The sequence below is a fragment of the Podarcis cretensis genome (genome assembly GCF_951804945.1).
Source record: "Podarcis cretensis genome assembly, chromosome: 8".
NCBI classification, from domain to species: domain Eukaryota; kingdom Metazoa; phylum Chordata; class Lepidosauria; order Squamata; family Lacertidae; genus Podarcis; species Podarcis cretensis.
In genome coordinates, this window is record NC_137177.1 from 47,557,155 (window position 1) to 47,701,333 (window position 144,179).

The following is a 144,179-nucleotide window of genomic DNA, read 5'->3' on the forward strand; positions in this document are numbered from 1 at the left end:
AGAAGGGTTTCATGTCAGCAGAGAATCTCTGAGAATCAGGTTGCAGCTCACACCTAACTTAATGATCCACCTGGAAAAGAAATCCCAGATTGTCAAAGAAAAAGCTGCCAATCTAAGCAAGGAGAAACCAAGTGCTATGGCAGGGAGCTATTTGCAATCGTCGGATTAACAGAAGCAATGACCTTTACACACTCCAGAAGAATCCATATGGGCCCCAGAGCACAACAACACTTCGTCAAGCAAAATATCTCTGTCGTATCTAACATGGGAGGAATATCTAATTCTGCAGTCAGCACTGGAACAAACCTGGCACGAAAATCCTGAGCTTTAGCCACCCCTTCGTTACTAAAAGAGCCACCAAGATTTGTGGTATCCAAGCAGCATTGTTTCCCAGGATTCTTCCTCTCTCTTTTTTGAACAAAATGTTCGCTTTAAATGTTGGCCTATCAGTTTTTGAGGATGGAAAACAGATGGGCTACAGTCAATTCCATCAAAAATCCAAATTAAATCCATTGGCTTGTTCTTAGTTTGAATTAATGAAAGCTGAATAATATGCACTGGCAGCCCGTGAAGCTTCTGTGATTTCTGGCAGTGTAAGATCACAATGCATTAAATCCACATATAGCCAACCTCATCCCTGGTGTAATTCCACTGACTTCAAAGAAGTAACCCCAGGGATAAGTTTGGCCTGTTGAATTCTACCCACCCACCCACTTCCCTACTATTTTATTACAAGCTGTCAAGACCCACTTGAGCCATGTAAATTGTGATATTGCACTTTGACAACACTACATTTAAACAAGGTTTTGGACTGTTTCACACATGCATGCCCCTTGATTTTCTTTTCCTGCATATGGTGACTTCCAGTTGAATGTGCAAAAACCATAGATGACACTGTAGACTTACACTTTTCACTGAGCATAGGTACAAGCTGTCACTACACACGTACTCAAGTGCTTGTGTGACAGTGTTCACCTGTTGATTTGTACACAGATAATAACTTGTTGATCATTAAATGTGAATAACTGCACAAGTGTACAGCTCAAATATTTGTGTAAGCATTTATATAAAATGTACACCCATGGAATGTAACTTGTGAACCACCCTTCTGCTTGCAATGGTAGAATAGTTCCATTTGTAACCTACCAGAGCAAATTCAAGGTCTCACCATTGGTATATAATGTCATTAACAACTTGCGACCTGTTTCCTTGAGGGGTCAGCTTTACCTCTGTGTGCTTACTTGACTGCTTCAGTCTCTTGAACTTGCACTCTTGCAATTATCATATGAGGTTTGCTCTACACCTGTAAAGAGTTGAGTGTGGCAGTGCCTGCACTCTGGAATGCTGTTAAAGGTAAAGGTACCCCTGCCCATACGGGCCAGTCTTGACAGACTCTGGGGTTGTGCGCCCATCTCACTTAAGAGGCCAGGGGCCAGCGCTGTCCGGAGACACTTCCGGGTCACGTGGCCAGCGTGACATCGCTATTCTGGCCAGAGCCAGAGCCAGAGCCGCACACGGAAACGCCGTTTACCTTCCCGCTGGTAAGCGGTCCCTATTTATCTACTTGCACCCGGAGGTGCTTTCGAACTGCTAGGTTGGCAGGCGCTGGGACCGAGCAGCGGGAGCGCACCCCGCCGCAGGGATTCGAACCGCCGACCTTTCAATCGGCAAGCCCTAGGCGCTGAGGCTTTAACCCACAGCGCCACCTGCTGTTAGCACTAGCCAAACACCCTCAGTGTGTAGACACTGGCTAAAAAACACTAGATAGATAGATAGATAGATAGATAGATAGAAGATAGATGATAGATAGATAGATAGATAGATAGATAGATAGATAGATGATAGATAGATGATAGATAGATAGATAGATAGATAGATAGATAGATAGATAGATGATAGATAGATAGATAGATAGATAGATAGATAGATAGATAGATATAGATAGATAGATAGATGATATATTCTATCTCCTTAAAAAACACTGATTTTATTTGTATACTGAGAATTCAGAACTGAAGCAGTATTTTTGCAAAGTCTGCAACTCCTCACCCAGAGTCAGTTTTATTTGTCTGAGGTTATCCCAGTGTAAAAAAATCACATTTTATAAATATTTATCTCTTCCACCTCTCTTGGTCTTACAGATCCACAGTGTCATTTTATTAAAATAATTTATGCTGGGCACATTTTTCATTACTCACTCTATTTTATTCATATCCTTCCTTTGCTTTTAATGAAGGGGGGAACTTGAGTTGGCTTAAATGAGGTCTGCAGGCAATGATCCACCCAGGCACAGACCAGATCCAGAGCTGGTGAGGTGCAACAAGATGGTTGCATCATGTACCTTCAGGAAATGAAAAAAATTGTGTGGCAGGTAAAAGTGGCATAGGAAGGGGACAGAGTGCTTGCAGGGCCTTCTTGGTAATGGAGATCCTATGCTCCATGGGAAAAGGTGGGGGGAGAGGGGGGGAGCTGCAGATTGACTGCAGTGGCTCTCAAGGGTGCACATATCCTTTGTCTACCTGGAGCTTCCCCGATTTGGGTACTGCCTTGCTCCATCCCAGTGAGCATAGCAGTACCACAGGGAGGTTGCCAGTGCCACTCCACCTCATCCCTGCAGGTGTGGAGAGATATCAGAGGCTTTGGGGGAGGGATATGACAAGGTGACCGAGGGTGTCACCCTCACACCATTTTTATTTTCACTTAAAGCAAAGCTAAGCTGAAGGCAGCATCTTATTGCCTAGAACTGTTGTCTACATCATCAGCTCTGGTCCTCCTTTTCAAGTAAACAGTGGCTGCAGCCAAGCTCTGCTTGGGGTGAATCATAGATCAGAGTTGGAAGGCAACCCAGAGGACCATCTAGGAATATGCAGCTGTCATTATGGGACCTTGGTGTTATCAGCACCATGCTCTAACCAACTGAGCTTGCCTTAGCAATGGTGCCTTAGCTTTCTTTTAAGGAAAAAACAGGAATGGCATTGGGGGTGGGAAAAGAGAGAGAGAGAGAGAGAGAGAGAGAGAGAGAGAGAGAGCGCCAGCCCTCAACTGCCTTACTGAATCTAAGCAACTGACCCCCTCATCCAAAAGCGGAATGTCTTTAACCTCAGCCAATGGCTTAACAACTTCTGGGAGGGTTTTTTGCCCCTCCACAGAAGTGCTGGATGGAGCCATATAACTTATTCCACAGCTAGTTTAATCTCCATTCCCTAAATATGCTTTTCGTTTGTTCTTCATGGCCAGTTAGTCTCTGACACCTTTGGAAAGGATGTTAGTGAAGATGCCAGCTTTGATTATGATTTTGGAGGGGAGTCCTTTTCAGTTCTCATAACATAAGTATCAGACATCAGGTGGCTACAGCTTTGACATATTAGTGAACTGAAATTAATAAATATTAGGAAGTTAGCTGAAGAAGCAACCGGGCTAATGCCATTTCCAGCCCCCCGTTTTAATTCAAACGTGAAGCCAACTGGCCAAACAAAAAATAATCCTTAAGAATACAAGAGCCCTGCTGGATCAGGCCAAGAGCCAATCTTGTACAACCTTCTGTTTTCACAGAGGGCAAACAAATAACTATCAGATGACAACAAGCAAAACATGAGTGCAACAATGGTCTCCCTTACACAAAAGGATGTCAGCTAAGTCAACAACCCATGGAAAACGTCTGTCCCCGTCCTCCGTCCTCCCCCCAGAAATGGAGAAAGAAGGAATTTGGATCAACACTAGCCAGCTACAAAACTTACTCAAATAAGTCAAAATAAAAATATAAAATGGTTTTTTAAAAAAATGTAAGATGAGCATGAGCTAAATATGCATATACTTGACTGATTACTATGTGCCTACTTTCCTAATGATTGGGAATGGTGGTGCAGAGGCTGAGAAGTTGCATTTGATAGAGCAGGGTTTGGGAATCTGATGTAGGTGCCAAATGCAGCCCCCTAGGTCAAGGAATGAGTCCTTGAACTTCAATAATGCCTCTGTCTTGCCTGGTGAGCTCTGGCTAGCACTAGTGGTGGTGGCAGCAGCAGTAGCAACAGCTCTGCTTTGATCAGTATCATGCAACTGGGAGATAAGCTCCTAAATCACCCCAGACATAGTGTTGCTGATGGGCAGTGTGGGAAATAAAAATGGTGGCTCCTAAACTCCTCCACTTGGGAGCCCAGGGCAAGCATCTGTGGTGGGCTGTGCCCATGTTGGCTGTGGTGTATTGATGCCAAGTCTGAGCATTAGTTACTTAAATTGAATATCATCCTTATTGGATCATCTGAGTGAGCAATCTAGTCTAGTGACCTGTATGTTAACCAGGGTGTAAGAGTGTCCCAGCTCTCTGATTGCAGTGGTAACTAATCAAATCAGGTTCAGCTTTTCTCTTTGGGCATGAGATTCACCTTCAGTCAGTTGTAAAAAAGAGAAAAGCCTGTTTTTCCCAGAACACTTTTAAGCGATCCTTCCGATAAGAGTTGACAGGCCGTCGTGCGGATGTAGTCAGCATGTATCTTAAGTGGTGAGAAAGAGCTCACAATAAATAATGTATTTGATGAATGTAGCTTCATTTTCTGCCCAGCTATGCGATATGACGTGACAAAAGAGCTAAGCACAGGAAAGGAGGATGTGGATGACACAGTGGAGATGTGTGCTAATGAAGCTCTTTTAAGCCCTAGTCAACTACAAAGAAACACATTTCGTTTTCCAACATAAGGAAGTGAATGCTAGTGATGTTACCGAAGTTGGCTGGGAATACAAATCTTCTGATGGTCTCCTCTGCTCCTAGGTGAGCTTCACAGAATTAGAATTGAAATTCTAATGCCCTTGCGTTTGCAGTGGGATTAGAAAATGGTTCCTAATTCAGCCTGGAATTAGTTAAACTATTTTTCAGTTCTTTAGGAAACTAACTCAGCTAGGCAAACCTAAATCTGAATTAAGCACACCTGGGTATGGAATAATTTGTTAGTTTCCAATCCTGAATGCAGTTTCCCACATTTCTGCAGCAATGCATATTAAGAATAAATCCTAATGCAAATTCATTGTTTTAGTGCCATTTTTTCCTAATACATTTTATGCTGTTTTGACTAACATACAGTGGTACCTCGGGATAAGAACTTAATTCGTTCTGGAGGTCTGTTCTTAACCTGAAACTGTTCTTAACCTGAGGTACCACTTTAGCTAATGGGGCCTTCTGCTGCCACCGCACCGCCGCCACACGATTTCTGTTCTCATCCTGAAGCAAAGTTCTTAACCCAAGGTATTATTTCTGGGTTAGCGGAGTCTGTAACCTGAAGCGTCTGTAACCCGAGGTACCACTGTCCACAGTTTTGCAAGCCATTTCCCACAGTACAATGCATTTTATGCACACTTTCCCCTAAAATATAGATTTTGCTACACATTGCATAAAAAACAGCATTGAAAAAAATCAGAGAAGTGCAAGTTTTGAAGAAAAGTTGTGTTTTGGTTCTATAAGTGGGAACTGGTTAGTTTCTCATTAAAATTCAAACAAAACTGAGTTTCTCCCCCACCCCGGAGACCAACCCAGGGTGTTTTCCCATCGCTAGAAACCACTATTTGCTGTTTGACATCTGTTCTTTTTCTTTACAAAAGTCGGTGGGAATTTTTCTCCCTCTCTCTATAATATTCAAGCTCAGTAGCCTTCTGCTATTTATCCATACACTTCACATTGTGTAGACGAAGAAGTGGGCCTCCCTATCACCACCCATGAATTTTTTGTGTGGGAAAATTCTGGCAACAAGAAGCCCACACTAGCGTAGAACATCTGTTTGGCATGCAGAAGACCCTAGATTTGATTCCTAGCATGTATAGGTAGGCCTGGGAACACTTCCTTTCCGAAACTCTGGAGGGCTGCTGACTGTCACTGCAGACAATAATAGAATAAGCCCTCCTTATAATTAGAATTTAGGAGGAATGGAATACAGAGTACAGTGAACCAGAGTCACAGTAATGCAATGGATCTGAAAAAAATTCATAGGGAAACATGTGTTCATGGAACAAGTAACAACCCTCAAGTGTTAAATCAAAGCAGAAAATATGTCTAATTTCCAATATTCAGAAAGGCACTTAGGGTGCAAACCTAGGGCTCCTGGAAGGGTGTCCCAAGGGGCAGAGGATATGATGGACCTCGTTTTCTGTGGGCAGAGAGGGAGGTCTGCAGTAGAAACCCATCAGTAATTGGTGTTGGAAAGCTCAACTTCTGTGATTGTTCAGCTGGCAGTACTCCGTGGATGATAAGGGCAAAATGTGGGGCAGATGGGGAAGGGCTCAAAGCTCTCCAGACTCACTCTTGAAATGGAAGCAACTGCCCTAGCTCCAGTTATTTTAACTGCTATTGGATGATGATGATGATTTAAAAAAAGAAGAGAGGTTTCCCCTGCCCCAGAACACGCACACACACACACACACTTTTCCACCTGGCTGGTGTGAGCTTGGCAGGGCTTAGGAAGTGGTAGTTCCTCTGCTCATTTGCTCCCCCTGTTTTAAACATGAGCATTCCTTACACTGAGTACTGATCATCTTTCTCTCTCTCTTCCGTATCAGAGAATAGTGTAGGTGATGCTTCTAAGAGTACAAAAAATTGCCAACAACATGCATGATATGCAGGTCAGTGTGATGCTGTGATGTCACCCTGATTTGGGAGACTTGAAAAGCATCTTTCATTTTGTCTCATGAAATCAGCATTTCTCTTTGAGAGGCTTGCAAAACCAAAGCCAAACTCATTACAATGCAATGGATATGAGCAAGCCTCTTATTTCCAGCTATGGTAAAAACCTTATCAGCCCACAGAGCTTATTGCTATCTTGCTGCAGATGACTTCTACTTGAATCACCATTTATTTTGGATTAATTTGCATTGATTTTCATTGTCTGTATTCTCAAGTAACGAAAGGGGCCTCTTTGTAGTACCCTGGCTAGTGAGTTGCTCCCATGCAAGTCAGGATCCATATAAAAGCTTCCTTCCATTTCCGATAGTTCAGGTAGGAACTGCAATGAAATGTTACAGTGTGCAATGCTCTTGTTCAGGATTCTAGTCAATCAGCCATACTGTTTTCCAGCATGGTCCATTCCATTCCGTTCCTCTCCCCACTGCCTGCCACGTTTCATTCCTCCCTCATTCCACACCCAACAAGGATATAGTGCCTATTGGACTGTTTTTGTCCCCATCTACATATTTTTTGTACTTCATCAAGCCTGTAGGATTTCCACAAGGCTGCTGATCAATGGTGGCTGGTGACCACTGAATGGAAGGCAGGGAAATCAACAGTAGGTGGTACCAGAGTCAATGACAAGCAGAAAAAAATAATTCTAATTTTCATAGAATTATAGAGTTGGAAAAGACCATGAGGGTCATCTAGTCCAACTCCCTGCAATGAAGGAATATTTTGCTTGACATGAAGCTGGAACCCACAACCTGGAGATTAAGAGTCTCATTCTCTCCTAACTGAGCTATCGCTCAGGTCTAGATGATGGACTATTTCACTGTTCCCATCTTACTCCTCCTTGCTAATTCTATAAGGGGAAAAGGAGACTAAGGAGGATGGCAACCAATGACATCCCCTGGACTGGTAAGAAGACAGGCAGATAGGGACTGGCTGAGAAGAGACAGAGGTTGGTGGGGCAATGCCCCATTAAACCTAATGGACTCTGGCAATTGCTACCTCCCTCTCATGGATATTTCTGTTTGTGGCACATAAAGGTCCACACTTGTAGAAGCAGTGGTTGTCAACCTTAGGACCCCTTGGCATATTTACAGAGGAAAGAAACCATTATGAGCCCCAAACACAGACACACGCACCCTGGACCAAGCATTCACCACAGCCAAATCTATTAGCCACACCAGAATGCTTCTTTCAACTCTAATTTCAGTTGGGTAGATGGTGGGAGGAGATCATGGAGGCATCAGTAAAGGCCCATGGATGCCAGAGTAGCAATTCTTGGTGTATAGATCATTTAGCATATCCTGCAAGTAACTCTTTCTTCCTTGAAAGGTCAGGAATAGCTTGCATCCTGTGTGAAACACGGTAGCAGAGGAAATGGAAGCCTTTACATAGACCCAGACTGCTAGAGAAGGAACCACATGAAGTGGGTAGCCTTCATGTGAGGAAAGGAAGTCTTAGCCTTAAATTCAAACCGAATGATAAAAGGAAACATGAATGATTCCTGCTGGTCATTGTTGAGATGACAGCAAGTAGTCCACAGAACTCTGGAACGTATAATTAACAATATTATTGGTGAGTGTGTTCTAACATTTTAGCAAGTATTTCAGCGATTTTGTAGGTTTAAGAAGACAGGAATCTTCCTTATACTGAGTCAAATCATTGGTCTGTCTAGCTCTTCTTGTCTATACTCACAGGCACAACTTTCTGGAGCTTCAGACATGAAAATTTCAGCTCTGACTAGAGATGCTGGGGGGGGGGGGGTTGAAATTGGGACCTACTGCATGCAAAACACTCAGCTACTGCATTTCCCCTAGATAGTATCATCACAAATGTGCCTTTTGATTTTGAATTTTTAAAAAGGGGGTTCCTACACACAGATTTGTTTTCTGACAGCTAAATTTAAAAAAGACAAAACTAGCCGGGAAAGTAAATTTATTTCCAACCTTATAAGTGAGAAAGAGAGAGAACCACAGACAAAAGAAAACCCCCAAATATTTATAATTATGAAAAAGTAATTGACAATACTTGTTTCTCTTAAAAATTAAACAGAAGCATATAGAAAAGGTGTTACATTTCTGCCTAACAACGCAGTAAAAAGTACATTATCAAGTAGTGAAAATTATGATGAAGATTATTGTCATTTTGAAGATAAAGGTGGAAATGACAACTTAACAGCAAGTTCACTTTTCCTCTATATGTTAATATAAATTGCGAGCTTTCAAAATTTTAATTCATATCACGGAAATGTGCAAATCTAGCAAAATAGTCTTTGGATTATAAAAATAAGAAAATAATAATAACAATAACGAAAGAACTCTGAACTAAAGAGTGTGAAAGTATATAGAATGTGCATTCTGTTAAAATGTAGTATAGAAATAGGACATGATATAATAGTTACATTTTTTCCTTACACTCAAGCCTACTAGTGGGGCATCTACCAATCTTAGACCTTTAATGGCAAAAGACAACTATATTGAAGTGATTAAATTTAAATCAACATCTTTAAGTTAAAACGAAAATTACCATAAGCAATGCAGCTCTTGCCAATATTGGCATTCTTCACTGCCAGTTGAAGACAGAAGCAGCATTTATCCCCCTGTCCAATCTCCTCTGGGACATTAAAAATGGGCTTTGCTGATGATATGGTTGTTTTCTATATTACATTTTCAGACCTCTGACCTTCCCCTACTAGCTATCTAAAATCTAGCTTGCTTACATTTGTTTCCAGATGTTAAACAAATAGATGAACATAATCTGGTCTGTTGTCTAAACTAATCCAGAACTAATCTATAGTCCCTTTTAAAAATTGATTAAATCAATACATATTAAATAAAAAAGCTATGTATTTATTTTTCAATGTTTTATATTCTAAACGTTGAAGCAGCAATACCTGCCCAGCGAACTAAAATAAACAACTACTAAAATATCAAAGCACTAATTAATATATTTCTTAGGTAGAAGTTGGGTAGAAAATTGTTAGTGGGCATGCATCCCCAAATTGGGTCAGGCTGAGATTTAAGTCTCTTGCAGTCCACAGAAGGCTAAAATGGATAGTCAGCTTAAAAAGCACTGAGTAAATTATAAGTACAGTGCATGCCTGCACATTTATAAAGTCATTTGTGAGACTGTCAAGAGGAAAGATAAATGCATATAACAGGGCAAAAATACTTAGGAAAACTGAACTGAATCCAGAGCTGACTCATTTTACATTTAAGGTGCTACTGCATTCTTGGAGCAGCTGCCAGCTTGCCAGTATTTCGCTAAAAAACAACTTGTAATTGATTTTAAATAATCACTTAACAAGACATCTTGAACTACAAACGCATAATAAATAGGGCTATTAAAAGGTCAAATGGGTAGTGAGGGGAGATATACATATGTAAATGGAGCATTAGAAACAACACTTTCCCTTTAAATTTTTAATAAACAAAACCAGAAGTAAAAAAAGAATCATTTTTTTTTATTTCAAAGTCTGCTTCATATATTGAAGCGCATATTAAAGCAACAGTACAATGTTCATAAAATATAAGTGTGATGTAACATTTCTTACATGTCAGAATACTGATATTTGTATGTATACTAAAAATAAGAACTTTAAATTGTACAAATAGATACATTTAAAAATGACATAGAAATAGGGCGCCTCTCACTGCAACAAGACAGAGTTTTATATCTGGCACGTATTAGATTAAGATGAAAGTATAAGCAAAAAGATTTACAAGAGTCAGCAGAAACAAGTCGGATGCTCAAGAGACATTATAATTGTACATTGTCCTGTACATACATCATATGTGTTTAAGCTGGCTGAATATTATATATTTCAAGTTTAAAAATGCACTACATACGGAGTGTCCATAGTTTAAGGCGAAATTACAGCTCAGAACTGTTATCCTTTCTAATTTGTGGAAGCTTCTTTGACATAAAAGACTTAGTTGTTCATCATACATACAAAGATTGCCCGATTGTAGGATGATTTTTTTATTTTTATTTTTTAAAAAGAGTTTCCCTTCACTTAAATATTTCGTATTTCACAAGTGGTTATTTTTGTCCCCCTTCTAGTGAAGTTGATAACCAACTCCTATATTTGCCTTTTGCATGAAAAGGTTCTTCACAGTATTTACCACTTTTTCTTAACATCCGTTTTTAATTTAAGGACTCTCCTGAACCACACCAAACCAAAAATGCTTTATACGAACCTTTTCTTGTTTTATTTTAAAAAAATACCTGCTTACATTTCCTCTGATTTCTTTTTCTCAGAACATTAGACACAGTTCTTAAGGCCAAATTTTAACTTTATTGTTAAGAATCATCTTCAAAAGTGTCTTTGGAGCCATATAAGTCTGCTAGTTTCTTAAAACGAGGTCCCCAATTTTGTAGATAGTCATAGTCCAAATCGGAATCTGTCGTTGCTGACTCCAACGAGCTAAGTGAACCAGCCACTGAGCCTCTTCCTTCATAGCCATAGATCTGGATAGAGTCATAGGGAGGAGCTGTTGGGTCATTGTCTGCTTCTTGTATTCTTGTGTTGATAAAGTCATCAACATCAACACTGTTTGGAGCAGGCCGAAGCCCTGGCCGTGGCATGTACTGGTACTCCGGCTTTATGTCTTTGCGAGGAATAAATCCATTGATGCCGTCGGGGTTTTGCAAAGTAGCAATGTCAAAAGCTTCAGTGTCTTCTTCCCCGCCACCTTCATCATCATAAGTAATGATATTCTCTCGAACATCTTCTTCTTCAAAAACAATAAGAGGCTCTTTCTTCTGACGTTTAAGTGTTACAAATAACACTACAATCACTGATGGAGGAAATGAGAAGGTTATTATTATTATTATTATTATTATTATTATTACTACTACTAAAAAGCAAGTGAAAGAAACAATCTTGTGTGCACTGGGCAAATCTTAGAATAACAGGCAAAAATACTGGGTTGAATCCAAAGATTCCATTCCATTCACATAATGAGCTTCTGTTCTAAGAAAGTGAGTTCTGCTTATGGAAGGCCTTCTTTTGTCCTTCCATTCACAGAATTCTTCTATGCATGAAAAGCCTTTCTGTGAATAGAACAAAACTTTTGGATCTAATCCATTTTGAACAGAGATGTGCAGAGCCCACTGCAGGGTGAATTTGTATTTTAACAGGTTAATTTCCCATATGCCTGCTGGATGTCTGGAACACCATCTGAGCTCCTTTCTGGATTTGGAACACACCAGGCACTGACACCCTGATCTGGTGCCTTTATGAGTCCTCCCCATCAAGGGAATAGTGGAATTCCTGAGATTATACTGGGAGACTCTTTACACTAAAGGCACATGGTGTCTGCTTGGCACTACAAAAAAACGGGGTTCACCAAGATGTGGCTGCTGTGCTGTGCTCAGTTTGGTGTATACTGAGTTCAACATATTTTTGTAGGATCACACACCGTATTTCAATGGAGAAGGGAGAATGAGGAGAAGCAAGACAAGGGAGAGGAAAATAAATGTTAAGATTTCCTTACCTAACAAAATGACAATACAAGCAAGGATGGCAATTAAAGCTCCAGTGCTAAGTCCAGCATTGAGGACGTAGGCTTCTGGGTTGCAAGAGATTAATTGTCCATTTCCATCACAACCACACACCCGGATTGTGAGTATGTTGGTACTGCTCTGTGGCGGGTTCCCACCATCACTTATCACGATGGGCAGAGAATACAAATCCTTCGTCTGCCGGTTGAAGCTTGTGCGTTTCGCATAAACACTTGCTGTGTTATCTGTTGTAAATAAGATAATGATCATTATAAGGCTTATTCCAGCACCAACCCCTTTGTAAAAAGAATTTGCATTTGCCCTTTTGTCCAAAATAAACACAGAACTTCGGTCCTAATGGCATGACAACATTTTAACATTATGTCTTCTGCATATTGTCATGCTCTCATCATTTCAGTTATTTGAGAATAAAATGCAGTGGTGAAAAGAACAGAAAGTGGGTGAAGAAAATAAAACACATAACTTTGCTCATAATATTATAGACACACCCATTTATGGGTATTGATTACTGCACAGAGCTTGTAAAATGTGAGACATGCATCCCTAAATGGCAGGGGTATGAAAGAGACGCATACCAAGAACATGGATAGGTAAATCTGTCAATTTTGGTTCTGTCAGGGAACTGCCATCGGAGCCAGAGGGAGAGAGGGGGCTCCAGAGGGATTCTGGAGAGCGTCCCGGGATGGGGAGAAGCAGCCCATCTTCTGGGGAAGGAAATCAGCGTAGCATCAGTGGAGAAGGGGGGCAGATGGGGGAATCGTCGAGGCGGTCCCATGACTCCTCGCCGGGGACCAGCGGGGAGAGCACGGGTCCTCCGCTGCCCACACCCTCCTTGCGCAGAAGGCTTCCGCGCAGGGAGAGTAGGCGGAGACTAGGCATCAAAGAGCATCTTTGCTGGAAGAAGTTCAAGAAACGCCAACTGACGGATTCTGCCAGCAATTGAGACAGCCACGGGCAAGTGGCTGTCCAGACAGAAAAGGTTCACTCAGGCAACCCAGCCAGGTGTGGCGCCGGTTTACGCACGAGCAACCCCCAGAACCATTACAGGTTCCTTTCAATTTCTATTTAATTCTAATTTTGAATCCTGGTCTCCACATTTCCACATCCATTTGTGAATTTATCTTACTTTGCACATTTTGAAATGCATTTTTCTAGTACACACATTTTTGTAAAGCAATTTTCGATAATACAAGGCATTTATGAATGTTATATTCACAAATATGTGCATTTTTGTGCACATTACTTGGCATGAGAACTGTAGTGAAAAAAGAGAGAAGCAGGGATCTTGAAGGGTGGTTCTGTTTTCACATTGTTTGAGACAGTGCAAATTAGTTACATTTGCCTCTGAATCAACTTTCTGCCCCATCCCTAGTCAAAAAGCACATGCCCAATGTTAGGAAGCTTCAGTCAGTCATTTTCAGGCAGAAAATGCACGTCCCTCCTTTGTAAGTCCTTTAATACATAGTTAAGGTGGGGAGTAGTATAATACTTGGAGGCTCATCCCTGCCCTACACATGTTCACACTCTGTGCAATTTAAAAACCTGAAAAGGTTGGATTTGCAAAGATGAGGAGCAAGTCCCATCCTTCTACAGCTGCATGCAAGTAGGCTATGTTCAACCCTCAAAAAAATGCACATAGATCAGAGAAGAGGCATATTTATTTTAATCGTTTATATGCTGCTTTTAAAAACAAAACTTTACTCAGGGCATCTTCCAATCAGCAGAATAAAAATCTCTTAGATCAGTATATTTGGAAACAAACAAAAACAAAACAAACAAATAAAAGTCATGTACAACAATCCCAAATAAGCAGAATGAAACTATTTCTAATCCTGATGGGGGGAAAAATAATGTTACAATTTAAATAGACAATAATACCAGTTTAAATATCCAGCTCCTAATTTGGCCATAGGCACACTTGGGGAAAATAATCTTTAACATATGTTCCATAGATATGGGGTCACCACTGAAAAAGCCCTGTGAGCAAGGCATCCGTGGCTGATCTTAAACCCTAGGCAGAGTCAGGCAATCCTTCAGGTAACCAGATCACAAACTCTTCACAGTTCTACAGGTTAAAATCGTTACTTTAAACTGCACAGGGACAGCTCCTTCTTGTTTGATCACCTTTTTACCATGTGAGCATCTATACTGTGAGCTTTTTTAAAAACCACAATATTTGATGGTGGCCACTAGATGGCTTTACAAGAGATTTACAAATTATGGGCATGATGGATACCCCCAGGATCAGAGGCGGCAGTATGTCTCCATATACTAGTGATGGGGGTAGGAGTGAGCTTTGTCCTGTTTGGGACTTCCCAGAGGGAAGCAACTTTACTTTACTTTACTTTACTTTACTTTACTTTACTTTACTTTACTTTACTTTACTTTACTTTAGCAACTCTGAGAAATTAGATGTTGGACTAGACAGGCTTTTGGTCTGATCCAGCAGGGCCTATACCTGCTGAAGCTTCTGGTTCACCTTTAAAGGCAGACTCACAAAAAGTACATTTCAGTAGACTACAGTGGTACCTCGGGTTAAGAACTTAATTCGTTCGGGAGCTCTGTTCTTAACCTGAAACTGTTCTTAACCTCTGAGGTACCACTTAGCTAATGGGGCCTTCTTCTGCCACCGCACCGCCACCACACGATTTCTGTTCTCATCCTGAAGCAAAGTTCTTAACCCAAGGTACTATTTCTGGGTTAGTGGAGTCTGTAACCTGAAGCGTCTGTAACCCGAGGTACCATTGCATTCTGTATGTGATCCCCCTCCCATGTCCATTGGCTCACCCCACATTTGTATCTATAGTTTGCATGTCATTTAGGAAATGTACCTCATTTCAAAACATACATTACTAGGTACTCTCTACCACATCAGATTATTTACAATCTACCCTCTAGTATTCACTACCTTTATTGGAAGGGTCTCAGGTAGGGGGTCTTTTCCATCACATACCTAATTTCTTTAACTGGAGATGCCAGAGATTTAATTGGGGCTTTCTGTGGAATAGAATCTCCACTTCTTCCTAATACAATCTTTGTTTTTGCTGAGAAACAGAATAGGTGTGGGGAATCTTTGGCCCTCCAAATGTTGCTGAACTACAACTCCCATCATCCCGGTCATTTGCCATGTTTGCTAGGGCTGATAGGAGTTCTAGATCAGCAACATTTGGTGGGCCAAAAGTTCTCCACCCCTGACCTGGAGAATCTAAGGGTATTATTTTAAGGGTGCCTCATTGGCTGAGATCTCATCCCCCCATTTCAACATCATTATTCGTTGAAACATCCCTCATTTAGAGAAGCCATCCCAGTTTCTGATTTGATCCCAGAATGTCCCACTTTTCCTTAGGATGACACTATTTTCATTGGAGAAATGTTGGAGGGTATGGAGTTATTTGACCCCCAAGCCATCTTAAGGAAATCCTGTATAGGGAAGTTTTTTAATGTTTAATGTTTTATTGTGTTTTTATCTATGGTGGGAGCCACCCAGAGAGGCTGGGGCAACCCAGTAAGATACGTGGGGTATAAATAGTAAAATTATCATTATGGAATGGGATGTCCCTATTTTCGTAGGAGGGTATGCATCAAGGCACTTAAATTTAAATCACCATTTCATGCATATCGCACTGAATAAATGGAACCCTTCAGACTGCATGGCAGTCTGCAGAACTATACCCTGAATTTAAGATATGGTGTTGTTCTTTAAGTCATAGTAGTCAAAATCAAAATGACTCATGTGTTATGGCTAAATGGAGCTAAATACCTACCTAAATTTAGCTGTCAAAATAAATATTTTCCCTCTTTATATTTTCAGTGTATTGCCTTTGGCAGACATCATAGTATTCAAGCACTTGAAAGAAATGGCATTTATTCAGACATAATGTCACTGGGCATAATTCCAATAAAGCCAGTCCTGGAACTAAATTTGGCTCAACAAAGAAGCTAATTCGTAATGCTATCATTTCCTCAGACTTTATTTACTGTTTAAAAGAGGTGGGTCCAAGCCAAATATTACTGTAAGTTTTTCCCACCCTGGGCATGTGATTGTAATCAGATGTGGTGAGTTTATCAGTACCAGGATAAATATCTGTGGATTCCTTCTTTAAAAGAGGGCTGCTAACAGTATGATTTCCTTTTATCCCTTTTCAAAGGCCATGAAATCCTTATATGCGTACACAGGGGGGAAATAGCAATTCTAAATTTCATGGTTGTGTACTGCAAAAGGCATGTGATCCGCACAAACAGAGGTGTTAGATCGAGCATAAGTAACCTGCAGCCATCCAGTTGTTGTAGGGCTCCAACTCCAGTCAACAAGTACATGTATTACTCCAAGGTCTATAATAATCTTAATTCTTGCATCCTCTAGAATCATGAAGTTGCCACTACTTTTATTATCCACTCTGAACGTACTGTAGGAGAAGAGCAGGGGGGGAAATCCATTCCAAACAACTTCAAACTCCATTAATGTTGTTTTTCTTTCAAAAGCACCAGCAGGTGGCTGCTATCTCCTGATCCGATCCTTCTTCATAGATTGGTTGCAGTTCTTTTATATGTTTATGGTATTTCCAGAAAGACTTATTTCCTCCTCTTTGATGCTCCTCTAGACACCTTGGTAAAAAGTCTGTGGGTTTGTTTATTCATTGAAATGCCCTTTCTTTTTCATTTTAAGCAAGTCAAAGAAAGTTTGGTATAGATTATTGAATTTTACCACCTGCTGTACAGCAGACCAAATATCATTGACTGTACTCCAACAACAACAACAAAATGCATCAAAAAGAAAGCTCTCCTGAGGTCAGTAAGATAAGAGTGTGGTGGCCTGGGCATGCATGGAAGTCCACAGCTTGGGGCTGGCAGCTTTAGCACATTCACATCTAAGGTCCACTTCACAAATATCATTCCGTGTTGCAGAAGTGGTCATCGTTCACGTATGTCAGGACTCTTACAGTGGTTAGATGGACATCTGGATGTGGTTGGATGCAATTATCTGTTAACACTTCTGAAATGTCTAGTTGTAGGCTAGGAATGATGCAGTAGTGGCTTCATAAGAGCAAAACCATCATCATCTTCAGAAAGCATTTCCATAGCGTAGCTGAACTCCACACTAAAGTTGTTCAATTAACATGGTGCAATTAATACTTATTCATTCTTTTCCATTTGTTTTCTCTTCTCTTCTTTTCTAGCTTTTGTGTGAATAATTGCCTTCATGCCAGGTAATGGAAGAAGGTAGGACTAGATCTAATGAGCTTACAAGAGCCAAACTTTGGAATGAACTTCTTGCTGGTAAGACCAATAAAGCAACGACCTAGACAGGTGATTGGCTTTTCCTTGATGGAAGTCTTCAAGTAGAGGCTGAATTGGGGATCCAATGCATTAGTGATGCTCTAGCTCTGGGTTTCCAGCATTGCAACTAGAAGCCAACAAGGACTCCTCCAATTCTACGTTTCTATGAATTTTGCCACTAAACAAATTAGGCCACATTGATAAAAGTCAAAAACCATAGACAATTCATTATGGTACAGTTCTCTAACCATCCTTAAAAGCCTTCCAAAGGAATTCTCATGCTTGGTCTGTGTATGAAACAGCATCATATAATACAATTTGTTTTTTATATAAAAAATCAATAATGCTTGGAAATCATTTAATAACTGTTTATATAATATATTGTGGATTTGTGTCTGGATAGAGTAGTCACTGTTCCAGGAGAACATCAACATTATTTGTTTGTTTTTTGTTGTTTGTAACAGAACAGCAACTCTACATAGCTGCTAGGACTTGCTACCCAGGCAAGACTAATGTTCCAACAGCTTACACCTGATACCTTTAGGTCAAAGAATACCTGATCTCTCGATCTCCCTCCCTCTCTCTCTCTCTCTCTCTCTCTCTCTCTCTCACACACACACACACAGAGGGAAAAAGAGAAAGAGAGCATTTTGCTCATAAGTGTATGCCCATCTAATCCAGGATCCTGTTCCCTTAGTGTCCATTCAGATGTCCATGAGAATCCAACAAGCAGAATTCAAGTGCAACAGTTCTTTCCTCTTCTGCAAAGCGTGTTCTCCTTCATGGAGAGCATGTGTTGCAGTGGGGTCTGCTGAGCCACCCCTCTGTTACCAGGCAGGGTCTCTAAAGATGGCCTGGGGCAGTGATTGGTTCACTGGGTTGCTGGGGTAAAAGTTATGTTGCAATTTTGGTGGGAGGGGTAAAATGTTTAAATACTCTGCACGCAGCCTGGAGCTTTCTCTTTGCTGCGTGCAACGGATCACCCGCCCACCCGCCCTTGAGTAAGGGGTTGTTGCATTGACCTTGCTATGCCTGTCATGGGGTCGTCTGCCGTTGGGGCAGGGGCTTGGTAGGAATTTTGTCCATCTGGCTGATTGGCTGGGCCATTTGGTTTTTGCCTACTGCGTAGCAAATCGTCACAACTTGTAAGGTTGCGGTTAGGCATTGGTTATAAATTGGTGGAGGAGGGGTTAGGATAGGCTGGGCCTGCCCCTCCATGGTTGCTGCGGAAAGGGAATTCCGTTAAAGGAATCCTTGGGCTTGCCATCTTTTCGTCCAATCCCTGGAATGGGACTAGGGCCGGCAAGCCTTCGGGGAGCAGGCGGGTGAGAGTTGAGGGTCTGTGTCTCAGCTCCAATTCTTCCCCGACTTGCTTTCCCCCGCACTGTCTTTCGGTGGTGCCCGGAAGTCAGTTCTGTCCCCAGTCGGGAGGACAGATAGTCTTAACCAATGCCTAAACAACCACTCACTTTTTTGTATTTAAATAAAGTTGTGGTCAAAATTATGCCAAAAACCTTAAACAAAAATTCAGTGTGCGTTGTGAGTTATTTGGGGGGTGGCTTGGGGACCTCGACACGCAACTCCCACAAACTGGTGTTCAGAGGCACTCTGCCTCTTACAGTGCAAGCAGAATATAGCCACCATGGCTTCTGTCATTCTTTCCTATTGATAAGCATTCCCCCACCCCCACCCCAGTTTGGAATGATGTATGTTTACTTCTGAATGGTTTGATGGCTGAAGATGGTTATGTACACATTAGATTCCTGAAAAGCTGCAAGACACTTCTGCTGCATGGCAGAGACCCATGCAAGATGACATTATTATTATCTTGTTCCTTCTTGCAGCATTCCTGGACATACATTTAAGACACAGGGCTAAAAGGGCATATTTTTTCTCATGTAAGCATGCTGACCATTAAAGGCTAAAGGGGCACTGCTACTGCAGTGGAATTTCTGCTACCCATTATCAGTGAGGCCAGTGTCATGTACACAAGAATATGGCCTGACCATAAAACTGGTAAGAACCAGTTAAGGAAAAACCTAAGAGCACAAGAAGGGATCTGCATGTACAACAGCAACTACAACAACGTGTGTACAAGGATTGTGTCTGGATGAGAGATGGTGAGGAAAAGGGATGGCAGAAGGTGGCTGGGAAGAGGATGAAAAAGCCAAGGTGATGCATGTTTTGTCTGTACAGTGTGCGCCCTAATGGAAAGTCCTTGCAGACTCTCCCCTGTAGTACATTATTGAATAAAGTCTGACTGATTGGGAATTGGGTATGCGTCTGCATACTTGAACCCCAAAGGGGAAATTTCCGCCACAGTAGAAGGGAGTTCATTTTTGTATGAAGAATCCGTTTCAACTGACTTTTATTGCTGTGCCTCTGATCTTCCTGCAATACTGGTACATTCTGTCCCAAACTGTCATGGGAATTAAAAATGATACCAGATGTATAGAGAGAGTGTGAAGTAAGAAGATGGTTGTCTATTAATATGATGCAATGTGAGTAAACACTTTTATCACAGCATGAAATTACCCATTATCCCATGCTTTCTATAGAACCAAGCTGGGCTTGAGAAAGCCAGTAACGCCACTGACTATTAACAGGATGTAAAATGTGACTTTTTTATTATTTCAATATGTAATTACTTTTGGGAAACGAGTAGAAACTCTATTAAATGATCATTATAGGATGGTATTCACTTTAAAAGTTCTGGCAGGGGCCTAAACTTAGGAGTTTTCATTAACTGATTTTGCAGTTAATAAAGCCATTTTTCTTTTAAAGTAGTGAATTCCTTAAGAGTGTGGAGGCATGATACAAAGATTACTCTGATTTACAAATGGTGGGAGGGGAGAAGGAGAAATTTTAAGTTATTTGACTTGCAAATCGCAAGACATTCTGTCACCGGGGAAAAAAGGTTACTCGCTAGAAGCCTTTAGAATTCCTGCTATTCACTTTGACTCTCTAGCTTAACCTTTTAAAAATACACGCACATACAAAGAATTAAATTAACTACACTGTGGGTCCCCCCTCCCCCCCCACACTCATGAAAATGACATGAATATATTAAAGAATTTATCATTTAGCTGGAGAATTGGTAAAGTAAATGAAAAGCTCATACCGACCCCCCCCCCCAATCCAGATAAATTCAATTGACTTAAATTGTTGAGGAGTTTTGTGTGTTTCTTTTTTAAAAAAAAACAAAAAACTGCCAGAGTGCTGTCTGCTAAAGCTACTCAGTTGAACAGATTATCAAGTATCTGTGTTAGGAATGTTATTCAATTCACTGCTTGTTTTGATTGAAAACAATGAAAAAAAGAAAACCAGTGGTGCCAGTCCAGAGAATGAATAGCAACTTGACACAGGTTAGCTGTAGTTCAGTTAATATATGACCCAACTAATGGTCCACGCCTCCCATAAACAACCCAGACATTAAGTGATTATTTGGATGGAAGCCAGTTTTTAAAATCTATAACTTCTAATGGGATACTTGCCATTAAACATCCCAAAGGCAACGCTAAATGAAAAAGTTGGACCAAGGTACAAGAGTTCATAACTACATAGTTGAAGGTAGTTAAATGTGGTCTTGCCCCTTATACACTCCAAAGATCACTGCACTCTGAAGGGGGAAGGGGCTCATGAAGATACCATCTCATCAGGAGGTTCCTTCTGTACAGTATAGGAATTGGGCCCTTAGGATGCTGATGTTTTTGTGTGTGTGTGTGTGTATGAAATAGCTTTGAGATGTTTATGGGGTATGAATTGTAAGAGATCAAGAAAATAAAACTCAAAGAAGATGGGGACCTCCTAGACTCTCTGCCTATTATAGGTCCCACCAGCCTGCATTGAGAGAAATCATAGCTTAGCAACATATTTGGACCCATGTTCAGTCCCTTTCCCTTGTATTTCCACTAGCTGCCTCGGGAAGCAGGATTGGTGTCAGTGGTTCCTGAGATTCTGTGTACCCTGATGTGATACAGTGTAATTGTACACTGTAGGAACAGATTTGTTTTATAGATTTTTATTTACATTGCTTTGATGGTTTCAGGGTTTGAAGCATTTTTTAAAAAACAATATGGGGGAGGGTATTTTAATAATTAAATAAATATGTAATTTTGGGTTATAAGGGACCAGTGCTGTAACTTGGTGGTAAGGTTTTTCTATTTAGCACAGCTCTAAATTGGTGTTTATGCTTTTCTCTTCCTCTTTAACTGCTTTAACATAGTTAGTCCTTCCCTCTATTCCCCCTAACATTACAGGAGAAACAAATAGCAGGGATTTTTTTCTATAAATGGCTCAGGATCTAGAATCATAGGGTTGGAAGGGACCCCGTGAATCATCTTGTCTCAACCCCTGCTGTGCAGGAATACGCAACCATGACCTTGTGACCATGCAATTTTTTAAATATAAAAAGTACAGGTGTCTGCATGGGGAGGGATGACTGTGGTTGACCCCGCAACACGTGAGGAAGCTTAAATCTCCTTCCCAAACTTTGATCCTGGTAAAAAAAACCAATTGCCACCCATGTGCAGCAATTAGGATAAGGAAAAGGAAACTTCCAACTGGTGCTAGATTCCCAGAATTTCCCACCACACCAGTGATAATAACAATAATACCAATAGTGGAAAGAATTGCATAAGAACATAAAAGAAGAGCCCTGTTGTATCAGGCCAAAGGCTCAAGTCCAACATTCTGTTCACATAGGGACTAACCAGATGCCTTTGGGTAACCCTTAAACAAAACCTGAGCCCAACAGCACTCTCCCCACCTGTGATACCTAACTAGTATTCAGAAGCACACTGCTTCTGACAGTGAAGGTAGAACACAGCCACCATAGATGGCAGCCATTGAAAGCCTTATCTGCCATGAATTTATCCAATTCTCTTTTCATCATTGCCTCTTTGGGAGGTAAGTACCATAGTTCTTCTGCCCTTTATCATTTTTTTTCTTTTAAAATTAATCCTCCCCCCATTGGAAGCAACAGACCATTCTCCTACAATCTGATAGTAAGGTAAAGGGACCCCTGACCATTAGGTCCACTCGTGACCAACCCTGGGGTTGCGGCGCTCATCTTGCTTTATTGGCCGAGGGAGCCAGCGTACAGCTTCCGGGTCATGTGGCCAGCATGCCTAAGCAGCTTCTGGCGAACCAGAGCAGTGCACGGAAACGCTGTTTACCTTCCCACCGGAGCGGTACCTATTTATCTACTTGCACTTTGAAGTGCTTTCGAATGGCTAGGTTGGCAGGAGCAGGGACCGAGCAACGGGAGCTCACCCCGTCGTGGGGATTCAAACTGCCGACCTTCTATCAGCAAGTCCTAGGCTCTGTGGTTTAACCCACAGCACCACCCGTGTCCCTCGCACCACCCACGACCCTCTGATAGGCCCCATGGCTGCCATGTGACCATTTTATTTGTGTTACCAGCCAGTGGCATAGCTAGCTGCTCAGGTGCTGGGTGTGGCCCTTGCATCACACAGCTGGGGGCAAGATGAGCTGCCCATGGGGGCGGGGCACGCTGCATGCAGCCTCTCCACCGCCTCCCCCTCAGGGCAGGAAACGTGTGGCTCAGGCACGCTGCAGGCCCCTGTGGTAAGTGCTGGCCCCTGCTGTGTGGCAACCAGTGCCAGCCGTGTTTCGTTACATTTGTTGACTGTACTAAAAAGTTTTGTGAGCCCATTTTTAAAAATTTCTTTTTTTCCCTTTTTTTAGTCATTTTGTCAACCCCCTCAGTGATAACACCCGGGGCGGCCCACACCTGCTTCCTCCGCCACTGTTACCAGCTCAGAGATGATGTGCTAGCAGCTGTTCCTGAAATCGCTACAACACTTGCAATCCCAAGGCATTAATCTTATAGATTCTATATTACATGTATTTATTAGGATAAATGCTGGTGGTGATGCACTAAAGGAATGCCTCTGAACATTATTTTCACATTTCACCCCACTGCCCATCCTTTGCAACAAGTCTCAGCCCCAGATAGGCGGGCATGGATAAAGAAAGTGTTACAGTATGGCATGATAAGAATAATTAGTTTGCTCCTGTCTTCACAAACCTCGGTTATCTCGGAGAGTAAAATTAGGCTTCTGGATCATATCAGGTGGCAACCCAAAGATAAATCTTGGGCCATTAGCTGCATCATCCTTGTCCTCTGCAGTAATTGTTAATAATGGCTGTAAAAGAAAGGCTCTTGTGAGCATGCAGTGCATCTAAAAACTCATTCCTCTTCCCATCCCACCAAACTGGCTCTTGAGTGAAAATTGTGCAGCTTCCTTTAGGGTGCAATCTCATAACTATTGCCCAGCACATCTTACATCATAAGAATGTAAGCAGAGCCCTTCTGGATCACACCAAAGTCCTTTCCTGTCTAGCAACGTGGATGGGCAACTTTCTTCTTGCACTGTTGCTTCCAGAAATTGGTCGTTCAGTGGCATTCAGCCTCTGAACCTGGATGCAAAAGGCAGCCATCATTGCTTGTAGCCATTGATAGACTTTCCCCCCATGAACCTGGATGCAAAAGGCAGCCATCATTGCTTGTAGCCATTGATAGACTTTCCCCCCATGAATCTGGCTAAGCCCCTTTTAAAGGGGAAAAGGCTACAACTCAGTGGTAGAACATCTGCTTTGCATGCAGAAGGTCCCATGTCCAATCTTAGGCATCTCCAGAGAGGGCTGGAAAAACCTTTTTGTGAAACCTGGAGAGCCAATGCCAGTCAATGTAGACAATACTGAGCTAGAACGAGCTGTGAACTGATATAAAACAGCTCTCTATATTCTAAAAGGGGGGATGTGTGTGCTATAATTTTAACTACTTGAAAAATATGAATAAAACTTAACCTGAAATCTTAACCTTTTTTTAAAAAAGGCCTCTGATAGACAATATTGGCTCTTCTAAGAAACTTGGCAACAAGTTCTTTCTCGGAGAACAGGATATTAACCCCACAGAAGCCAAACCTATGTTAAATTGAATTTTCTTTGCCACTCTGCACTTAAGAAAAATGAACATCCTCATTTAATCTCTCCCACCCACAAATGAGAGGTTTGTGTGGCAGAGGTTACCTCATTGGTCTGTGGTTTCTCACAAACAACTGCTTCATAGTTATCTGCAAATTTTGGAGCATTGTCATTTACATCAAGGACCTTGATCGCTACTGGAACTTTGGCTTCCTGGTGCCGATTATCTACAGCAGTAATTTAGAAGAAAAAAAGTCACAACATGGGATAAAAACACAAGAAACAAAGTTAGCTGCCCCACCCACACAAATCCTATCCTTGACCATTGATATCAGGAGTAGAGTAGTAAATCTCTTTTCCTGCCTTTGCCCCAAAACCCAAAAGCCCTGTGGCTACTTTAAGATTAATAAGTTTTCTTAAGGCATAAGTTTACATAGACTAACATAACATAAAAACATAATTTCTCAGGAGTCTCTCTCTCTCTCTCTCTCTCTCTCTCTCTGTGTGTGTGTGTGTGTGTGTGTGTATCTGGGCACTGGTGAGCAGATAAAAACAAATATAATAATAATTCTACCTGGGAATGAAGGAATGCATTAATTCAGGTTGTTGGTCAAGATGTGGAGGTCACACAACTCTCACAAGTTCAGAATGTCCCATTAGCAGGAACTGTTGGTGAGGAGGGATGGTGCTGTGCACTGGGCCTCCTACCACCAAAGTTGCTGCCAGTTACTAGGACAGGAGCAAATTGGTGGGTGATCAGTTTTTTTTGGGCATATCAGCCCGCACAGTGCTGAGCTCCTCACTGACAAGCCCCTCTCCTAGTAAGCAGCAGTGACTCCATTGCTGGGAGGTCAGGTGCACAGTGCTGTTCCCTTCTCACTGACCACTCCTGCCCTTCAGGAGACATCAATAGGCAACAAGAGCTGAATGGGATTAATGATTCTCAGGAGAAACAAAAGTTTGCCCATTTTTCCCCCTAGAGTTTCCATACATTAGGAAGCATTTCTTTTTTGATGTTTGTATACATAAAACAGCTTTTCTATTCATGTGAGACTGTATTGGAGCAGAATAAATACAGGTCAGGTAAAGGTAAAGGTACCCCTGACCATTAGGTCCAGTTGCGGACGACTCTGGGGTTGCGGCGCTCATCTCACTTTATTGGCCGAGGGAGCTGGCATACAGCTTCCGGGTCATGTGGCCAGCATGACTAAGCCGCTTCTGGCGAACCAGAGCAGTGCACGGAGATGCTGTTTACTTTCCCATACCTATTTATCTACTTGCACTTTGACATGCTTTCGAACTGCTAGGTTGGCAGAAGCAGGGACCAAGCAATGGGAGCTCACTCCGTTGCGGGGATTTAAACCGCTGACCTTCTGATCGGCAAGCCCTAGGCTCTGTGGTTTAGACCACAGTGCCACCCGCGTCCCAAAATACAGGTCAACTGGATTATATTTAGAGCTATATGCAAATGGCCTCTTAATCTTCTCAAATTTATGCCCCATTCCATGCCCAATAAGCACTCTGGCCCAAAGTTTTGTCCAGTATCTTCTCTGTGTGATGGGCTCATGGAAAAAAGCTGCCCCATGAGCCCTTGCTGCAGAGTGGAGGGGAAGCCTGTATAAGGCTGCTTCCCCTGGAGCTCAGAGCCATTTTGCTTTGAGAGCTTCCTGCCTGCCCACCCTCGGGTTAGAGCCTTCACTGAGCAATTTTGGGTTGTTGGTTGACAGGGCCGGAAAGGAATTTTTCTCTCTCAATCTACTACAGTGGTACTTCTGGTTAAGAACTTAATTCGTTCCAGAGGTCCTTTCTTAAGCTGAAACCGTTCTTATCCTGAGACGTGCATTCACTAATGGGGTCTACCGCTGCGCGCACGCCTTCGGCACAATTTTCGCTCGCATCCCAGGACAAAGTTCACAACCAAGAGCAGCTACTTCCGGGTTAGCGGAGCTTGTAACCCGAAGCGTGCATAACCCGAAGCGTTTGTTACCAGAGGTACCACTGTATTGGCACTTGGTCGGGGTTTTCTTCACCTCAGTGAAATTACAACTTCCCTTTGTTTATATGAGGGCGGAAATGGCATTGGTCAGAATCAACATAGTACAGGGATCCCCCCATAAGGTGCCTGAGGGGAGGATTGACTATGACAAACCCAAGCGGAGGTTCGGTATCTGCCTTGTTGGAATCTGCACCCTGGTCCCCCAGTGAGAGCTTGCTTGCTTGGCTTGCACCACGGCAAGGTTCAACACTGGCCGACTCCCATCATACAGGTTTGGAGCGATCCAAACCCAGTGGATCCATTCTATCAACATGAGCTTGTGTAATGATGAACTGATCCTAGAACCCAATGCCATGCCAACCCTTGCCCTGCCTGCTGCTGTCAATAAAGGTTTGGCCTGATTTGGTTGTACAGTCTGGTTCTCATGGGTCACATAATGCACCTGCCTGGGCAATCATGGATAAAGAAACTGGGTAACATTTCACTGAATTTCTCTAAGGGTAAGTTATCCAGCAGTTTCTTGTGGGTTAAGGCTCCCTGTTAGTACATTTTCTTTCTCCCCCATTAAGAACGCTCCTCCAAAGTTAATTTCTTGCCATAGGAACCAACTCCGATGGGCTGGAGCAGTTTCAGCCCCCCAAATATACAGTGGTACCTCAGGTTACATACGCTTCAGATTACATACGCTTCAGGTTACAGACTCCGCTAACCCAGAAATAGTGCTTCAGGTTAAGAACTTTGCTTCAGGATGAGAACAGAAATTGGGCTCCGGCGGTGCGGCAGCAGCAGGAGGCCCCATTAGCTAAAGTGGTGCTTCTGGTTAAGAACAGTTTCAGGTTAAGAACGGAACTCTGGAACGAATTAAGTACTTAACCTGAGATACCACTCTATATTTTTAGGGGGCTGCCCCCCTTAATATTCAGAGGACATTGCACAACGCCACACATGCAACATCAGGATGTCGTACAATGTCACATCACACTCCAATCCTCTTGAAAAGCTGGCACCTCGGTTTCTTTTTGCGCTGGTAGACTGGCTACAATTTTGCATCCTCCACGATGCACAGACCGAAGATAACCAACATGCACACACTACAAAATGGTGAGTAGTATCAAGAAAGAACTCTGCAGGAGTTGGGGGGGGGAATCTCAGAACTTTTCTTAGAAAACTGTTCCAGTAAATTGGCTCAAAATTTACCTGAAATGTACCTCAAAGTTTGCTCAAAATGGAGACTGTGGCATTTTAATATAATTTATACGAAAAGTATATATAACTGTTTGATGAATACTTACGGAGTTCATATGCAAATACTGAGATATTATGCCAGGCCATTTCTTCCCTATCCAGTTTCTTTGTGGTTGTAATTGAACCATCTTCTGTGCTGATACTGAAATATCTGTCGAGGTCAGTGTGACGATCAATTATATAACTAAAAGTGGATGCAAATGAAGTAATTAGAGAAATATTCAATTCATTTAGTGTCTCCTAGACAGTGTACCTCATATTATTTTTTGGAAAAAATTGTTTGGAGGCATTTTGCTTAGCAAGATAAGAAAATAATTAACTACACTTAACTAAATCACCAACATCAAAATGGATTTCCTTTCCTAATACCTACATGAGCACCATTTTTCATATCAGTCTTTTAGCAGAAAGAAACACAAGTGTAGAGCTATGCATTGCCAGAGATACAGGTGGCCTATTGGTGCATTCTGAATCATGTGATTACAATTGTGTGAAGCAGGAGGCATGTTACTTCAGGGATGCAACTGTTGGCTCCACATCTACCACTGAAACACATTATGGCTCCTTTGCTACAATTTCCATAGGTTGAGGGAATGCCTGAATAATGGACCCTCTATGTACACAGCCACCCCATATTATTTGGAATCTGTGCAATCAGGGTGCCACAGTACAGTAGGAACCTACATGAAAAAAACAGATTCCTCTCTTCAATCCTTCACCCAGTATGTGGACAACACGATGATATGAACAGTGCCCCTGTTCCCCCATTTCATATGACGATGATCATGTGATTTAGAACACCCAAATAAGATTAGGATAGCAGAACTATTGGACTGGAAGCACCAAATACCTCTTCCAGCCATTTGTTTGTTGTGTTCTCTACAAACCCCATGTGGTGTTTAGCAACACTCAATCCAATGACATGACAAGTGCTTTGGGTTCTCTTGTCACCTGCTCCACATCATTGTTTACCACTAGTGGAGTTGAGGAAATCAATGATGTGATGACATGACCTAATGGAGGTGTTGTTTCATGTTTTAGCACTTGGGTGAGAGCTGGACAATGGGGTGTGCCATTTTCAGCAGAACCCCAACCCCAATAATGTGTGTTTCCATGCTTAACTATATTGTGTGAAAAGTGAATATATTCCTCAAAGGTGGAGATACTGGGTGGTATCCAATGCTAGTTCTACTTAAAATAGATCCATTTAAGTTAATTGACATGACTAACTTGAGTTTATTAATTTCAATGGGTTTACTCTGAATAGGACTTATTTGGGTGCAACCCATTTTCCCCACATATGTTTTCAAATTTCCCATGAAGTCATTTTGGAAACAACCAGTGTCAGCTTAATTTACATCATTTTATGCTTCATGGTTTGCCAGTTTATTGAAACATTGCTAGTTCATTAACTGTACATTTATCTATACAGCCTCTTTATTAGCTAAGATAACTGTGTTAAGGTCTTGGGAAACTGTATGCACTCTGACTCCGTAGTCTTGGACATTGCAGTTGGCATCTGAACAAGTTGGATATAAAAAGCATAATAAAACTGAAACTTTTATGGAATCTGGCATCTCTTTTGAAATTGTTATTATAGCATAAAACAGATGTGCCCTTTATAGTTAACATTGGTACAATGTATGTAGTGTGATGTTACTGAAGGCTGCAATTGCCTGGCTTGTGATGCCATTATGATCAGATTGCAGATCTTGGCTGCATTGAGCACCACATCCCTGAGTTATTTTTCAAAGCATCCCCTGGGTAGGGGGTTACTTTCAAGTTGCAAGAATAAATAAAATTGGGGCACAGATTCTGATTGATCTGCATGGGGGGGACGGGACCAGAGAAGGCAAAGAGGAGAATAGGATGGCTTAACTCAAACAAGGCAATGAAAATATATACAACATGGCTTTACAGGTTTTTAAATTGCCATTTGGGGGATTTCCATAAGAGCATCACTGAAACCATCCCATTTTGCAAACATACCTTATAAGGCTGTTTTTTGCATCAGGGTCTTTGGCATGAACCCTCCCAACTGGAGCACCAGGGCCCAAATTCTCTTCTACTTCCAGAATATAAGATGGTGCTAAAAATATTGGTGGTTCATCAGCATCCTCCACATTAATTTTCACAGTTACAGTATCCTTGAATGGTCCATTGCTGATGAACTTTGGGTCAATGTGTATATTGGCTGCCTCTACCTTCAAGCTGTAGGTCCTTTTGGTTTCATAATCAAGATGCTGAAAAAGACAGAAGCATAGCATATTAGAATCAGTGCTGTGGCTATTTTTACAGAAGTCAAGTGTGTGTGTGTGTGTGTGCGCGCGCACACACACACACACACACACACACACAGAGTCACAAACAAAAAGACTCCTATGCATGCACAATTTTTCAGAATTTCTGAGCTTAAAGGAATGAAGAAGCAAGGGCCCATGATATTATAATCTTGAATATGAATATTTGAAATAACTTATGAACATTAAAAGTTAAAATAAAAGGTAGCAAGGTTGAGGCTGGTGGCTCAGGGCTGACCAAGAGATTAACACCCCAGCATCTCCAGCATTCTTTAGTTTGCTCTCTCTAAGGACAACAATTTTCCTTAATATAATTCATTTTAATGCTTTTTCGTGAATATATGCAGTTTTGTAGAAGTTTTGCTAGGAAAACTGCACTGCAAAATTTGGAGGAGTGCAAATCTCCAAGGATGACTGTGTTTTGGTTTGCGTATTGTTTTGGAAAGCACAGACTACATCAACTTTCTCCCCATTCCTAGTTCTGATAGCCACTTGTTTCTGCCCAGGTTCTCACAGTGGCCAACCTGATGGCCACGAGAAGCCCACAAGCAGAGGTTGAGAGCAACAGCATGCTCCCCACCTGTGATTCTCAGCAACTGCTATTCAGAGGCATACTGCCTCTGGCAGTGAAAATATAAGATGGTCACCCTTGCTTGTAGCCACTGATAGCCATATCCTCCATGAATTTGTCCATTCCTCTTTTAAAGCCATGCAAGTTGGTGGCCTCTTAGGACATCCTGAGAAGCAGTCAGCCCAAGTAAAGTATACTGTGAAACCAGTTTGCAGTGTTAGTTAAAAGTTTGTCATTAATGACACTGAGCATAGTTACTTTCATTTGGGATTTAGCATTATTAGATGTTCAGATTGATTTCAGCAGTGACATCAGCTGTACAATAAAAGAATTCATTTTTGAATTGCAAGCAGAAACCAGTTAAGTGGCTTAGGCTGGTTGAATCTCTTGATGGGAATATAATGCCGTTCAGCCTAGGCTTCCTTTCTTCCCATCTCCCCCTTTCTTTCTCTCAGCACTGAATGCATTTGGAAGGAATATTGACAGCAGAAATTAAGTTTTCATCAGAAAAGCAGGCACAAAAAGAAATCTCTTGTAATTTTCACATTATCCAAAAATTCACACCGTACTGCCAACTTGAAAATGAATGCTTGATTATAACCAAAGCAATCCTATCATTTATTTCCAAGTTAATACGCAATATGCTTTGAAGAACGAATGGTGTTGATTTCTCAAGTGGAAGATCAGTAAAAGAAGAATGTACTTTCTTCACTTTAAAAAGATGTTAAGAAGCTTCTATGCATCAATGCTTTCTTCTCATAATCTCTTTCCTTCCATTCTGGCTCCAGGCATTAGCAGATAACAGTAAAATGGGATGCTGGAAGTTAATCATAGCTTCATAAACAAATTATCCAAAACTGCATTTGCTGTGATTTTCTTACCATGAGCAATAATCTATGGCTATTATAGTTTCTGCAAGGCATGGGAAGAAAATGAAGTATATTATCCATTAACAGGAATGAAAGGATCGCATTGCTTACCTTCTTAAGCTTCACAACCCCTTCCTGAGTCTCATAATCGGTTGTAATTTCAAACATCTCTATACCGTCTCCATCAATAATGTTGTAAGTTACTAAGCCATTTTCTCCAATATCTGGATCTTTGGCCTTCACTCTTCCAGCTTCCTCCCCTGGGATGGCTGCTTCTGATATTGACATCTGATAAACACCTAGGCAAATAGGATTTATTAATAAATGAGCCATTATTAGTTTCTTTACGTGCATTCTTTTCACTTGTTAATCTACATGTGCAAAAGGCAGCACAGAAAGTGCTAAAACTCAAGACATCTCGAAGTGCAGAAGTAGTCAATGTGCTGCCCTCCAATGGACTACCATATGCCACAGCCAGCATGGCTTATGGTCAGGGGTGATCAGAATCCCACAGCATCTGGAAATAACTTCTGTATGTTGGACACTTCTGTATAGACCTACTGACAGTCTACCTGCCACTACTCATTTTCCTCTGCAATGCACAGCTACATGCAAGTGTTGAGTGTACTTAAGAATGCAGTTTCACATCACATGGTTTGATGGTGAACTGGAAGTGCCCTCCATAACACATTCAACAATCCTCCCAAATGCATAGGAGTTATTTGGCAGACGTTCAGGGCTTTCTTGGTAGACATGTCAAAACAGATCAAATCTAGTGCAATGCAACAACAATATTATAACTCACACCAACCCCAAACAGGCAGAGCAGGATGACAACAACCTTAAAAACCTTTGGTGCTTCCCGAAAGGTGTTGTGATTTAGAGTACCCATTACCCACAAACCACACGTTCCATCTGACCTCCAACCTTCATTCTGGCCTTACGAGACCTCAAGGAGTAGGAATGTGTGCTTAGAAATGTCTTGCTTCTACACAATGGTTTACTCGTGAATCCCATTCCTGCACCTAAGGTGGGAGCGTATTTGCCGTCACCCAGCTCTCTCTAAAATGAGGCCTGATGACCAATAGGGAAACGGGGGGAGATTGGCTTTATAAGCCTTCTCCTCCCACATTGTCTTGTTCCTTATGGTGGTCATTTGTTGAAGGGACTGAATAGGGATGTTTGCGGGGGGAGGCCTTAGGATCCCTCTATTTTTTGTGATGGGCACTGAGTACAGAAAGATAAGGAAGTGGAAGAGAAAATTGCAGGGAAAGTGAGACATTATTGGGTTAAGGGATCTACCAGTGTTTTACACCTGGCAGGGTTGGAGAGTTTCCTTTAGGCCTGGCATGTGTATTTTAGGCCTGGCATGTGTATGCTCAACAGCAGAGAATCAGTGGGCATGTTGGCTTCATACCCAAGGCTCACCAAGCAAGGATGGAATTATTTCCTCCCCAACCTTTATTGGGGAGCCCCAGCATGTGGCTCAAGCACGTGCCCAGATGCATGGATAGATGCTTCCCTACCAGAGCTGGCTAAAACCTCTTTGAACCTGTCATTTGGGTTAATGCTGGTTTGTAGTTCCTCCAACTTGTTGAGGAATATATATATATTAGTTCCTCCAACTTGTTGAGGAATATATATATATATATATATATATATGTGTGTGTGTGTGTGTGTATGTATATATATGTATATATATGTATATATATATATAACCTTTATTCCAATGCTAGCTCATGAGTCTGTGAGTGTAGGGACAATGACAATTTTAAATCACTCACAATAATGACTTCATTGGCTGTGACCTGCTCACCAGTTGCTATATTTATGTGCAGTGGATTAGCAGACCAACTGGAAGGTGTTATTTTATTCTCCCCTCAAAAAATAACTTCAACTTGACCCTCGTTGTAAGGCTTAGCACAGATTGTCAGCTGCCCCAGAGAGGAATTTAAAATGGAACCTATTTGCAGTGTTACTGCCAGCGCTAATTTGCATTTGAAAAAAACACAGTGCATTTGAGCTATGCTTTACTTGCCTTCTTTGTTATTTTTTGCCACCATATTTTCAGACTTAAAAATGCAATACTAAGGTCTGGAGCTAATTTTTCTTAAAATTGGGATATAAAATCATCAGTGTGCTTGCCATTTTATTGAGTTGCAAAGGCAAGAATGATGAGCCAAAGAGCTTACCGCCTAAATCCCTGCCCATTAATAAATACTCTCACTGCATTATTTACAGTAGGCAGACAACTACACCACATTATTTTCACCATGTGCTGAAACCTTTTCTGTTCCAGAAAACCTAGCTAAGTATGCAAGTTTGGCATGTAATCTGATTTTAGTAGGCATCTATGTTTTCAAATTACTGATTTTGTTTTATATTTCAATTTTTAATGTTCTTGAAAAGAACCCCCCTCCCTGAGTTTTGCTTAGCCCTTATGAATATATTCAATTCCAATGAGGTATGCTTTCCAATTTGAGATGAAGATTAAGAAGCTAGCCCTTATTAAGGTTTGTTTATTTGTTTAGTTAGTTAAGTAAATTGTTATCCTACCCCTCAGTACAAGTTCTGTCAGCACAGCTGACACAACCAACAATATACCCTTGTCCTTGCTATCCTCATAACAACCCTGTGAGGTGAATTAGAATGAGAGAGACATTGTGATTTTCCCAAGCTTCATGGCTGAGGGGGGATTTGAACCAACATCCCACTGGTACTAATCTGGTACACTAACCACTACAGCACACTGCATTTCGAAAATTTATTTCCAACATTCCTGACAAGAGCCTGTAAACTACACCTCATTCACCTGTAAACCAATTATAGAAAATTACCTTCCAATTATGCATGTCTTAATCTCAGTCACGAGCACTATAAGACCATGCAGAATATATTGTGACACGAAGGCTGTAATTTATGCTGCAGGTGTTACTGCAGAAATCCAGAGAAAATTACATTAAAAACAAATCACAGAACAACCTTCAACTCCCAGGGTGGTTTCAGAACATTTATTCACACCTTCTTTTTGTGTGCATTTCAAAGAAGGACAGGGCCCAAAAATTATGTTTGCACACTTCATTTTTGACATGCCATACTTTGAGCATAGATATTCACAATCAAAACCAACAACCTAACCCTCAAAAAACTTAAGAAATCAGGGCCTCCAAAAGTCAGATAATTCACAGAAAAAGAGCTGATGTAATTGTTGTGCATCACTGGGACAGAAATGAAATCTAAACAGAGATTGCTTTTAAGAACAGTGTCCTTGTCAGTTTCACAGTGTGCACAAACTCATAAATATACAATCTGGAAGAAGTGAGATTCCATTTCTTTCATCCCTCTCTTGTTACAATGGATATTTTCCCCCTTCTCAAGTATATTTTTATTGCTTTCATCCAGTGCAGTCTCAACTGTCTCATTTAACAGGTTTTTCCAGTGCTTTCCACAAAAGTCTTTGCCACATCCCATTGATCTCAGTGGGAGTATGTTTTTAAAACATCATTGTCCGGTATGTTTTGAAAGTGAGACACAAAGCACAAAACCTCCCCCTGGGTTTTAATCTTGCCTTTGAGGGAGAAAAAAAACAACAATTCACTGTGAGTCACTAGGAAGTTGTTTAATCCTTTTATGAATAAGCTTGCCTCCCCCCTTTTTAAAGAGGGTGCCTTGATAATGACTCCTAAACTCAATTTGATATAGATGTGTCTACATATTTAAGGGTGAGGCAGAGGAGCTCAAGTGATACTGATAAATTCTGCCTAAGCTACCAGGCCAGATTCAAAGTATTAGCACAAACATACAAGCCCTAAACAGCTTGGTACCCAAGAGCTTAAAATAGTGCTTTCCCCACTATCATGTATATTGGGCCCTGAGATCAGTCATGGAGGCCCAGTGGGTCTTTGTTTGTTCCCTTGTAGAATGCCCTTCTTAGTGAGGTGTGTCAGTCTCACTCACCATTAACTTTTAGAACAGATGTCCTAAACCATTCCGGTTTACCCAGGGACATGATGGTTTAAAGTCATGTCCCTGGCAAACTGGAAATTATTAGTTTGAAAGCAGAGGATTTTAAAAAAATGATTTTTAAACTGTTTTTAGAATGCCATTTGTTAATTGGTTTTGGATTGGTCTGCAATGATCCCAGAAACTCTTACCTAAATGTAGTCCCCATTAAGATCAATGAGATTTTACTTTTGATTAGACTTTCTAGGACTGCACTTAGGCAGGATGGCCAAAATACCCAGCTGACATTCCATGTGTGCTTTGATAGTAGATTGCTCAAAGATTTTCTGAATACCTAACCCACTGCATTATTCTTAAGAAGGCTTGCAACACCAACTTCAGAGTCTGTGGACTATTGAATACTGCTTGCTAACAGGCAACAGCAAGGGAAATAGATCCCTAAATGGCTATTATCCATGGCAGCTATAAGGAACCTCCTAGTTCATAGGTAGTATGCCACCAAATACTAGTGACTTGTGTGTGTTTGTGTTTGTGTAGCAACAGTGGGGAAAAGGTATTGCTTGTGGATTATCCAGAATCATCTCACTGAACATGAGAAATAGGGTGATGCTGGACTGCGCAGGCCAGGCATAGGCAAACTCCAGCCCTCCAGATGCTTGTGACTACAATTCCCAGCATCCCTAGCTAACAGGACCAGGGATGATGGGAATTGTAGTCCCAAACATCTGGAGGGCCGGAGTTTGCCTATGCCTGGCATAGGCCTTTGGTAAGATTCAACAGGGCTCTTCTGATGCTCTTTACTTACTCTGCGGGAACTTTGGCGGGTTGTCATTGACATCAGTAAGTGTAATTGTCACTTTGGTTGTCCCTGAGAGCCCTCCCATGTGTCCTCCCATGTCCTTTGCTTGTATGACAACATGATATTCTTCCTTTGCTTCTCTGTCCATGTTAGGAAGGGCAGTTCTAATAATACCTGCAGGTAAAAGACAAAAGGAGGGTTCAGAAAACATTCTTTAGACATCTACTCTACACTAAGAACCATACATATTCAGATGCATCAGCACTGGTCCAGATTCCTCATAGCTAGCAACTGCCAGCAAGGGGAGAATGAGCCCGACATGGGCTGGGTAATATTCAGCAGTTCATTTCCTATCTGAACAGGAGATTTTGGTGAGAGCTTGTGACTGGTATGAATCCGCTAGATGAAATAGCGGAAGAACGTTGCCTAAGGAGAGTGAGGAAAATTCTCAGGGATGATTCATACCCTGGCCATCACTTTCTTGATCTCCTGCCCTCAGGCAGAAGATATAGAAGCAAGATTAGTCGCACCAACAGGGTAAAGAGCAGCTTCTATCCGTGGACTGTTAGGCTGCTGAATGATAACAACAGGGCAACTGACTTTTGGTTTTGGTGGGTGTACGTCAGTAAACGAGGGGAATTAAGACTAAGAGAGCTGAGTGGGGGGTGCTCATGCAATCTCACTGTATACAAGTTGTACAAGTGGCAATAAAGTATTTCAATTTCTGTGCCAACAATTTCTCATTTCCCAGCTATTCTGCACCAGTTAATGAGAAAATTCGAAGATTACGAAAGGGGAGAGAAAAAATTCAGAGAAATTATGCTGGGTGGGTTACTATCAAGGTGGCCAAGAGGTGTATGTGACTGTCCTTTCTTTCATCCTACAAATCATCTCTCTAGAGGCCTGTACTCTCCCATGATCTAGACTTCCCTTTAAAATAAAACCAGTGACCGCACTGAACTCATGTACTCAGTAGCAAGCCTGCCTGGCTTACGATGCTTCAAATAAAGCTCAGGGGAAGACATTATCAGGTAATTTATCCCATGGGGATTTTTTGATATCAGGAAGAATAGGCATCTGGGAAAGCTGCAGCATGCTGGAGAAATGTTTAATGGGAGCACACACATACCCATAGCGACCTGAATATGATAAATCCAATCCAGTGCCCACAAAAATTATTTTTTTTTTAAATTGACTGCCCTGAGAAAGAGGGAGAAAAAATGGAAGTTTCTTTTGTGAAGAAAGAAAACTTTTGAGAAACTGGAAGACATATACAAACAGCTCTAAACATGATACTAGGGAAGAACAATGATGAAGCCAGGATATGCTACCGGAATAATCCTGGTTAAATATAGACCCACTTTCTGTTCCTGTTCTAAATTTGAGTACAGACTTTATTATAGTACAGTTCTCCATTCAAGAAACATTAAGTACATCTTTAAAATTAAGGAAGTTTGTTAAGAATACATATTTAAAAGTGACTTTTCATGTAGATTTTTATTTAATTTATATATTCAGTATTTTGAGAAAGCAACTCCAAAGATAAATATGGAAATGGGATAGACAGAGGTGAAGACATGCAGAAGTGTTACGGACTAGGAAAAATACAGGTCTGCACATCCCAAGCATTTGGCAGGCTAAAATACATTGTTAATAGACGGCTTTTTCTTGGTGAATTGCGTGTTGCACAACCATTGTCTGGAGCCAGTTGGTGATATGAAATGTCAGACTGTATCTACAACTGAAAAGTAATGGTGCTGTCAAAGTTTGTAACTAGGTGGTTCAGAATATGAATGTGCCTCTCTCACAATGCTTGAATGTGTTACAAATCAAATGACATTTCCCCTCAGAGATTCTTCTACAGCTCTATAGCAAAATCAGACTGCAGATATTCAAAAATGTTTTTAGTTTAGATTTTTAGTCTAAGTCCAGGACACTAATTACTGCTCAGTCAGAACTAAGCAAATGCTCCAAATAGCAGATTTTAAGGCTCCTATAGACAGTAGATAAATTACAAAGATAAATCACATGGTCTTTGGTAATAGGAAGAAGTATTTTTTTCCCCATTGTTGGTACTTCATCCTTTCTTCTAAAGCAGCCTTCCCCAGCCTGGTGATCACTAGGTGTTTTTGACGCCCATCACATGTAGTCAGTGGTCAATGATTATGGAATCTGTGGTTGAAAGCTTCTGGGAATCTTACACTGAGTCAGGCCATTAGTCCATGTAGCTCAGTCTGGAAGCGACTCTCCAGGGCTTCAGACAGAGGACATTCAAAGTCCTGTCTGGAGGTGTTGTTTGTTGTTGTTTAGTCGTTTAGCCATGTCCGACTCTTCGTGACCCCATGGACCAGAGCACGCCAGGCACTCCTGTCTTCCACTGCCTCCCGCAGTTTGGTCAAACTCATGTTAGTAGCTGCGAGAACACTGTCCAACCATCTCGTCCTCTGTCGTCCCCTTCTCCTTGTGCCCTCTATCTTTCCCAACATCAGGGTCTTTCCAGGGAGTCGTCTCTTCTCATGAGGTGGCCAAAGTATTAGAGGCTCAGCTTCAGGATCTGTCCTTCCAGTGCGCACTCAGGGCTGATTTACTTCAGAATGGATAGGTTTGATCTTCTTGCAGTCCATGGGACTCTCTGGAGGTACCAGGGGTTTAATCTGGGGCTTTCTACATGCAAAGCAGATGTGCTACCACTCTTCTATGCCATTATGTTGGTGCAGCTGTTAAAGGGTATCAGGACTTGCCACAGCAATATAAAGAATGATAGACATGCCCATTCTTTAAAAAAATGAATTAATATCTGGATTTTCATTTGTGCTCAGGTCTGATCACCATATTTCCAGATTTGTAAAGATGCATTGCTCCGGTTACCCTGGGGAGTGCAGGAAGCACCTTTCTCTTGTAGCAAAAATGAATTGCTCACCTGTCTGTGCTTCCACAGAAAAGTACGGCTGACCTTCAAGGATGCTGTAAACAAGTTTGGCACTATTTCCATAGGTGGGATCATCAGCATCTGAGGCAGTCACCTGAATAACAGATGTACCTGAAAACAGAAAGGTGTGGTGATACATTTCAGGATTTAAGTAAGCATGTTAAAAGCATGGAGAACATTTTCAAAATTCATTATTATTTAAAAAACAAAACTAAATGATTGGGATATTATGTACTAATTAAGCACTGGAAAACTCCAAATTCTCTAGATGAGGTATTATTAGTGAACCACCACTGGTTACCCACCAGCTGTGCTAGGGATTATGGGAAATCTCTGTCCAATGAATTATTTGAATTACACTGTTCAGTAAATTATAATGAATCACCTTTTACCTCATTGGCAATTGCTTAATATTACTATCTGGGGTGTTTATTAGAGGCTCCCTCTCATAAAAACAACATTTCATGGTATCTGGCAATTATATGTATAGTAATTGCTGGATTGATTTCTCTTTGACATGAGGTGAAGAACCTAATTTCTGCTCCCATTGGTGCTTTCATCAGAATTATCTGACCTCCCTAGTCAAGACTCAAGTTTTCTCACGGATATGCTATTTGTGAAAAATAGGCATGAATGAAAATTTCATGTCCTAAGCGTAAACCATAATTGATGATCAGTTCAATACCGATTGTCCTAGAAATCCATTTGTCAGCCTGCGAACTAACTGTTATTTCATGTTTTCTGTTACGTACCTACATTAGACCTCTCTGGTACATTGGCATGGTAGTTTTCATGTAAAAATTCAGGGGGGTTGTCATTGATATCTTGAACTTTCACAATGAATTCTGAGGGTGGTTCCAGAGGTCGGTTGGTATTCCTGTCCACAGCTTGTGCCGTTAATGTGTACTGAGCTCTTTCTTCCCGATCCAGTGTCTTTGTTGCATGGATGTTCCCTGATTTGTCATCAATGACAAAAATGATTCCCGCTCCTTCACCTGAGAGAATGTATTTTATGTTCCCATCACCAGAATCGATGTCCGAATGAAGCTGCAAAATGCAAGATATGCACACTTATTGTTTTCAAAGCCAAGAAAATGTTAAGTACATAAGAGCTTTGATGGATGAGGCTGAAAGCCTACCTAGAGTGAGCAACTAGATTCTTCTGGGAAGTCTGCAAGCAGGACAGCAGTGCAAAAGCAGTTCCAACAACTGGTATTCAGCTACATGTTGCCTCTGATACTGGAGATAATACTGCTATTGTGACCAGGAGTCACTGATAGCATTACACTGATAGCATGTTTTTTTTTCTTATCCTAATCCCTTTCTCCTAATCTCTGTATTGGGAAGTTTTTAATGTTTGGTGTTTCGTTATGTTTTTATACATGTTGGAAGCTGCCCAGAGTAGCTGAGGCAACCCACACAGATGAGTGGGGTATAAATAATAAAATTATTACTGTCATCATTACTATTATTATTACTACTACTATTACTACTATTATTATTTGAAGATGCTTTTTATCAACACACTGACTTGTACATATTAATGCAATCTCTGGGGTTCCCAGATTTCTTTTGCCCATATATTGTAAATTTATTGGGCTGAAACCAGTTTATTTGTTTCCAGAAACTGATTTTCTGTAGCATGGGCAGAGAGTCTGATAACTCAATGTGTTTTTGTATGGCCCCCTTGGGACTCTTCCTAGGCTACACCTTCTCCTTGGCCTCTTCCTTGTCTGGATGCAGGATAGGTAGGTGTGTGTGTGTGTGTGTGTGTGTGAGAGAGAGAGAGAGAGAGAGAGAGAGAGAGAGAGAGAGAGAGAGGTGTAAAACCTTAACCCTTAGCCCACCACTGCAATGTAGCCTCAGGAAGGTTTGCCCAGAAGGGAATCCTAGGCTGAAAAAAGGTTCTACACTCCTATTCTATGATGCTTCTGGGCATCTCTATTATGGATATAATGAAGAAGTAATTTTAAATAGCCTGAAGAAAGAATTCACAAAGTGAATTAAGGATTAGTTTAAAATGTACTTGGGATTTTTTTTGGGGGGGGGGCAATGTGGAAAGTAAAACCGATTATTAGTTGTTGAGATTAAGAGGAAAAAGCAGAGTATCTTTTATGAAAGGTTTTATATTCATCAGATACTTTTTTTAATCTGAACCTTTTTAAAATATGAGGTATGTGAAGCATGGGGCTGCAACAAATGAACCACCCATTGGCTTCCACCTCATTTCCAATTTCTCAGCTACTTAATGCCCATTGTGATATTTTAATGAATGGCACTAAAGCAATTAAAGTATAAAATGAAATCGGAGCCCCACTTGCCTTCCTTCACTTTCATAATGCTTATAGGCATTGGCTCTGTGAATTGATATGAAAAAGTAATGTATAAGACTGGGAGCCATCTTCGCTTCCTCAAATGTTCAAGCTGGTACAATAGTGAAGAATTGTCACTCAGTGTGGTTAATCCGTTCCTGCTGTTTAATGCTGGTGCAGGTCCTTTGATGTAAGCAGGGCAGCACTTTTTAAGGTACATTCTGTTATAACTTGGAAAAATAGGTTGCATTCTGGGTAAGAGCAAATGCAGGCTGCAACCCAAGTATGAACACAGTTTTCTTCTATCAAGGATGACTTTTTAAAGTCTGGTTCTACTGCATTTGTGATAGAGAAGTCATCTGAGTGCTCTGTCATGTGAGTTGCCACACAAATGTTGATCATCCATCATGCTCATACACATGAAGAACCTTCCCCTGGAAAGGGGAATACAGACAAGCAGAGAAAGACTGAGGAGGTACTATCACTCAATGGTGATATCACTCATGCAGAAGGTTCTAGGTTCAATCCAGGGGTAAATTTCAGTTAATTTCCATTTCTCTCATTTTTTCAACTGAAATGCATCAATAGGCATATTTAAATTTGAAAAGGCCTTACAAAGATTTGTCACCATTTTAACACACACTTTTCCAAACAGGGGTGCCAACTTGAATAAAATATGCAGATAATTGATGACATGACACAGTGCATGCATATGATTTGAATGGCAATGCTCATCAACTTTGGGGGCCCCGCACCCTCAAATATTTTATTGGGGGGACCAAAGACCACTCAAACCACAGGAATTGGCTCTTATGTTGCCAAATATGTACATTTTTGTATGTAGTTTTGCCAAATATACACCGTTTTGCAAGCAATTTTACTTGCTATGATGCACTTCTGCATGTTACTTTCACCAATATATGCATTTTTGTGTACTCTTTCCTCTAATGGACGCATTATTTGTTTAGAGGACTGCATTACAAAATACAAAGATGTGCACATTTCAAAACATAGCTCTGTCTCTGGAGAATATGGTCCTTGCGAGGGCATCAGAGGGACTCTCTGATGCAAGGCTGGCCCAGCTATGAGGCAAGGTGAGGCAACTGCCTCAGGTGGCAGAATATATAGGGGCAGCAGATAATGGGAACTGACATCCAACAACATCTGGAGGACCACAGATTTATAGAACTGCAGCTTAATAGTTCCTAAAGAGGTAAAATGCAACAACTGATAAAGAATAAAGGCTTTCTTACCCTTCCCACTAAAACAGGATCAGGTCCCGTATACTCCTCTATTACAAAGAACTGGTTCCATACCCATCCTCTTTTTGAACGGTGGAGAACTTGCCCTTCCTTTCCTTTTTCATGATGACCATGGAGTGATGGCCTGAAATGATTCAATTTCCCGATCTCTATTGCAAGGCTGAAGCACAGCATTCCCAGGCAGATAAGGGTAGCATGTAAACAGTTGTCCACCTTCATTTTTGGTTAATGTATAGGCACCAGAGTATCCACAAATCTAACACTTCTTCTCACAGGGCCACCAGAAGAGTAAAAAGGAATAATATAATCCTCTTGAAATTTCAGGTGTACTTTTCCATAAATGAGATGTAAACACTCCTTAAGCGCATCACTTTAATTCTGGATAGATTCCCAAATTATTTCCTAGAGGGTGGAAAGAGAGAAAAAGAAAGAGGGTGAGAAATGCAGGCTAATTTCCCCCACTGTGTCAATTATAAGTTAATTATAATTTCGAATATGTCATGTGAAGCAAGTTAGCATGGCCAATGTGTCATACATTACAATGACATTCCTCTGTTTGGAGTGTTGCCTGGTTCAGAGCTGTTTTAAAGATAAAGAGCCTTAAGAAAGGAGAGATAGACTCCTGCAGATGCCCATTAACTGTTAGCAAACTAAGCAGACACACAAAGTAACCTGGTCATCCTCTTCCTTACTATGGTGAGATGCATTGCATATCTATTTAAATTACAGTAATTACAGTAATTATTTCTCAGTGTGCATATTAAGATGCATGATTTTATGCACATCTATGCCTTCTTTTTTGATGATGTATATCCTCTCTCTTTTTCGATTGCAAGATAATAAATGAAATTGGGTAGAATAGGAAAAGAATATTATATATTATAATAAAATATATTATAATACATGCAGGTATGCATTCTAATTATAATGAATGATTTCTTTCCCTGTACTAGACTCACCGGGTTATTAGAAACATTTACAGTTAGTTTCATGATTATTGAAGAATGGAGTTTGCTTCTGTTTTTGTTTGTTTTTTCTACTAAGAGTGTAGAAAACTGCCACAGAAAACTGTCCAACCATTGGTCCATCTATCTCATCATTGTTTACTCTGATTGGCAATGGTTCTCCAAGGATTCAGGCAGAAACCTTTCACAGCCCCACCTGGACACACCAAGGATTGATGCTGGGACCTTTTGCAAGCAAGGCAGATGCTATTGTCTGTATCAAATGTGCATGACCTAATGTCAGCATTTGCTTTCACCACTTCTCAGTACCTTTTCAAAATGCAAGCATTCAGAGTTAAGGCTGCAGAACCATGATATCAACTCACCAAGTAGACTGCATAGAAAGTCATATATATATGCATATTTATAACACATAGAAGCAAGCAAAGCCAAATATAACCCACTACTGCCCTTTCCACTTTCACCAGATAACTTTCCAACAAGAATAAAACATTAGCACCCACCCTTTACTGAGTTGCTTTTCACTTCAGTCACACACTCAGCATGTAAAACCCAAATATCAAAGAATGTGACTGGATGACAATACATAGCTGGTGAACTACAGTCAATTTGGTTGAGCACAAGAGCAGGCATTCTCCTTACATGATCCACATGAGAAAAGTAACTAAATAGGACTATATTGGGGAAGGTCCACATCAAAACTCCCCCAAGTTTCCTCCAGCCACCACAAGGGAGTATTTCAGGGCATGTGAAAGTACATACAAAGGGAAGGTTTGGGTGTTCTGCTTCATTATCTTTGTTTGATTGGGGAGAAATATAAGAGGAAATTAAAAGAAGACAAATGAAACGTACAAGTGAATTTTCTTCCACAGACCATTAATTTTAAATGATGCCGTCAACAAATGGGTTTAAGAAAATCATCAAATATTTCCAATAACTGCCAAGATGTAGTATAACTTTATTACTGGGGTTATTATGTAATTACCAATAAACTCTTTAGAATAATAGAAAAGATGTGTGGATATATGAAAGTGTTTACTATCAGTTGTTCAGGCACGAAGAACCAAACACAAAACATTAACCACATATCTAAGCCATTATCCTTAATTTACTAATTAGGGCTTAATGTGGTAATTGCCTGCAATCCCTTTCTTTGTAAATCTCTCTCTGTTGGGTAAGGAATGGGCCAGAATCTTTTCAAGTCCTGTTGTATCTGGTCTTGTTGACATGACAACAGTACCCTAGGGTTTCTTTCTAGCATGCAACACAGAGGTTTTCAGTCTGGAGAAAGCACACTGGGGTTATTTTCAGCTGACCTACAGAGAAGTGCAATTCCTGTCGGTTTACCTCACCAACTATCTGGGTTTTGCAAACATTCCTAACAAATACCTGGGCAAGAAAACACACCTTATGGAAGCATAGAAAGTTGCCTTACTCAGAGTTTGCCCACTCATCCAGCTAGCCCAGGATATTCTGTAGTTAATAGAGGTATGGATGCTGAAAGAAACTTAATTTTTGTGAATTCTAAAACTAGCTGAGCTGATCCACACTTTCCGGAATAATGGGCACATTAGAAATTAGTTATCCACCGGCTTGAACACATCTATGATGTTCTAGTGCACCTTTAAACTCATTTATATATATATATATATATATATATATATATATATATATATATATATGAAAAATGCATAATTTGTATGTATTTAAGTAAGAATTTTCATCCTGGTTTGTTTAAGCATATTCATGGAGAAACAGAACAGGCTTATGAACAGAAGCATGGCATGTGACACTGACCTGAAAAGAAAATGATTGGGCTTTATCTAACTGGCTTCCCAGGGTTTCAAACAGGTTTCCTTCCCATCCCGACTTTGAGATGACTCTGGAACCTTTACAGGCTCTATCACTGAGCTGTATCCCTTTCAACAGCAGGTTTATGTAGTAGGAGCTGGACCTGGTCCAATTAGACTTATAAACATCTAGGGACAGAAGCATGTGGATATATGTTTTCATCAAAAGACATGACCTATAGTTCAATGGACCATGGATGAGCATTGCAATCCAGACTTCATGTGTAGAAATCTGACCTGATGCATGGATCCTTCTTGCAGGGTTGACGCAATGATGTTTCAGTGGGAGTATTTGCCTGTACTAGGAAAACATTTTTCTATTGTTGTTTTTGTTTGTTACTATGTTATGTATTTTTGTTTTTTTTTATATTCTAAGCTACCTTGTGATCCTTGGATGAAGGGTTGTATGGAAATTTAAACAACAACAAATATCAGTTAAGTGATTGGATTGTATCTCAAAACAATCAATGCATAAATTATTCTAAGTTGTGGAGAGCTGATTGCTACTATAGAAGTAGGATCCAGCTGAAATACTGATCAAATGTGTGGTTGAAGAGCATGCAACTAACTTGAATGAACTTTCCTTTCTTCCTAAGAGCTCAGGGTGGCTTTTTAAAACTGAACATACACAATAAATGGTAAAAGAAATATTAACATATAAACTGTCAAGGTTAAATCCCCTAAAACTCTTTGCAAAATCTTTTCCTGTTTCCTTCCTATTCAATAAATATCTTTTCCCCCATGTTTCATATGTTCCATCTTAAATTTCTGTAGAGGGGGTGGAAATTATAACAAATGAATCACAGACAAAAACCCAAAGAGGCAAGTGGGATTATTATTTGATGACAAGGCTAGAGTCTAGGAAACCACGTCTGACCAATGGTATTCAAGCATGCTCTCTATATAGCAAATATAATCCCAGTAGGACAAAAAAAGTTTCCAGTGACTGCCTTTATTTCAAACACCATGTGCTGAAGCTCAATAGACTAAACAATCCCTTAGATTTGTCTAACCACTACGTCTGCATGATACATTAAAATAGCAGCTGTTCTGTGGGGATATGTATTTAACAAGACAGATTTCTAGAGTGTGCTATATAATGACATTATGATGGATAGCATAATTCTGAGACAGTTTGCAGAAATAAGGGAAGTGGGATTTTCTGGCAAACAGACAGAACAAATAACTGAACCTCGTATGTAGCTGGATAAATAACTGAGTGGGAAGTGCACAGAAGACGCAGACCTTCTTCTTCATGCTTATTGGATTTGTAGCAATGGAAGGTTGCCAGACCTCCATTTAGATATTTTGGCTGCCCATAAAATTGTTACACAGCTGGATGGCCGTTCCTTTGATAGTCAAAATGCTGGTGAGAAGCTCAGAACACCCTGGTAATGTATTTTGCTGTGTTGGAATAAAATATCCACTAGAGAATTGACGGGAAACCATTGGCCCTCCAATGACTACCATCATCCCCAAGCACGCTGGCTTGCCCTCATGACTGAAGGGACCGGGGCTGCATGATGTGTGTACAATGTGCGCACATACTGCAGAGAATGCCGACATCACTTGCACATGCTGCAAGGTAGTGCTGGCGTGCCCTGCGGCATGCGCGACTGACATCAGTACTCCCCATGACATGCGTGCATGGCTGCCACAGAATTTTGAGGGAACCCAATTCCTTCCTTGAAAATGGGAGGGGGGAGAGCTTGGGCCCCTGCTCCCCCATGACACCCCTGATCATCCCTGACCACTTGTCATATGTGATGGGGCTTATGGCAATGCCAGGCTTTGGGGTTTAAAATTTCAGCAGCACCCTGCACAACACCAAAATTCGGTGTCCCTCCGCCTCTCGCCTTCCATTGTTCATCATTTTTGCCCTCTTGACTCGGCACCCAGTGCAGGCAAACCTGTCATACTCCCTAAATCCACCTCTGCTGATGGGAGTTTGAGACCAGTAATATCTGGAGGTTCACCACCTCTACACTAGGACTTTGGGGAAGTGGCACCTGATCTCAGGGATGGAAACATGGGTGGGTGGGTGTGGGTGGGTGAGAGAGAGGGTGGTGGTGGTAAAAAGTCATAAAGCAGTTTGGAAGAGGCAAAAAGTGAATGGTGAATTGGCTGAAGGCCTAGAGGATTCAGAGAGTCTAGGGATCTAACACTGGGTAGTTTACCTTCTGCTTCTAAGAACATCTGCAGTTTTCCACTACTGTTTTTCACCAAACTTGTGCGTTTTAAAATAATTATTACAAAACATTTCCAGTGTTCTCCACCAAAGAATATCCAGCCTGGTAGCACTGCCTTTCAACCCCCCCCCCCCCAGTGTGGGAAATGGGAAGCATGCAACAATACAGCATAGTATGGGTTGGAAACTGCAGGTCTAAGGGCCAAATACAGCCTTTCAGGTCTCTCTATCTGGTCCTCAGAACTCTTCTCTGGCCATACCCCTCTCCCCAAGCCACTCCCTCTCACCAGTCCTTCTTCACATATATGATGTTTTTGCCTGTCTGGAATCTATCTTTAAACTATGATAATGCCTCTTGCTTGTCTGGCTGGAGGATAGAAATTAGCCTACTGTAGAGAGGTAAAATTTACATTCATTGCTCTGCCCACTTTTGCCTCTTGCCCCATCAACCGCAGGTATTCCCTTGGTCCCCACTGGAAGCTTGCCCAGAAATGAATGTAGCCCTTAAACTGAAAAGAGGGAGATGGGTTGAGGAATGGGAACGGTAGGTGATAATAGTTCAGTGAGATAATTTTTCCAGGATTGGTTTGTAGGCCATATCAACATGGTCCCCTGTAGCTGTCATTAATGATCTCTTTCTAGAGCTCTCAGAGTATGCGATTTCAAAAGCAATATATTTACTGAAGTACAATCTTAAATTCTGAGGTAAACCTGGCTGAGTTAAATGGAGCTTATTCCTAGGAAAATGGGTGGAGAATTGCAGCTTTACAATGTAATCCTATGAATCCTATTCATTGGGTGGCATTCCTACTCAGAATAGACACATTGAAATTAATGGATATGACTAACTTAATGTTCACTTATTTCAGTGAGTCCAATGGGTTACTTACTTCCCAGGTAGTGTGTGCAGAACTGCAATGTAAGTGAATTAATTAAAAGCAGATGTTGCTGAATACTGAGGATCTCATCCAGATATACCGTATATTTTACATATATTCAACAGTGCCTAGATAAACGACACTATTCCACTGAAGCTCACTGCACTTCAGCATAAACCGTTGTCTTTGTTCCTATCATCTGTCTCAGCGAACTGAAATATTATGGAAAGGTGTTTAAGTATGCTTACCTCCCGCTGAGAATTTTCATGAGATAAAGTAAAAACTGTGGCTTCAATCAGCTTAGCTATTACCAGATTTACATTTCCCTGCTAATTTAAGAATTATTTTACACTTCAAGCAACCTCAGCTTGCATGGAGGCTATATCTACTTACCCAGTGAACTCAGTGTGGCTTGATTCTGAGAAGACATGTTAAAAAAAAATGGTTGTGACTAAGTTGCTCAAGTATGTAGTTAGCTGAAGCCAGTATGGGGAATCAGTGGCACTCCAGCTTCCATCATTCCTGGCAACTGGCCATGCTGGCTGAGGCTGATGGGAGCTAGGTGTTCAACAACACCTGGAGGGACATAGGTTCCCCCTCTTTTTTAAAATAAACCTTCAGTAACAGATTAAGGACACTTTGGGGGCTGTTTCTATTGTGTTTCACATGAGAAAACATAATATGGCACTAATGGGTTAATGGGTTTTTGTTACCTTGTTTTTGCATAGAAGCTCTCTTCTGTGGCCTAATAACCTGAAGTTTCTCCAGTTTCTAACGGATACTTTAAATGCAGGTTGTTTGAGCTGGGAATATGTGTGCCTGTCTGTCTGTAGTGTGTGTGCATGTGTATTTGCCGATTCCTCCCACCCTATCCACTGCTGCCCCCTCTGCCTCCCAATCTGCTTCAGAACTGAAAGCAGCATGGACGGCTGTAGGAGAAAGGGGAAATATGTAAAAAGCAACCTCCTTCCCTTATTCATTAACAGAAATGGCTATGAGAATTATAGTGATGTTAGTAGTGATGTAATCCCATTGATTATCAGATAAGAATCATGACAACTATAGTCTGTTAAGGGAACTGTAGGTCTGCAAGGGGGAAACTATAGTTTCAGGATTCTTGAGGGAAAGTCATATGCTTTATATGTGCATTGAGTCCTCTTTAAACGTATGGTGTGGCTCTGAATTGTACATAAAATGTCGGGGTGTGTGTGTTGTGGAGTGAGACTGTTACATGAAAAGTCATTTCTTAACTCTGTAGCTGGGGCTTGACGAAAGACCAATTGAGCAAGATGGATTCAAGGCAGGGGGAGAATTAAGTGGGTTAGCACAAAGAAGCAAAAAGGGAATTGACTGGATGGAGTGCATGACCCAAATTTTCAGTTTATCCCATGCTACTATGGGTAGCTAGAAATCAAAGCAAACACGTCCATGAAATAACTGAAATGTGGAAAATCAAGCATTTGAGTGCCCAAGAGTCACACCCTACCTGCTGCTTAGAGCTTCTCCTAACAACAGGGTGCTCTTTGCTGCTTCAGACCACAATATAATTGTGTGAGTCTAATATGCTCTGCATAAACCTCTGTACGTAAATCTTTGAAGGGATTAGAGTCTTATTCTTTTAATACTCTCCCTTTTACCTTGGAGATCTCTTGGGGCAGCTTTAAAAATTACATTCTGTGCAAAGTTATGAATGAAAATTTTAATCCCTTGCATTTAAGAATTATCTCTCTTGGCTTGGTATTGGATAAACATTTAAATCTGGTAAACTCCAACTGTTCCTAAAAATAGCTTTTCATACTGTAGTTGCTTTCTCCCTGTGGCTGGTTGGATATTTTGTATACAGAAATGATAGAATAAAGGCTGATTTGTCTAAAGTAAAGTGGTACCTCTGGTTACGAATGCTTCTGGTTATGAACGCTTCAGGTTACGAGATCCGCTAACCCGGAAGTAGCTGCTCCTGCTTGCAAACTTTGCCCTCAGGATGCAAACAGAAATCACATGCCAGAGTGCATACGAAGCGGGAGGCCCTATTAGCAAAAGGATATGAACGGTTTCAGCTTAAGAATGGACCTCCAGAATGAATTAAGTTCGTAACTAGAGGTACCACTGTACTACGCTTCCAAATATGAGAAGCATCTTGCAAACGATGTCTATGAGTACCAACTAGGGCTGCCAACTAATGAAGAATGTTTTGTTGCTTAATTGCCAACATACAGACCAGTCTTTAACGATTGATTGATTGATTGATTGATTAGGTACTTAGTTAAATGCAAATGTATTTGCACATTAACAAACCCTCAATATGTACTCTTTAGAAATACCGGAGAAAGTGTGGAGAGCTTAATTTGAAAAACAAAATTTATCATTTGCTGTGAGACTCCTTTTACTATTGTCTTTTAAATTCTTTATTCCAGTAGCACCTCAAAAACCCCTGAAAACCCCTCATAATTTTACTATCTACTTAGCTTAAAATTTCCCTCCACCATTCAACCAGACATTCGGTTGATTTGTATGCTGGTCAAACTAATTAAAGATTAGAAACTTATGGCAAAAGATTCTTCCCAGATTCTATCCAAGTTTCACATATGTCTTTGAAAATTTCAGAGGGTCACTGGAGGGTTTCAAACTCAATGAACCAGGCTGGAGTGCAGTGCAGTGCAGTACATTCTGAATGCTTTAGTATTCTCCCTCTTTCCCTGCTCTTACCAGACTACAAATCCCAGTAAGGTATCTTTCTGTGTACCATAAGGAAGATGGAGAGAACTGAAGAAGCATGGAGGGAGAGAACAGAGTGATTTCTCACTTGCAAGAGTAGCAGATCTGTGGCAAGCAAGCAAGGAAGGCTATGTGGTTGTAGGGGTTGAGTGCGTGTGCATAAATCCAGAGCATACACTGTGATTTGTGACAGGCACCTCTGCCTGGCCCCACCTATTTACAAAAGTCTATATTATTTGCCCAGTATTTCTACCCTAAGACAAAAGCTGTGTCTTTTGTCCTGTGTTTCAATTTAAATTGTAATATATTACTTTCTAAATTTGCATTTACGCATATTAACAGTTTAAAAGAGGTGTCATAGAAATTCTTTTTCTCTGGTTTTGGTTTCATTTTCAAGCACGCACAGTGTCTAGTGAAGGCACAATTTGAAAGTACAAACAAACTGAATGATTTCAAAATAGGAGATAGAGAGAGAGAGAGAGACTAAAAGGATTGGGAAATGAAAAATGGTTGCAAACTGAGTTTTACATTCTTCAACTGCCCTGGGGAGATGCACTTGAGATAAATGTGACATAGACTGTCTATTTTTAAGCACACACTCAGCAGGAATAGGAAAACAACCAGCATAAGAAAAGGAGTCTTACTAAGGAACAGAATGATTGATAGTATCATTTGACATAATGACTATGCTCTTGGAGGAGTTTACTTTAAATAATAATTGTATACTTGTGTGACTTGGAGCTAAGTGGAAAATTCATAATTTACCGTGTGCTCAAAATCCAATATCGCCCTAGCCTTTGCCCATTCCCATTCCACTAGCCTTTTTTTCTATTATATAAGTGAGTGGTTGTAGATGGGGCCCTGAGGGAGAAATAACCTAAGTCAAGAAACTGCCAATTATTATATGTCGCATTCACATTATAAGCCAGTTCTGAGTGCTTTTCATTTACAAGAGGGCTTGTGTGTAAGAAGGTTAAAATTAACCTTAGACCTTTTCTTTTTGTTTGCAGGTTTATGCAGAAAAAAGTCTATAAAAAAATTCCAGCCCCAATAGCAGCCTAATTTCAACATGCAACAGAATTTGCATGCTTTAGATCTAAACTAGTACAGAGCAAAAGGAGGCAGACTTTGGAGGCATTTCTTCATTTATTTTCATTTGGAACATTTATTTTTAATTTTGTTTCAGAATTAGAGGGGGGGACACAAGAAGCGATGATGAAGAAGAAATTTTGTGTGTGCAAGCATATCAAACATATACCGTGGTACCTAGGGTTACAGACGCTTCAGGTTACAGACGCTTCATGTTACATACTCCGCTAACCCAGAAATAGTACCTTGGGTTAAGAACTTTGCTTCAGGATGAGAACAGAAATCGCGCAGTAGCGGCACGGCAGCAGCAGGAGGCCCCATTAGCTAAAGTGGTGCTTCAGGTTAAGAACAGTTTCAGGTAAAGACAGACCTCCAGAACGAATTAAGTTCTTAACCCATGGTACCACTGTATAACCTTCCAAATTATAGCCTTTTCAACAAAGTCTTTTAAAGGGAGCTTGTTATTTTTATTCTTCATCTATATTGGATTCGAAATTGTTTTCATTAATTATATATGTATATCACTTCTAGCTGTTTCATTGGAAATGATTCATAAACAAGAATTAACAATAAACAAATAATCCAATGGCACAGACACACAACTGCCACTGACCCTGGGGCTTGTTGGTGGTTCCTTTTTCGAATGAAATTTCTAACTCACTTTTGCTTTCCAATGGAGATGCTTAGAGGGGCTAACAAAGCAGCTAAGAAAAAAAAGCCAATAATCTTATCATTAAAAACAAATGAATAGATACCACAATACAGCACAAAAGCATTAAAAATAGCATTAGCAAAGATTCCAAAGAGACATAATTTACAAATAAATAACTTTACAGAGCAAAAGAATCTAGGGAAGGGAAAAGGAACTTTTGGGGTCCATGATTTAATGTTTATGCAAACATAGATAGGGTGAACAGCCTTTAAGACTGGAAGAGAAAATAGGAACAGAGAAACCCAAACTGTAACATATTTGTCTGTTTTTCGTAGAATTAATAGCTTATTGTCTTCAGAATACTAATAAACAAGATGATGATATAACCACTGCTTTCTGACATTGACCCCTTAGGATGAATCGGGCTGGAGTTTGAAAAAGGCCCAGGATGGAAAATACATTTGTGAAATACAGAGAAAAAACTTTAAATAGGAACTGTGATCCTCAGAAATAAAGGCTATGGGCATGTACAGAGTGTTCCCACTCCCAGTGAGGAACCTTCACAATACAACACTATTTTCTTCTTCTTTACACATGGTAATTTTTTGGAATGAAGATTGGTGATTGAAAACTGTTGATTACATATTGGTGTTTCTTGACTTTATTTCACTTACATTCCTAAGAATTTGGGTTGGAGCTGATGACAACTTTATAAGCTCAATAAGGGGTCAATGAACACAGAAATTTTGGAAACCTCCAACCCCTACTTCTTGAGGCCAGAAATTGCAGACTGCAGCTGAATCCCCTGACTTGGAACTGACTGTCTTGATCAAAAGGTGCCGAAAGTCTGTTAAAAAACCCCAAAGATTTTGGATTAATCAAATAGTACCAAAGGTATCCTGCAGATTTGAATTAGGAGCAGTTTCATTCACTGAATGGACTAGAGCATCGCTTTGCATAATTGGGATCTGCAAACTCTGCTTTTCAATTGCTTCTGGAGTAATTATGTAATAGGAGAGGTTGCTGCCATTCTGAGTCTTGACCCCCTTTTTTCCAAGATAACCATAAAGAAACAGCAGTTAAACTACACAGAACTATCTTACACAGTTTCTGCTGTGAAAATTGTTCAAGGGGCAAGAGCCTCTACGCATCTCCCATTTTCTCTGAGCTGTACAGCAACAGTCCTTTATACTATGTAGTCCCTTGTACTACAGGACTGGGGAAAACTTTTTCAGTCCACATTCCTTTCAGGGCAACCTTCCGAAGATCTCATATCAGTGGTGGGCAAGACCAGAGCCAAAAGTAGGTGAAGCAATGAATGCAAATATTGTATAATAATAATAATAATAATAATAATAATAATAATAATAATAATTTATTTATACCCAGCCCATGTGTCTGAGTTTTCCAAGCCTCTCTGGGCAGCTCCCAACAGAATATAAATATAAATATTAATAATAAGTGATAAAACATCAAACATTAAAAGCTTCCCTAAACAGGGCTGCCTTTAGATGTCTTGTAAAGGTCAGATTATTGTTTATTTCCTTGACATCTGATGGGAGGGTGTTCCACAGGGTGGGTACCACTATTGAGAAGGTCCTCTGCCTGGTTCCTTGTAACTTTGCTTCTTGCAATGAGGAAACTGCCAGAAGGCCCTCAGCGCTGGACCTTAGTGTCCAGGCAGAACGATGGGGGTGGAGACGCTCTTTCAGGTATACTGGGTTGAGGCTATTTAGGGATTTAAAGGTCAGCACCAACACTTTGAAATGTGCTCAGAAACATTTCTAGTTTCTACGCACACTCATACACCTCTCTCTAGCCTTCATCCTAACAAGCAAGAGGCATTATCAGAGGATATTATTATGACACATTCCAGCCAACCAAAACAAAACAAAACAAAACATTCAAGGAGGGTCTGAAGTAGTGCCAGAGAGTGGTATGATCGAGGGAGAGGATGTGTGGCATGTGGAGAGTTTCAAGGATCATTTAAAGAGGCCTCACACATGGACAAGGTGGCAACAAAAGACTGAAGAGGAATGCTACACACCATGGACACCATTTAGTTAGCATGAAGCACTTTTAAATCACTTGATCACCATGAGAGGGGATTAAGCACATGCCTAAATCTCCCATTAACCGTACTCCATGGATTTAGATATGAAACAGCTAGATACTGGCAATGTCATGCTATAAAGAAAAAAACCCCACATTCATCATTTTCATATGTGTGAAGATGTGCCAAGATTACTAAAGTAAACACATGCAAAATGTTTACCTATTAAGTGCAGATTAATTAAACTCTGTGAGAATTAATTGGTTCTCCACAGTCAGGTTAGGCAACCTTTTAAAGATCGCACAGCTTGCACATTTTGGATTTTGAAAAGTGCAGCTCTCCTCATCAGCCAAAGCAAAGATACGATTATGATGATCACCTTCTTTGGAGGAAGCTAATTCTATAGGAGGGGAACATATGTTTGCAAAGGTTACAAACAAAAGCGAGTAACTGAAGGCGTCTAGTGATATTATAACTGTTTGACTGTTTTGTTTTGTTTCTAGACATCTGCTGAAGAAGAGTGCTGTTTGATCCATGGGTCTTTCTTGTGACAATCAGAAGGTGTCATCCAAAATATAATGCTGTTATACAAAACTATGGTGTGACCACATTTGGAAAACTACGGTATATACAGATCTGGTTGCCGTACCTCAGAAAAGATATCGTAGAGTTGGAAAGGTTCAGTAAAGGGCAACCGAAATGACTGAGGTGGTGGAACAACCCCCTTGTAAAGAAAGGTTGCCACATTTGGGATTTATTGAGAAAAGCTGAGAAAGAGACAACATGGTAAAAGTTTATAAAGTAAGCATAGCATGGAGAAAGAGGATAGAGATTATTTTGCCCCTCCCTCTCTCATTACACCAAAACTTGTGGATATTCAATGAAGCTGAATTTTGGAAGATTCAAGACAGATAAAAAAAAGTACTTCTTCATGAAGTGCATCGTTAAACTGTGGAACTTAAATCCACAGAAGAAGAAGAAGAAGAAGAAGAAGAAGAAGAAGAAGAAGAAGAAGAGTAGTTTGGATTTGATATCCCGCTTTATCACTACCCTAAGGAGTCTCAAAGCTGCTAACATTCTCCTTTCCCTTCCTCCCCCACAACAATCACTCTGTGAGGTGAGTGGGGCTGAGAAACTTCAGAGAAGTGTGACCAGCCCAAGGTCACCCAGCAGCTGCATGTGGAGGAGCGGAGACAAAAACCCGGTTCCCCAGATTACGAGACTACCGCTCTTAACCACTACACCACACTGGCACACAGAGGGCAATGATGGCCACCATCTTAGCTGGCTTTAAAAGAGGATTGGTCAAATGCATGCAGGAGAAAGCTAACAATGGCAACTAGCTATAATGGCTATGCTTTGCCTCCACAGTTGGGGGAAGTCATGTATTGAAAAGCAGTTGCTGAAGAGTACAAAAGCAAAGAGTGTTCCTTTTGTCAGATGCTGTTTGAAAGTTCCCCACAGGCATCTACATTGGCCACTAGATGGGGCTTTCCTTATGTTTTTATGAAATATATTTGATTATTCCCTTTGTACCCCACCTTTCCCCTAAGGACCTCAAGAAAACATTATTTTTATTTAAATATGAAGTTCACTTTCATAAAGAATATTGCAAGGTGGCATACAACTTAAAAACACAAAAAATAACAACAAAATCATGTAAAAGCTAATTGGCAAAGAATCTCAAGTTTGAAAGGCTTCTCTGAATAATGCACCTTGCAGTAGACATTGAAAAACAAGTGGATATGACTCCTATTGAACCTCTATTGGCAAGAAGTTCCACAGGGCATGGCTCATCACACTAAAGGCTTGGTCCTTCGTGAAGGCCAGCCAAATCTCAGGAGAAGGGGGATCACCAAAAGTGCCCCATCCAAAGATCTCAGCAGTTGAGGTGGATCATAAGAAATCAGATGGCATTTACAGCACTTTGGGACCAAGTTATTCAAGGCCTTGTGAATTAACACGAGAACCTTGAGCCTGGCCTGACTGCAATTTGGTACTCTCAGCAAAGGAGTAACATGTAGCCAGTAGCCTGCTCTTTTGAGAAGTATGGCCACTTCATTCTGAATTAGCTGCAGCTTTTGCACCAGATACTGTTTTACAGTTATCAAGCATTGAGGTTACTGTCAGAATTCAGGCTCGGTCAGAGGTATGTGCCTATCTCTCCAGGCACCGGCTGAATTCTTTCGACCTCCCTCCGGCGACTCCCGGAGGAAAAACACACGAGGTCCGTTCCGGCGATTTTCCTCAGGCTGTGAGAAAAACACACCAACTGCTTCTCCTCCTCCCTGCTCTCCAGCATATCCCCAGGGAGGGGAATCAGACTCAGACAGAAATGTATCTACATTGTCTTTATTCCTGTCTTTCACTTCAGTACAGAGAAAACATGTCTGCTCTGTTCAACAAACAGAGAGAAACTCCAAACTCCACCTATGTACATCCTGTACAGGTCGTATGACACACACACTGAGCTAACATCCGGTGCTCAGTACAGAATGGACTGCCCCTTTGTTTCCATGGCAACAGTCACATACTTCCTGTCTGGCTTTCCAGCCACAAGCAGCTGACTTGGCTGCTATAGCCTTTGCTTGCTGCTGCATTGCTGCTTTAGAATAACATACTCCCCCTAAAGTATCAATGCGTGCAGCGAGCAAAGCGTCATCCAGAGAAGAAAACAAACAGTTGTTATATGTATAACACTCCCCTGTTGTTTCAGTTCCACCCTTGGAACTACACGCCACTGGTTTTACCAATGTACCTCTCTGGTTGTGTGACTTCCAAGGAATGAGTGCTTCTGCATTACCTTGGTTAACAACTCTCTGTTGTGCCTTTGTCTCTGACTCAGACACAGCTTCAATCTGACCTTGGTCGTTTACAACAGCAACACATGCAATAGCTAAGTTAGCAAACTCTTGTGAATACCTCTTGGGTGGTACACCCTTCGTTGCTCTCTCAGACCTACGTAAGAGGTGCTGCTCTCCCTTGCTTTCTGGTTCAGCTTCTGAACTCTCTGAAGAACCAGTACTAAGCTTAATCAGTGGTTCATCCTCCTCTTCTGAGGGTCTAGTCATTGTGTGAGATTTCCTCTCAATGACTGTGACAACTGAGCTGTCTGAGCTATCGCTGTCATCATCAGTACTACTGAACTCAATAAAATCAACATCATCATCATCAGAATCATCATCATCACCTGTGGGAAATGTGTGAACAATCACTCGCTCCTGTTCAGGAGCACTCTCTAGAAATTTTGTGAGAATCACCTTACCAGATTCAGACAAAATTACTCTGTAGAGACCCTTTTCATAACCCACAAAAATGCCTCTGGCATTCTTTACTCCACCTGGAGCTTCTGTCCTCACATGAGACCCAAAAACCTTGAAATGGGCAACAGAAGGTTTTCTGTGGAACAGTTTCTCAAAGGGGGAACATCCCAGGTCTTTTGAAACCTTTCTCAACCACGTGTAACAAAATGACATTAGCGACTCAGCCCAGTACTCATGTGGCAGATGTGAACTAAGCAATTGCGCATGCATTCCCTTTTGCAATTCTTTGTTCACCCTAACACAGATACATCTCTTCCAAGCTTCTTCGGAAGCTGCAATTCTGTGTCTTATCCCTTTCTTCTTCAGGAACCTCTGGAAATCCTGCAAGAGAAAAATTGGCTTCTCATCTGTGCAAAGACAATCTATGTCAGCATCATGCATATTTTTAACCTTGTCACAAAACTCTTTAAACCTTTCTAAGGCTTCTTTCGGTCTCTCCAAAAGATAAATCCAGACAAAACCTGTAAAAGAATCAACACATATTAGGTAATACTTTGCATTGCCTCTAGATGGTGCTAAAGGACCAATCACATCAGCATACACCCGCTGAAATGCCTTGTCGACCCTCGAGGTGACCTGCTTGGCGTTCTTCTTGGCTACACCTGCAAAAGAAATCATGTTAGAATCACAAGAATTACATTCCATGTAATCACTTTGATCAAAAGTCAACAAATACAGTCCATCTTTCTCTTCGGCAGAAAGATACAGCTCTCCATCTTTGTAGATCTCGCAGTGTTGATCATCATAGGACAGTTTTAGTCCCTTCTTGGCAATCTGCGAAACGCTGAGCAGATTGTACTTCAACTCTGGAACCAAATAAACATCGTTTATAGTCAAGTTCAGACTTTTAAGATACACAGTCCCAATTCCGGTGGCTTCCAGCTCTTGACCGTTGGCTTGTTGTATAACGAAGCTTTGCTTCTTAAACGACGAAAACAAATCCCTGCGATGGGTCATGTGAACCGTCGCTCCTGTGTCTAAAACGAAAGAATTCCCCACTTGTGGTGTGGCTTTTAGGGACATCAAAGCCTTTGCAGGCTTCGCCTGTGACTTGGCATGACTTCTGCCTGATGCCTCAGACTTCGTGGAGCTTCCCTTGGCTCCTTTGTTCTGACGTGGCTTCCTGCAGTTCCGCTGAAGATGCCCAGTCTGTCCACAATTGTGGCATCGGACAACGTTCAAAGCTACAGCGTCTCCTCCAGTAGCTACAGCAGTGGGGGTGTCTGAACTCCGTTCTTCCCTCCCCCTGTCCTTGACTTCCAGGGCAGCAAGTCTGTCATGTTCGTTCAGGACCACGGCAAAGACCCTGTCCGAAGTCAAATCTTGCGCTGGGAGAGACCCCAGCTGACTGGCAATCGTTTTGTAAGTCCGATTCAGGCTGTTGATCACCATGAAGCAAAACACTTCCTCATCCAGATGGAAATTGCGTTCCACCATCTGCTGACGCAGAAACTTCATTTCCGTCAGGTGCGCTTGAACATCTCCATCAGGCGCAAGCCTCAGGTTAGTCAGCTTTTCAAAATACAGCAACGCTGAAGAACCTGCATCTCTCTGATGTGTCCTTCTCAGCGTGTCCCAAACATCTTTCGCGTGCTCTAAATCTTGTATATTGATAAGCTGCGAATCTGACACACACAGAATTATTGCCGTTCTGGCCTTCAAATCCTGTGACTCCCAAACAGGCGTTGGTGCTGCAGGGATGGGGTTCTCAATCACCTCAAACAGTCTCTGATTCTGCAGCAAGGCCTTCATCTTAATAGACCAAGATGCATAATTGTCACTGGTCAAAAGGGGTGGAGAAGGCAAAACTCCCTTCTTGGCATCCATTTTGAGTCTTTGCATTGACTCTCAAACACAAGCCTCTAAAATCCAATAGCTGGCTTGTTTACACTCTGTGCACCTGGCAGCAATAACACTGGCTGCTTGGAAAGTCCCTTTCCAACAGTTCCTTTGTAAAGGCCTAGTCAAAACACGACTTCCAGCCCTTATCTTGAAACTGGCCTGCGTTGCTAAGCAACCACATTCCTTTCCTTGGACAGGAAAAACCACAGGAATGTTTGGAATGCAGACTCTTCTCTCTCGGAGCTGTTTTTCCCAAACGTTGCTCCCATGAAGCAGAGAATTAATCCATCTGCATTCACACTCTTAAGCCCAAAAATCTCATACCTGGGCTCCGTAGCTTGGCTTTCAGCTTCTTCTGGTCAGCTTCTAGCTGCAGAGAATCAGCATCCATCTCAGGCTTCAATGGAGAGGGATGAATACAGTCTCCTTGATGCAGACTCCCATGGATCGTAGCAACCGTCAACTGCTACCAATGTCAGAATTCAGGCTCGGTCAAAGGTATGTGCCTATCTCTCCAGGCACCGGCTGAATTCTTTCGACCTCCCTCCGGCGACTCCCGGAGGAAAAACACACGAGGTCCGTTCCGGCGATTTTCCTCAGGCTGTGAGAAAAACACACCAACTGCTTCTCCTCCTCCCTGCTCTCCAGCATATCCCCAGGGAGGGGAATCAGACTCAGACAGAAATGTATCTACATTGTCTTTATTCCTGTCTTTCACTTCAGTACAGAGAAAACATGTCTGCTCTGTTCAACAAACAGAGAGAAACTCCAAACTCCACCTATGTACATCCTGTACAGGTCGTATGACACACACACTGAGCTAACATCCGGTGCTCAGTACAGAATGGACTGCCCCTTTGTTTCCATGGCAACAGTCACATACTTCCTGTCTGGCTTTCCAGCCACAAGCAGCTGACTTGGCTGCTATAGCCTTTGCTTGCTGCTGCATTGCTGCTTTAGAATAACAGTTACCAATGTCTGGACCACTGTGGTCAGGCTATCCAAGTCCAGGAATAAGTGCAGCTGGCATACCATCTGAAGCTGGTGGAATGCACTGCTGGCCATAGAAGTCACTTGGGCTCTCCTCCTACCCAATTTATCCTCACAATAACCCTATGAGGTAGATTTGGCTGGGAGATAGTGACTGGCCCAAGGTGACCCAAGATTTAAACCCTGGTCTCATGGGTCCTACATGAACATTGTAACAACTGCATCACACTGTATGGGTAAATCATGTCCCCCCCCCACTACCTTATGCCCAATGGGTGGGGAGAGCTATGGCACCCCCCCCCCATATTTGTACATGCTATTTAAAAAAAAACCTAAAAAACTACCACGTGTAACTGTATTTAAAGAAACCTTTGTTAATCCTTCACAGATGATTACCAGTAATTTATTCAGAAGATAAAATGAGCTGAGTATCAACAATTCTTGGCAAGATCTGGAGCTCTTTAATAAGTTCATTTCCATCCCAGGATAAGTGATCATATAATTATATAGCTGGGATGTAGCATAATACAGGATACAGGATGCAAGAATCACAACTATGCAATTCTTGAAAGTTAACCATCCAACCTTCTCAAAAACATCAACAACTTCCAATGAAGGAGAGTCCAGCACCTTCCGACATGGTCCTCTTCAACTGTCAAAGAGCTCTAGCAAGTTCATCCTACTGTTTTCTCTGAATCTCCTTGTTGTAATTTTAATCCATTAGTTTGCTTTCTACTCTCTGGAGCAGCAGCTGTAAGTCTTCTCTTCTTCAGGCTAAACACACTAACTTCCTCAACTGTTCCCCATAAAACTTGCTTCCCAGACTATTTATCCTCCTGGTTGCTCTCGTCTGCACATGTTCCAGCCTTCTTTAACTGTGGTGCCCACAGAACTGGACACAGAACTCAGAACTGATGCCTTTCATTGTACTGAATTTGCAGTTGTGGAAACAATTATTCAGAAATTGGCTTATAGCTAGACCAAAAGATGTCAACCCAGAACAGAAATATTGTTTCTCTGGGCCCAGTGCAAACCTATAACACAGCTCTGCTCTTAAAAACATCCAATAACCTCATTGTTGTTTTGAAAAAATGGATAATTGCTTGGCTTCCTTTTTGCTTTATTGAATGTGCATTGTTGAAGTGCCTGGCTAGAAAGGGCATACTACATATTTTGCTCAATGCACAGTGTGCTGTTACATATCATTTTTATTTATTTTTTTATTAAACATGTATAATTCCCTATACTTCATTATTTCAGAGATATTTGATGTAGCCAAGCCAGATGTTGTAGACAACAAATCCCATTGGCCACCAGCTAACAGTCAGCAGCCAAGGGTTATGGGTGTGGGATTCCACAACATTTGGAGGGTGTGTCACATTGACTGCCTCTGCCTTAAGTACAAATGTGGAAGGACAGTTGTTATAGAGACTTCAGTGTACAGTGGCATGAGACTTGTCCTTTATCTCCTGACCTGTGACATGCCAACAATCTTGCCACCCACAAAGCTCAAAGGAACATTTTTACTAATCCTGGTAGCCATGATGGTGGCCATTTGGTGGTGATGGCTGTGTGGCTGGAAAGAGAAATGATGAACCTTTCCTCCTAATGCACTGCTGTCCTGATAGGTAACAATCCCTCCCCCCACTTGTTATTTAGTACGGAAGAAAGGGAGAAATAGGTGCATTAAGCATAAGCGTGCAGTTTGACCTTGATTTTCTATCCACAGCCAAACATAGCCAAGATTACTGCTGCTTTAGACAGTCAACACAAACACGTTGTTTTGCTTTTTTGTCCTTTTGTAATTCAAAACAGTGTTCTGAAACATCTAGCTGGCATATTCAAAGCCACATATTTCCATACCTCGAGACAGAAGGAGGGAAACTGGATTAATTTATCACTTAAAGGTGAACCTACCTACCTTGCACTTTCTGAAACATTATGTGAACCGAAACAGAGCCCCCCATGGAAATCTGCACTTCTCTGATTTTTTCTGTGCCAAGTAATGTGCACCAAAATGATAAACCCTGCATAAAAATGCATATATTAGCAATAATAACAAACAGATGCATTGTATTATTCCAACAGGCTTTTGAACGCTGACTGATTTTAAGGAAAGGGCTGATGCTGTGTTGTTTTTATTGTAATTATCTGTATCTGTAATAATAATAATAATAATAATAATAGCAGAATACTAAGGAGAATGGTTTTGCAAAAGTGTGCATGGTAGGCAAATTTGCATGCAGTGGTACCTTGAGTAACTTCAGGTTACAGACACTTCAAGTTACAGACTCCACTAACCCAGAAATAGTACCTCGGGTTAAGAACTTTGCTTCAGGTGAGAACAGAAATCATGTGGCGGCGGTGTGGTGGCAGCGGGAGGCCCCATTAGCTAAAGTGGTGCTTCAGGTTAAGAACAGTTTCAGGTTAAGAACGGATCTCCAGAACAAATTAAGTTCTTAACCCAAGGTACCACTGTATTGGGATAAATGCTGGTGAATTTTCCTGAGGTCTAAAAAAATGGAAACTCATGTAGAAATGTGGAGAAGTGAAATTTAAATTGGAAAAAGGGTGGGGGGATGGGAAGAAACTGAAATTGACACATTCATCCATGATAGATGTGGCTCACTGTTCAGAATATTGCATTTTCTGTTGCAGCACTTCTTGACTGGCTTCTGCTTCTGCCTGGTTGTAACAAACTTCACTAGATTTTACAAGCCCTGGATATCCCATATAGATGTGCTGACAGAGTATACCCTCAATTCTGCGACATAACCCTTTCCCCCATCTCAGTACTGGGCTTGTATCCTGGACCAAGATCCTTGAGTCTAGATAATGTACTTATTTCCCACCCAACCACCATTGCTTGAGTTCTGACCCAAGCCCATCAGAGACATCAACATGCTGATTCTTACAACTGCCAGGGACTTGGGACCCAAGTGCAACATTTCTCTGCAGCAAGTCCATTTTATTGATGAAATATAACCATATATCCTTTGAGGGGGCAGCGGAGACAATGGCTTAGTACAGGGTCACAAACAATCAGGGAGGAGTGTGATACTCGGTAGGCAAACGTCTTGAACTGGCTTCTGTTGGATCGTTTTGTTTATGCTGCTAGAAAGCAGCAGAAGCAGCAGTTGTGGTTGGCTGTGCTGCACTACAGCATAACAGAATCTTTGTTCGGCTCTGCTTGGTGCCATTTAAACATTGTGATTCATTGAATGGGAGGCTGCTTCCTGTCAGGGTGTCTTTTCTCCTGTGTTTACAGGCTAGTGGGGACAGGCAGTGGGGATGGAGAGAGAAACCAGCCCCATTGAAAAATAAAAGGGGGGGGGGAATAGAGGAGAGGAAGATTATTAAAGATTAATACAACCTCTGGAAGTTGAAAAAGGTCATTGAACCAAACCATGTCTCTTCCCTGTGCAAAACAACCCTTGTGTATAATAGTGGCAGCAGGCAAAAATAAGGCAAAAATTAGATTTTAATTGATGAAAACCTTTTATGCATCCACTGTTGCAGTTGGAGAATATACTCTTGTGATGTGCAATTAAACAAAGCAACTGAAGATGCTTTCAGAGTGCTGGAATGGTGTTCCAGTTAGCTTCAGCTCTGCCTTATTGCAGGGGTACCATTTTAGATGGCAGTGGTTGAGATTGGTGGTGGAGTGGGAAAGCATAGCAATATTTCAGTATGAACATAGGGACATGGGAGAAGTTTGATTCAGTTTGCATTTAAAGGTGAATCTTTCTGCTTCTCATGTGTATTTGTTTATTCATTTGGAGTATTTACTTTGATTTCCCCTGGGGATGCCCAAGCATCTACACACGTAACCTGGTTAGCAGTCTGAGCAGGAACACAGGTCACCCCATAATGGTGAAATGTTTTGCCTTAAATTATTTCTCAGTTTACAAACTTACTTCATTTTATATGCAAATCTGTGTCCTTTTGTCTTCATTTTTGGATAGGCAATTTCCTCTTCCATAAGTAGGCATCCTACTAGGCAAGCTACCCACTGGGCAGTCCCATAGAGGCAAGTGGCAAAAATGGGAATTTATTGAGCACTTGAGCAGCCACCAAGCACAGCTGGCTGGCAGCTTGGTGGATCCCAGATTATGCAGGCTTGCTTTTGTCACTGTTAACAAAGATTTTCTCCTTATGCTCATAGCAAGCATTTGAAACCTGGTCTCTGCCAAATTTGTTGGAAAAGGCTCTTCATTAGCAGACAGAGAGAGGGAAAGAGAGAGATCATTTTTATTCAGGTATGTGAAAGGCAGAATGCTGCTACAGGGTAGTCATAATCTGTTATTGTTTCCCTCCAACTTTGTGCTATTTTTTCATTTTCTTTTTAATTAACTGTCCAGTCTAGTTTAGCAATGGGAACTATGATGGAGCTGCAATATAAATGGCTTATTCAGTGTATTTGTTTTCATTGCTATTATTGTTGTTGTTGTTGCTGCTATTATTATTATTAATTTTAAAAAAACCCTTCCCCACCCACCCAGCACCAGAGTATAATTGAACAGCATGGAGAGTGATTGCAAAGGCAAGTTGTCAGGGGTGAAGCAGATCCTATATCAGAAATGCATTCTTGACACCACCACGCCCAATTATAAATTCTCCTTTAGATTTGCATTGTACAAAGGCAAACCATGTGGGGGAAAGGATTCAGGGCCATGTATTTTTGACTCCACCGACCAGGTCATTGGTGAAATTAGCTTTGTGGGCCAAATTTGACAGGAGGGCAAGGTCACCCACTAGTAAATCCCATGGCACCACATTGAAGTCAGGTGTAAGGTGCTTTGCAGCTTCAAAAGGCTGCTTTTCTCCATATAATGTTGCCAGAGAACTGTATTTTCTAAGAACATGTGAGAACTGCCTTTTCTAACAACATTTCTGCCATCATCCCCCACCCTAGTAACTTCTTCCCAGCACTTGGGTCAGAAGGCAGTCAAACATTTCTATTCAATCAAGCTTCTGTGCCCTAGTTATTTGGACTGCTGTGAGTTTTACAGTTTTCTATAGTTAGTTCATATTTTATGCTGTTTTACTGTGCCACACTGATCTCCTGAGGGCCAAAGAGCAAGATATAAATAATTTTAAATAAATGAATAAATAAAACATTCTTTCTAAGTAACATGGTATCTACACTATTTCCTTGCATACCCAAAGCTAATGAACTCAGAAAATTGACATGTGCTGCCTTCTTTTGATCTCAATTTATGATACTTACGTATATTATTATATTTTCCCTCTGTGATGCAAGCTGCTAAAACACTTATTTATATGCAAAGAGGCACATACTTTAGAAATTGCTACCACATTCTGGGATTGCTAATACTTCTGATTAGCAATTCATCTATGCAACCCTGAAAAATTGTCTAAATAATTAGTAAATTAATAGAGGCATAATAAGGCTCATCTAGGGAAATCAGCAAAGCTGTTCTCTGGGCTTGTGCACACTTTACCCTAAATTAAGGTTGCTCTCTGTCCTCACATTGCAGCAGAGGTATGCTGCATCTATGCCCACTCCCACCCTGGTAGAGTTTCAATTGCCTATAAATTTTAGGAAAGCACATAAAATCCCAGGCCTGGGGACAGAATGCAGCCCTCTGTGCCTTACACCTGCCAAGACTAGACCCTTCAATGAGCCTGCTTTTGCCTGGTTGAGTATTTTCCCTGGTCTGGAACATCTCACTGAACTATGATCATGCCTCTTGCTTGCCTGGATATGGAGAGAGATGTGTGCATATTGAACTCTCTCTGTATTATTGGGAGAAAGATAAGAGCCCTACCTGCTCACATTTTCCTCTCGCTCCTCTCACCACTGGATTTGTGACCTTGAGATGAGTGCTCATAAGAGACGGGCCTCAGGATTAAAATAAAATAAAATAAAATAAAATAAAATAAAATAAAATAAAATAAAATAAAATAAAATAAAATAAAATAAAATAAAATAAAAATCCCCTCCTCTAATCCAAAAGAACATACTGCAGTGACATTTTTCTACAACGTATCAAGGATCCCAAACACACGTTTATTTAGAACATAAGAAGATCCCTCCTGGATCAGACCAGTGGCCTGTCTATTCCAGCATCCTGGCCTCACCGGTTTCCAGTGGGAAGCTCACAAACACACCAAACCTGCTGTACCTGGAAGTGAAAGTGCAGCTGACTGCAGAATGGATGTGGGCAGCCTCAAGAAGCACTATCTAATTGGTGCCTGCCCATAAAATGCAAGCCTAGAATGAAAGACTAGGGTGATGTCAGCTGTTTCCAGGGACCTTCTTTGTGAGTTTTTTTAAAATGTAAAAGTTTTGTGTTTGCTTGGGCTGAGAGCCGGGGGTTGGGGTTGGGGGTGGGGTGGAGAGCTGGGTGACAGCCAGGAAGTTGAGACAGTGCATGTGTCAGCAGGAGAATGAACTGAGATTAGTGTCCATTAGTAACTTTGTATTAAATGTAACATTTAATTTAATGTAACATGCTACATTAAATGTTACATTGCATTAATGTAACCCTTTTATATGTATTTTTGGAAAAAATGTTGCTGCTTTAGTTTCCATACATCACTTAGATATATATGTTTCAGAAGATTATATATTTTACACCAGGGGTCAGCAAACTTTTTCAGCAGGGGGCTGGTCCACTGTCCCTCAGACCTTGTGTGGGGCTGGACTATACTTTGAAAGAAAAAAAGGAACGAATTCCTATGCCCCACAAATATCCCAGAGATGCATTTTAAAGAAAAGCACACATTCTACTCATGTAAAAACACACTGATTCCCGGACCATCCGTGGGCCGGATTTAGAAGGCAATTGGACCAGATCTGGGCCCCGGGCCTTAGTTTGCCTACCCATGTTTTACACACACACACACACACACACACACACACACACACACAGGTTTTAGAACAGCTTGGTTTATGAACAACTTGGAAATAGAATATTGCAAACCTGGAAGTAGGTGTTCCAGTTTGTGAACTTTGCCTTGGAAGCTGAACATGTTCTGCTTCCTGTTGAGTGTGTTCTGTTTGTAAATTGGGTCCCTGCTGCTAATCAGAGGCTTCCTGTTGAGTCCCGAGCACCCACGCAACACAGAGGTGATATTTGGAGCTTTGGCTTTTGCAAAAAATAAAAATAAAAAAATGCATTTTTGTTTGTGTGGCTTTTTCAATGGTTTTTTTTTACTGTGACTTGTTCTTTGTTTTACGGGACTGACATGTGACTGTGGCTTGTGACTTTGTTTTTGTGACCTGTTTTTGTGACCAGTTCTGTAATTTTTGTGACTTGTTTTTGTGACTGTATGGAACCCTGTTCAGCTACTGATTGACTGATTGATTGATTGATTGATTGATTGATTGTGTGACTGCAGAAATGGATAAAAGCCCCCCAGCCAAACAATGACTATCATCAGTGTACGTAAGAAAAAAACCTTGTAATTTTTATCATCTACAATACTCTTATTTGTTTTATAGTACAGTACATTGATTATTGCTTTCATTTTATGGATCAATGGTCTTGTTAGATAGTAAAATTGCTAGTTAGATGTTAAATTGCTGCTTTATGGGTTATTTTTAAAAGTCTGGAGCAGATTAATCCATTTTGCATTACTTTCTATGGGAAAGCATGCCTTGGTTTTAGAACACTTTGGTTTTGGAACAGACTTCCAGAACGGATTAAGTTTGGGAACCAAGGTACCACTGTACACATATACACACACCTACATTTTTATATTTTAAATAGTATATGAATAAATAAAGCAGGACCTGAGTGCAACAGCACTCTCTCCTATGGCTTCCACCAACTGATACATGTGATGACTTGATTACATTAGCATCTTCTGAATGAACCATCACAAATTAAACACTGCAAATAGAGCATGCTCAAGTGGGAACCGTAACAAAAGTGTGGAGTGCTGCTGCTCAAGATGTCAGCCGCTATATTCCAGCCCCCCCCCCACTGTCCCCCCTGCAACTGTCACACATCATTCAATGACCATTGAGAATATACATCTCCATAGGTCTGTTTTTTGGAGGGAGAGGTTTCTTCCCACCCACTTAGGGTTGTTGTTGTTGTTGCTGCTGCTGTTTTACATCCCTAAATATTTTGGACCTTCAAACCACAGGGTTTCCCAAAGTCGTAGAATTGTAGAGTTGGAAGGGACCCTGAAGATCATCTGCTCCAACCCCCTGCAATGCAGGAATATGCAGCTGTTCCATATACCTCCTTCTTGTACTATTTTGCCACATAAAGCAATATCACTCCTAACTAAGCATTGGAAACACAATGAGTTATATTGGGCATAGGCAAGCTCGGCCCTTCAGATGTTTGGGGGCTACAACTCCCATTATCACTAGCTAACAGGACCAGTGGTCAGGGATGATGGGAGTTGTAGTCCCAAAACATCTGGAGGGCAGAGTTGGCCTATGCCTGAGTTATATTGTCTCTAACACTACATTTTTATGCAGTCTACTCAGACATTCAGCATTACATATTAGAAAATAATAAGTAGCACTGTGATGAAAAATCGAGACATACATCTCTATACGAAATGACCCAAAGTACAACAGCAGCCAAAAGTTAAATGATATCCTCTAACCTACCACTTAGTAGATTCCAATTTCCTTCTACCAAATTGTCTCTATGGACTGATTCATTAAATGAGACCTGCACTTACTTAAAGTATGAATCAAAAAGTAATTACTGCGATTTATAAAACAATCTTCATTTATACAAGCAGGTCATCCCATTGCTGACCATGGAAGCCACATACACAAACATCTGAACTGTAGCCTACAGCCAGAATTCTAAGACCCACACTAGAGATTTGTATGCTCAGTCAAGGATTCTTCCATAGTATTTCCAGCAACAGCACCTACTAGGCTAAATTGCCCTCAAGACCCACCTAGAGTGTCGGATTTGGGGAAAGAAGAGTCCAAGAAAGTTGAAACAATCAAATAAGGCCAAGCTCAGCCTCACTATAGTCACCAGTTGATGGAGCATTTCTATCTGCTATTTTTCATTTTTGCCTCAGCAATCATCACCATTTTTGTATATTTCACCTTTGACTGCTTTTTGATGATTTAGATACAGAAACAGGAAATTTACATTCTTGAGTGAGCACAGCAGGAATGAAATCATTTCAGGGGAGAACAAAATATGAAGTGAAATAGAGAATGTAAATGCCATATGGACACCCAGGTTTACATGACAATCAACAGAAGTGGTGCTTGTTTGTTCTTCTTTGCAGGAAGACAATTGAAATTCTTAATAGAGTGGACACCTAAAATCAACCAGCAGGGAGTCTTCTCTCAGAAATTATTATAGGTCATGGGTTTGAGCCTCATGTTTGGCAAAATATATACTGCCCTCCATCCATAGATCTTGGGGCAGTTCACACCGGGGACACCTGGATGCCTTTGAGTAGCTGAAAAGGAAGACCTGGATGCAGCAGCACTCCTCCCCACTTGTGAATCCTAGCAACTGGTCTTCAAAGACAAACTGCTTCCAACAGTGGAGATAGAACATTGGGACTAGACGACTGCCTTATCGTCCATGAATTCGTCTAATCTTATTTTAAAGCTATCCAAGGTGTTTGACATCATCATGGCGTCTTGTGGGAGCAAATTCCATAGTTTAATGATGTGTTGGGTGAATAAGTATTCCGAATTTCACAACATTCAATTTCATTGGGTGGCCCCTGGTTCTAGTGAGAAAGGGATAAAAAAGCAGCTATCTATTTAGATTATCTGCTTCATGTATGATCTTGCACATCTCTAGCATGTTTCCCCTTACTTGCTCCCTCCCCTAAACTATAATGCTCCAATGTCATAACCATTGCCTCTTTGACCATTTACCAGTTCTGTAATATCCTTTTTGAGATGCTGCACCCTGGGCTATACACAGTATTCCACATGTTGCTGCACTATAGATTTTTAGAACTGGATTATGATATTGGCAGCTTTATTTCAATCCCTTTCCTAATAATCCCTAACATGGATTTTGTCTTTTTCGCAGCTGCCACACACTGGGTCAACATCTTCATTGGGTTACTCACCAAACTCCCAAAGTCTTAGTCTTGCTCTGTCAGCTCAAATCCAATTAGCATATATTTGAAATTAGGATTTTTGAAAAAGTAACTGTTCTTAAGGAACTCAAAAACTGTAGCTGTTCCTGATAAAAAGTTATTGCCTTGCGGTGGCTCTTGGATGTTGTCTCCATAATTTCACCACAATTTTGTGATGGATGTTCATGTACCTATAGAAACCTGATAATCTCCTGCTGTTCCTCACGTATTGACATTTCAAGGTTGTGATCATGCTTCATGAGCTCCCCTGCTGACTAAAATAGATTCTCAACAAGGCCACTGAGGCAAAAGAAAAAAGAAAAATGAATTTGTAGATACAGCTTTGAGTGATGGAGGCACAAAACTTACAATTATCCTTCTATTTTTCCATTGTAACTTCAGGAAATGGACCTTTGTTTACCAAATTAGTAAGCACTCCTCTTACGCCACACTTCCAAAATTAGGATTTCTAGAAGCTCATTCCCCAGCCTCTTTTCCTCAGTTGAGACAGGTGGAAGAAAAGTATGGGGTGGAGGTAGTTAAAACCAAAATGAAACAAAAAACTAAAACCCACAGGCCTAAGCACACATATGTGGAGACTGACACACTATCGCTTCTGCAAGCATACACATATATGCACATTAGAAAAAGGCAAACATTCTCCAGCTTTCACAGCTATGAGTTTGTCAGTAAATGTGTTCAACGACCCCAAGATACCGTAGTTTAAAAAAGGGATAGGGATTCTCTTTCAGGGAAAGGGCCACATTTCTTCCTCAATAGCCTTCTGGGGGCCAAATGCCAGTGGCAGATGTGGCTAGAGGCAAAAGTTGGCAGAGCACCACTGTGAATTTGTACAGCAGCCCTTTGCGCGTTAGGCCAATTTCTACACACACACAAAGCTCATCTCTCTACCCACCATGCAGGCAAGGAAGACGCACCGGCAGAGTTCGCAGACTTGTTCCAGCCAGGCAAAAATACTCAAGTGGAGTACAAAGAAGCCTGGTGAGGGATGTAACCTAGGTAGAGTCCCAGGCACCACACAGAGAGACTTGAAGTGCTGTATTTTCCCCTTAGATGACACATAGATGTCGTTGCCAAATTAAATTGATCACTGTCTGTTTAAGCATCAAATCAATGTTACTAACTCTCAAGACTAATTGCTGCAGTCTACCTTAACTGGCAAATGAATGTCACATACGCTGTCCTGTATTGAGGGTTTTTCTTTTTCTTTTTTTAAAGCAATGTCACAGCGCACAGGGCATTTAGCTGCCAGAAATAAGATTATCAACACTCAAGGACATTTTGAGCAGAAATGAAGCAGCTGTCAAGCAGAACATTGCTACCCTGCCTGTAAAACAATATGAATGAGTCAGCTAAGCACTAAGCTGTAATGTTATAGGCCTAAGCACTGTATTATGAGCATTGTAATTCAGTTGGGAACTTAACATCAGATGCAGCTAAGAAGGCTGTTACTGGCATGATGTCTATTACAGCCAATGCAGAAAAATGTTTGGGGCAAGTTAAAATGTGAAAATTCTTATGTTTCAACAGCATGCATATTCAATGACAGAAAAAAAGAAAACATGAATCTACAGAGTCTCAGATGGTAAAATAAAAATAAATAACCAACACAACTGAACAGAGAATAGCTGCAAAACAGTGAGAACAGTAGGGATGTGAAATTCCTTATTATCCTAATTGCTTCACACTTGAGCGCTGCTTTCCAGATTTTAGGCTGGAACAGTGAGGGAAAAAAACACATTGACTGATCACATGTAGCGATTCACAAATCTATCAACTGCAGTTTTGCTTAGTTTTCAAATCTTACGTTCAGTTCCCCACATTTTCTCATCAGTTTATGCTAGTCCTCATGAAAATACATCAGCATTTTAGTGCAAATTTTTCCTAATATACACATTTTTGTATGCAATTTCCCCTAATTTACAAAAAAAATTGTGAAGCAATTTCCGTGATATAATGCATTTTAAATGAAATTTTCACTAATATATGTATTTCCATGCACCATATACCAGAGTGTATCTATTTCTGTACCCATTACTTGGCTGGAAGACTGCATTGCAAAATTTGAAGAAGTCCATATTTCAAAGGATGCCTGTGTTTGGGTTCACATATTAACTTTACCTTTCCCCCCTTTTTTGTGTTACCTTCACATATTATTTTGGGAAATGCAAAATAGATTAGTTTGCCTTTAAATGTGAACTGAATCTCCTCCTCTATCCACAGTCACATGTGAACAGCAGGGCTATTACAATTTTGAAATGAGCGGCACTCCATGAAGTAGTTAATGATGAGCCGATGAAATAATGAGATGAAAATAAGCCTTACAGTCAGGAAACTGGGAAATATTTGGGTCACACACAAGAACCATCACTATGGATTAAAACCACAACTGGTTATCAACAAACTCAAAATGTAGTAACTGCACATCAAGTACAAAACATATGCAAAGACTGACAAGCTATCTCAAGTCTATGGTCCATTCTAGCTCAGAGGCGGAGAACCTTTTTCACTCCAAGGTTTGCACTTCCTTCTGGGCAGCCCTTTGGAGGCCACATGCCAGTGATGGGACCAGAGGCAAAAGTAGGCAGATCAATGAAAAAAACTGTACCTTCACACAGGAGGCTAGTTTCTATATATACTCACACACCACTCTCTATCCTCCATCCAGGCAAGCAAGAGACATTAATCGGTGTTTAAGGATATATTCCATCAAGGCAAAAACAGTCAAGAGTGGTACAAAGCGGTGCCAGTGAGGAACGTGGCTGGGGAAGGACCCGAGGGTGGCCCTAGCTCCTAAGTGTGAGGTGCCTCACTCCTGGTCTACCTCAACACTATTTCTAACAACAATAGCAACCAAAAGGAGATTCATGGTTCAGCACCGATGGAGGTACACCCCCCTTTTTTTTAGGGAGTGCTGGCATAGCTTGCACACTTTTTTGTGCTTTGAGGGAGGTGACTGTAGTTCTGACTATTCCTCTACAACCACTTTCCTACAACCATTCTTCTTGTACAACCACTCACAACTTCGTAGCGCCCTGACAGTTCCCTAACCACTTCCTTGCGGCACCATAGGCACCATGCTTTAATGCAGAAATACTGTAGGTCACAGTGAAGGCAGGACCAGCAGTGCACAATTCTAAAGGCATATTGGCCCTAACTGGGAAAGCTTCATTGGTATTGGCCTGCATGCTTCCCAATTAGTAGTAAGCTATTGCAGTCACATTCCAACAGGATATACCACAGAGCAGGGAAGGCTGATGAATACACACTGAGTGGGATGCTGCTGCGCTGAAATTGGTGTCCGCCATTTTGATTCACAGCTGTCCCTATCTTTAGATGAGGGTGCCAGTCATGCCCTGTTCAGGCACACTTCCTCTAATGTGATTCCAACAACAGTAAACCAAAGTTATTTGTCTGGTCACAGAGCCAGTAAAAAACATGTACAGTGGTGCCTCGCAAGACGAAATTAATCCGTTCCGCGAGTCTCTTCGTCTAGCGGTTTTTTCATCTTGTGAAGCAAGCCCATTGACGGCTTAGCGGATTAGCGCTATTAGCGGCTTTTAGCGGCTTAGCAGATAAGCAGATAAGCGGCTTAGTGGCTTAGAAAAAGGGGGGGGGAGGAAAAAAAACCCCGCAGGAACTCGCAAGACATTTTCGTCTTGCAAAGCAAGCCCATAGGAAATTCGTTTTGTGAAGCACCTCCAAAACGGAAAACCCTTTCGTCTAGCGGGTTTTCCGTCTTGCGAGGCATTCGTCTTGCGGGGCACCACTGTATACATCAATACCATACATTTTCTAGTATACACTAAACTGAAATATGTTGGACTCGTATAAAATAAGGGCAGAAACCAACCAAGTTACAATTTATTCAGCAAAATCCTTTGCAGGAAGGGAAAAAAAGAAAAGAAATCTAGCAACTATTTCCATTACTATTTTCTTTGTGTCAGTAGGCCAAAGTTATCCAAATGCATACAAATTAACATGTATTAATCTTCTTTGATTACCATCATGTGAGAGAAGCACACAGGTGTTCTTAATAGGGAAGTCATCCGAATCATGAAGGGTTTCCATATAAAAAATAAATGGAAACTACATCTCTCTCTCTGGAAAAAATAGTATTCCATCCTTGCTTGAAGCGCAAGCTGTTGTGATCAGGCATCTTACCTTCACCCACTGGAAACCCACTGCCAATTGAAGTAGCATATTCCACCCATTTCAGCAAGTCAGCAGTCCCAGTGAAGAGTCAAGTTCTGTGATGCCAACGTATCCAGTATCCCAATTCTTTCTGGAAAAGAGAAGAGGGGTGGAGTTCAGATGAAATTCAGAATGGCAATACAGGCTGAATAAAAGAATAAATAAAGTCTTTAAAGCATTCCCCCTTTCCTGGGACCCTGGGGAATTTTGAAGGAGGGAAGAGCCTCTCGACATCAATATTTAAAAGTAACCAGTACAGACATATTATTGGGCGGTGGGACGGGAATGTTCCCATAAATAAAGTGCTGGAGGCCATGTCAATATCCCACATGTTGTGCTCTTTCCCTTTGAGACAAAACAGAGTATCATGAAAGAAAATGGGCTCTGGAATCATTACCATGTGTAAGAGACACTGTTGCAAAAGTAACAGCTAGAGTCTTGTCGCAGCAGCCAATTAGAAAATTCTGCTGGCTCAGGCCTTTTAAAGCACTGTGAGGCAAATTAGAAAGGGAAGAGAAAGAGAAACAGGCTTGATCTTCAGTGTGTGGACTGGAAACCTATACAGATGCTTGAGAGTGAATGTAGTGTTGTAGTTAGAATTCAGAAGTTAGTTCCATGGAGATGTGGGCTCAAACCCCAATTTAGGATGAGATTTAAGCCCTAGCCAGGTTCTTTGCTAATCGGCATTATGGAGAGGGAATGCAGAAGGGCAACTTCAGGACATGTTTTCTTTCTTTCTGAGTGATGGTATCATGGTCCAAACTGCCCGGCTAATTGACCCATCCTCCTTGCTCCAACAAGTGCATAAGATGAGAATGAAACTTCCAGTTTGGTTCATGGCAGTTTAGCATAGTAGAAGTCAGAGAAGAAGAAAACCAAGCAGAGGTTGGATACCTTCCTCCAGTGGTTTTCTTTCTTCCTTTCTTCCTGGGGGTACTTGAAAGAATAAGATATGGCAGAGGTAGCCACTGTGGAACCCTTCAAATATTGTTGGACTCCAGCTCCCATCACCCTTAGTCAGAATGGGCAATGGATTATGAGAACTGTGGTTGGATATTATCTGTAGAGCTATCCCTGGGACAGGGAGTTCCATAGCCTGGGAACTACAGCTGAGGAGGTCATGTCCCATATACCCACCAATCACACTTCTGATAGTGGTAGAATGCAGAGGAGGAAAGCATGGAGGAAAGTTTATTCAGCCCTGAATAACAACAGCAGCAACTATTATTATTATTATTATTATTATTATTATTATTATTATTAGGATCCTATTATAGAATTGTAAAGACAGAAGGGACATGATCTAGTCCAATCCTATGCAATGCAGGAATTCTGACCACAGCCATTCCTGGGTGGACTCAAACCACCAACCTTCTGGTTAACAGCCAGACACGCTGACCCATTGTCCCACAGGCTATATGCAAGATTTCAGATGACTTACTTTCCCACTGGCTCACAAGAAGAGGGATAGATAGATTCTCAGTAAGGGATAGATAGATAGATGATAGATAGATAGATAGATAGATAGATAGATAGATAGATAGATATGCATATATTTGCATTGGCATCGGAGTTTCTGAATTCTGACATCCCTACTATAATGTGTCATGGGTTTATATCCTGCCTTGGACCTTTGTAATTTGTACATTACAGGAAATAATCAATTATGATCCCCCACAAAGGAAAGGTAAACAAAGCTGTATTTTCCTCTCTCAGGGTATTAAAATGGATGCATAATGCATTTTGTCAGTTGTAGGCAGAAATGCCGACCAGCTGATACTTCTTAAGTTATATTTCTTATGAATAACTCATTAAGAAGAATTATACTTATCTTTTATAACATATTATGGATTAGCATATTTGTCATAAGACAGAACCACGGGCATTGATTATGATTTCCAAGCAACAGATGGAAAATCCATAACAGCCATTTTTGGATTTATTTTTTGACAGGCCAGCTTATTTATTCCAATTTCAGGTTGTAGTGTTCAAAGTCAAAATGCAACAATCAAGGGGAGGAAGGGTGGAAAGTATAATCAATATCTCATCACCAATAAACATGTAATTTGAATGGAATCGATATAGTGGTACTTTTAGCCCAACTCATAACAAGATTATTCTTTTTTCCTCTTTTTAAGTAAGGCATTTCTTGAGGAGTTGGTTTATACTGAGTGGCAACCGTAGGGATTTGGAAACTGTTGGTACTTTGGATGCAAAGAAACGGGGTGTCCAAAAAACCAGCCCATTGTCCCTGTAGTAATTACTTCACAGTGCCTGATGCTAAATGGACAGTCCTGGGTCCCAAGAACCAGCTGAATCCTGTATTGTCCTTGCATGATAAAAAGATTAGAGGCTGAAAAGCAGAGGAACTGAATCTCACAGCTTCTTAGACTGCACAGTGAAAAGACCATTGTAACATGCTCATAAATCCTCAGCTCCCTGGGCTCTTGACAACTAAAGCAATGGACAATAGAATTCTTGTGTTCAACAAAACAATCTTTGTCTGCCAAAGTGCTTATCTGCTTAATTTACAAATGTCTTTCATTGTCCCCAAATAATTCCCTATTAGAAAAAAACACCCTATGACGAGGAGAACTAAATAAATATTTGCAGATTTATAGTATGTTTGCCACCATGACTGCATCAATAGTAACAATAAGAACAAGAACTATAACAAAATATGAGACCATTGCAGTTTCATTTTCTCAGGCCCACATTTATCATTACTGTATATGCCAGGTGTATATGCATTAACATGGCACATCACTCTCAGTTTTAGGGTGCTTTCAGATGGGTATTGGTTGTGAGACTGACGGTCCTGATGTGTGCTTTTTTCTTTTTTGCTGCATCTTCAAATGCCATTGGCAACAAAATGCCTACTGACATTTTTTCCTCATTTAATCCAGATGTACCCTTTCCAGGGAAAATCCAGTGAGTAAAAAAAAAAGGGGGGGGACTGGTAAATAGGTAAGTTTAAAACACTTTTAAAGTTTGAAATAAGAGCATTAAAAAAAAGGGAAAGAGAGAGAATTCTTAAATATTTAATAAAAGCCTATCAGAAGTTCAGACTAATGATGCTGAATGATATTTAATTCAAATATCTGGACATTTGTATCCAGTTTCAATGTACAATAAGCAAGCAATAGGCAATAAAATAATTCCCCAGACACTCATGTCTATCACTTTTAAAAAACAAATTTTCACATCATGTGATACCTTAAGCAAGAGAAGCCTTGCAAATTCTTCTATGCCTTGACACACAACTGAATCCACAATTTTACCAATTTCCCCCTTCCTTTTTAAAATCTGCCCCCTGCAATTTATAAAATATTCAGGACCATGTTCTTGCTTTAGTTTTGCAAATCTCAACAAAACCATTGGGCTGCTTCCAAGCTTGGTGGCAGCAAACTAATTACTTTCAGATGGGCTTGGCTGGGTTGAACAGACCCAGGGCTCAATGAATATTCCCCCAGACTGCCGATTACAATGGTCAAGGCTGACCTATGTCAATTCTGGGTCAGACAAAATGCATTGTAATTGAGACCCTGATGCATTTTGACCTGACCATAACAGATCAGCCAAGGAACTCCCTGGGCAAATACAACAGGAGGCATTTTTCTAAATCAGGGCTAAGAAACCTGTTGCAAACAGAAAGGGAAGCTTTGGCCCAGTAGTGGCTAGTTTAATCCTAAAGGGATTAAAGTGGTATGATACTGCTTTAAATGCATGGTGCAGAAGAGGCCTAGGAGAGAAAGGGGAAAATGTATTTGACACTTCTAGTTACTAGACTTGTCTGAATCCACATAAGCTTCATTCAGCAGAATAAAAATCTATGGCACCTCACAGTCCTCAGAGTCTTCAAACATTATTTCAGCCATTGTCAAATATATGTCCCAGCCCATCTTTCAATGTGCATACTTATCTATAGTAAAAAAACAAACATACAAATCTGTATCCACATTGCATTTTAGAATTCTCCTTTAACGTTCTGCACATTTTAATGCTTCAATCCTTTCAGAGAGAAAATAATGTTGGCTTTTGACATACAGCAATATCAGTCAGGGGATGGTGTTTTTTGTGCAAACAATTTGGTCTTTGCCACAGCAGAACTGTTTCTATAAAGAAGGAATATATAAACATTGACTCAACCATTTTCCAGTCTGTCTCCAGTACCTCTTTAAGATGGTACTTTAGGAGCTGCACCCGGGTTCACACTGCTCAGCAACCCCCCACCATTCCCCTCAAACAAAACAGTCAGTTTTGACACAGAAAAAATTGCAAAGATGTGTACAATACAGAAACTGACACCTGAAACCTAACACAACAGAGCCTTTCTCGCTGTACTCAAACCTTCCTTTAAGCTTCCACTTCCCCCCTCCACTGTCTGCCTCTGCTCACTCTACTCAAACCACTGCCATTGTTTAAAATCACCACTTTCCGTATTTCATTTTTTCTCCAATCCTGCTTCATTCAAACATCTGCTGTTGTTTAAAACCAACATTTTCCACTCAGTGTTTCCCTATCCATGGTCATTGGCCAGGCAAGTGGAGTTGGAGTCCAACAGCATTTGGAGGGCCACAAGTTTTAGATTAGTCCTGAAGACCTTCCTCCAGCCACCTTTTGAAATGGAATTTGGTTTAAAAAATGGCTGTTGGCTGTGAGTTTATTGCTATGTGCTTCCTTAACTGTTTCCATTTATGATGTGGTATTCTGCATTATTTAGTGGTCTTGGCTGATGTCTTTTCAATTCATTTTCCTAGATCTATTTTATTTGTTTTTCATTTGATGTATTTAATTTTTCACTTTGTAAGCCTGTGTGTGTGTGTGTGTGTGTGTGTGTCTGTGTGTGTAGAAAAGCAATAGAGAAATAATTAATTGACTAATCCCCTCACTCCTATGCATGAACATGTCATTTCCAAACAGTCAGGAATCTCTTGGGACATGGAGTTGTATCCAATTAAGTTGTACTTGGAATAGTAATGGATCAAAGTTAGTCAAGTTATTATTTTCAGTGGGTCAACTCTGTATAGAAGCCTGCATTGGATACAACCCATTGACCCTGGCTTATATCACAGTCAACTGAGTCACAGGTGTAGATCAGGGCAGCCACTTAAGCATCATCAAAAGAGGACAAAAAACAATTTGCATTAAAATTGCATGTGCTCACACACACACATACACACACACACAATTTTTAAATAGAAATATATCTCATCATACTTGGAGAAACCGTGACAAGGTGACCTGTGTGCAGTGATGCTGTCAGGGCTGAACTTTGGGTCATGAGCCCCGTGTTCCTCTCAACAGAATGAACAAGAGCCCACCAAATGCACCAGAGCTATCTTAATACATTCTGAAGTTTGTGAAGCATATGGAGGAGTGAATCTATCTTTGGTCTTTCTCTGTTTCTTGTTTTTCAAATCTTAAATTCAGTTCTTGACATTTCTATACCTGTTTGCAGGTTTATTTGTTTTTTAAAGTCCTCATGAAAGAATGTTGGGCATAAATCCAGACAGAAAGTAGCACCCCCCCCCATTTTTGAAAATCCACAATATTCTTGCAATTTAAGCTGACACAGAGAAATGTGTTTTTTTTTTGTTTGTTTTTTACAGCATTCTTCACTGAGCAATCCACCCAGACCCCTAGAGCCCTTTCCTGGTGAGTCACTGCCAGCTCAGTCCCTGAAACAAATCATATTGGCCTTACGTTGAACCCACTGCCTGATATTTTTAAACTGGACATGCCAGGGATTGAACTTGGGATGCTCTGAATGCAAAGGGGGTGCTGTATCTTCCTTGTCTGGAATTGCCAGGATTGGACCTGGGACCCTCTTTGCATAAAGCATGTCCTCTGCCATTTAGCTACAGACCATTTCCCTTAACGTGCAGTGATCAAATGCTGAGAAATCAAAGGGTGTTGACATGAGTGAACCAGGCTCACCCAAATAGGCAGGCTTTCCTCATGGCAACCATGTGAATCAGCCCCCAGATATACAAGTGCCTTGATGACCCTTAAAGGGAAGGGCTCCTTGGTGGAGTGTCCCAATATTGGCTGAATGTTTCTTGCCTTTCTTTCCCTCCAATATTCCTCTTTAACAGACTGTTTCCTCTCTCCCTCTCTGGTTCTCTCTCCTCCTTCCAGGGTTGTGTCACACTTCCACAGTCATTAAGTGGTTGTTAAAATGAGCTGCAGAGGATGTACTTATCTGCCTTTCTGTTCTATTTAATTATGTGGCCAATGTAAGGCATCCAATTGCCTTCCTTATGCAAAAGTATTAGGTAGGACTCGTTACTTTGATTAACAGCACAATGTTTAATGTGAGGCCTTTGTTAAATGGAGATTGCTTTGCAGTCCTTCTAGATATTTATTCCTATGCTCTCTTCTTGAATGCTGATGCCTTCTGACAGGAGAAGATATTCATGGGAGCAAATTCCTGGCAGGCTGAAGAGGCAAAGGGATGTGGTATGCAAGCAACTGGTCCCAGCAATCAGTTATGGTAGATACCTCATCAAGAGCTAATCTAAAGATTCAGGGTATTTTTGATAGGATTTGAAGCATGCAGTAGAATTTTGAATTGAGGCTGCCTTTAAAGTGTGCCTCTCGGGGATGCTAGAGAAAAGAAGATTTATACTAGTTAATCCTGATAGAAATAAAAAAAGAGGAACAATAAGCATTTCCAAATTGGTTTGGGATAACAATATGCCCAAGCCAAAATTGATTCTAAGATGATCATTTCTGTTGATACATTTGTAATGAATCCATATTAGAGCAGTGTGTCTCGGAAAACAAACAAAAGCTGCAAATAATAGAGAAACTAAAAAGATTATGCATGTTTACCAGGCTGAACTGAGTAAACAAAAAGTTTCAAAGGGATCTTTGCTGTAGCAGAGAAATGAGAAGCCGATTTCCCCAGACCTCATCTGTGCAAAGCTCCAAAGACTTGTTCACAATGAAGCAATACTTTGTGCCCTGCAGATATTGCTGAACGCCAACTCCCATAAGGCCCAGCCAGCAGTGCCAGTTGTCAGGGATGCTGATGCTGAGAGTTGTAGTCCATTAACATCAGGAAGACCACAGGATCCCCCAGTCCTGCCATAAGTTCTTATAAAGATGGTTAAAACATGATTTTGTTTGTCAAGGGCATGCTGGTGGCAGATAACTCACGGACTGAAAATAGCCTGTTATGGCTCTAGGATTTGGGGTTGGGGATTGAGCAAGCTGCCTCCTCACTTAATAGCCCCCACTGTACCCAGTGCCATTGCTGCTAACTGCTCAACCAGTGGCAGAGGCAGAGCTTCATGCTCTGGCACCAGGGGCGGAGAACAGGTGGGGGCATGGCCAGGGGTGTGGCATGCATCCCGGGGCGTGGCACACCGCCTGCAGGGGCATGGTGTGCATCCTGGTGGTGTGGTGCACTGCCCGCAGGGACATGGTGCATTGCCTGGGGGCATGGCACTCAGTGCAGGGGGGCCAGCCACGATGGTACCCCACCAGGATGGTGGTGCTGGGAGCTGTGTTCTCCCCCCCGCCCCCCTCTTCCTCTGCCAGTGTGCTCAACAACACAAATAAAAGGCTGTTGAGGGTGCAACAGCAGCTATTGCTCCTTTGCTGCCATCACAGCTCACTCAGACCAGAAAAATGAGTAAACCAGTAGGTGGCAAATGTGGAAGGGAGTAGCAGCAAGACCAAGTGAAGTCACTGGAATGGCTGCCAAGGTATGGGCCTCAGCAGGTGTCCAAACATGCTGGCTTTTTCCAAAGTAAGTCCACAATGCTTGGGGTTCCCTGGCTGTTCAACAATATTTGCTGGATATGCCAGTCTGATGGGCAGCTTTGTTGATCAAGGAAGCTAATGTGCTTGGTTTTGGATTCATTATTATTGTTGTTTGAAGGTGAAATATGCAAGCAGAAACTGACAGATAAGAATGACTTAAAGTTTAAACATATAGCGGCAACATTAACATCTGTTGCCAAGTCTATCAAGACCTTCCAAAAGGATTGCTAAATTGTCCCAACAGTCAATCAGGCAGAAGCTGGCCAGTGAGCCAGAGGTGCCTCTGAAAAGCACTTAAACAACAAGGCTAGAGAGATCTAGCCAATTGTAACCACTGTAATTTCCATAAAACAATGTCTGTTGCCCACCACGACTGTGAAGCCAACTATGCTTGCAGTACGGAACAGCAGCAGCGATCATTACTTGGTAGTTTATAAATAATAACTTGTTTACTGAAATTTAGCTGGTTTTCTCCCACAATGTGTTGGGTGCTGTTGTTCCGTCAGAATGATTCAGCACTCAAAATAGCAAAACCCCAAATTCCCTCTTCTTGCTATTAATGCTAGTTCACAGAGTAAAATGATGCATAAATACCAGTTACTGCATTGCCTACATTTTTACAAGGCATAGCTAAATGGAAGCGAAGCTGTAGGGTTGGGTTCCCACCCTGTGGCTTCAAGACATGTTCCCCTATTGCCTCACTCAGACCTCATCTGTACTAGCAGCTGAAGGAGGTGGCAGTGGTGAAGCTCAATGGTATATCATCTGCTTTGCATGCAGAAAGTCCCATGCAATGACTCCTCCAGGTAAGGTTAAAAAAGACCCCTGCTTTGAAAACCTAGAAAGCCACTGCAAGTCACCAGATTGTAGTGGCAGTGATGGGAATTATTTTTAAGTGCTCTCCCATGTACTAAACCTCCTGCAAATTTACTGGCTAGCCCATCAGGGGGTCAGGGCCGATCCCTGTTCACTCCCTGCTGAACTAGTTTTTAAGCTACTAAGTGTCTTATTTTAATGTAGAGTAGTTTTAAATGAAACAGTCTATTATACTACCTCAGAATTCACCTGCCTCGTTACTCTTTCATTCTATTGTATTTATAGAGCAGTTCTTCAGTAACACACTCCCTCTGGAATCAGTGTCTCTACCTGCAGAATTCTGGGTCCGAGTCTAGACATACAGCAGAATGAGAAAAGAATGAAAATGAGGAGTGGACTATACCACTTCAGATGATAAGAGGGGAGGGGGATTCCACTTTTGAATAGTTCCAGATATCTTTGGAAGTAGAAAACATGCATACATAGGATCAAAGGTTCTAGAACCTCTCCCTGCTATGCTAGTGTTCTGTCTTACAGGAATCTCTAACATAGGGGAGTATTTCAAATGGTTATCTTCTTATCCCAGTATATTTCTCTGCACAACTGGTTACCACTACATTTCCAGCACAATTTAAGGCCTTGGCGATTACCTATAAAGTCATAAATGGTTTAGGACCAAGATGGCTGAAGAGATGACCTGTCTACATACAAACTGGATGCCCATTTGTAACTGGATGCCCTGCTGCCAGCTGATGGCAATAAGATGTTCATTACAATCAGTACTCCAGTTAGCCTTCTCTGGAGTGATGCCCTGCTTGTTAAGCTGCCTCCCCTAGGAAATGTGATTGGTTCCCTCATTACTGACATAGAGAAGGACTTTTAAGACACATCAGTTCACTTGCAACCTCAGTTTAGTCCCCCAGCACCACCTTGTTTCAGCTCTACCCTATTTTGTGAAGTTTGTCTATTTTTACTGATCACTGTATGTCACAGGGGGTGGTTTTTAAGTTGATGTTGTGAAGTGCCCTGCTGATGCCAGTCCTGCACTATGTGCTAGACTGTTATGCCCTACTTATTCCATTGAATGAAACAGAAGCAGTAGCAGTATGCATGAGGAGGGTGGAGTGGCCACAGCATCCTCCCAGTGCTTCTGGCACTGCCACTAACTGGAAGAGGTGTAGAGTGGGGTGGAGTGGGATGAGGTGAAGTGAGGTGCGGTGGCCCAAAGGCAGGGGGCCTCCAGCTTGGTGGAGTTGACTGTCCCACAAATGTGAACACACATGTGGGGCTACCATCATCATCCTATCCCTTTTGCCTGGCAAATGATGTGCCACCACAGGGAATTCTAGCCCCTTTGTTTGTCACTGCTGCATCTAAACACACCCTTATCTTCCCTATTGACATCAATGGATCATAACATTTATTTGGTTGGCTCATACAGCTATATAGCTGTTGCCAATAATTCGGAAGCAGCAGCTGAGAACTAATAATATGGCCCAGCAGAGTGCTTTGCCTAAATCTAACGTTGATAGATATGGAAAACAAGCCATATTATTAACTGATAACGATGCTGCAGGAGCAGCAAAAATAACACGCACAGAATAAAATAACTTGCTGAAGCTTCAGTAGGGAAACAGCAGTAAAGAACTGAAGTCAGCAGATGATAAGGCTCCACTCTAAAGTGGATAAAGCAGTCCGGTTACTAGCAAATTAAAAATAACCCTTAAATTCTCAAAGAATTCCATGAGGGATGTTAGTCACACACTTCTCATTGATTTTAATTTAAGTTCCAGAGAAGTTCAGTAAAGCTGGTGTCTCCAGTGATCCTTTGTAGAACAAACAATTGGCAGTTTAATAAGTCATGATTTCTAAATCACATGCCTACGCAGGCTGTCTCTAATGAAGACTTAGAAGCAAAGCAAGGTAGAACTGGAAGGGGAGGCAGGGAGAAAAGGATTGAAAAGATGCCAACGTATTGACCATGATCAAAGTTAATAGTTATGACTCAACATTCATTTCATTATCACAGCTACGTTTTATTGAACCTTTTAATTATTATTTTCATCATTATTTAGGAAGCAAAATGATAATAATAGTAATAATGAAATTTCTGGTGCCACTGAAGTCTGAGGTGAAGGAGTGGACTTTCAGAGAGAGGCTTTCTTAGTGGTAGGAACCCAGGTGTGGAACACTCTCCTCATGGTGGGTTCCCTGAAATTCACTTCCTTGTGCTTTCGAAGCTAGGCAATCACTTTTCACTCCCTCCCCCAGCTTTTAAGATACAATTTTGGATGGCTTCCCATAATAGATGGCTACTCCAGGAGGAAGTAATGCTTCTCAATATCAGCTGCTAGAAACCATAGGAGTGTTATTGTTCTTGAATCCTGCTTGCAGGTTTCCCAGATGCATCTGGTTGGCCACTGCAAGAACAGGATACTGGACTAGGTGGGCCCATGGCCTGATCCAACAGGCTTTTCTTACATTTGGATGACTGGTTTATCAAACATTCATCCCAATTTGTTTGCACAAAGCTTGTGAGAAGGTTATAGTAGGTGATACCAGAGCCAGTGACAAGCAGAGCCAACTTATTTTGGCTTTGCCCCCATCCTCCTGCTGAGTTCTACAAAGGCAATGCTGAGACTGAGGAGGAGGGGGGAGATGAGTGCAACCTCTGGACTACTTGTAAGTAAAAATGCAGGCAGGCGGGGGCTGGCTGAGAGCAGGCAGATGTTGGTCGGGCAATGCCACATTCACCCAGCTTCCACTTGGCACTGGGTGCAGGGAAATGAGTGCATTTTGGATCTGGATGATCTATGCCTGTGGAATGCCCAGTTTGCACCACCACAACTAGTGGAACACCACCAATAAGATATTTGTGCTGGTGGAGCTTTCCACCAGTAATCCAAGGGTGGTTATGTGTTTTTATTTGCCAGTAGTCCTCCCTCTTCAAAGGCACTTAAGCTGTTTCCTGAGGCTCTTTCCATTTTTCTAAAACATTCTCATTCTCTTCACCTTGAGGCAGTAGAAAAGGGCAGTGACTAAAAACAGCTTTAGTGAAATCTCTTATCTCACAGATGTAATCTCCGGGCATAGAAATCTAAGTAAAACCCATTGGAACGTTGATTCTGAAAACATACTAGGATGTCATTGTTCCCTTGCCAGGAACGTGGAAAGTAAATCCTGTCACGGCAGTGGAGCTCTCTAGCCAAAGTCTAGTATGGGCTTGCTCCCTCGACACATAATTGTCATGAAGAGAACAAACAAAAGGGCTGCAGACAACATTTGTATTTTGAGTATTAAAGGTATACCACTTGGTTTGGGGGCAAATTTATGTTTTTGTTATTTCATTTCATTGGGTTGTATCCAATTAAGTTCTAACCAAAGTTGACCCATTGGTAAGCCATTGTGACTTAGTGGTTAGAGTGTCAGACTAGGACCTGGGAGACCAAGGTTCAAATCCCCACTCAGCTGTGAAGTTCACTGGGTGACCTTGGGCTAGTCACTGCCTCTCAGCCTAACCTACTTCATCACAAGTTTGTGGTGGGGATAAAATGAGGATGAGAAAAACTATGTATGTCACCTTGAGCTACTTGGAGGAAGGGAAGGAAATAAAGTACATGTGCTGCCAACATGTGAATATTGTTGGTGGAGCGCGTATAAGCATGCCACGCTCTGTTACACCTCACCTCCATTATATCCTCGTCCTTCCCTCTTCTGGGTCCAGAAGGACCTACTACACATTGGCAATCACATGTCATTTGGACGTGCCTAATATTAAAATCAGGGGTGTGGGTGGCACTGTGGTCTAAACCACTGAGCCTAAGGCTTGCCGATCAGAAGGTTGGCAGTTCGAATCCCCACGATGGGGTGAGCTCCCATTGCTCGGTCCCAGTTCCTGCTAATCTAGCAGTTCAAAAGCCAGTCAAAGTGCAAGTAGATAAATAGGTAATGCTCCAGCGGGAAGGCAAATGGTGTTTCCATGCGCTGCTTCTGGTTTCACCAGAAGCGGCTTCATCATGCTGGCCACCTGACCTGGAAAACTATGAGATGAGCGCCACAACCCCAGAGTCATTCGTGACTGGACTTAACTGTCAGGGGTCCTTTACCTTTACCTTTTAATATTAAAATAAAGTAAGTGGACATGTCTAACTTAGGTTTCAGTAGTAATACTCTGAGCAAAAGTTATTTGAACACAATCTCTGAATATAACTTGCCTTCATTTTATCTACCCACCTTACTTGTATATTCATTCAGAATGGGGCAATTTCAAACAAACAATTTGGAAATAAGCTACAGGCAGTATTTTTTTTGACAACAAATCCCCTCATAAAGATGTTGCTTCATTTGAAAAGTTATGAGCATCAATAAATGTAATAGCTGACTTCAAACATTTTGTGGAGATTAAACTGGTAAATAATGTTCACAGGAATGTGGATAGAAGCATCTATTACTACACATTTTCCAAAAGAAATAAAAAGTCATTTCTTTCCAGAGAAGGGGTTCATAATTTCATAACAATAAGCTATTTGTGTTGTTTTGTGCAGAGGTATTATTAGTCCTTATCATTTTGTCTCCATATTAAATACATAACTTAAAGGGTAATCATTAAATTAAATAATCATAATATTCCATTTCGTTTATTACACCATCTTAAATGTGTTTTATTAACTAGTTATCACTTTGACTGAAGTATATGCCCTTGATAATAAAATGTGTTCTTATTTATTTACCATATTTGTGTCTCATTGCTCTCCCAGGGGTTTAAGAAGAGCCAAAGGTTGTTTCCTATTCGTAGAATCACAGAGTTGGAAGGTACCTCAAGAATCACCCATTGCAACTCCTTACTGATGGAGGAAATTTAATGCTCCTTTATTCTTGGTGGGTGCTCATCCAACCCCAAATTCTCTAATAAAGGAGAGTCCACCCTCCCCACCCCACCCCCACACAAGCTGTCTGTTCCACAGTCCAAGAACTCATGCCATCAGGAAATTCTTCCTGCTGCTTAGTGGAATCCCCTTTCTTGCAATTTGAACCCTTTGACTCAGGTCTTACCATCTGGAGCAACAGAAACAAAACACATTTGCTCATTTATGTGACAGATATTTGTAGGTCTCTATAATATGACCGCTTAAAGCACTATGCAGCCCACGACCCACGTACCTATGGGACCGCCTCTCCTGGTATGCCCCGCAGAGGACCTTAAGGTCCACAAATGACAACACTTTGGAGGTCCCAAGTCGCAAGGTGGTTAGATTGGTCTCAACTAGGGCCAGGGCCTTTTCAGTACTGGCCTCAACTTGGTGGAATGCTCTGTCACAAGAGACTAGGGCCCTGCGGGACTTGACATCATTTCCGCAGGGCCTGCAAGACAGAGCTGTTCCACCTGCCCTTTGGTTTGGACTCAGTTTGACCCTTATGTTTCCCTCCCCTTATGGTTTTGATCTATGGGCTACTATTAAAATGAGGCTGCAATTTAAATTGTATTTAAACCGGTATTTTAAATTGGTCCCCCCCCCCCATTATGTTTTTATTGTAATTTTACTGGCGTTAGCTGCTCTGAGCCCTGCTCTGGCTGGGGAAGGCGGGGTATAAATAAAAAATTATTTATTTATTTATTTATTATTACCATATGCTATCATATCTTTTCCAAAAATACCCAGATCCATCAACATTCCCTCATAGGATATGGTTTCCAGGCCACACACCATCTTTGGCCTCTTCTGCACTACACATTGAAAGCAGCATTGTTCCCCTTTAAATAGCCATGACTCCCATCAAAGAATCCTGAGAACTGTAGTTTGTTAGGGGCGCATAGCATGGTTAATAGACTCCCTCATAGAGTAGGGAGTCCCAAAGTTCCTGGGAAGAGGGATTGACTGTTTAACCACTCTTGGAACCTTAGAGCAATAGGGGGTTTTTCACAACTCTCAACACCTTTAATGAGCTAAAGCTCCCAGGATTCTTTGGGGGAAAGCCATGGATGTTTCAAGTGGCATTATACTGCTTTAAATGTATAGTGCAAATGGGGCTTTTGTTGTCCTCCTCTGGATAACAAGCCTTTGAGGAGGATTTGGCTGAGAGACAGGAATTGGACCAAGGTCACCCACAGTACATTTGATGGCTGAACAGAAATTAGAACCCAGTCTTCCTAGCCTCAAACCAATATTTATTATATAATGGCTCTTACACTAACACAACATATATGGGTGAATAATTCACCTGATTCAGTTAAAGTTGAACATCTTTGCATCTCCCTAATTTTTTCAGTGATGGTGATTTACAATCCCCGCTCACCTATTGCAAACAATGGGACACAGAAAAAACCTTGATTAACTTTGATGAGATCACACACGTATTAAAGAATGACACAGATACTTGGAAGGAAAACAGCAAAGTTTGATTCATATTTACAAACAAAACCCCCAAATCACTTACTTTTAACTCAGCTAACAGACATCTTTCTCTTGTTGTTCATTATCTCTTACCGCTCTGAAATGGAATGCTTTGATTTCCAACAAGATAATGAATCAATACAAACTACAGGTGTTCTCTTTTCTTGCTTTGATAACTCTTTTTCATATAATTATTGAAATGTAACTGCTTCCACAGTATGTTCAAAATTCAAAGATCAAACTCATGTTTTGAGCAAGATTTTATTCATACCCACTCATCATAGAATGTATTTGTGCTTGTTTGAAGAGTAGTACTGAAGAGCAATCTGTATGCTAAGGCATCACTGAGCTCTTTGGGTGTCTGGCATATTTGGAATTTTGAAGAAGCGTTGTGGGTGCCTTTCACAAAATTGCTGGGTTGGTTTTTAGGGGTTTTTTTGAGGGGGGTGGCATAAAAGAAAATGCCCATTGTCCATGGTGTGGCATAACAAAAAATGGCTACTACATCTGAAAGAGTGGGAAAAGAGACAACATAATAATGCAGGCATGCAGCCCCCATAGGGGAAAAGTGTCTACATCAGCCATGCTGATGCCTGCTCACAGAAAAGCTTTTTGCCCCTCCCCTCTGTTCAGAAATGGGAAGGTGAGTGTCCAGTAATAGCACTGAATGAAAGGTGGCATGGTTAAGGAGGTGTGTTCAGTGTAGGAGAGGCTGAGCCAGTGCAAACAGGAACTGAACAGAAAGAGCAAATGGTTTCTTGTGCATAGTGGATTTCGGGGGGAATATTTTCTGACGCTGCCTATGACACCCATAGGAGGTACAGGTGGACTTATTGATCAGCGCTACATTAGCAAACCCTATGCTTTTGCAGAATTAAAGTGCCAGCCACCAAAGCAATCAGTGTTCACATAATGAACACTATGGTTTTCTTTATAACTTTTTGTGTGTATATATTCTTACTATATTTCCACAATTCTATTACAGCTCATTTGGAAAATGACCATTTAAATTAAAATAATCATCTGCCTTAATAATGAGAAAGTTAATTCAAAGCACTAATTTTTAAAAAAACAAACAAACCTAGAAGTAAAATACATTTCTCAGTCCTCACTTTAAAAAAAAAAAAAAAAAGAACGAAACTTCAAGAAAATAGCTACCTTTTCAGGTGTTTTAGCACATTTCTGCTTGCTACAATCCAGCTACACACATGGCTAGATTTAGCAGAAATTAGCCACAATTAAATCCCACTGAAATCAATGGGATTTTAGCTGGTTGCAACTAAGCTGTGTGCACCAATGATTTAGTTTAATTAAAGCCAATAATAATAAAAAGACAGAAACATCTCACAAATCATTTCTTAGCAATCATAAGCCCAGCTATTATCCACTCCACTCAGTTAAGTCAATTTCATTTGCCCATTCTCCTATGCAAAACAAACCACATTCACTCAAAATATCCAGATATGTACAACCCACAAAGCAGAAAGTTTTGGAGCAAAATATAGTAATGTCACAATACACTCAATTTCCACATTGATTCACATCTGTCATGTTTCAGCTAACCAATATGAGAAAAATTACTGCAAATGCACACTGCAATTCCAAAGCTGTTTACTTAGAAGTAAGCCCCATTCCGTTCACATTGAGTAGTTGGTGGGTATGGTGGAGGAGGAGTAAAATTGGAGATTGTAACCATCACATGCACCAGCATCCATTATCCCCCACCACGCCCCACATTCTTTGCTTAACATCCAACTGGGAGAAGGATTGTGGTTAACTTGGATAGTGTAGTAGTAAGTAAGTAAGTAATAGTACCCCACCCATCTGACTGGGCTGCCCTAGTCACTCAGGGTGGCTTCCAGCATATATAAAAACCATAATAAAGCATGACATATTAAAAGGCTTCCCTATACAGGGCTGCCTTCAAATGTCTTCTAAAGATTCACAAATCTGATTCCCTCCTATAAATTGGCATGGCTACCTACATTATTAACAACTACTACTATGACTGTAAGACATGCTTTCCAGCATGAACTGTGCAAAACCTATCCACTGTAATGTATTTCAAAGGCACCCAAACCACTCACCCTCCATTTCACACATACACATATACACACACACACCATGATTGTGAAAGTATTCGGCATTCATATGGTTAATTCTCAGCTAGATAAGGTTTTTTTCCCAATTAGTTAACGTCATTGCTGAACTAGCTACATCCCCTATCCAGTTCCTCTATTCTGTCCTATATAGCTGGGTGGTGCAGAGGAAGATAAAGAAGCCCAGACTTCAGGGGAGGAAATAACAGTCAGCCTGTTTCCAGGTGTCTTATAGCAATTTTTGAGGGGGGTAAAAATATTTCCCCCAAAATGTTTTTGTTCAGTGCCTTTGTCTCTCCCACTTGCTTGCTGCTTCAGCACCAGTTCTTGTCTCCTCACCCCCCCCCCCTTCCTGCCCTCTCCTTCTTCTTGGCTAACTCAATTGATGATGCAGGAGAATGGCAGTGAGCACCTTCAATGTGGGATTGATCGGGAGTAATTGATCGGGCGTAATAAAGCATGTTCAAACACAACAGAAAAGTGCAAGAGAGCTGGCTGTAGCGTCTGTTTTGTGGGTGGCAAGAAGAGACTGAGATATGATTGCCTGAAATCTCTTGTTTGTGCGTCCTTAATATTGGCAGATCAGAGGAGCTAACATATAATCAAGTTGCTCTCCACTCTCTCTGAACTCAGGGCTGCTCTTAAAGTGCATTCGAAAACTGCAGCTGGTGCAAAACATGGCAACCAGAATGTTTTTCTGGTGTGCACATTTCAGGCCATGCTATGCCAGCCTTTCATCAATTGCTTCCAATTAGTTTCTGAGCTCAGCTCAAGGTGTTGGTCCTTGCCTATAAGCCCTGTATCAGAGGAACCTGCAGTCCTCTGGATATCATTCAACTCCACTTCCATAAGCTCTATCCAGCATAGGCATGGATGATGGAATGATGGAAAGTGGAGTCCAACAACACCCCTTGTCCTATACAGTTTAGGACCAGGATAGTTCTTTCCATATGAGCTGGCCTAATAAGTTACAATTAGAGGCCCTGACGTCTGTCCCACCACCAAACAGGATGATGAAATGATGAAAATGTTGCAGAAATTGCCCGAAGGAAGATATTGAAAAGGCATGACACAGAGTCTCTTTTTACCTCTAGACTGTTTCTTACTCAAACTTGACAATGATACTCAATGGTCCAGACTGAAGACTTCCTGCACCCAAAAATATTGGAAGGTATGCTTATCTGGCTGTTCAAATATAGACACCAATGCAAATATTTAGGTTCATGTTGTACATAAGTTGTCCTGTCTTGATCAAGAAGTTAGTCCATGTATCCCATATCAAACTTTAGAGGACAAGATCACTGCTACTTCAGCCCTTTGGTGAATTTACTTTGAAGATACAGCACACCCTTATGCCTTGCCAACAGAAGTTCCCCAGTATATGAACTAAATAAAAATAAAATAAAATAAATGTGCCTGAGGATCAGCTCAGGTTTTAGTAATTATGCAGCACATAATGGAAAATGTTGGAAAGGCTTTATCTTGATCATTTAGCAATAGGCATTCTTCTGACATCTCCTCAGTTTTAATACCTCTTTAATATTCGTGCATAAATAATTCAAATCTTCTTCATTAACCTTCCTGGCAGCTGCCACTGTCAAGATCCCCAAGAGGCTATGAGAGCTTCCCTTCTGCAGAAGATGACAGCATTAGATCTAAGCTTGTTGCATATTATTATTATTATTATTATTATTATTATTATTATTATTATTTTATTTATTTTTGGCATTGTTTGCAAATGGAAATGCAGAAGGACACTTCTTAAAAATCAAAACCAGGAGCATTTCGTTCATTCTGGGGAACCTGTGGCTCTCCAGATGTTGTTGGACTCCAACTCTCCTTAATCCCAACCCACACGGAGCAGTCAAGAAGTTGGTAGCTGCAGTACAATGTCTAGAGGGTCACAGCTTCCTCACCCTTGAGCTAATTGCACATGAAAGGTAAGCAAAGTCTTTGGGGAGTGTTATGTGCAGGTTACAGTTTGAGCCAAAGTTACAATTTGTGATGAACAGTCAGGAGCAGAATGCAGCAGGGCTAGGTCATTTACCAAATAGTAACCCATTACAATATGAGAATAATCATTTTCGCAAATATGCTATATATATATATAATGAGATAAGAATGTTATCTCTCTACTGCTGTGGCTTTCCAAGGTTTCAGGCAGGGGATCCTCAGAGCTATCTGAAGATGCCTGGGATTGAACCTTGTTCTTTCTGCTTGCAAAGCAGACATTCTACGCAAATAGCTCTGCCTCCCCCCACCACAGATAGGTTTATTAGAACAGAGGTTTGGCGGGAACCTCAAAGGGCTGTGACGTGGAGAGGCAGACCAGGAACTTGTCTCAGGGATCAGGGTGCTGCTCACGGCCATGCAAAGGGTGCCCTCCACTAGATGGGAGAGTGGTCATTCTGTCACAAAACTATGCCCTAACAAGTTATGTAGGCACTGCACACACAATTGGGAAGCTTCTTGTTGTTTAAAATCAGCCACCTGGTTCAGGATATCGTGATACAAATAAGATATGGTAAGTCAGTTGATAGTTTCCTTTAGGATTAACTTTCAATTCCAAAGGAAATATGCAGGCTAGCAGGCCCGAACAGACTCCTGATGTAAGCATTGATTCTGCCTTTATCCTGTTTCAATTCAGGAAACATACCAATCTTCAGCATTTAATAGGTTTTCAGGGAGCTGTTGGTTTTAAATCAGAGGAGGATCAAGGATATGGCTTGCAATGCTTATTCTGGAGGAACACAGAGAAATGAAATGTCATGTAACTAAACGAAGCGCTGCAGATCTTTGTAGGACAATTCATATACAGTCTTCGCAGCACACAATTAGATTTCATATAAATGGCTACGGGCAAACAAGGGATGCTCTGTCTTCTCAATCTAGTGACACAGACGGAAGAGTTGTTTTGTGTTCTCCGATCAAGCAACACTAGCAAGCAGCGGCGGCAGCAGCTAACAACAGCTTTGGCATTTGTGGGGTATCTTTTTTTTATTTTAATGGTGCTGTCTCTGGACTCACAAGCTCGCTTAGATTTGCTGTGCTTCAGTGAATGCAGGTCAGGCAGCTATGTGAAATGTGCTCCCAATCTGTTTGTGACAACGGTAAATTTCAAAAACAAAGGCGGTGAGGAGGGAACCAAGAACATCTTGCACACTCAGTAAGAACCAGCAGGTGCATTTTGTGGTTTGTTTTCATCACCAGAGCATAAGAGGAGCTTTCTGGATCAGGCCAGTGTCCCATGTAGTCCAGCATCCTGTTCTCACAGTGGCCAACCAGATGCCTGTGGGAAACCTGCAAGCAGAATTTGGGCACAAGAGCGACCTCCCCTTCTGTGGTTTCCAGCAACAGGTATTCAGAAGCACAGCTGCTTCCAATTGCGGAGGCAGATCATAGCCATCATGGCTAGTAGTCATTGATATCCCTCTTCCATGAATGTGTCTACCGTAATTCTCTTTTTAAGGTAGGCAGGGTCAGGAGGTAGAAGTGGGTGAAGCAACAGATGTGGCTCTTATCTTTGTGCCATAGGCGGCATTCCAGCCATGCAAAAGTCTGAGGTGTTTGTGCGTGTACACACATAGAGGCAGAGAGGCAGAGACAGATCTCCTTCATCCATGCAGGCAATAGACACAATCATAGCTTAAAGACAAAGTCCATCTAGGGAAAAGCACCCAAGGGTGTCATGGAGCAGGCCCCCAGACCCAAGGTTCCCTGCCTTGCTATATTTGTTCCACATGGACAGCTGGTTGTGTGGTGGCACTGCCAGCTACATTGTTAAGAGACCCTCCTGTTTTCTTCTAGTTGCAGACATATTAGAATTTGGGGCTTAATTGTGTGACCAGTGGTTATGGAATGCCATATCCCCATGAGATATGACTGCCAGATGCACAACTTTAAGCAGCTACTGCATGGCTGAGGGTTTTTTGAGAACATCCATACTTCAGGAATAAATAGATCAGCTCCAGGCTAACAGTGTAATACCATAAAGAGTGGCTATGCTACAAAATAAACAGCCTGTGGAAAATAGATTTTTCTAACATCCTTCAGTTATATTAATCAATAGCAACAGTAAGTACACCATTTTCAGATATAATCATTTTCAAGATGACAGCATCCCTTTAAGTCAGCAGCACTTGCTTAAAGAAAAGAGCTGTGTATGTTTGAATCCAAGAGCACATTTGCACATACTGCAGCTCTAAAATATTTAAATGACCATCGCTCGATCTTTGCAATTAGTTCCTGTTATCTGTCACATTACAGGATGCAGCCTCTTAAGTCATTCTGCTTCTCAATTACAGCCTTAGATTAAACTCTTGGTCTTCTCACCCACAGACATTTAGCAACTAGAGAGGCCAAAAAATAAATAAATACCTGGTTATTTCTAATTGGGATAGGAGGTAGTACATCAGTACACTCCCCTGAACTCCGTTGCTCTAGAGCCCAGAGCAGCATCTAATGGGCTTAAGTTGGACTTTGGTTGAATGTTAGGAAATTGCTAGATGATAAGGACATCAGAATCTGCCTTACACTAACTCAAACCATTGGTCCATCTAGCTCAGTACTACCTACACTGACTACCAGCAGCTCTCCATGCAACATCACACACACACGTTTGCATGTGACGTCACATGCACTATGTGCAGGCGTGTATGGATGTTGCAAGTCTGTGTTGTGGTGGCGGATGGAAGCTGTTCCCCTTTAGTGTTTAGAGCCATAACTTCTAACCTGTTCTAGACACATTACTCAGAAAGAAGCACCACTTCGCCCTGGTGCTCTTATTTATCACATGCAAGAAGGTCTATGCAGGGTGGGGCAGTCAAAAATAGAGCTTCTTCTCCCTGCAGCCTGCAGTGAGACTGTCCAGAACCCTACCAGAGCCAGTGTGGTGTAGTGGTTAAGAGTGGTAGACTCGTAATCTGGGGAACCGGGTTTGCTTCCCTGCTCCTCCACATGCTGCTGCCGGGTGACCTTGGGCTAGTCACACTTCTCTGAAGTCTCTCAGCCCCACTCACCTCACAGAGTGTTTGTTGTGGGGGAGGAAGGGAAAGGAGAATGTTAGCTGCTTTGAGACTCCTTCGGGTAGTGATAAAGCGGGATATCAAATCCAAGCCTCCTCCTCCTCCTCTCCACAGCCAGCAAGGCACCCCTTTCTATGGAGAGAGGCTCTGCCTCTGTGTCTGAGCCCCCCTCCCTGAAAAGGGTGCCTTGCTGGCAGTGGCAGAGAGCAGATGGGGTGTGGCTGGCATGCATCCTGGGGGGCGTGGCACCTGGGGGGCGTGGCAGCCACAATGGCACCCCACTGAGATTGTGGTGCTAGGGGTGGTGCGCTCCCCCACCCCCCTCTTCCTCCACCAGTGCTCACTGGCTGGCTGCAGAGGGCAGAGTTGAAATGCTTCTCTCTTGGAAGTAGCACCACTGCCTTCTGCTGGCTTTTCTAATTGACTTTGTGGGTGCCCAGCCCTCACGCTTATATTATTGTGGGTGCCCAAGCACCCATGGCCCCCAGGAGTTGGCTTCTATGCTGGGGAATGAAACTGGGACCTTCGACATGCAAAGCAGATGCTCTACCACTGAGCTGTAAAAAGGTAAAGGGACCCCTGACCATTAGGTCCAGTCATGACCGACTCTGGGGTTGCGGTGCTCATCTCGCTTTATTGGCCGAAGGAGCCGGCGTACAGAATCCGAGACCAGGGAGAAGAGTTGGTGGAAGAAGATTGGAAGAAATTTAAAGATTATCTACAGAAATATTGTAAAATTAAGGAATGTTAGAAAGATGTTGGAATGAAGTTACATGGCTTTAGCGGAAATGCTATAAAGAATTAAGTACAATAGATTGTAAATGGATTAAAAAAAAAATGTCCTAGGCTCTGTGGTTTAACCCACAGCGCCACCCGTGTCCCAACCCACTGAGATGTAGGCTCTTCCCAAAGAGCAGTTTCATCATAATTTTATTTGTATGCCGCCTCTCCATCGTTAACTCAAGGTGGCTTACAAAATAAAGGTATTTAGATAATTACAAACATCGCAAAATTATTTATAAACATTAAATAAAACACTTCAAAAAGTACACAACTAAACTGAACAATTCCCGCATAAATCATAAGATCTAAAACTAAAGATACACAAATAACAACAGCAGCAACAACCCTCCCTAAACAATACCCCAGCCCAACAGTGTGTTCTGCAGCTTCAGCTTTTGTAGCTGGAGTCAGTCAACGCCCCTCCCTCCCAGCCCATGTGGGAAAAGGCCTGCAAGAAAGGGAGCAGGTACCCCAGGACTCACAGCCAATATTGTCTCCAACTTTTCAGTTTGACAACTGACCCAGTTATTTAGAAGGGTGGTGGTGGGTATCACTACAGGTCTTCAACCAGGGATTGCACAACCATCGCTTGGGGTTCCTTTAGGTCTGGCTTTACTACATCAAGCAGTTGGATTAGATGGTCTACAAGGATCCCTCTGACTGATTTTATGATCCTCAGCTGTCTTAAGGACTCTTGTTTTCTGTCTATTCACATTCACTTTCCTCCCTTTCACTCTATTCCTCCTGTACCCATTTATTCAGCACACCTGGCTTAGAACACTCAGTATGTTGCATTTTCTTTTTGAGCATCACTGTATCTTACCTCTCCTTCCATAGGATATTGTGTGTCTGAGCTAATTCTATGGGGATAAGCCGTAACCTAGCTGTGGAGCTCAGGATTTGAATGCAGATTTAATTCCCAGCAGCTCCAATTGTAGTGAGGAGCTGGTGTGTCTTCCCATTGGCATTCATCCAATAGTGGTGCATGTGCTGAGCTGGAGCTGTCTTCCATCCCAACACAAGTATCCTTGCTGAACAGGTCTGGGCTGGAGCAGTGGCAAGGACTGGCCACATGGTCACAAAGGCATGAACAACAGTGCTAAGCCGGAGCTCTTGATGTTGCAACCACAGGTCCCAAACCTCATTGCTGCCCTACCCCAGCCCTGTCCAGGCAATCATCAGCACCACCAGTGTTGGGAAAGTGGCTCTTCCCAACCTCATGTGCCACTACTGCTGCTATTCTTTTCCCTATTCCAGTAAAACAAGTTAGCAGTGCCAAAATCATCATCTAGAGAAGGAGCCATAGCTCAGCTGTTGAACATCTGCTTTACATGTAAATGGACCTAGTTTCAGTCCCTGGCTTCTCCTATTTTAAAATGATTTAGTATTAGTTGATTACCCTCTGACTAGAGTGCTTCTGCTACCCAGAGTAAGCACCATTGGGCTAGAACAGCCTTCCCCAAACTTGTGCCCTCCAGATGTGTTGGACCGTGACTCCCATGACCATTAGCAATGCTGCATGTGGCAGATGGCGGTTATATTTCAAAAGATATGGAGGGCACCAGGTTGAAGAAATATGGGCTGGGTGGATGGCCAAATTGTCTAACATAGTATAAACAAATCCCCTTCTAGAATCCCAGCAGTTTATCCAATGCTAGTCAGAGCCTGTCTCACCCCTCTGTGACATTGGGAAAGATCAGGCAATCACCCCAGGTGCATTCTCAATAGAAATAAATGCAATGCAGTATCTACTGAAGCAATAGTGTAGACTTTAAAAAAAAAAATGGTGGAGAAATTAAGTTTCCTTCCATTTTATATAGGTAGACACACTTTGGAATTCAAGAGGTAATTCCATATCCTTATTGTTAGTTTTAAATTAGAAATGACCAGACATTTCATTCTCCTTTGGATCCACTTGCAATGCAATTATGGTGCTATTTTCAAACCAAAGAAATGGAAGAACATTCTTGGGTCACCTTTTTATTTATGAAATGTAATAGCAGGAGATGGTAAAAACAACATAATTCTCTTGGAAAGCTCAGTTCAGTAAAGCTTGTTTCACCTTAAGGCTTAGTTCATAAAAGCTTGTTCAGAGCTCAGTTTGGAGGAGCTGAAATCATGCCAAGCCTTTCAGGCTTGCTTAGAAATGCAGGCTCTATAAACTCAAACCTCCTGGTTAGATTTAGTAGATATCATCTGCCTCAAAGCCCCTGTATTCTGCGTTTCTTCCTGCCACATTATTTCTAAACTATGGCATTGCTGGAAAGATCCCAGAAGCTTTTTGAAAAGGAGTGGGCTTGCCTGGGACAAATGAGAGAGAGCACGGAGAAGTTGCTAGATAATTTCAGAGGCTTGCAGCCTTCTAGAAGGGGAGGAAATTGTAATGGAAAAAGGGCATATCTATTTTCATTGGTAAAGATTATAACTAAATGTGGACAGAGAAATAGGCTGCCGCATTGCCTTATCCAGCATTCCTTTTCTTAGCTCTGAACTTTATGGCAGACAATAGGCTCATGATCAATACCCTTTCAGGGCCATTGGTTATTCCAACCCTTTGGAATGTCTGTCACTCACCATATGCCTCTGGGGTGCTAAAGGAAGCCATTTTGAAGTGTTCAGTCTTGGCAGAAAGACCAAGTGTGTGAGAAGACTGAATTTAAAATCTACCATCATTGTGGTTGCATAATCTTTATTCAATGCATGAAGTGTTATTCTAAGTGGGTAGGTATGCTAGAGTATTTAATACCCCAAGTAAAGAAAGGAGAAAGGTAAATATTTGTGCTTTGTTTTCTTTTACAAAGAGAGGTCAAAACAATGTGTATGAGTGAAGTGGAGGGGGGAGAAGGGGAAGAGAAAGAAAGAAAGAAAGAAAGAAAGAAAGAAAGAAAGATTCAGCCAATAATATTTTGAGAGTATTAATTGCTGTAATCTATCTATATGGGAAAAATGGCAACAGAGGAGGAATAATACCTGTTGGATTGCATTGCTTAAATGGCATCTCTGAACACAGCTTTCAGCTGGCTGGTTTGAAGAAACAGCTAGGAGCTGTAAAGTTTGCTGTTGTTTCAAGACTAAAGACTAGTATTTCAGTACTGCTTATTCCAACCCTCCAGCATTTTGCAACTGAAAATAGAGACATGCATGTAACACTCTGATTCTGAGCCCAAAGATTACTACATGAAACCCTCTCCCTTCCAAACACACACACTATTACACATTGCACTATTTATCTATTGCTGGAAGCTCTGCATTATTTATCTATTGGATTTCTTTAGCGTGCAACACACTGCAATCATTTAAAAGTGAAGGGAATGCTTGTTTTGGGGTGCTAAAGATATACCTGAAGTGGGAACACACACACAATTGTCTTATAATCAGGGGTGGAGGAAGGGGGTTATGATAGTGGTGGTCTGCCCTGAGTGTCACCACTGAGGGGGGGTGACAAAATGCCAGGCAGCACTCACCGTGAGGCCTGCAGCACGCCTGAGCCATGCATCTCTCCTGGGAGAGACACAGTGGCTTGGGTGAACAGGCTCCAAGCTCTCAAACGGTCCGCCTGCCGATTCCCCCTTAGCTGTAGTGGGAGGAGGCAGGCAGACTCCTGGAGGCCCCATGGAGCGTCCTGCCCTGGCTTGCCCCGCCCCAGCCATAGGGCACATGTGCTGCCCCAGGCGCCCAATCGGCTTGCTCCACCGCTGCCTATAATACGTTATCAATGCTTCTAAATATACCTCAACGGCTGCAGGGCATGGAATGGCAGGTTAGTGCTTTGCACAGTGCCCTAGTGTTCATGTGATCAAGAGGGGCAATTTAACCCTATTATCTCTGCTATGGTGCTGATTGCAAAGTGCCCCAAATAAAGCCAATAGGGAATTACCACCTGGTGCAAACATCACCTTCAGAGGAACATTTTTTGTTAGAAGAATAGCAGGAGAAGAAAGCTATAACTATTTTTTTTTAAAAAAACTGGTCTTCAAAAATATGTCAGGGAGCAGTGCATCATATGTAAAACCACAATACAAAACACAAAGACAAATATTATAAAACAATAAATGAAAAATTAACAAGAATTGGCATAATGCATGGGTAAGGCAATGGGGTGCCCTCCTGATGTTGTTTGTTGTATTGGCTGAGGCTGATGGGAGTTGGAGTCCAACAGAATCTGGAGGGCAGCACATTGGTGACTCCTGCCCTGATACATCTTAAAATGCCACAAAACTCCAGTTGTCGCAGATACAATAAAACATTCAAATAAGAGCCATGGGAACCAAATAAGGTTTAAAACCCTCCTTTAAATCCTGAACTGGTTAGAGCCAGCCATAGAGAAGGAGCCATCATGGAGGATCCACATCTGCTGTGATCCCAATATTTGTCATAACCCTCTGATATATTATTTGCATTTAAAAAAACAACACTAATCTTCATATCAAATGCGAGTTTGCGTTTAACACAATATCTACTTTGATTTTTACCCTAAAATCCAGACTGTACCTGGCAAATTAGGACAGTTTGAGAGAATGCTGCATGGGAGACAGTCCCCTCAACTTGCCAAGTTATTTTTTTAAAAAACCAGCTATAAGAGAAACCGGAACTTTCTCATCACAATAAAACTAACAGTGCAATCTTAAGCGTGTCTACTAATAACTAAGCCCTATTAAATTCAATGGGGCTTACTTCTAGGAAAGTGGGCTTAGGATTGCAACTTAAGCCTGTAAAATGGTGTTCTCAGTCATCTTCTTGTTTGGTGGGAAAGGAAGCATAAAATAGTTTTGGGTGTCCCCCCCCCCGTTTCTTCTTAATCACACCCTTTTTCACTCCAAGGAGCACCCATCCAAGCACTCTCATCCATATAAATCGAAGAGGGAGGAAAACAAACAACCGCAAAAAGGTGCATACACAACAAAACAAATCTTGTTCTTACCCACTAAATTATATTTGAAAAACTGACTGCAGTCCTCCTCCATTCCTTTCATACACCATTACGCTGTCAAGAATCATAAATGCCCACTCCTAAGTGCACCGTACATTTGTGACAGCAAGATGCCTAGAAGGGATTTCAATTATTTCAACCAAAAGAAGGACGACTGAACAAAATGTACAAATCTTGTGAGTGCCACATTGGGAAACTATTTGAGCATGGGTAAAACTGCAGATCCCAAACACACATCCCTCTCTTCAGAATTGCCTATGGAGTGTGTGAATAAGAATATAAGCAGAGCCCTGTTGGATCAAGCTAAAGGCCTGTCTAGTCCAGCATTGTATTCTCTCGGTGGCCTATTTGAAACCCACAAGGAGGAGATGACTGGACTGGATGGTTGCTGGACTAGATTGGGTGGAGCTGCCTGCTTGGCCAGGAAATAGATTAGGTGACCACGGGCCATTTATTTCCTTACTCTCAGCTAAAGCTACTATACTACAGTTACAGGATTCTTGTGAGGGTTAAAGGGGATAAATCATGTTCACCTTGAAGGCAGGATGCACAATAAATGCATGAATCTCTCTCTCTATATATTAGAATTTATTATATGCTTATATTCTGTTTTTATTTCATGAGGAACTTCAAAGCAATATACACGTAGTTATTTCATCCAGGACCTAGCCTTGATTTGGACCTGCTTAGCTTCAGTAAATTGCCAGTCAACCAAATGTTTGTTGCCATCGATAAACCATTAATGAAAAGTTAAAATATGAAGCAATACAAAATAACAGCCTCAGTAGAACCAATTCTTAATACCTCAGGATGACAAGTTAGAAACAATCATACAGACTCTGAGACAAACTGCAACATTCAGATACATTGTACCTATTTAGTAATATCTTTATTTGACCTATTCTTTGCTACATCAGATGCCTTTAGAGCAGACAGGGAGAACCTGTGGCTCTCCAGATGTTGTTGGACTTCCATCGGCCCCAACCAGCATGGCCAATGGTCAAGGATGAAAAGAGCTGGAGTTCAAAAGGAACAGGAGATTCCATCGGTTAACTATCACTGCAGTAGACCGGGTACCAGGAATTTACCCATGTGTGCTTGGAACACATTATACTGTTCTTTGGCTGGCAATCTGAAAGACACAGCAGGCAGTTTTTCAATTTCTCTAAAAAGCAGTGAGAGAGAGAGGTGGCTAACTAAAGTTCAATGTTCTTATGTATATCTTCACTAATACATAAATGCAAATAGCAAATCTTGGACTCTTGCTGGATTTGTGATTATCTGCAGACTTCGGGCACCCAGGCCCATGGATGGATTATGCTGATCTGTACATGTAGCACTTTCATCCAGGACAGATATTATCAAGATTTTGCATTTTACTTAACTGTAGTGGAAAAGTCTGCCTAAAGTCTTGTTAAGTGCTTGTTATCTTTTAAAAAAGAGAGTTTGTCCCTAGTAAGGAAAGCTATACAAGGGAATTTATATATGTGGTCTTTTGGTTTTATTCTTACTTGTATAAAAAGAGGAAATGAAGGGAATTGATAGGTGAGTGAAGTACAGTTTCCTGAAACTATGGGCACATCTCTACCAGACATCCAAAGCATTGTTCTACCACTTTAACAGTCATAGCTTCTCTTGCCCCTAGGAACTGTGGCTTGTTAAAAGTGCTGAGGTGTTAGGAGACCCTCTTCGCCTCACAGAGCTGCAATTCCCAGAGTTCCCTGGGAAGAGGAACCTGATTTTTAAACCACTCAGGAAATTGTTATTCTGTCAGGGCAATAAGGGCTTCCTAACCATTCTTAACACTCTGAACAATCAACAGTCCTCAAAATTCTTTTGGGGTAAGCTGTGACTATTGAAAATGGCATGATGGTGCTTTAAATGTATAGTGCAGATGAGGCCTAAGATAATAACAAGCCTGGATAATGAGGAATTGTTTTTGCCTCATGCCCAAAGGAAGACCATGCTGTCACCAGGAAGATTTCTGTGCGGGAAGTCTTCCCTAATTGGGGAGCCACCTTGAACAGGCTCATTCTCAATGGTGCCGCTTATGCCTATACTTTCAGTCTGATCCACCAGAACTCTTACTATGTTCTTACAAAAAATAGGGCTGATAATCTGCACTTGCTTGGTTTCCACATTTTATTTTTATTAGCATCTTATTTCTTCATAGCATTAACAGATGCCAATCATGCTAGACCCTGAGGTTTGGAGAAAACATCTACCGTTCATATGATGAGATGAGGTAGACAGAACAGAAAAGGGAAGGTTCATCTCATTGAGACTCACAGGGAAAATTTAGCACCATATATAATAAATGTAAACCTTGCACTCTTCAACACTTTGATTATAGTCTACGCACACAATGTATTTTTAAAAACCCACGCTGCTGCTTTTTAAAACATTAAAGGGGAAATTATGCAAATGTTAACACATTAGATTGATTAGGTTGGGATGAAACCTTTTCTACTTTATTTTATATTTTAACAGAAGAGTCACAATTACAATGATTGAGAAAGTGGGATGTTAATGAAGCATGCTATTGCTAATCAATGTTTCCCACTCGGGTGATGGTGGGGGCTCAGCCCAGTCACCCTCAAGGCTAACCATTCACCCCACTAAACATCTCTTGATACAGTGTATTTAGAAATCTCTAAATACTCTTATAATGACAATAATTTCTGCTTAAGTCAACTGTAGTTGACAAATGGAAACTAGGGCTGAAGAAAGGCCTCCCAGAATTCTTCATGGGCAGTGAAGTTGAAGTTGAGGGGATCATTCTGGATATTATTGGGAGGTAACATTCTGAGCTCTCGTTCTTCGGTCCCAGCTCCTGCCCACTTAGCAGTTCAAAAGCACATCAAAGTGCAAGTAGATGAATAGGTACCACTCCGGTGAGAAGGTAAACAGTGTTTCCATGTGCTGCTCTGGTTCGTCAGAAGTGGCTTAATCATGCTGGCCGTATGACCTGGAAGCTGTCTGCAGACAAATGCCAGCTCCCTCGGCCTATAGAGCGAGATGAGCACGCAACTCCAGAGTTGTCCGCGACTGGACCTAACTGTCAGAGGTACCTTTACCTTTACCTAACATTCTCCAACAGCCTTTCTCTGGAAAGTGTCTTCTCAGGAATTCTGCTCATTTAATGCTGGTAATGGATGGTACAGAAATTCAAATCAGTTCATATTTAAAGGTGAATCTACCTAATTCACACTTTCCCAAAAAATATGCAAACTGAACACAGCCATCCTTTGAAATACACCCCTCTCTTTTTGCTCCCCAGCCAAGCATTGTTTACAAAAATGCATATACTCAGGTAGCTGGAAGAGGAAGGGGAATGGAATGCAGTAGTCTCTGAAAGGGTATGGCTGGCTAGAAGCACTCAACACTGCAATGTTTTTTTGAACGTCCCACTTGTAAGAATAACATTACATTTACATAACACACTACAAAACCTTATGCCTGTTATTTTATCACTAACACAGTGATAAAGTCAGAAGTTCACTACTTCCTTGATTCCTTCATGCCTTTCCAAAATCCCATCTTTTTGCCATAAAGAATTCCTCAAACCCCCATTCCTATTTTACTTCTGCATTCCATAACAAATAACAATTTGAATCATAGTAATTCTACCATATCTCTCTCTCTCTCTCTCTCTCTCTCTCTCTCTCTCTCTCTCACACACACACACACACACAATTATTTTACATGAAGCCTTCTTAATAACAGAAATCTGTCCCATAGGTCTCAGTTTAGAGATAAATGAGTGCAGGTGGAGACAGCCTAATGAGTGCATTTATGCGGAGTATGTTCTTACTTTGTTTTCATTTCCAGAAAGCCATTTTTTACTGCACATAGTAACATTTATATTCTATGACCAATGGCATACCTCCTGCAACTTCCGAGGTCTAGTCCATGCTGAGATATATAAACACAAGATCCCAGGTGTCCCCTGTAAAGCAGCCCCACTAAGTGCACTTGTTTGTTTGTGTGTGTGTGTGTGTGTGTGCTTGACAGGCATGGATCAGAAAAAAAAAGAAAAATTACCTTTCCTCATTCCAAGAAACAACACCTCAGTTTCATATAAGTTACATGGCATTAGGAAGAGAGGGGTGAAATGGGAGAAAACCAGCGGGGGCAGGGAGGTGAAGACTGAGATCTTACCTGGACAAATAGCCTCCTCCAACCAAACTAACCCCCCACCAAAAAAAACCATATTTCTTCTTCCTACATATAAAAGCACACAGAGTGATATCCAATTCAGTCAGTCTGAGAGCCACAGTCCTTTCCTGGGACCACATGCCACGGGTGGGCAGGATCAGAGGGGAAAGTGGGAGTAGGAACTAGTGTACATTTTACTTTTGTACAGAAGACAAGTTTGCATTCACACACTCCTATATATTTCATCCTGGCAAGCAAGAGGCGTTGTTAGAGTAATATTAGAATTCAGGGGCACATTCCAGCCAGGCAAAACCACTCCAGAATACAAAGCAAGATCAGAGAGTGGGGTGGTCTTAGGAGAGTTTCAAGGGCCAGACAGAGATCTGGAGGGCCACACACGGTCCCTGGGCCTGAGGTTCCTCACCCATTCATTAAGTCATTCTCATAAAAGATACATTATTACTTCAGATCATTGATCTCAGTGGGTCTACTATGAGCATTACTAACGTTTGATGTCACCTATAAGAAATATGGGTTGGGGCCAAGCTGTTGCAGGTGTTTGAAATACAAGATGGTCTGAAAACCTCCATGGAAGGAACAATTACAGGTTTCCTTTTCAACCTCCAGCCAGCAAAGCAGCTTTCAAAGTTCTGGCCATAGTCAAAGGCCTCTGTCTCATCTTTTTGTATGTATCCTTATCCGCATTTCTACTATCTAGTTGATTATTTCCAGCAAGCCTCATTTCTGGTCCAATTTGATCGGAAAATTAAACTTCTATTAGTGCAATTTCTCATATACGCAAGCGTGCAGATTGCATGTTTAATACCATCCATTTCAAAAATCTATTTTGGTGTAAAACGTAGTCCTATACATGGAGGAGGTAGGGCAGCGATATTATTTGAGCTCCACCCAGCTACTATGGCTGGATCAGATTTGCCTGTACCTTGGTGCAGCTATTAAATTAACTAGAAATTCTAGAGAGGTAGCCATGTTCTTAACTAGAATAAATCTGATTAAATTAAGTAGAATAATTCTAATTATGATTAGAATATGGAAGAATTCAGTATCATTTTTGCTTTTCTTAAAAAATGCCTTATTCCTGAAATACACTGCTTCATCTCTTTAAGGTTCTCTTCTCCTGTGCTTAATGGCAGGGGAGAACTATTATATCTATATAATTGGACTTTCCAGGCATGCAGGTATATACAATACATTAAGCTGCCAAGGTGGCAGAGTAGAATTACTTGCAAAATGCATAAAGGCTTTGAGCTGTGGGGCTGACTATACATATTTGAAACTTGAAGCCGATCTCCCTAGCCCTTTTATAACTGGCATTATTATTTTCTTATTTTTTATTTTTAATCCTATATTTTGGAACTATTCCAGGTCCCATCTCTTTCCTCTACCCTTGGATTTTAAAACTAGGTAGCAATCTTGCTGTGGGAAACAGAGAAGTCACTAGGAAATCTCAGGCATGGTGGCCCAATCTGTTCCTTGGTACTGTCCCTGAACATGCCCTCTCCCCAGGTCCCACCACTCATTGGACCTTGCTCTGCGTCATAGAATCATAGAATCATAGAGTTGGAAGAGACCACAAGGACCATCGAGTCCAACCCCCTGCCAAGCAGGAAACACCATCAGAGCACTCCTGACATATGGTTGTCAATCCTCTGCTTAAAGACCTCCAAAGAAGGAGACTCCACCACACTCCTTGGCAGCAAATTCCACTGTCGAACAGCTCTTACTGTCAGGAAGTTCTTCCTAATGTTTAGGTGGAATCTTCTTTCTTGTAGTTTGGAACCATTGCTCCGTGTCCGCTTCTCTGGAGCAGCAGAAAACAACCTTTCTCCCTCCTCTATGTGACATCCTTTTATATATTTGAACATGGCTATCATATCACCCCTTAACCTCCTCTTCTCCAGGCTAAACATGCCCAGCTCCCTTAGCCGTTCCTCATAAGGCATCGTTTCCAGGCCTTTGACCATTTTGGTTGCCCTCCTCTGGACACGTTCCAGTTTGTCAGTGTCCTTCTTGAACTGTGGTGCCCAGAACTGGACACAGTACTCCAGGTGAGGTCTGACCAGAGCAGAATACAGTGGCACTATTACTTCCCTTGATCTAGATGCTATACTCCTATTGATGCATCCCAGAATTGCATTGGCTTTTTTAGCTGCCGCGTCACACTGTTGGCTCATGTCAAGTTTGTGGTCAACCAAGACTCCTAGATCCTTTTCACATGTACTGCTCTCAAGCCAGGTGTCACCCATCTTGTATTTGTGCCTCTCATTTTTTTTGCCCAAGTGCAATACTTTACATTTCTCCCTGTTAAAATTCATCTTGTTTGTTTTGGCCCAGTTCTCTAATCTGTCAAGGTCGTTTTGAAGTGTGACCCTGTCCTCTGGGGTGTTAGCCACCCCTCCCAGTTTGGTGTCATCTGCAAATTTGATCAGGATGCCCTTGAGTCCATCATCCAAGTCGTTGATAAAGATATTGAATAAGACCGGGCCCAAGACAGAACCCTGTGGCACCCCACTAGTCACTCTTCTCCAGGATGAAGAGGAACCATTGATGAGCACCCTTTGGGTCCTCCTGGAGTATTTTTTCCTCCTGGTATGTGTCCTTAAACTCTGAAAACACCTATTGCTTGCCTTATTGGAGTGGGTTTATGGATACTTCTGTGTGGCCAATGAGAGCCCCGTCCATCATTCCAACCACTTTCCCCTTAGGTTCTGCCCACAATGGGAATGTGGCCCCAGAAAGGTTCCCCATTAAGAAATGTGGCCCTCTATCTGAAAAAAAATCTCCTCACCACTGGTGAAGTGGCTGCCTTATAAGAGTGGGCCTCAAGTCAGGGACTCCGGATGCTGAACTGCAATTCTTACAGCCCAAGGAATAGACTCTGCCTAGCCTAGAAAACTGGCCCGGTGTCTATAATCAGACCTAGGGTTACTTTACAAGGGGCAGCTTCTGTTGGAATGGCTGTGGAGCTGAATTCCAGTCTAAAGATAAAAGCTTCTAAGAAGGGATAGTAGGAACTAAAGTTTCCTATCAAAAGTTTGCAGCTGACCAGGAGACTATGGTGAGTTATATTGATTTCCCCACACCCCATTACAGTTATTTGTGAATATCTATACAGGGCTTTTTTTAGCCGGATCTCACAGAAACTAAGTTCTGGCATCTCTCTTGTGCAGTGTTTTTTTTCTGGGGGGATGCAGGGGTACGCATACCTCTAAACATTTTGTGAATCTTTGCACTTGTCCATTTATTGCATTTATTTTTCCTGATTTGAACTATAAAATGGTGATTTTCTTGAGTCAAAACGAGAGTACCCCTAAACATTTTTTTAGAAAAAAGCACTGCTCTTGTGGGCACCATTGCCATTATAAGAGAACAAGGGAGGTGAGGCATTCATAGTTAAGTCCAGGCACCTCTCCCCCCCCCCTAGAAATATAGCACTGTCTATCAATCTTGTTAGCATATGCACATTTGATGCAAAACATTATCTTCTTGACAATGAGCAAGAGGTCATCCCACACAGATCACAGAGCTTCCTTCAATCACAAAATGGAATAAAGGTCTAGAACATTAGCCCACATGTTTGCTAGGCAACTTATTTATAATAATTCATATTTCTCATTTCGTTTTTCTCACTGCCATCTTCACAAAGCCAGCCCTCCAGTCCACCAAAGCTTCTGCCACAATGAATGGGCTTGCATCTGCAAAACTGTATCTCTATCCTGCCATACATCTGTTCATATTTCAGGCATGGTGACTTGTGGCCCAGTGTGCAAGTGGACTCCCAACACTGAGAATTTTGTGTCTATGGACTGCAATAAAGCTCTGTGTGTGTGTGTGTGTGTGTGTGTGTGTGTGTGTGACTCCCAACATAAAGCACTGCCTTTGAGTTGATGTTGGGTGACCTGAAAGCTGTGCTTGCAGTGTTTGGTCTGTGACACAGTTAAAGCACACACCTCACCAGTTGACATTGCATTGAGCCATTAAATGTACAGAATGAATAAGTCAGCATTTCAGGTGGCCCAACCAAGGAAGTGTGGCCAGTGAAAGACTTTAGCCCGCTTCTGAATTGCAGCGTTGTGCCAAGAAAAAGAAAACAGGGATCCCTCACAGTGATACTTCATCACAGATCTGACCTCACTGTCGTCCACCCCTACCACCCCCATTTATTTACAGGGCCCACTCCCTACATTTGCAACAAATTGGGAGGAGGGCTCATAGCTCAGTGGTAGAGCACCTGCTCTGCATGTAGTAAGTCCCAGCTTCTCCACTAGATTACTTAACCCTTCCTGCTAAAATCCATACACACAGATTTTTTTTTGCTATTGAAGCCCAGGATCCTTCCCAGAACAATTAAGTATTTCAATAAACCCTTTTGCAGGAGTTGAAAGAAGCTGCATTTCACTCCTTGGAGAATGTGAGGTGACTAAATCAGCATTTACTTAAGTTGCACTCCTTTCCCCCAGCTAAATCCTGTTGATTGTATCCCATACAGTTCTTTATCATGGGGCAGCCACCATCAGAGAGTATGTTTTATTGCTGGCTCAACCCTTACACCAAATTCTTTCAGCTTACTTGAGATGCTGAATTTCTTAATTGGAAGTGCGTATGTGTTGTGGGGAGATTGTTCAGAGTTGCTTTACTGCTACAGTTTGTAAATAGCTCAACATTTGCAGTGTACATTCAGTGGGCTTCAAGATGGTGGGACCCAAATCACATGTAAGTCCCATTGTCTATTTGTGTCAAAACATATCAAAGGTTTTGGGCTGACTAGGTCACAGGCTGAGTTCCATAAACCCCTCCAGTTCTGCCACTGAGCTACTGCCATTCTCGATTATCTGGTCCTTTTAAAACTGGAAAGTTATATCACTAATGCAGGGACTCTGGCCTGGGCTGCAGCATAGAGGATAGCCTCACAGCTAGCCCCACTTGGGGAGATGCTTTCTCTGCAGGAGAGAAAACGATTGAAGGTATTTGTGGGGCTGATCTTACTTCTTCATTCTTCAGAGAATCTGGGGTGACAGAATTCCAGAAGTTTGCAGAGAACTGGTAGTATGCGGCTGAAGGTAACACTAGAAAGACCGACTAGAAAGATGTTAATCCTGACAAACTGCCTGAGCATTAGCCTGAACCACAGAGAGATTGAATTCAGTCTCCCCTGAGAGGGCAAGCAATGCCGGTGGTAACAAAACAGCTTTTCACAGTGGCCTAAAAAGCAGATGGGCCACAAGCAAGGACATACAGAAGAGCACCAGCGCCCTCTAGTGCACACAAGGCCCGGCTCTTAGGGAAACAAATTGCTAAATATAGACAGGGCTACAGATTCCCTGCTAATACCGCCTGAAGGCATGGAGGGTCTAGGTCTAGCAATACCTTCCAAAAACACAAGGCCCTTTATTAAAAGCAACTATGGTAGGATTCATAAACAAAGCAGGCACAGTAAAAAATAGATTTAAAAGAGCTTTTAACCCTTGGTGTACATGGAAGTAAAACGTGTTGGTTCTTTTGCTATGCTTTCTGGAGATTTGCTTTCAAGGGACAATATTCTTGATGAAATCATGAGGACTCTGTCACTTTCACAGTGCAATCTTATGCATGCCTGCCCAGAAACTAGCCCCATAGATAGAACTCCCAGTGTGCATAGGATTGCAGCTTCTGACAATTTTTAGGCTTCTGTATTTCCTTTGTCATTTACAGCCTGATCCTATGCTTGTTTGTTTGAATGAACTAGATGCTACCCTTTGCATAAGCCACAGGACAGTTTACAACAAAATCAAATCACATAAAACAAATCACATGTTTACCCAGAAGTTAGTTCCACTGACTGAGCTTGGTGGGACTTACTTTCCAGAACATTATTTAGGATTGTAGCCTTAATAGAGTTTGATGTTTAAATTTGGGATATTTTGCCCCACTGATAGACACACTCATCCATTTCATTTTAATTTGGCTATGGCACTCCAGTATTGAACAACTAATCCATAGTATTATTGCAAACTAAAAATCCTATGGGGGTTTGTCTCACTCAGGAATCCATGGGCATCCAAAGGAATTGTTCACTGAGGCTGGAAATGAAAAGTAAAAGAAGATCAAACAGTGGGATTTTTAAAGCTCAGTGGTATAAACACCAGAGAGGTCGTGTGAAGTGTGAATTAACAGCAGTACATAGGCATCTGATTTGACACCAAACTGGCTGTTGTTCTTTTTTCTTAAATGACCAAAGAACCAATGACATTTGTTTAGGTGAAAACATGATTTTCTTTGTCAAAAGCTCTTGGGTCAAGTGCTCCACATACAATTCATTTACTTGTTTTGAAAATAGAAGACAATTGGGTTTTTGTTCTTTGTTTCTTAAAAAAACACCTGAATTCTTAGCATTTCCAGAAACTAAAATTCGTTTCATGGTCTTTTCTTTTGTTTTTATTTAAATGTGTTTCTTTTTAATAAATAAAAAAATCTGCAAATCCGTTGCAATTTCACAAAATCTTGTTGTTGAGTTACAAAGTTCCTCTTTCTGCAAGATCCATATTCAACAATGAGTGTAACTGTTTTACAAGAGGGGGGATCCTCTCCATTTAATTTATCTTATTTGGTCAAACTGCATTTGTTTGTGAGAGTGCAGTTCTATGTATATTTGATCAGAAGTAATTCCCGTTGGATTCGATGGGCCTTATTTCTCAGGGAAGTGTGTATAAAAATGCAGCCTAAGTTGCCTGGACTCTAAACACGATTCATTAGCGAGGAAGTAGCCCCTCCTATTAGGCTGATGTTAATCATGCTTTGTCAGACAAATGGGGGAAAATACATGATATCAGGTGAAGAAAAAATCCCAAGAACCACCATCCTCTGTCACCATTCTATATGCATCCCATCTTCCATATATAATTCCACAATGTAAGTCATTGCACTTTGTCAGATTATCTGTCCACAGACCTCACCCCACCCACCAATGAGAGATCAACTATCAACACTGCAAAGGGAATTTCTTTGCCTCGCTCTTGACCGAGCTTATTGTAATAGTTCCTATGCTAATGAACTCACCCAAATGTGCAAACTTTGTGCATTTCTTTTCTGCAAAGTTAGAACTGATGAGAAGCCTATAAATAGCACATCCCTATTACCCGTTTCCTCTGGTTGCATTATCAGAGGATTGGGTTTTAAATATAAATTATATAAAGCAGAACTGCAACAAGGAAACATCCATCATACGGGTTTTCTTGGGGGCATAGAGGTCTTTGTTTGATATTTTTTTTAAGCCTGCACACTGAAATTCTTCCTTCTCTAACTTTATTTGTTCTCAAGAAGCAGCAAGGCAAAATGTTTTCAAACTGTGGTCAATTTTACATTTCCTGGGGTGCAGCACCTTTTAAAATGTGCTGAAACAGCCTTCTGGGATTGGAAACAAAAGAAGAACTCTTCCAGGCATTAAGGTCTACTTTACTGCCTTACCATGAAATGTGCTGATGCAATGCTACAGGACCGTGGCGTGCAAGCAAACAGCTTTTATCATCATCACCATCATATTCTGGAGCTTGGAATAATCCTAAAAGTGACATAACTTGCATCTGAAATCCCAAACGGTGGCAGCCACCAAGGCAAACTTCGGCTTAATTGTTGCAGAGAACTTGCTTTATTGACAAATCATAACTGAATCTGAGAAGAGGCCAAGTGTTTTAGATCTACCTCCTAATGAGCATTGCATGTTTTCCAAACTCTGACGAAACAGCTTCTAAACCAGAGAAGTGGATACACGAAGCAGGGAAAATACGTACACAAAAAGCCAAGGAAGAAATCCCTCTCCTGCTCATGGCTCAGCCTACCTGAGTAGGTCTATTGCAGCCTTATTACTTTGCAGTTTCATTATTAAGCCATTAAAATTATTTGATTCCTTAACAGTGGGTCAATGGCCCGTGAAATTCTTATTGTGTCATCAAAATGAATCAACAGGAATCATGTGTTTCCTAGCTGAACTATGAGCCATGGGTATGTGAAAGAGAAAGAAGAAAAACACCACTTAGTTCTCCTTTCCCAAATTAAAGGTTGCTGTTTCGCCTGAACTACTGACCTGCATTTTGCTAAAGGGATTCCTTTGTCCTCACAGAGCAAAGAACTCAGTCACATCACTGAGACCTGCCCTTTCTATTTTATTTTGCAAAAGCAACTGTACCAAATATATATAATAAAGGATATCCCCCCCCCCCCCAATTCCTTACTCTGTGCCAACTTGGCACCTCTCTGCTTGGGTACTGGCCCAATAAATATTTAAAGGCACTGATGATAAATGGGCATCACTCCAGAAAGGTAAAGTTGCTTGCCTGGTGATGTCAGATTGTAAGATGGGCTCTGGGGAGGATTCCACAGGAAGAGGGTTCTTATTCAAAAAGTGACCGTTATATAGATGGACTGGCAGCCTCAAAGCCTGATTTATTTCACCTTCCCTGGGGCTGAGATTACCTATACATCAGCCAAAGAGCATAACGGTTTTCTAGCCAAGCCACATTACCACTCTCTCGCTCCCTCTCCACGGGTACCTTGTGAATGCTGCTGCAAGATGCGAGCGGTTGGCCAAACAAACAACGACAAAAACTCTCTCTGGTAACAGCCATGCATCTTCTGAAAGGGAATCTCTGGGATAATGTTTTGAAAGGGGTCTCCTTCCCCACAATTCTTCTACACACACACACACACAGTCGACCGCTTTTCCGCCGCCGCCGCCCGCCCCCCCCCCAAAAAAAAACACCGCCGAAGGCTCCAGAAGTAACCCAGAGTTAATCACAGTTCCTATCGACCCACTTTATCTCCCCCCCCGCAAAAAAAAGAACATTTGCCAATGCATGCGATAGAGCGATATTTGTAAAGAATTTGTAAAGACATGAGAGACGTTTGTACAAATCATAACGAGAGAGATAAAACCTCAAAGATTTGAGGTTGGGGTGCTGTCTAGATTTGAGGGAGAGGAGAACCCGCGAGACTCCCGTAGCCGTTTCTTGTGCAATGTCCCCCTGCCCGCAGAGCCTCGATTTGTACTGATCTGATTGCCTCAAATTGATGCTCAGCAAGCCAGCTATGGCATTTTGCTCTGGGGTAGCCAGCTGCGCTGCTGGGCTGCTCCGGAGGTTCTGCTTGGGGGGAAAACAACAACACCCATATGGCTCTATCTCCACGCACTTTCACAGCCAGCTAGAGATAAGAGGAGCCCAAACAACCCAGAGATCTTGCCTGTCTAGGTGTCTGATCTGCGTGCATAATTTCTTTCTCTCCCCCACTCCCCGCCGCCAGCTACAAACCAACGATCAGCCCTCCAAGCTTCGCCTTTGGCTTCAGGTCAGTTTCTAGCCACCCCCGGGCTTCCAAATCCTTCCCTTGCCCCCCCTCCCCGCGCCGCCCCTGCAATCTCAGATGCCTCGATGGCAGAGGAAACTCTGCGCCCCCATCTAACCCCCTCTTTCCAGCAGCTTCCACTTTGCAGATCTGCACCCTATCCACCCTCAGCCCTTTCCCGATAACCTCTCCCCCCCCCAAAAAAAAATCTCCATGGATGCAGCAAAGAGCATCGCTCCAATTAAGAATATAAGAAGTCCCCCCCCCCCACACACAAAAATAATCTAGGACAGGCGGAGGCAGGCGGAGAGTCAGCTCTTACCTGCGAGTCCGGCTGCCTGCTTTTCCCTGGGTCACCTCTGGCAAGAGGAAAGCGAGCCGAGGCAAGTCCCATTCACAACTAGAGGCGCAGGAGGAGCAGCGGCAGCAGCATCCCCAGCCAATTCCACTCCACTGGCAACGGCGGCTGAATGAGGCTTCGAGCTAGTGGAAGGAATTAGAAACAGGAGAGAGTGAGTGAGTGAGAGAGACAGAGAGGAGGGAGGCAAAGGGGGAGGGAGGGGAGAGAGCAGGGAGGGAGAAGGAGGGAGGGTGGAGGCAGGCAGGATGAAGAAGAGGAAAAGCTAGAGGCTCTGACTTGTCCTCTTTTGGCAGAAAGGGACGGCAAGGCCTCAGATCTTTCCCTTTGCATGGGGCTTCCCTGAAAAGGCAGTGCAGGCTCTGGGAAAAGCTGTTCTTTGCATTTGGGGAAATGCTCACTCTTTAGGAACATGGGACGCTTTATGTACCCAGACAGAGTGCTGGTGCATCTGGCTGAGGAATGGTCTATGTACTGACTGACAAGCAGCTCTCTGGGATTACTGGCAGGGGAGCTTCTCACCCTTACGGACAGACACTGGGGACTGGACATGAGACCTTCTGCTTGCTGAGCAGATGCTCTGCCACAGAGCAACGGAGAAGCAGGAGTGGATCAGGTTCTCTTCGGCCACACTACAAAGCGGGAGCGGAGGCCCTGCTCATTTTTCTTTTCTCCTCCTTTTTGGGAAGCCTCCTTTTCTCTATCCTAAGCCCAGATGCACAAAGGATGGAGGTGGTGTTTCCACTGGGTAAGGCAATCTATGCACGTTCAGAAGCAACTCCCACTCTAGCCAACCTGCAAATGCATGAGATGGACCATTTAATTCAGTGATATAGTGTGCATGCATGGTAGGCAGAAGATTCAAGGCTCAATGTCTCAGATCTCAAAGCTCTTTTTCAGGGGTGAAAAAGACCCCCAACTGAAACTCTGTAAAGTCGCTTCCAGTCCATGCAGACCCAGAATGAGAACCTGTGGCCCACCAAATACTGCTGGGGTAATAAAACTCCCATCATCCCTCACCATTGGTCTGACCATTGACCATTGGGCTGGGGCTTCTAGTGTCCCACAGCACCTGAAGAGCTGAGGGTTTCCTATATCTCATGTAGACAAACCTTGAGTTATGACAAATGGTCTAACTTGGTTGGCATTATCGTATGTTTCTAGTCTCCTGCTTTCTTGGAAATGGGACAGAATGGTCTCTCCAAAGCATGCAGATGAATCTTCAATGGGGTGATGGCTAGCATGAAGGAGTCACCTCTTCCAGAATATTAAGTATGGGAACCATTGCATGTTCCATGACACTGTTGCTATGACTCCCCACCCCACCCCCCAAAAAGAACACACCCACATGTTAAATGTCGACTGGCAGTTTAGCAACCATCCTCCATCTTCACACAGGATGAAGTAGACATTTTTAAAAAAGGAAAAGCCAGGATAGTGCAGTGTTTTCTTTTCCAGAAGGCTGCATGCACAATATTGCTTACTCCAGCTCCAGTGTGGTCCCACCACTAGTGTTTGATGCTGAGTACACATGATGCTAGCCACAGACCGTAGTATTTCTTGAGAAATGTTCCTGTTTGATGCACTTCCCCTCAAACCAGCTCCCATTTTCTGATTAGGAAACAGAAGCTGCAGTGAAGCCTAGGTGTGTACATTTCAGGCAGCCATTGCACATGCGCTGATGACAATGTATGCACTGGTGACAACTTAAACAAATCTGGTAATTGGGTGAAGACATCTCTCTCCTCTTTCTGGTATGAATAGCACCATTAAAAAATTTGCTTGAAACATTGCAGTGGCGTTGCGGGGGCACAACTTAATGTATTTCAAGCCACTAATGTGTACATAATTTTATTTTTCTGAGAAGTTTTTTCTTTCATAAGTGACACACAGGCATCACTTTTAAAGTGTTGAGAACTACGAAACAGACTGATATCTTGAGACAGACAGAACTAACACAAAGAAGCATTCACCCATACCATTCATCTTCCTGGAACCATAGAACTCAGCAACAGAGCAGATATGACACCAGGCACTGCTGATCATGCAGTTGGGTTCCAAGTTATTTGCATAAAATGTCTGAGAATATCCTTGTCAGAACACAGGTAACAGGGGGTGTGATATAGACACACGGGGGGGGGGGGAGGTTGCAGGTTGTTGACTCTGCTAAAACAGTTCCTTGTATTCTCCCTTTACCACACTATTCAAAAAAACAAATCTCCTGTTCACATACATATGATCAGTCACTCTTATCACAAAATGTCCCTTCTGATTTAGATAACAAACCAAATCAAGAAAAGGCAAAGATGCTAAGGAACCTTAGGTGCCAAGGCCACTAGCAACAGCCCCTTGTTCCACACTAATGGGAGGGGGAGTCCTGGAACAGCAGGGCAGCTGAGTAAGTTGAACCAGTGGGATAAGGTATCCTGAGCTGATAAATGATGTGTTGTTAGCAACATTTCAAATAAACTGATTTGCTGGTGGCACAATCTCTTCCCTTGTCATTCAGAAGTACATAACATCAAGTTCAACAGGTCTTACCCCCAGGAAAATGGCTAATAGAATTGTTGCCGGTGTTTGTATTTCAGGATTTCTTTCCAGAGTTTGGAGTGAACAAGAGAACAAAGAATGGAATACTGTGGCAGAACACTACAAACAATAAAGCAAGGGGGAAAGAAAGTAGAGGGAGAATTTACTGAAGCACAGCAGTGCATCCAAAAGTAAACAAACCTGGATGCACCCTCACATACAATCATCCTAAGATTGCTTCTTTTCCAGAGCTGTGGCCATGCCAGCAGGGAAGAGAAGATACAGATAGAATTGAAGGCACTTAAAGGTTCTGCAAGCGCAATTTATTTCTAGAATTAATTTTAATCTCTTAGTTAACTCAAAATTTTGTTGACCGGACTGCCTTGGAAGGAGAGAAACACTCCTTTGTTAGAGGCTTTAAAGCAGAAAATGAATGGCCATCTATTACAGATCCCATAGATTTCTTGCATCACGAGTGGGTTGGACTAGATGACCTGTGAGGTGCCCCCAACTCCTATGATTCTTTGAAATTAGAGTGGAATGCAGGGTGGCAACACAGTGTGGGATGTTGGACTGATTCTCCTGTATAAATCTGCTCAAACCTTGTGATCAGCTGTGGAGGCCCTGTATATAGTTCCACGTGTAAGATCAGCAATATTGGTGTGGGCATGAGAGACCAATGGTGGCTTCAGTATCTGTGGAATTCACTCCCCAGTTATTTGTGTAGGAACAGACTTTATAATGGGTCTTTAAAAAACACTGGTGTCAGGTTGCACTTTTTTTGTTAAGGATTTATAGCGTTGCTGGTCTGAAACTATTTTAAGTTATTTTAGTTCACTGTAATGATGTGTTGCTGACCTCTGATTTTTTTTCAGAGTGCAGTTTTTTAAAAAAATAAAAATAAAAAATGAACGGTGACATTGTATTCTATAGTGTTTTTTATGCAATCTGCTTTGTGAGGGCTTTGTCCTAACAGATGGCCTAGAAAAACTTAAATAAATAGAACATTTTGCATCAGTGAGTTCAGCAGATATCTCCCATGTGCTTTCACAGCTTCCTCCATTGCCTTAAGGACTAGAAACTTCACCAGCTTAGGGAAAAAAGCAATGGCTTTAGAAATTCTACATATTGTGAGTGAGCTCCCAGGTTCTGCATGAGCAACATGCCAGTTGTAATTTGGAACTCTAGATGTCCTGGATTCAGTGTCTTTTGGCTGTGATGGAAATATTAGGATATAATGAGAGAGGGGGAGAAGAACAGAACATACCCAAGAACATTATAGATATAAACAGATATGGGAGGTCCAGATGGTTATTCTTTAAATGAGAGGAATGTGCTTAGGGGAGTTTGCTGGGAAATAAAGGAATGTGTCTGTAAAGCAGTTTTTATGAATGTGAAGAGGGAAGAACTTTACTTTAATCAGAGTTGGTCAGTCAAAGCTTTCAAATATGTGTCCAGGCTCTGCAATGGCTCCTAAAAAAACAAGATTATTCACAAGGCTGCTTGAATATTTCTGCCTTATTGAAAGCAGATAGTGTCTGATGCTTTTCAATCTGATGCCACTGAAATCCAAATGAGTTCTCCCATAACCTCAGTACAAACTAGATTACACACACACACACACCAACCTTAGGCAAAGCCCCATTTCTCAGTGCCAAAAATGAAATAAAATAAACATTCCAAAGTAGTCAGAGGATGGAATAAATTATTCAAATCAAAGGCATTTGCATGCATACATCCAATCTGCATGCCGTATTCTGATTTGAGGATTTTGTCCTCAGGATGAAGGGCTGTGCAAGGGAGACAGGAGCAGCGTTGGAGAAGTGAGTCAAACATGGGGAAAGAGAACAAAAAGCTGTGTTCCCATCATGCCCCTCTGGTAACTGGGGAAGGGCAGTGGCTTAGTGGTAAGGGTTGGGAGAGACTCCATTGTCTGAAATCTTACAGAGCTGTTGCCAGTTAGTGTGGACTGTCCTGGGGCAAACAGACCAATGGACTGATTCAGTATAAGGCAGCTTCCTCTGTTCCTGATTTTCAGAGAAGGCACTGCTTCCAGATGAATGCACAACTTATGGCAGAAGTTGGTTGAAGAAGCTCCTTGTAACATTCAAAGGAGAAGTCTTTGTATGTCCATTATGGTGGAAGTGCAAACTTCCAAACAGACAGGCTACACAGAAGACAGCAAATGAATTGTGCAATCTCAGATTTTGCTCCTGCCCCCAAAGCACCGCCAAGCGACTGTGGAAGCAGCTTGGCTGATGAAGCTTCGTAATACATTTTGAAGCTGCTCTGAATGCTGAGCATTTAGGCAGCATTGCCATAAAAAAAAAAGGATTTTCCCTTTTGTTAACCACAAGAAGTAGCTACTTAGAAACCTGTGTTTCTCATGATATATGAGAACTTCAAAATGTCTTGTTCCAGCAAACTTCAGTGTACAACACAAATATCCGCTTTATAGAAGTTTTTTTTGCTGTTGTTGACATCAGCCAAGGGTGCTTTCTTAACTGTTATTGATTGATTGCATTTATATTTCTGACAAGGCACCCAAGGTGCTTTTCAATATTAGAATAAATTTTACAATAAATATAAAGCAGACAAAGTATTCTCAGGACAGCTTCCGGAATGAGCTTCCAGACCTAGTCTTCCTCACTTCCTGCTTTTTCTCAGAGCACACACAAAGTTTTAAGTATCCCCAGTGTGTTTGTGGGGCTTCTCTCAGACCACCAATGGTATTTTCAGGAGCTGGTAACTACCTGGGCCTCCCACTCGTATTAACCATGTGCCAAGTTTGTACCACCATGGCATGAAGGATTTCCCTAAGCTATGGATATCCTTTTCCTTGGAGGCTCACCAAAGTTAGAGCTTACGGGTTGTAGCCAACAAAGTTCAACTCAAAGCAGACCTATTGAAGTTAATGAATCACAGTTAGTCATACTCATTAACTTCAATAGGCCTTTTTTGTTTGTTTGCAGCCTCCTTCCCCTGTTCTCATCATGTGTTCTGCATTTAGAGCAAACACATTTAACAAAATATGGGACTGTCTTGTTTAAGCTGTTATGACTCCCAGTACCATACAGGTTTGTGCCTCAAACCAAATGGGCCATTTATAGAAAGTTTCTTGATGACACAAAGCTTATTCCATTGTCTCCCAGGCCTACTAAGATTGCTTCCAGTGAGTTTCACTGCTGAGTGGAACTAATGAGAGATCAGCAAAAACAGAGTCCAGGGACTACAGGAGGGGAAGGGGCACCATTCCAGTGCTAGAGCCTTTCATGCAGATAGACCCATATTAACTCCAACGGTTTTCTTAAAACTGCTTTCCCACTCCATTATTCTAAGAGCAAACACATTCTCTAAGTGTTGATTGTCATATAGCCAAAAGAACATGATTCCATGTATGCTTAGAATTCACTTTAGGCCTTGCCACTGAATGCAGGAAAATCTGTAGTGGAACTAGGTAAGGAGGCATTGGGGGCAGGCCTTGTGTGCAGTTCCCTGCTCTCTACCCCATTTTAAGCCAACACACATTCATCCTAAATGCATTAATATGACTACCGTGTAGTCACATTAGGGAAGTAAGGAAGCACAGTCTTCAGTTCCCCATTGTACTCATTGCATGCCACACCATTTCCATTTCCAGGGCAGTTCATCTTCCATCAGAAACTATGTTATTTGTCTCACTGTCTACTGTAGCTAAATTACATAAGGTACATAATTTATGTAATTATTATGTAACTTACGTAAGTCAAATAGTTATTGTTTCATTCCATGTGATCGCTGCATTGCATGGGGTGGGACTTCATGAGCCTTGGGGTCTCTTACAACTCTCCAGTTATATGATTCCACTCCATACATTTCAGTGCAAAGGAAACAATGCCAATGGGGGACGGGTAGCACAATCCATCACGTATTGCCTGTTGACTAAAAGCAGCAACAGCAGCAAATACTGATCTTATTCACTGGATTGATTTCCATTCTGGATATGGGCCAGATAAACAGATACCAGCAATTTCTCCTCCCATTTCTGTTTTCTTTAAAGTTCTCTACCATCCCCAATTCACATTACCCTATTTCCTACTGGGTATGAATGCAGGTACGTATATGAACACACATAGCCATCCAGATTTCAAATCAGCTAGCCACATGTAACAAACATAATAAGAGATGGGACAGGGAGACAGAAGAAATGCCAAAGCTAACCCAATAGAATTGCACACAGTACAGAAAGCAGCACCTGCTTAATATGCTTAAGTCAAAACCCATTTATTGATGAATTAATGAAACCTTTCATTATACATTTCAAAAGGCATGTTAACAAATGAATACAACAACATTTGATGGGACACTAGCGATTGGTCAGAGTTTGCTTCAGCTTCCTAGGCTAGAATCTCAAAGGCAGAATCTAATCAGGTGTCTTCCCTATTACATTTGTCTTGTCATCTCCACTTTCTAAAGGAGTTATAAGTTTGAGGATACAACCCAGGAGATGATACTCAAGCAAAATTTCATTTCAAAATCAATAGACTCTGCTTGAAGAGATGCTTCATGTATGTCCAGCTGAATCAACAATATTCACAAAAACTAAAATACAAACTGACCCGTATTTTGGAACTTGAAAAGCACCAATGCTGATAAAATGTTTCAGCACAATAGAGGTCATGTGATGGGCCTTTCCATGAATGCTATCAAAGCCCTTACAAGAAAGCAACAAATAAAAAAAGCTTTTTTTAGGAGATGTATTATGAAATAGCCAGTTGTGTTAGCATTACAAACTGCACCTAGGTTTATAGCTAGAAACTGACCTGCCACCTCACCAAGACCACGTGACAGCCTCAACAAGCTGGGGTGCCCAGGCCAAGGAGCATGTCCCATCATCTCCTGATAACCATTAATGGTCTGAGAGAACTACCTGAGCAGATACTCCCCTACATTCCCTGGGGCAATGACCTGTGTGACTTGAGGGAAGGCAAAAGTAAGGGAGCCCAGGCCAGAAAGCACACATGCTATTGGCCCCTGATGAAACCTTCTATAGCAGCCTTTCTCAACATTTGGTCCCTTTATGTTATTGAACTACAACTCCCATCATCCCTAGCTACCAGGACCAGTGGTCAGGGATGATGGGGGTTGTAGTCCAACAACATCTGGTGACCCAAGTTTGAGAAAGGTTGCTTTACAGACTGAGATGACTTTCAGAGTAGACCCTCCTACACCTTTCACAACCCCAGAATCAAATTCCTATTCTTTGAGATGAAGACAAGGCCTTGGAAACAGGAAAGGCTTGCAGAATCTGCTCCAGAAGCACTTCCACCAAGCAAGTGCCCCTACAGCCTGAGGATGTAATGTTGCTGCCCTCAGACTCAGAGGACTTTGTTGCAGAGGTTCCAGTGAGACTGATGCAGAAGGCTGGGGTCTTTTAATTGAAAAGGCACCTTCCAGTGGGGGGTGTGGCAAGCAAATGGGATGCAGCAGCTGTTCTATATAAGGCTCAGGTTCAGTTGGTTGCATGCTGAAGCAATATCAGAACCCTACTGTACAACAAGTGCAGCCTGAATTTGGCCTCCCCTGCATTGCACCCAACCTGAGTCTTGTTTTGCCTAAGATCACAGCATAAGGCTGCTTATGAAAGATCTGTGTAACCTAAGAGATAGCAGAAGTGAGGAAGCCCAGGCCTGGATCATGCATACCTCCAATTCCCCTTGCAGAACCACTACCAACCTGATGTCCTGAACAGCAAGTCAGTATATCATGTCCAAAGTTCCAATTCCGAGGGTCAATTCACACAAGCAAAGTCCAAAGGTCAGGAAACAAGGTTGAGGGCCAATCCAAGTAGCCAAGTCCAAAGTCCAGTAAAGTCAGGATACAGTCCAGAGTCAAGCCCAAAGCAGAGTCCTGTGGAGGTCCAGGAGTATCCAAGTCAAGATCCATCAATATGGTCAGTTAAGCAGACACACCACCTCAGCTCTGCAGCCTTTTTATACTTTGCCTGCTGATTGCAGCATCTGGGCTTGCTGAGGCATGTAACCCTCACCTGTTACAAGCATACTCCACACACCTCCTCCCAGAGCTAGTGAGCCCTACCTGGCCAGCTGGGCTGTGGGCTCTTGCCTGTCTCAGCCTCTTGGAGCACCCTGCCCTCTGCTTCCTGTGCTTCAGATCCTGCCATGTTTGTGGCTCTGGTGATGGACCCTGCGGCTTCGGTTCCTATGCACTGACACCCATCCCCTCCTCCTCCTCCTTCTCCATCACCCCAACCTCTCCCCAGCTTGTCCCGGTGTATCCCAATCCTGGCTACCCCCCTCATTGGGATCCTCTTCCTCCTCCACATTTTCCTGCCAGTTCATGGCACCTGAAAGAAGTGTTGGGCCATACCCTCCCCTTATGAAAATTCATTAGCATTTTTGTGTGAATTTTTCCTGTCCACATCTCCATCTGCCATTTTACCTTAACACACATTTTTGCAAAGCAGTCTTTTCTAATGCATTTTTATACGTTATTTTCACTAATATGTGCATTGTTACACTTTAACCTAGTATATTCATTTATTTGTTGCATTTACAACCTGCCTTTCCTCCAAGGATATCAAAGTAGCATACATAGTCCGCCTGCTCCCCAATTTATCACCACAACAACCCTGTGAGGTGTGTTAAGCTGAATATAAGTGACTGTCCCAATGTCACCCAGTGAGTTGCATGGCCATGTGGGGATTTGAACATTCTAACTACTACCCCACACTGGCTCTCATATGTATACATTGTTGTACATTGGCTGGAAAACTTTGTCCCAAAATCTGGAGAAGCACAAATTTAAGGATGGCTATATTCACTTCATGTAAGGGACGCGGGTGGCACTGTGGGTTAAACCACAGAGCCTAGGACTTGCCGATGAGAAGAGCTCCCGTTGCTCGGTCCCTGCTCCTGCCAACCTAGCAGTTCGAAAGTACGTCAAAGTACAAGTAGATAAATAGGTACCACTCCGGCAGGAAGGTAAATGGCATTTCCGTGCACTGCTTTGGTTCACCAGAAGTGGCTTAGTCATGCTGGCCACATGACCCGGAAGCTGTACGCTGGCTCCCTCGGCCTATAGAGCGAGATGAGCGCCGCAACCCCAGAGTCGGCCATGACTGGACCTAATGGTCAGGGGTCCCCTTTACCTTTTTATATTCACTTCATACTTTATTTCAGAAAGTGGTGTTCAGATTTGCCTTTAAATATGAACTAAACTGAATTTCTTTTCCATCCCTACAAAGTTCAACTTTTTAATGGGAATCTTTTTACATTACATTTCCTCTCTTGATGGTTCTGTTCTTCCATCAATGCCCTAAGCATAACTAAGGAATAGCTTGCTGTAATTTAGGATCTCCTAGGTTTAAGTAATGCCTGCAACCTACCGGTATATCCTGTTCATTGTACCCCTAGCAAAAGAGAGGAAGGAAAACCTACATTGCCCTCCAGCAAAAAAGTTTGCCCAGATGCCCCAGATTCTCTCATGCACTGTTGGAGTGACATACGTTTCAGACATAAACACAGGAAGTTTATACATAGTTTCGACATTATGCAACCATATCTGTCTATATGCTTAAAGTTAGGAACATCTGTGATAACAGATTTGCAAGACTTAAAGAGAAAAGAGGTTGCCAGTTCTGTGCTTTGACATTTGCTCATTTCAGAGATTATTTTAAAGATCCACTGCTCGCTTCCCAAGTTAACACAGTTTATCTATATATATTTAAAATGAAATAAAACAAACAAACCAACATCTGACTGTGTTCTAACAGATGAAAGCCTCAAGGTAGCTGATTTTCCATTTTTTAATCACTGTTCTGTGATACATATAATTTTCCTTGTATTTTTGTAGCTGATTTTTATGTGTAATGTTTACTTTGATGCTAAAGAGGATGTGATATTCAGCTGTTAATTGTGTTTTCTAGAATGTAGATGGTCTCTTTTTGTTGTTGTTTAGTTGTGGTTTATTTAAGATATTTCAGCAGCAACAACATATTCATTCATTCAATTTCACAGGGGGGAAATAAAGATTTCTATACCTATGTTTTATATAAGTGTATATTTACTGTTTACCTCTGTATAAAGCAGGGCTGGGGAAGCTGGGGGCTTCCAAATGTTCAACTCCAAATCCCATCAATCTCAGCCAGAATGGCCAATGATCAGGGATAATGGAAGTTGTAATCCAGCTTCTTAAAGAAGCACACAGGTTCCTGAGTGGTTCCCAAAATGCTTCACAGTTTTCATTGTTGACTTTCCTCAACAACAGCAACGTCTTTGTTACAATTCCCTCCTTTCACACATAAGAGAAGTGAGGCTGAGGAGTGAGACAGTGACTATTCCAAGGCCACAGGATAATTCTAATGAGCCCATGAAAGAAGCAGAATGTGACTGCAGACAGAAGTTTTGCTGCCTGAGGCAAATATGGGTTCCCACTACATGTACAGAAAAAGCCAACTGGTCTGGTCACTGAATCCTACTTCAACTTCTACTTCCATTACACCTGAGGGTAACAGGATATCATAGGGAAAGCCACATGGCACATGCAGTTCTGTCCTCCAACCTCTTGCTACTGCTACCCATCCCCTTTATTCACCGCCTGAGGTAGTAATCTACCTCTACCTGATGTTAGGGCTGGCTCTGACTGAGAATAGTCCTGGCAGACCACATGAGTGCAAAGGGTTGTCAAGGGGAAAAGGTTGGTGCACTGTGATGGCCAGAGAAAATGAGATGTCATTAGACTGCCTGATGTGTTTACCCAAATACAGCTGCCGGAGCCTCCAAACTTGATCAGAATGGTAGTGAAGGAAAGGGTGAGCACTTTCCTGTGCCATTTCCAAATTTAAATCCACTCCCTCCCTCCCCCTCCCTCTTGAAAGCTGCTATTAGATCCATAGCAGAGCAAAAGAGGCATGGAATAGTTACCCAGTTCTACTACCACTATGGGTCTAATAATAACAGGGGAAGAGAGTTCAATCAGTTGCATCTTAGTGAGCCATGGGGTAGAAAGCTGCCTGAAATGTTTTTTCTTATGATTCCATGAGTACAAGGGTTAAAGTGAAACTAAACATTCAGGGAGAGGCATGAAATATCACTGAGAGGATTGGGGCCCTACACAGCCTTCCTTGTCTACTGCTGCACCTCTGCGCCTTTGGGTGGTGAACTATTTCCTTTATATTTTCCTTCTTTAAAACTGCTTCTAAATTCTTGTGTTTGCATGTGACGTTTAGCTAACCATCCAGAAAAAAAGTGCTTTAATGGTAGGAAGCACTATTAGGCCCAGCTGCTATGAAATCACAAAGACAAATAATGGATTTCTCCCCCCCCCTTTTTTTTTTTTAAAGGGAAGTGTATTTGGAAAGATAAAATTTATTCCTTGGCTTTAAAAGTTACAACATGTGACCCTGGTTTCGGAGAACAATCTGTAGGTGGGGGTAAGGATGGAATCAGAAAAAGGCAGAGGGCGAAGAAGGAGGGTCCTTTTTAAAGGAGTGTTAGATGTGGGGTGGCAGAGCGGAGAGGCAATGTGGTAATGCAAAATATTTCTCAACTAACAAATCTCATCACACAAGCATCACCATTTTCTCCTTCTGATTTTACTCTAAAGGGCTTTAGTTTTGTAACAAAATGAAGTGAGCGGTGGCCACATGGGGAGAGGGGAAATGTTTGGGTGAGTCACTGATCTGTATCATGTCCGGCACACCAGCTCTTCCCCAAGCTAGCCCAAGGGCAAATGGTAGACATGTGGCCTCACTCCAATACAACAGTCAGAATGTAGTTCATTTTCATGCTAAGATACTCTGCATTTGTCTTGAATAAACAGCATGCTTAGACTAAAGCAAGGAAGCAAGGGAATGAAAGAGGATGCTGTGGGAATTCACTGAACAAAGAATTCTAGGGTGCACATATAAGATCATAGCATTTTGAACTGGATGAAGGATGCCAGAATAACTACTAACCACTGATCCACTATTCACATTCTCTAAGGGCAAAACTAGACGCAATGTTATTTATGTAGATACAATGTGATTAGTAGCCAAGGGGCCTTAGGATCACAGGGAATGGAAACATAAGTAGCTACTTTAAACTGAGTCAGGCCATTGGTCCATTTAGTTCAGTTTTGTCTACACCGACTGGCAGCAGCTCTCCAGGATTCCAGCCATACCTGGAGATGCCGGGGTTTAAACCTGGGACTGTCTGCATGAAAAAGAGCTATAGCGCTTCTACTTACACAACAGGAAGAGAGAGCTTAAATACCCCCCCACACACACACCAATACCATGGTCCCAGCAAAAATCTCATTCCCTCCCAAGCATGTTATTTGCATCAACAGTAAAGCATTCTTTGGTTCCAACTGAAGTTTTGCTCCCAATACAAACTGAAGCCTCAGGAGGACAATTTTCACCAGGATTATGGCACATGGAAAGGATAAACTCTCCCATTCTATGTTATGCTCTGTGCTCCTGTGCTGCTCACCCTATTAATGGATATGTTTCACATTTTGAACAATGTGAACATTAAGCACATGAATATTACATCTAGTTTGGCTCTGATACTATGGAGGCTCTTGTTCTGTTTCAGGAGTGAGTGGGACCTCAGGCCCAGGGGACAAATACAGCTCTGCAGGCCTCTCTGTCTGGCCCTTGAAACTCTGAAAGCACCGCATAAGTAAAGCAGGCTGCCCACTGTATTGAGGGTATATGGAGCAACAATGTATGGAAGGTGGTGGGGAATGTAGTAGAATTGTCAAGGGCAGGGAGTACATCCCTGCTCTTCTTCCTCATATGATGTGGAGCACAGAATTAGGAACAGGAAAAGAGGCCTGACCAGGACACCAACTCAGAGACTGCAGAGCCACTGTTGGAAAAGCTGGATCCATTTCCTGTCTCTGAGGTTCATACAGGTAATTAGGAGCTCACTGAACCTAAGAACAGCAGCTGGGTCCACAACATCAGGACCCATAGAAGCAGAGCTAGGACTCAGACAACACATTCTACTTGGCCTGAGGAACCCAGTGTCCCCCATACTCCAGCACATGGAGTGCACCAGGCAAAAGTGTTATGGTCAAGCCAAAAGGGTTGGCTCTTTGAGAGTCTGTAGTTCTCAAAGGGGACAGAGCCTCAAAGCTCTGTTATTAAATGTTCCATTGTGGCCTTATAGCTGGCACTTTAACTAGAGAATTGGGGCCTAAGTGCAATTGTAAGCCACTGTTGTATATTATGTTAACACAGCTGCTCATGCTCAATGGGACAGTTGAGGTGGGGGGTTGTCCTCCATTCTGGGTAACTTGCTCATTACCTCAAAACAGTTTGGATGATGCCTGTGGTCCCCATTCTCTAAGGTCCTAAACCCTGAAAAAGAGGTTAGTTGTGAGGTTTCCTGAATTTTTTTAAATGAGTTATGAACTTCCCCAACACCACAACCTCATTGTATGTTGCTGTTTTATGTTATAAAAAGGTGTAAGTCTTAGTTCTTGAGTGCCAATCCATTTGAGAGCTTCTGTGAAACTGAGGTGAATGAGAAGAGGCCATTTCCCCTCCAGCTAACATTCTCTCTAATTGGACTAACATAAAGTTGGGGAAGGGAATGTGTATCACCCAGGAGAAACAGGAAGGAATCTGGCATGAAAATACATTTTAATATTTGTGTGCAAAGGTAAAGGGAAATTAAAGGGCTTCACCTTTGGTATCTGAAACTAGAAAATAAAATCTAATTCATGTAATTCTTAATCCATCACACTGGAGAAGAGATTGAATGTCTATAGGGACCTTGCTCATATGTGGTGAGGGTGTCCTAAAGCACAAGTATTTTGAAGAATGTTAAAAAATGATAGGCCACCCACAAAGCAGTGAAAAACAGAAGAGAACCTGTATATGAATGGTGTAATTATACCTGGCAAATTTCTCTACCTGAGAAATTAATGAAACACATTGTAGCAATAAGGTATATAGGATATGGAGATGAGTTTGTATGGTTTTCATACTGTTATCATCACTAGTAGCCCTTGATAGGCATACAGAACATAAGAGCCATGCTGGATCAGGCCATGGGGTCATGTAGTCCAGTGTCCTATTCTTAAATTGGCCAACCAGATGCCTGTAAGCAGGAAATGAGTGCAGTAGCTCTCTCAAACCTTGTTTATCAGCAGCTGGCATTCATGGTACACTCTGGAACTAACCGCAGGGATAGAATGAAAATATCATTTTGTTCATATGACAAGAAAATTAGTCATTTACGGAAATTGCATTGTGTCTCTGATATGATAATTCAACTAAATAAATAGTTTTAAAAAGAGGAATCAGTTCACTTGCAAACCTCACTGGAGCTCTCTGTAGTGCTGAAACAACTGCCCTGCCTTGCTGTGCCTCATCAGCTTCAACTTGGGACTAGAACAGGTCACCATGAGTGGAAGAAATGTAACCTTCTTCCACACTTTAACCATTCAGATTGTGAACCAACTAAGTCCATATTTGCACCATACACTGAAAGCACCATGATACCACTTTTACAAACATGGTTTCACCTAAAGCATCTTGGGAACTCTATTCAGGGTGCTGAGAGTTGTTAGGAGACTCCTATTCCCACTGCAGAGCTAAAATTCACAGAGTTCCCTGGGAAAAGGGATTGCATATTAAACCACTCTCAGACTCGTAGCTCTATTGAGGAGAAAGGGGCATCTAATAACTCTTGGCACCATTAACAAACTACAGGTCCGAGAATTATTTGGGGGGAAGCCATGATCATGTAAGTGGTATAATAGTGATTTAAATGAAAAGTGTGGTTGTGGCTTAAGTCAATGTTGTGATTCCTTCTGTCTTAGCGCCTGTTATTAAAAAAACCAAACTGGTGAAGGTCCAAGTTTTAGATGGCATGACTGATTTGTAGCAATATCTTTCTTATATTGATAACCTGGTATAATTTTTTAAAAAACATAACTGCTGAAGGATTAAAAACATACCTGAAGTGGTATGTTGTATGGTGGACCTCATAAACTTTTTAATGCATCACTGCTCTTGATAATGGGCTTTTAGAGACATGGGTCATAAAGCTAGATTTCCTATTTAGATAAGGTATTATTTAGTGTTAGAAACTTGAACTTCATTCGTTCCTGACATTGCACTTTTTTAAAAATAGAGATATTAAGAACCACAATCACCAAAGCATTTTATTTTCATAGGCAATGAGATATATATATATGTTTCCTAACTGAATGTTATACATGAGGTGTGACCTTAACACTTTGTTTCATTTTAATCCTTGAGGAATTTATTTAGTGTTTTGGGTTTTTCTGAAAACTAAAAAGAAACAGTTTGCCATGTGGCACATAGTTAAAACTATTGGACTTGCTATTGCAAGATTGTAGTGATGGCTACTAATCTGAAGAGTTTTGAAGGGAGTACAACAAAGTCATGGAGATATCATTGACTAATAGTGATGACAGCTACATTGAACCTCCAGTCTGCCTCTGAATACCAATTGCCAGGGATTTCAAATGAGGGAGTTCTATATGGCTCATGTCCTGTTTATGAGCTTTCCACAGGCATCTGGTTGGCCTTTTGGGAAAGAGAGTTCTGGACTAGATAGGCTTTTTGTCTGGTCCCACGGGGCTATTGTTATGTTCTTATTTTGAATATACATATGCCACTCTGTGACCAAGTTTTCATGTCTGCTTGCAAGAAGACTAAAAACAAATTACTGATCTGTTCAATATTTGAAATAAAACAGATCAAGGTTCAGTGTGGAGTAGTGATTAGACCTGAGATTAGACTTGGATTAGGACCTGGGAGACCAGGGTACAAATCTGCACTCAGTCATGAACTTCACTGGGTGACCCTGGGCCAGTCACTGTCTTTCAGTGTAATTTAATTCATAGGAATGGGATAAATGGAAAGGGAGAGGACAATGTAGTGCCTGGGGAAAAGGTGGGAGAAAAATGTAATCATAATAATCATAATCATATAAAAATGGGTGAAAGAATAATATCAAATATGAGAAAAAAAGATAAATGCCTGATCAGAGCTATAGATATTTCCAAGGCTTGTCATACACCCCCTAACAAGGCTGCTGCTCTCAGGTGCACTGGGCAGGGGGTGCTATCCTGTTGCCTACATGGAAGTCAAAAACAGTAAAGGTAAAGGACCCCTGGGTGGTTAAGTCCAGTCAAAGGTGACTCTGGGGTGCGGCACTCATCTTGCTTTTCAGGCCGAGAGAGCCGGCATTTGTCCACAGACAGCTTTCTGGGTCATGTGGCCAGCATGACTAAACTGCTTCTAGCACAACAGGACACCGTGATGGCTGTCAGAGTGCATGGAAACACCATTTACCTTCCTGCCACAGCAGTACCTATTTATCTACTTACACTGATGAGCTTTCGAACTGCTGGGTTGGCAGAAGCTGGGACAGAGCAACAGGAGCTCACCCCGTTGCACGGGTATGAACCACTGACCTTCTGATCTGCAAGCCCAGGAGGCTCAGTGTTTAGATTACAGCACCACCCATGTCCCTTTCTGTCAAATATAAGCAAGAGATTATCCTCCTTCTCTGTCAGTGAGACCAGCTGGATTTACCTGGTGGTAGAGGGCAGCACAGGAGTGCTCCCAGCAGCACCAAGTGACTTGATGTAGCTGCTGTTTTCATTTCCTGCAATGCTCCTAATATATTGTAGGCAACCAGCCCCTAAGGGCAAGGGCGGTCATCAGCAGGGTTGGCATCAACCTTGAAGAAGGTATGGTGGAGGTGAATTGCTGCTCACCTAGCTCTCAAATAATCCTGAAAAGCCACTGGGTATTTTGCAGAGGGTAACTTTTTATACGGGAAGTGTGGTGTCGCTGGAATCCCCTGTTATGGAAACTCTGGATCTAATTTCTCTCTAATCCAAATGTCACTTCTATTGTGCAGCCTGTGCTCTATAATTAATAGCTTTGCTTATTCGAGCACATAACAAAGGGATGTTTAAAAACCTCCCCGTTTCTTCTTAGCTCCATTCTGTGTGGGCTTTTCTTTTTTGAAAGAAAAGAAAAAAAAACAACAACCAGCCTCTACTTTTCCCCAGAAGCAGATTCCAGCCACATTTTGTGCTGTCTTTGCGTTACATCTGATTTCAGGTTGCAAAGGGCCCCAAACGTGTGCGAAATAGATTTATGAGAGAAGGATGCTGCTGCTAACCCTTTTGTACTGATGAACACCAGGCAGTCACGCTTATCTGGCACAAAGATCTTTCTTCATTTAATGCCCACAGCTTGAGACAGTCAATCATGCCCAGCATGCACCTGAAGCGTTTCAGGTTCGGTTTTTATTATTATTTGTGATTTTTGTGTGTGCAGCCTTCGTGCCATTGGCCGCCACTATGAGTCAATAGCTACTTATCTGCCCATCCAAGGCCATAATCAGAGGCACTGTTATTGTTGCTGTATGAATAGCCATTTTGCACCAATCCCAGAGGTCACACACTGTCCCAATTGTAGCCCTTTGCCTGCCAGGAAACAATTATAAATGGAACTGCTCCTCTGCAAAGCAAAATAATAATGATAAAAAGCTGTAGCCTTTAACTGTGCATTTTCATTTGAATTTGCAAAGGAGGGAAATAATCTTTTATGATATGCTAATGTACAGTAGCAATATTTCACATGCTGTGCAGCCCCCCACAAATTTACTAATAATAGTGCATCCATTGTCAGTGAATGAGGATGACTCCCAGGTAAGCAGGGTGATAGGACTACAGCCTAAATTCTGACAAATTCAATGGAAATTATTCTCTAGGGAGTGGCTTTAGGAGCACAGATTAAGCATACTTTTCAGCATGACTCAGATGAAAATAAGGACATTTGTGAAACTGACTGGCTTGAACAAACAAATGGATTCCACAAGCCCCCCTCCCCCCCATGTGACCCCTTGCAGACTCTGCAGGACCCACTCCACCTTCAGCTTCCTCATGGTTTTGCAGCTAGGGCCGCCATTGCTGGAAGAGAGAAACGTGTCACTTCCCTGAGAATGGAGGAAGGCCATGAAGTGGCTGGTTGGGGAAGAGTCCTGCCCACAAACTTTGGTGTTGGACGGGCTTGCAACGAAGGGGCTGTGACCTGCCTTTCTCAGTGCCCCCCCTTTTCTCCCTGAGTACTCATAGTGCTTTGTAAGAGGCAATGTAGTCCCATCCCTGCAAGCTTACGTTGGAGGGTAAAGGAGAAGGTTTTATTGTTTTGCGTTCTTTTCCCTCAATCTCCTTCTTGTTGGCTGCTGAAAAGCATCAAGCTCTGAGGGAATGGAATGGAAAAATGGAATGGAAAAATCCGAGACCCCTGGCTTCAGTCCTCCTCACCTTGGTTACTCCACTGTTTTATCTACTTATTCTCCCCACCCCATTACAAATGCATCTTGTGAGCTGCTGTTGTGTACAAATATTTAAAAGGGTGAGTGAGTGAGTGAAGCCAACCTCTCACTGGTGGAAAGGAAAACTATTTAAAGTTTGTTTTGTTTGTTTTAAAAATCGGAAAAAAGTTGGTAGTTTCTCTCTCTCTCCCTCCCCCCCCCCCCGCCCCATCCTTGCCTCTCAAGCCTTGCATGATGTGGCTTTTATTTCTCTGTCCCTTGGATGGCTCTTTGCTAGAAGCAGCAGAGGGTGTTTTTTCATCTACTTCCATGTTTCCTGGACACTTTTCTATTTCAAGAGGTTTCCTTTTTGCAGGGGTGGGGGGAGGCAGAATGGAGTGAGGTGGGGTTGGGGTGTGTTCCCCCCCCCCCAAGGCACTGCTTTACGCAACCATTTTTAACTACTGCCCGGGCGAAACAACACAGAGGCGTGGGAGCAGTGTGGTGGCTGGGCAAGCCCCTTCTCCCTCACCTGAAGAAAGCGGGAAAAGGAGGGGCTTGTATGGCTTTGGGCAGGGCGTGTGAGGGCTCTGACAAGGTCCTAGAGTCTACCCGTCTTCTTCCCAAAGCCTAGTAAGCACTAACTAGGCTTTGGGGAGGAACCACCGTACCTCCTTCTCAATGCTGCTGCCCCAGTACAGTGGTAAAGGTAAAGGTAAAGGTACCCCTGCCCGTACGGGCCAGTCTTGACAGACTCTGGGGTTGTGCGCCCATCTCACTTAAGAGGCCAGGGGCCAGCGCTGTCCGGAGACACTTCCGGGTCACGTGGCCAGCGTGACATCGCTGCTCTGGCCAGAGCCAGAGCCAGAGCCAGAGCCGCACACGGAAACGCCGTTTACCTTCCGGCTGGTAAGCGGTCCCTATTTATCTACTTGCACCCGGAGGTGCTTTCGAACTGCTAGGTTGGCAGGCGCTGGGACCGAGCAGCGGGAGCGCACCCCGCCGCAGGGATTCGAACCGCCGACCTTTCGATCGGCAAGTCCTAGGCGCTGAGGCTTTAACCCACAGCGCCACCTGTGTCCCTACCAGTACAGTGGTACCTCGGGTTAAGTACTTAATTCTTTCCAGAGGTCCGTACTTAACCTGAAACTGTTCTTAACCTGAAGCACCACTTTAGCTAATGGGACCTGCTGCTGCCGCCATGCCGCCGGAGCCCAATTTCTGTTCTTATCCTGAAGCAAAGTTCTTAACCTGAAGCACTATTTCTGGGTTAGCGGAGTGTGTAACCTGAAGCGTATGTAACCTGAAGCGTATGTAACCCGAGGTACCACTGTAGCTGCTTCTGCGACCCCTGTCCGCTGGCCAGGAGAAATTGTGGCATCCCAGGAGCAAGGCAGAAACTGTAGAAGCTTAACTAATTCCGTGGCTGTCCCAGCCAAATTGGGACTGTTGAGGGGTATGGTAAGTTTCCGTGAGGATGGGGGTTGTATTTGAATTCTGCCATGGTCTAAATTAGGTGTGATATTGCTAAAGTTAGGCACTTGAAGTCACATTGATTTGGTTTCAATATTAAGCATTTAACAACAAGCTTGCATTTCTCCTACTGAGATCAATGGGGTGTGCAGCTCAAATCTATGAACGTCTCTCATTTTTCCAATCTTCAGTTCACTCCTCCACACCAGGTTGCAGTTTGCAATTTGCTGCTTGCATCTCCTTCCTTCCAAATGGCCCACCCCTTGACAACCATTGATCACTCTGAGCCAATCCATTCTGACTTGCAGCGATTTGTGGTTGTGTTTACCCCAGACCTCAAACATCCCTGATTTGTCTCAGGGCTTGGCCAAATCCTGTGCTCTAGTATACATAGATCTGAGCTTCACAAAAAGGGAGTGGGGCAGGACAGACCCTGTCTCTGTCTCTCTCACTTACTCATGTTTGTGAGGGTGTGTGTGTGTGAGAGAGAGAGAGAGAGAGAGTTCTCGTGTGTGTGTGTGTGTGTGTGCGCGCGCGCGCATGCGTGTATACAAGAGATAATTTGAAGACGGAGGGAGACCCTCTACTATATCAATTCCATTGAGCTTTAAGCAAATAGGTCTTCTTTGGGGTCCTGCCTTACAAATACATAGAATAAGATTATGAGCAATAATAAACTACTGTACTTTATTTATTTTTCCAAACATGCATGACACATCACTATAGAACAAATCATAAAATAAAATACTTAGCTTATATAGTAATTAATTTATTAAAATATAGGGAAACAAACTACACACACACTGAAGAGGGAATCATGTAAACTGCAAAACTTAACGCCAAAAAATTGAAATGCAAGAAGTATTGCCTGTGACTTTTGTCTGTAAAGCTCCAAATATTTACAAGAAATGCAGTAACCAAATGATAGCAAGCAGCAACTGACAATCAGCCAATCTTCATAGGTTGGCTCTGCTAATTTAACACCCACAGCAGGATAGAAAACCTTGGCTCTGATTTGGCCCTAAACAGATAAATAAAGTTATGCCTCAAAGTGGTTCTTTTCTTGTTCTGGAACGTGAGGATATTTCTATCGTGATGCAAAGCACATTTTCTTGATGCTGGGAAGGGACAGTATCTGTGACTAATAAACCACTGATCTGATGGGCCAGCATGGAAAGTCTGCCTCAGTGCCAACACTGGCAAACAAAATGTTTGGGGATTTGTTAAGTACTGTGTGCTGCTGAGCAATTGTTGTGGTGGCTTCTAATTTCTGAGTAAAAACAAAATGATGAATCCGAGAGCTGATGGATTCAGCCTCTCCTATCACGTTTTCATTACTAAATGAAATCTCAGAGTTTGCACACATAGACAGCACTTGATTTTTTCATGGAGGTACTGAGCATTTCATGACAAGTTCTTTATTTACCCAGACATTCTTCTTTAATTCTTAGTATTGTGTTGCTCCTTGTATCATCATTATCATCATCACCACCACCATCAACAGCAGTTAAGAAGTAACTATATCATATAAATATCTGCTAAGTCACCTAATGAGCTGATAGCTGAGCCTGGTATGATTTTGTTTTCCCATTTCTTTGAAATTCAGGACAAATCATTGTTTTGACTTATCAGACAATGTCAAGATGTCAAAAGTGGAAAGTTTATGGGTGTTAGAAAATGGTACAACACCTAAGAACATGGTGTTCTAAACTGCTTGCTTCTTTCCTTCTTTCTTTCAGATGAATAATAACAATATTTATACCAGTTGAGTGTTAATGCAGGTACAAAATCACAGTTCAGAACAAAATGCAGTAATAATATATTCAGTCTGCCTTATTGTAATACCTTTGTAGATAAAGTAGCTGTCAGAATGCTTCACAAACATTGTTTTAGCCAAAAGAGGGTAAAGGTATAGATATTTGTAGATTCCCCATTAAAGAGAAAGGAGAAAAATAAAGACATTTGTTTTCCCCATAGTAGCTCTGAACTCAAAGCACAGACTGAAGGCAAAAGAACACAATGCAATTCAGAAACAGATAAGGTTTTTTTTTAAGTGCACAGATATAAACACAAGGTGAATTTTGGGGGCCATGAACATCTGTAATCTATACATATACACACACACTACATGCATGCATGTATTCCTTATTGCTGGAAAGCAAATACTGAAGGATAAAAAAGTTAATTTACATTTTCCACCTTATTTAAAAGGTCAATTAAATCATTTTAAATTTATTTTCTTATATATATGTAAATTAGAAATTGGCTTGTGAATATTTCATGCTGACATGAGTTGGTTACTCTGAGTTTCCATGGATATTAATAAGCAAAGATCAGGATCTCAGACAGCAAGAGGATATTAGAACAAGGTTAAACATGATCTCCAACAGAGTCATCCCTCGAGATCCATGGTTTTTCAATTTGCAAGATTTTACAACTGTGGGAGAGTTGGATGCATTTCTAGTGCTGTTGCTGTTGGTTTTTTTTTTTAAAAAAAAAAAAGAAAGAAAAGCATTTACAGCTGCCAAAAGGACCTGTTTTAGGGATCTGAAAAGTTGGCAGGCAAACATCAGAGTGCAACGGAATGAATACACCAGTGAGATAAAAGGTAATCTGTTCCAAATGTAAGGAATGCTGAAAAGATATGAGAAACTTCACTTTGTTCTCCAGTGTGTATGTTTCATTGACACTTACTTATTAGATATGTTTATGGCAGCTTGTCTTTTAAGTCCTGATTCCACAAAAACACTTAAGCATATGCTTCTCTGTAAAGTGTAAAACCAGAAATAAGCATTTCTGTGTGATTCCCAAGTGAAGTTCCCAGGTGATTATTAAGGGGAAGGTGGCTCAAGGAACCAAATGGCTGACCTGGAATCAGACTAGGTAGTTTGATGAATGGTTGAAGGAGTTGGATGTGCTTAGTCTGGAGAAGACATGGTGGGGGTGGGTGGGGGTGGAAGACACAATAGACCTCTTCAAATATCCTGAAGGGCTCTCACATACAATATAGGAAAAGAAGAAGAAGCTGCCTTATACTGTGTCAGACCCATCAGTTCATCTAGCTCAATATTGCCTTTGCATTGACCGGAAGCAGCCCTCCAGAGTTTCAGTAAGGGAGCCTTTCGCATGCTGTTCCAGAGGACAAGGCTACGAATAAAGGGTGGAAATTGCAAGGAATCATATTTCAGTGAAACATCTGAGGAAACTTCCTGCTGGTTATAACTGTTTGACAGTGGAAGAGACTTCTTCAGGAAGTGGTGAGTTCTCTTACACTGACATAAGCTGGGAAAACTTTTGTCTGGTTACTGTAGTTGCAAAATTCCTGCACAGCAAACAGGAGGTTGGACTAGGTGACCCCAAACTCCCCCCTACTGCAGTCGTACCTCAGGTTAAGTACTTAATTCGTTCCGGAGGTCCGTTTTTAACCTGAAACTGTTCTTAACCTGAAGCACCACTTTAGCTAATGGGGCCTCCTGCTGCCACCGTGCCGCCGGAGCACGATTTCTGTTCTCATCCTGAAGCAAAGTTCTTAACCCGAGGTACTATTTTGGGTTAGCGGAGTTTGTAACCTGAAGCATATGTAACCTGAAGTGTATGTAACCCGAGGTACCACGGTACTAAAATTCTATGATATTTGTGATGTCTAGGACCTACTTCTTTATGGGAAGAGCCGTAGCTCAGTGGTAGAGCATCTACCTTGTATGCAGAAACTTCCAGGTCCAACCCCTGGCATCTTCTGGTAGGCTGGGGTATGACTCCACCTGAAACCCTGGAGAGCCACTTCCAGACAGTGTAGACAATACTGTTGGGTAGATGGGTCAAAGGCCTAACTCAGCATAAGGCAGCTTCCTAAACTCCTACTTTGAGATACTTCCATCCTTCTCTTCAGCGGCCAAGGCTCTCAGATCAGCTTACCTCAAACTAATAAAACTAATGCCAGCAATAAACCTATAAGAATCCATTTTCAAAAGCCAATGAAGTAAGCACAATAAATATGCAACATTATAAAAAGGCCTTGTTTCCAGTAATCCAAAGTATTGATCAACCTGGGCATATTAAAAAAATAATACAAAAATGGAAATCGGACCAGGTCTGGCAATACTCCATGATCCATCTCTGTCATTCGAAGCTCAAGTAACCTCTGGGGCCAGGAGTGCTTTTTAGCAGCTCTCTCTGGTAAACCAGCTTCAACCATTCTTGACTGTGACAATCTGGCCACAGTGGTCTATGCACTGGTAACCTCAAGACTTGATTACTGCAATGAGATCTATGTGGGACTGCCCTCCGCTCTGGTCTAGAAGAATGCAGTGGCCAGACTGCTCACAGGAACAGCTTCGTGGTACTTGTGTTAAATCACAAAGCCCTAAACAACTTCGCCCCAAAGTACCTTAAGGGCCATCTGGTCCCATATGCCCCACCCTGTTCATGGTAATCCTCTGATGGGGCACTTTTGGTGGTTCCCAGTGCTGCCGAGGTTTGGAAGGCCTCCACTAGGGACTGAACCTTTGCTGTGGCAAGAACTCCCTACTTGGGTAGAGACCTGGCTTGAACCATCCCTACCTTTTTTTCCCACATGTCTTCTAGAAATTGCACTGTTTAACCAGGGCTTAACAATATGAGTTTCTCTTTTTAACCAACCTGTTTCTACAAAAATGTTAATATTTTTGGTACATTTAAAAAAATAATTAATATTTTTACCATAGTAAACATGTGGAACATGAAGCAAATAGTCCTTCGATAACACAGACCAAACATGGATAACAGCACAATCAAATCTAAGAGCAAATTTCAACTTCTTCATCATGCAGTGCCAACCATGTGTGGAGATTGATGAGAACGGTTAAGGGAAGTTCTATTAGAGGCAGAATGATGTTGGAGATAACAAGGTTACCACACCATTATGCATTTTCCGCATGAAAGGCCATATAAGCCTCATTGACCATCAAAATACTGTGTCTGTAATCAAGTCCTTGAAAGCAAATAGTAGTGTGGGGGGATACAGTGTTTCTTAAATGAGAAAGACAACACTGGCTAGAAAATGATATATAATCAGAATACAGGGGTGTCAAACCTTTTCTTATTCCTGGCAACTGTGGCATTCCTTAATTATTATTTTTTGCGGGGGGCGGGCATAATGCATGAGGCTGGAATGTAAAACAGGTGAAATCAGAGCTAAAAATGCGGAAGGGTCCCAGCTCAGAGGTAGAACATCTGTGTGGGTTGCAGAAGATCCCAGGTTCAGTCCTCAGCATCTTCATGTAGAGCTGGAAAATACTTTTATCTAAAATCATGGATAATTGTTGAGTCCATCTGTGTAGCCAGTATTGAGCTAGATGAACCAAAGAGCTGTCTTGGTATAAGGCAGCTTCCTAAGTATCTCTTTCTTTTTCTACCCTTTCCCCTTTTTTTGTCTCCCGCTCCCCCTCATGCTCTGCCACTACCTTTCCCAGGTTTTATTCCCACGCCAATTAAATTAGCCTGTGGTCCACGTGCTGCTCAAGGGCCACAGGTTCCTGCAGGAAAGTCGTGAGCATGTAAAACAGGAGATGTGTGGGGTTCGTTCGGAGAGGAATGCTTAATAGCTCGGATAAGAAGGCATGGCGAAACCTGCCTGATTCAGCATGCCAACTGAAAAGAGTAGCATTAAAAGTGTTCTGAAGGCTTTGCATACTCAATGAACTATACCCTCAGAAATGAAACACACTTAATCCAAATGTCAAATGCATGTTTGCATGGAATAGAATGGGGAAAAGCCATTATCTAAAGAGCACAAAAGAGGAGGGGGGAGGCTTTTAAAACCTCTGATTTTTAAAGCCTTTAATAAACTATGCTGATGATAGACACCATGTCCTGTACTATACCCATTTTCAATCTCTTGGATCAATAGGTTGGCATCCAGGGGGTGCCCAAGAATTTGGGCATGTGGGGTTGGGTTTTTGATACTCTTTCTCCAACTTTGGACTGCAAATTCCCAAAGTTAGGCAGAATCTGCTTTTCAAAGTTTCAAGTGTCTTTCCCCTTGCTTGAAAACCTTATTGGGGAACTAGTGGTTTACAAGCCAGAATCTTAAGCTATTTCAGAACTGGGGTCCACCTTTAGCCCCTAGCAGGGTTGGGGAACTCGGGTTCAGGGGCCAAATGCAGCCCTCCAAGCCTCTCTAGCTGGCCCTCAGGACTCTTTCCAGACCACATCCTCTCCTCAGCCACACTCAGTCTCTGCAGGTCGCACGGTCTCCATTCTTGTTTTGTACCCTCCTTGAGTGATTGTGCATGGCTGGAATGTACTTTTGAATGCTGATATTGCCTCTTGCATGCCTGGATGGAGGATACAGAGAAGGTATGTGTGTGTGTGTGGACACTAGCTGACTGTAGAAAGGTAAAAATTTACATTAATTGCTCCGCCTACTTCTGCCTCTGGCCTCACCCACCACTGGCATGTAGCCTATGGCAGTAGAAAATGAGACCCTAGATTTATTTATTTTTTACCATGTTTGGGTTTCTTCCTCTCTAATCTCTCTCTCCTGGCAACTAGAGCCAAATTATTGAAATCACAACAAAGGAACGAAACAACAGCATGAAAAATGACAGCAGCAAGTTAAAAATAGCTCTTAAATATAGGAGCCATAAAATGCAGACCGGAATAAATCGTGAAAGGCCAACAGAGAGAGGAATATACCTAGCACTTTGGATAAGGTTTTCTAGATATATGGGGCCAGCACAGAAAAGGC

General features: G+C 41.9%; 1 protein-coding gene across 2 annotated transcripts; it reads right to left on the reverse strand.

Annotated features, from left to right (window-relative positions):
* Window positions 1-10,097: 10,097 nt before the first annotated feature.
* CDH11 (cadherin 11) lies at window positions 10,098-117,309 on the reverse strand. 2 transcript variants are annotated; one of them, XM_079988220.1, is made up of 13 exons: window positions 117,111-117,309; window positions 75,448-75,564; window positions 42,647-43,057; window positions 39,834-40,128; window positions 39,073-39,192; window positions 36,159-36,326; window positions 31,502-31,689; window positions 29,640-29,893; window positions 27,698-27,834; window positions 24,515-24,636; window positions 23,511-23,628; window positions 12,154-12,405; window positions 10,098-11,454 (listed from the first exon to the last, which is right to left on the reverse strand). In XM_079988220.1, exons 3-13 carry the CDS (start codon window positions 42,872-42,874, stop codon window positions 10,958-10,960), a joined length of 2,379 nt encoding a protein of 792 aa, XP_079844346.1. In that variant the 5' UTR covers window positions 42,875-43,057; window positions 75,448-75,564; window positions 117,111-117,309; the 3' UTR covers window positions 10,098-10,957. The 2 variants fall into 2 exon arrangements, with proteins under 2 accessions (XP_079844346.1, XP_079844345.1); XM_079988219.1 differs by having other exon boundaries at window positions 75,448-75,568.
* Window positions 117,310-144,179: the final 26,870 nt, after the last annotated feature.

Bases quoted from the DNA above. Each gene is read 5' to 3' on its own strand.
- CDH11 (XM_079988220.1), bottom strand. From the start codon at position 42,874: ATGAAGGTGGACAACTGTTTACATGCTACCCTTATCTGCCTGGGAATG. The intron at 39,193-39,833 runs GTACGTAACAGA...TTCTGTTTTCAG, and splicing joins ACCAGAGAGGTCTAATGTAG to GTACATCTGTTATTCAGGTG. The intron at 23,629-24,514 runs GTAACCTCTGCC...TTTCTTTTACAG, and splicing joins AGAAACCACAGACCAATGAG to CCATTATTAACAATTACTGC.